A 144179-nucleotide genomic window follows, 5' to 3' on the forward strand; every position below is an offset into this window, starting at 1 on the left:
ATAAGAAATAAAATAAAAAATAGTCCTATACTCACCCTCGATGTCCCGCGCAGTGTTCCCGCCTCACCGCTGCACGCTGCCGTTCGGTTCCTGTAGCTGGTGTGCGGCGAAGGACCTTGCCGATGACGTCACTGTCCTGTGATTGGTCGTGAGCGGTCATGTGACCGCTCACGTGACCGTGACGTCACGGAAGGCCCTGTGCGCACAGACCAGCTATAGGAAGACGAACGGACGCCGCTTATGAGATGTCTGGGTGAGTATAAGCATTTTTTTATTTTTTTTATTATTTTTAAACATTCTATCTTTTACTATAGATGCTGCATAAGCTGCATCTATAGTAAAAAGTTGGTCACACTTGTCAAACAGTATGTTTGACAAGTGTGACCAACTTGTCAGTCAGTTTTCCAAGCGATGCTACAGATCGCTTGGAAAACTTTAGCATTCTGCAAGCTAATTACGCTTGCAGAATGCTAAAAAAACGCGAAAAAAACGGAAAAAAAACGCAAAAAAAAAAATGCGGATTTCTTGCAGAAAATTTCCGGTTTTCTTCAGGAAATTTCTGCAAGAAATCCGCAACGTGTGCACATGGCCTTAGATGAGAGGTGGGAGGAAAGATGAGCATGGACATGGACAGGAGTTTTGAAGCAGAACTGAGCATTTTAGTGCTCGCCCATCACTAATTAATATCCAAGAGGTCAGAAGCATCTCAAGTCAAGGTAGTTCTAGTAATATTTTGTTGGTAGCTGAGTAATAGCATAAAGTCACTCTGCACATTATTCACACTTTCATTAAATCTCAGGCAATGCTTCTTGGCAAGGGTGTAATTGTAAATTATACAGTTCAAAGCTTGATATTATTTTAGATTTTTCCCAGGGTGAAAAGTGACAGCTTTGCAGTTACCCTCTAAATATTAATAAACCAGTTCTCAAATACAAAAGTCATAAATAAAATAAGTCTAGTAGAACATCCATGAAAACGATAAGTCCCTTCACTCACCATGCCCGTATTCACCTTAGCAAGCAGGCCAAATGTTACAATTCTGACTAGCGTCACTTTACGTGGCGTCCACTCTAGAATTCAACAGATTCCGAGACTTTTTTTGTGACATATTGTACTTCATTAGAGTAGTAAAATTTCTTCAATATGACTTGCATTTATTTGTGGGGGAAAAAAAAAAATTGGCAAAAATTTAGCAATTTTCAAATTAACTTTGTATGCCCTTAAACCAGTGTTATGTCACACAAAATAATTAACAATTCCCACATGTCTACTTTACAACAGTACAATTTAAACAAATTCTTTTGTTAGGACGTTAGGGTTAGGGAACGTGCCAACGATCAGAAACTGCTGCTGGTTTAACGCTGCATAGTTATGCAGTGTCAAACCCGAAGCGGCCAGCTGTGACAGCATAGTGGATGGGATTCCCAAGGACATGTGTCTTTAAAGACCACAGCATGTCAATTTCTCAACAGAAATGTCATTAATAGAATGTATTGAGTGCAGTAAATCCACACAGTTCAGTGAAGACATGCAAATTTACCTGCGCTCAAAAGACTGCCACGCTTTGGATGCAGCGAACATGCAGCTGTGTCCAAGTGCTGCTAGGTCTGGATCTAGGGAATGTACCCTTAAAACGTTGACTAGCCATTTCTTATTTTTCCAACAAAATTGACAAAACCAGTTTTTTACCACATCACATTTGAAGTGATGAAAGGGTTTATATGACAAAATATCCAAAAGTGACACCATTCTAAAAACTGCACCCCTCAAAAGGTGCTCAAAACCACATTCAAGTTTTTAACTCTTCCTTCAGGTGTTCACAGGTACTGAAGCAATGTGGAAGGAATAAAAAAAACCGAACATTTAACTTTTTCAGAAAAATTTTAAATTTAGACTCAAATGTTTATTTTCACAAGGGTAACAGGAGAAAATGGACCTCACGAATTGTTGTTCAATTTCTCCCGAGTACGCCGAAACCTCTACTGAATCTACCGTTTAGACACACACAGCAGGGCACAGAAGGGTATGAGTGATGTTTTGAAATGCAGGGTCCCTGATGTGCCCAAGCAGTGGAACCCTCCCCCACAAGTGACCCTATATTGGAATTGAGCTATTGTTTCCAGGTATGTGAATTTTAGAATGAGGTTTGCATGCACAAGTAGTGTAGAGCGCATCAGGTTGGCATACGCAACTCACAAATCAGACGAGTTTAGTAGTCCATGAATGTGTGGTAGTTTGAAGCACCCATACACCAGCCAGATTTGTTGGGGCACACTCGGCACCTCTTGTGACCTACACGTTTTGTGGTTTGAGGGACCTCACCGGGGAAATGATGGCCTGGGCAATACAACCACCTTCTGTTCCAGAAGTACTGGGCCCTGCTCCTTGCTGACCTCCAAAGATTAGGGCCTCAATCGCTGCAACCTGGAACTGAAGGTACATACCGGTCTGGCCTGCACATTATGATAGCACGTAAGTGGAGCGCCCCCACCGTCGCAGGGCCGAGGGGTACCCGGTACCGGGCCTCTCTGTCTCGGTTCTGGGATTGTCACGGTGGCTAGACCCGGTCCGTGACCCTGCTAAGGGGTGTCCAGTAAAAGTTGAGAGTGATAATGTGTGGTGCAGGGTGCGATGAATAACGAGGACACAGGGTTGCAGTCTATTTACCTCTTTACTGAAGGCTTCAGGATCCTCAATCCAGAGTACGGTTAACAGGGCTGTCTGAGACCGGCCGGTCCGATGGCACCTCCAGAGTTCCCTTTGCAGGTGGAAATCTGTGCCTTCCTTCTAGCGCTTGTGTGTTGTAGTCCTTCCCTGCTGAGCACCAGGGGATAGTGCTCACAACTGTTGTGTCTGTTTCTGATGCTCCCACACAACTGATTCTGATGTTCTTCTCCGTCCCCCAGATGATATGGCTAGGACGCACCCGTATGACGGGTAGGCCTGGAGTTCTTCCGGGACCCTAGAGTCGCCCCTCTCCCACTGTTGCCCCCTATGTCTGCTTAGGTGATTTAGGTGAGACAGCCCGCCTATAACTGACTGTCCTGCCGTTGGTTTGAAGTCAGGCTTGGAGCCAGTACTTCCTCGGCGTTTCCGGCCACCGGCTACACGCCTCAGTAGGATGTTGCCTCGATCTTACAGCAAGACTCCTACTGGTGTTTTCTCCTTGTTGCCTTGATCTCGTTTCCCACTCTTCACAATAAACCTCGCTTCTTGTCCTTTCTTGGGGTACCGCCGCGATGAAGTGCAGGCGCGGTCCCGTAACGTTCTTTCTGTTCGCTAGGCCTCTGTCAGGATCCCACCCCTGACAGGGACCCCCCTGAATCTTCCCCTGCAACACCCTCTGCCACAGGATGTTGCCTGGTTCCAACCCAGTCAGCTTTCTGTCTAACTTTCTATCTAACCCCCAGTTTTACCAGATTGTGAGGAGTGGCCTAATGCATAGTGCCCTTTGCTCTCCCTGGAGGCCAGACTATGAAGTGTATTGGTGTCTGTGATACCTGGTCAGGTGAACTCCTTCAGTGCCATCAGACGTACCATCACTCCCCTTAGCGGCGGAGCAATGTTACGGCAACGACCAGGTCTCTGGGGCGCTGCACAAGCGTTGTACATTGCCATCTGTACGATATACACAGCCAACTTGCTGTACCACAACTTGGCTTCTCATGGCACTGTATGACTGGAGAACTTTATAAGAGATATCAACTACATGTTCTTGTTGCAACCCAGTACACAGTCTGGTCCGATTATTACCTGTGTAGCAGTACCTCGTACAATGGTGGGGGTGCTGCCAACACCATGTATAGTGGTCTAGAAAAGGAAATCTCTCTTTTCCTTGTACTTAACTAACATCTTGTTGTCACTACATTGGGCTCTGCCCTCACCACGAGCAGCTCTGCCCAGTTAGCATCTTAGGGAGGCCTCTGATTTTTGCAGACAGTAACACATGGTGTGGTAGCTAGTTAGGAGGTGATAACGTTGAACCAGCAGTGGGCGCATCAAATCTCACTACTAGGACATTCAATCTGGGTATAGTTCCCTTCATAAACTGTAAATCAGTGGGTGTACCCGGAGGTACTCTCGCACAGCTTGTGGAATTTAATTCCGTATCTGGCCTGGTATTGTCCGAATTTGAGCCTACCCTTGAAATGTATTAGGAACTCCTCCACACAGATGTCTATTGAGGGGGAAAAAGTATATACCTCAGCAAACTTTATGAAGTGCTTAATGACTTTGAAAAGTAGGTAAAAGCTGGGATTTTATCAGGGAGGACATTGTGTATTATCACTAATGCAAAAATTTGGGGATTGCCTCAATAGTTTACGTTCATAGCCAAAATAAACTTAAAACGGATGTCAGAAAAACAAAAGATTACTGGAGTACCCACAACCAACACTAACCCTGACTATATTCAGTAAAAAAAAGTAGTGTAGTAGTTGCAGATTAGGGACGGTAAAAATATACTGTAGTAATTAGTCCCATCAACTAATTAAAAAAAATACATCATTTAAAAAAGAAAAAAAAAAAAATCCTATCAGTGGCTCCAGGACGAACACATGGAGGTGGTGCAAAGTGGATGGGGGAATATAAACAGGGACAAAAGTCCTGGAATACACAGCACGGATGCTGATCAGTGATGTGTCATTGAGGTCAGCTTGCCTCTGTGCACTCTGATTGGTGCGACAGTCGTAGTTAGAGGGGGTAGGTGCACCTGCGTGACAACCCCTGGTACCCTGCTGCAAGATTCAGCAGGCACTTCAATGTGATCACCGCAACTGTCAACTTGCGTATGGATACGGGCAAGGTTGTGATGGGGGTTAAAAGGGAATTTGTCACGAGACACAAGTTTAATCAAATCACCACTAGAAAACATGCTCCACTGGCAGCTTTCTGCACATACACAGCAAACAGTCACTCAGGGGTATGGGCCCAGTTCTAGAGGTCAGCATTCAGAGAGCTGGGAGCTCTGCAAACGATGAATGATTTTATCCAAACTGCAGCAAGCAGCCTAGAAAGTGATACATTGTTGGAATCAGGGTTTCTGCCCCGACATTATGCTGGACTCAGATTGAGTCATAAAAACTTGGTGACCGATTCCCATTAACCACTAGGAGGAGAAGCGGTTTAAATGTAGTTTTCATAACAAATGTCATGTACTCTTAATGTGAGCTTAGCAGCATGCGGCAAGGATCTGCTCACAATTGTCCGATATCACTCCTCCCCTTCTGAGTGTTTGCTAAAGGATAGGCAATGCTGCAGCTTACGATCACGGTGCAGCATCATTGCGACAGTGTGCAGTACCATTTCTGGCTTTCCTACTAACTGAAGCGAAATTTCAAGTTGTGCCCCCTTCCATGAGGTACAATGAATAAATGAAATGCATTTTTGGTCTCAATCTCACATTTTATACATTACACTATGTTCCAAATGATTATGCAAATTATATTTTTCTCGGATTTTCCTAAATGGTCGGTCCAAATGAGTCAGTCTAATAAAAGTCATCACCCGTTAGAGTATACATCAAATTTTATTGAAGAAACCTCCCTGTGATAACAGTATAATCTCCAAAATGAATAAAACCTCAAAATGCACTGTTCCAAATTATTAGGCACAGTAGAATTTCTAGACATTTGAGATGTTTTAAAGAACTGAAAATGCTCATTTGTGGAATTTGCAGCATTAAGAGGTCACATTCACTGAACAAAAAAGCTATTTAACTCCAAAACATCCTAACAGGCCAAGTTACATGTTAACATAGGAACCTTTCTTTGATATCACCTTCACAATTCTTGCATCCATTGAACTTGTGAGTTTTTGGAGAGTTTCTGCTTGTATTTCTTTGCATGAAGTCAGAATAGCCTCCCAGAGCTGCTGTTTTGATGTGAACGGCCTGCCACCCTCATAGATCTTTTGCTTGAAGACACTCCAAAGGATCTCTATAGGGTTGAGGACAGGGGAAGATGGTGGCCACACCATGAGTTTATCTCCTTTTATGCCCATAGCAGCCACTGACTCAGATGTATTCTTTGCAGCATGAGATGGTGCATTGTCATGCATGAAGATGATTTTGCTCCTCCAGGCATGTTTCTGCTTTTCATACCATGGAAGAAAGTTGTTAGTCAGAAACTCTATATACTTTGCAGAGATCATTTTCACACCTTCAGGAACTTTAAAGGGCCCTACCAGCTGTTTCCCCATGATTCTGTCCCAAAACATGACTCCTCCACATCCTTGCTGACGTTGCAGCCTTGTTGGGACATGGTGGCCATCCACCAATCATCCACTACTCCATCCATCTGGACCATCCAGGGTTGCTCGACACTCATCAGTAAACAAGACTGTTTGAAAATTAGTCTTCATGTATGTCTGGGCCCACTGCAACCGTTTCTGCTTGTGAACACTGTTTAGGGGTGGCAGAATAGTAGGTTTATGAACCAAAGCAAGCCTTTGAAGGAGCCTACACCTTGAGGTTCGAGGGACTCCAGAGGCATCAGCGACTTCAAATATCTGTTTGTTGGTTTGTAATGGCTTTTTAGCAACTGCTCTCTTTATCCGATGAACTTGCCAGGCAGAAACCTTCCTCATTATGCCTTTATCAGCACGAACACAACTGTGCTCAGATTCAGCCACAAATCTCTTAACAGTAAGATGATCACGCTTAAATTTTCAAGAAATAGCTGTTTTCATCCCTTGACCAAAGCATTGCACTATTTGATGCTTTTCGGCAGCAGAGAGATCCTTTTTCTTTCCCATGTTACTTGAAAACTGCGGCCTGCTTAATAATGTGGAACATCATTTTTAAGTAGTTTTACTTTAAATAGAATCACCTGGAAAACTAATTATCACATGTGTTTAAGATTGATTTCAGTGATCCATTGAGCCCTGAGACACAATGCCATCCATGAGTTTATTTGAAAAACAAAACAATTAAATCGTTTTGACACTTAAATCCAATTTACATAATAACTTGGAACACAGTGTAAAGGGGAAAAAAAAGGATGTGGATGTAACCTCACTGAGAATATACATGAAGAGTCAAGTACTTATGCACTTTATAGGACCACAGAATGTTCAACAGCTCACTGTTCTAACGTTTAACAATAGGTGGCACCATGAGGATATCTACAGGATCACAGCCTTTGTGTACCCAACAGATTGGAGGAGATTTGTGACCAGCTAACAATGCATATGACAAATTCTAAACAGAATCACTTTGGTCTGTCTGTAGTATTTTAATAGACAGAACCAACAAAAATCGGAGAAAGATAGCAAAACATCTTTCAAAGGTAACTTTTTTTTCAGAATAAGGCCATGTGCACACGTTCAGTATTTTTCGCTTTTTTTTCGCTATAAAAACGCAAAAAAAACCGCTAACATATGCCTCCCATTATTTTCAGGGTATTCCGCATTTTTTGTGCAAATGTTGCATTTTTTTCCGCAAAAAAAAATCGCATCGCGGAAAAAAAAAGCAACATGTTTATTAAATTTGCGGAATTGCGGGGATTCCGCACACCTAGGAGTGCATTAATCTGCTTACTTCCCGCACGGGGCTGTGCACACCATGCGGGAAGGAAGCAGATTATGTGCGGTTGGTACCCAGGGTGGAGGAGAGGAGACTCTCCTCCACGGACTGGGCACCATATAATTGGTAAAAAAAAAAAAAAGAATTAAAATAAAAAATAGTCATATACTCACCTTCGATGGCCCCCGGAGTCTTCCCGCCTCTCAGGTGCATGCTGCCGCTTCCGTTCCTATAGATGGTGTGGTGAAGGACCTGCGATGACGTCGCGGTCTTGTGATTGGTCGCATGACCGCTCATGTGACCGCGACGTCATCGAAGGTCCTGCACACACATACACCATCTATAAGAACGGACGCCGCTGAGGAGATCGGCTGTAGGCAGGTGAGTATAACCATTTTTTTTAATTATTTTTAAAACATTCTATCTTTTACTATTGATGCTGCATAGGCAGCATCTATAGTAAAAAGTTAGTCACACTTGTCAAACACTACGTTTGACAAGTGTGACCAACCTGTCAGTCAGTTTTCCAAGCGATGCTACAGATCGCTTGGAAAACTTTAGCATTCCGCAAGCTAATTTCGCTTGCAAAATGCTAAAAAAAACGGGGAAAACACGCAAAAAATAAGGGCGGATTTCTTGCAGAAAATTTCCGGTTTTCTTCAGGAAATTTCTGCAAGAAATCCTGACGTGTGCACATACCCTAAGGCATAACCTGTGTATATGAGGGACATAGCCAGAAATGGTGATGTTGTGACTTGCAGCATGCCGCAGTTAATACTGCCTATAGATCTGTAATTTGCAATGGAGTGGAAGCAGAGCTGCAGTGTTTTCTCCCATAGACAGCAAAGATAGGGGAATATGCCTGTTTTTCATGCGCAGAAATAAGCTGCACCCACATACATGGAGGACATTATGCAGCAATGCTGAGCTGTCTTGATCAGAGTCAAGCTTTTATGTGAGGTAAACCATTACAGAGCTCTGCATGAGGTTTTTCTGTTTGCCCCCTTCCCTGCTGCTCACTCCTCTTGGCTATAGAATATAATGATCACAGTGGATGACAATTTCAGATGGAGGGCGAGTGGAGGATGTAGTATCTGATAAAAGGAAATCTGATAAGATATATTCGGTTTTTTTTTATATAACCACCCGTACCAATTATATTGCAAATAGTACATAACCTATAGCTCTGTTTTTTTTTTTTGTTTTTTTTTTTTAAATCAGATACATTTTTATTAACTTTCAAATTAACAGACAAGTGCAATTTTTTTCAAAATAGACATGTTTACATATTCCAAATTACTCCCTTAGGCTGTGTGCACACGATGCAGATTTAGTGCAGATCTCCAGTGTTTTTTTTCTGCTGCAGATCTGCACTGTGATGTACAGTACAATGTAAAAAAAAAAAGAGCTGTGCACATGGTGCAGAAAAATCCGCGCAGAAACGCTTCAGATTTCAAAGAAGTGCATGTCACTTCTTTTGTGCGTTTCTGCAGCATTTCTGCACCCCTCCATTAATAGAAATCCGCAGTGGTAAAAACTGCAGAAAATCCGCTCAAAAAAACGCAGCTGCAGATTCTGCCAGGAGATGCAGATTTTGTACAGAAAATTCTGCACCCAAATCTGCAACGTGTGCACATAGCCTTATTCCTTCCTCCCTCCTATTGTATATGAACAGTGTCAGGATAATATATGTTTAAATAGCATTCTATTGGGATCAGCCCCACTCCATCCATGGACTTCAGTGTTTCAAATGTCCCCGTCCCCCCCCCCCCCTCCCCCCCCTTTTCAGGAATACTCTCTTCCATATTAACAATAAGATCAGACTGTAAAATTCTCGCATTGTCAGCGGTTCTTCACTTATCCAGTGTCTGGCGATTAATTTCCACGCAACATATGAACTAGCAATAGCCAGATTGTTGTAACAATTATGCACTCTGGTATGCATTTTGGGCTACAGGTCCTTCTCAAAAAATTAGCATATCGTGTTAAATTTCATTATTTACCATAATGTAATGATTACAATTAAACTTTCATATATTATAGATTCATTATCCACCAACTGAAATTTGTCAGGTCTTTTATTGTTTTAATACTGATGATTTTGGCCTACAACTCCTGATAACCCAAAAAACCTGTCTCAATAAATTAGCATATCAAGAAAAGGTTCTCTAAACGACCTATTACCCTAATCTTCTGAATCAACTAATTAACTCTAAACACATGCAAAAGATACATGAGGCTTTTAAAAACTCCCTGCCTGGTTCATTACTCAAAACCCCCATCATGGGTAAGACTAGCGACCTGACAGATGTCAAGAAGGCCATCATTGACACCCTCAAGCAAGAGGGTAAGACCCAGAAAGAAATTTCTCAACAAATAGGCTGTTCCCAGAGTGCTGTATCAAGGCACCTCAATGGTAAGTCTGTTGGAAGGAAACAATGTGGCAGAAAACGCTGTACAACGAGAAGAGGTGACCGGACCCTGAGGAAGATTGTGGAGAAGGACCGATTCCAGACCTTGGGGAACCTGAGGAAGCAGTGGACTGAGTCTGGTGTGGAAACATCCAGAGCCACCGTGCACAGGCGTGTGCAGGAAATGGGCTACAGGTGCCGCATTCCCCAGGTAAAGCCACTTTTGAACCATAAACAGCGGCAGAAGTGCCTGACCTGGGCTACAGAGAAGCAGCACTGGACTGTTGCTAAGTGGTCCCAAGTACTTTTTTCTGATGAAAGCAAATTTTGCATGTCATTCGGAAATCAAGGTGCCAGAGTCTGGAGGAAGACTGGGGAGAAGGAAATGCCAAAATGCCTGAAGTCCAGTGTCAAGTACCCACAGTCAGTGATGTGGGGTGCCATGTCAGCTGCTGGTGTTGGTCCACTGTGTTTCATCAAGGGCAGGGTCAATGCAGCTAGCTATCAGGAGATTTTGGAGCACTTCATGCTTCCTGGCACCTGCTCACAGTGCCAAAACCACTGGTAAATGGTTTACTGACCATGGTATTACTGTGCTCAATTGGCCTGCCAACTCTCCTGACCTGAACCCCATAGAGAATCTGTGGGATATTGTGAAGAGAAAGTTGAGAGACGCAAGACCCAACACTCTGGATGAGCTTAAGGCCGCTATTGAAGCATCCTGGGCCTCCATAACATCTCAGCAGTGTCACAGGCTGATTGCCTCCATGCCACGCCGCATTGAAGCAGTCATTTCTGCCAAAGGATTCCCGACCAAGTATTGAGTGCATAACTGAACATTATTATTTGATGGTTTTTTTGTTTGTTATTAAAAAACACTTTTATTTGATTGGACGGTTGAAATATGCTAATTTATTGAGACAGGTTTTTTGGGTTATCAGGAGTTGTAGGCCAAAATCATCAGTATTAAAACAATAAAAGACCTGACAAATTTCAGTTGGTGGATAATGAATCTATAATATATGAAAGTTTAATTGTAATCATTACATTATGGTAAATAATGAAATTTAACACTATATGCTAATTTTTTGAGAAGGACCTGTATGTGGAGGAGATCACAGAGTCCCTTTCAATTTTACAACCCTATGTTTTCTCAATTGCTTCCCCCACATCTAGCCAATGAGTTCAGCTTCGGACATTGCCACAACATATGTAGGATCCCTGCCCCCTTCAGCCTGACACCTAGGACACTCAGAGATCTGTCTCAATCCGGCTCTATACAGCCTATCTGGAGTTCTATATACTCTATGGAGCATGCATCTCTGCAAGAGTCTACCCAGCTCACTTAATGATAATAATTGGGGGATATACTCCATGATGTCTTCCCCAACTCTTCCTCCCATTTCTCTTTTGCTTTAATCGGGTACCTGTTTAAAAAGGGTATACAACAAATCTTTGTAAATGTCTGAAACCACCCCTTTTGTTACCCCTTCACACATAGTCCACCAGAATATCTTTATGAATCTCCATGTTAACTGTTTTACTCTGTGTTATGTAGGCATGCCTCCGCTGTCTATATTGAAACCTACAGACCTTCGATAACCCATAGTTCTCTCGCAGCATCTCAAAGGGTGTCAGTCCTTGCGCATCTTGTATTTGGGCCATAGATTGTATTCCCAATACCATCCAATTTTTGAATTCCCTCATTAATAAATTCCGGTCATGCTTCGTTATGCCATATTGGAGAAAAATTTGTCTTAAGTTCCACACCCCCTAGTATTCTTAATTGCTTCCCATACCTTTTGTAGTAGTGTCAAAGTGGGATAAGCTGTTCCAAACATCCTAAAACTACCTGCCTCCAAGCCCTGAACTAATGGATCCCTTCCCAACAACTGAACCAGAATCCTTTGAACCGAGCCCATACCATGTACTTCCCTCCAGCCTCTCATCTGTTGACCCTGCACTGCCAAAAAATAAATAAAAAAATAAATCCAGTCCCCCTTCGTCCTTAGGCCTCTGCAGTAATTCCAACATAATTCTAGGCTGTTTTATCCCCCCAAACCAGGTCCCTAAATATAGAATTGATGGTGTGAAACTATCCTTGGGGCAGCCATATGGTGGTATTGTGGAACACGTACGGTAATTGGGGCATGAGAATCTACACCACGCCCCTATTTTACTTCTAAATTTACCCAGCAATGGAGATAAATTCAGGTCCACATAGCACGAGAGGGGAAGTGACACCTGGGTTCCCAAATATTTAAACTGTCGGACCACTGCCAACTTACTAGCCTCCTCCACTATCAGGATATCATCGCAACTACCATCCACCAGCATATTAGATTTTTCCCAGTTAATTTCAAGGCCTGATACATTCCCTAACATCCTTAGGATGTTCATCGCTCCCAGCAGTGGACTCCCCAGAGTCCACCAAAAAAAGGTAACACGTCATCTGCATATAGGGCTATTTTCTCTTCTACTATGCCATACCTAAACCCAGAGACCACATTTCTAATTGCGCCAGGGGCTCCACTGCCAACACAAAAAGCAGCAGAGACAGTGGACACCCCTGCCTGATCCCCCTATAAAGATCAAAACTTCCAGACAACTGTCCATTAACACCATTATATACATCCCCGACTGCTAGGGTTAGTCGCACCCATGATATAAAATTTGGCCCAAATCCAACACCTCTTAATCCCATATGACGTACTATTCCGTCGAGGTGACCTGGGACTTAAATCCCAGTGGCGCGATAGTACGTCATGCTATTTAATGCGACTTAAGTCGCAGTGATCGCATTAAATTTCCAACGCCATCTTACCTCAGGGAAGATGGCCTCAGCATCCTGGGGTGTCACCGCCCCCCAACCCTCCCGATCGCTGTGACTGGCTGTTCAATTCTGAACAGCCAATCACAGCCTCATTGGCTGAAACAATGAGGTCCCAGGCTAGGATCGAGTACCGATTTACAACGCCAGGCACCGGCAAACCTCCCCCGGACTGGCGCAATCGCATCTATCGCAAGGCACAGCAGCGATATTACCGCGCTGTGCCCTGCCTGGATTGGTGCTGTAATAGAACCAATCCTAGGCCAGAGCCTAGGATTGCAGGAGCCGATTAGCACGGTCAATGTTATCGATGATCGCGCCAATCACAAGGCACAGCGGCGGTCACGTTGTGACCGCTGTGTGCCCTGCTGGGGACCTGCCTAGGATCGGAGCGATCCTAGGCAGTTGCCATGGTCACTAGGGCATGCAGTGATTGGTGGGATCGATGTGATCATTCGATCCCACCAATGACAGGTCACAGCAGCGGTGTGACCACTCTGCAGGGGTCTTCACTCTAGCTGAGGATTCCTGCAGAGTGGTCACATAGCCAGATCTCCTCCTGTGCTGGGCCTTGTGGTGCTACAGCAGCCTGTAACACTACAATCCCTGCGGAAGAAAGAAGACAGAAGAAAGACTACAACAGTGTTATCCCTGATCCCTACCCGATCTTCATCCACCCCAATACCCCCTTCCCCCTCTTTTTACCCTCCCTCCATACGCATGTTTAGCAGCCGCCGAGCGTTGATTGGTGACGCAGTTCACCGATCAACACTCGTGCTCGCCTTTTTTCCCTCAGCCCCCTTTGCGCCAACTCACACATCCTGCAGCCGCCAAACTTTGATAAGTGACGCGGTTCACTTATTAGAGCTCTCGTGCCTGCCGTTTTCTTTTTTTTTTTTTTCCTCTCCACATCCTCATTGTCACAACCAGCAGCCGCCGAACTTTGATAAGTAACGCGGTTCACTTCTCAGAGCTAGGGCCTGCTGTTTTAAGGAACCTTCACACTAAGCGACTTTACAACGATAACGATCCGTGACGTTGCAGCGTCCTGGATAGCGATATCGTTGTGTTTGACACGCAGCAGCAATCTGGATCCTGCTGTGATATCGCTGGTCATTGCTGAAAGTTCAGAACTTTATTTGGTCGTCAGATCGGCGTGTATCGTCGTGTTTGACAGCAAAAGCAACGATGCCAGCGATGTTTTACAATGGTAACCAGGGTAAATATCGGGTTACTAAGCGCAGGGCCGCGCTTAGTAACCCGATGTTTACCCTGGTTACCATTGTAAAAGTAAAAAAACAAACAAACAAAAAAAAAAAACAGTACATACTCACCCTCTGACGTCTGTCACGTCCCCCGGCGTCCACGCTGCTGCTCAGAGCTTCCTGCACTGAGTGTCAGTGCCAAACGGAAATCAAAGCACAGCGGTGACGTCACCGCTCTGCTGTTAGGGCCGGCGCTCACACAGTGCAGGGAAGCGGACGCCGGGGGACGCGAATGCAAGTATGTAGTGTTTGTTTTTTTACATTTAACACTGGTAACCAGGGTAAACATCGGGTTACTAAGCGCGGCCCTGCGCTTAGCAACCCGATGTTTACCCTGGTTACCCGGGGACTTCGGCATCGTTGGTCGCTGGAGAGCTGTGTGACAGCTCTCCAGCAACGCTGGAGCGATCGGCATCGTTGTCTATATCGCTGCAGCGTCGTTTAGTGTGAAGGTACCTTTAGACTTTTCCTTTCACAGGTATTTTTTTCTACCCATTTGATTTTTTCCCTTTTTCTTTTCAGAATAGTTTGCACCTATCATTATCCCCCCCACACGTACACACAGTTATCAATAAAGTACACCCAAGCACACCATACTCCCAAAAAAAAAAATGTCCAGCTCGTCTCAACAGCGCTATCCATTGGAGGAGTCATATTCTTTCCTCCGACACCGATAGCGAGGGAGAGGATCCCACTTTTCCGATGCTTCATCCTCTTCCCCCCTCCAGCCCTGCGGAACCGCCACAGGACAGAAGATGAGGCAGTGCCCATCATTGATTAAGATGAAACAGCACCCACCATTCCCAAAGATGAACCAGCGCACCCCATATAGACCTCGCCGCCCGAAAATTACGAGCCACTGAGTCCCGATTTTGTGGCAGAATCAGGAATCAAGTTTGACACCACCGGCCTCACAGAACTCGACTTTTTCAGTCTTTCTCTGAGGCTTTTGTTAACCTGATGGTGGAGCAAATTAATTTGTATGCTCGTCAATTTTTGGAACAAAACTCAGGATCATCATATTCTAACTGATCTCCTATAGACGCAGTTAAAATGATGCAGTTTTGGGGCCTGGTCCTCCACATGGGGATCCTGAAGAAGCCAGAATTTCGGCAATATTGGAGTGTTGATATTTTATACAACAGTCCAGTGTTCCGAATGGTCATGGTCCGGACGCGTTTTGAGGCCATCCATAAATTCCTGCATTATTCCAATGCACAGTGTCCCGCACGAGATGACCCCAACTTTGACCGCCTGTCCAAAGTTCGGCCGGTCATCGAACACTTCAACAAAAAGTTTGCTGAAGTGTACGTGCCTCAAAGGAACATCTGCGTGGATGAGTCCTTATTTCATTTTAAGAGACGGCTCGGATTCTGTCAGTACCTGCCCAGCAAGAGGGCCAGGTACGGAATCAAACTCTATAAGCTGTGAGAGAGTACCTCAGGGTACACCTACAGCTTTAGAGTCTACAGGGAAGGACACCAGGATTGAACCCCCCTGAGTGTCCTCCTGTCCTGGGAGTGGGAAAAATTGTGTGGGATTTTTTTTGGTGCACCCACTGCTGGATAAAGGGTATCACCTCTACACTGATAAGTTTTTCACCAGCATCCCACTCTACAAATCCCTCACTGCGTGAGGTACCGCAGCCTGCGGTACTGTCCGCAAAAATCTGAGAGGCCTCCTGAAGACGCTACTTGGGCAGATGCTCAGAAACGGTGAGAGCAGAGCCCAATGTTGTGACCACCTACTGGTGGTCAAGTACAAGAGGGATGTCCTATTGACTACCATACACGGTCATGGCAGCACCGTCAGCACTGTACGGGGTACCTCTACAAAGGTCAGGAAACCGACCTGTGTACTGGGGTACAACAATCTCTCCGATCAACTCCTCAAACCGTATAGTGCTTTGAGAAAGGCCAGGGTGTGGTACAAAAAGCTGGCCGTGCACATTGTACCAATAGCAATGCTCAACGCTTTCCTGCTGTCACGATGTGCACGCCATACCGATACGTCGTACCTTCATTTCCAGGAGGTAGTGGTTAAGGCCCTGATATTTGGCACTCCGGAAGAGCGGGTCCCAGTACTTCCAGAACTGAAGGTGCTCGTATCGTACCAGGTCAGCATTTTCCGGGGGTGCTCCCGCCAACTGGAAGAAAAGGAAAGCCGCAAAAAAGGTGCAGAGTGTGTTACAAAAGGGGAATACGCAAGGACACCATTTATCAATGCCACACCTGCCCTGACAAACCTGGCCTGTGTATGAAGGATTGCTTCAAATTGTACCACACCTCCATGCACTACTAATTTACTTTACTGGAAACAGATTAGTTCCAAAGGGGGCACATCTAGATACGTTCCTTGGGGGGTCTACTTTCCAAAATGTCACTTGTGGGTTTTTTTTTCCTGTTTAAGCACATCAGGGGCTCTGCAAATGGGACATGACGCCCGCAGACCATTCCATCAAAGCCTGCATTCCAAAACGTCACTACTTCCCTTTCCGAGTCCTGATGTGTGCCCAAACAGTTTACTCCCACATATGGGGTACCAGCGTACTCAGGACAAACTGGACAACAACTTTTGGGGTCCAATTTCTCCTGTTACCTTTGGGAAAATAAAAATAAATTGGGGACTAAACGATCATGTTTGGGGGGGGGGGGGGATATATGATTTTTATTTTCACGCCTGGGCGTTATAAACTTCTGTGAAGCCCCTGGGGGTTCAAAGATCTCACCACACATCTAGACAAGTTCTTTAGGGGGTCTAGTTTCCAAAATGGGGTCACTTCTGGGGGGTTTCCACTGTTTAGGCACATCAGGGGCTCGTCAAACGCGGCATGGCGTCCGATCACAATTCCAGCCAATTTTGGGTTGAAAAAAAAAAAAATCAAACGGCGCTCCTTCACTTCCAAGCCCTGCCGTGCGCCCAAACAGTGGTCCCCCACCCCTTATGGGGTATCAGCGTACTCGGGACAAATTGGACAACAGCTTTAAGGGTTCAATTTCTCCTGTTACCCTTGGGAAAATAAAAAAAATTGTTGCTTAAAGATCGTTTTCGGGACTAAAAAGTTAAATGTTCATTTTTTTCCTTCCACGTTGCTTCTGCTCCTGTGAAACACCTGGAGGGTTAATAAGCTTCTTGAATGTGGTTTTGATCAGCTTGAGGGGGTGCAGTTTTTAGAGGGGAGGGGGAAAAAAAAAAAAAAAAAAAAAAAAAAAAAAAAAAAAAAAAAAAAAAAAATCGCTGGTCAGCTTTTAAGCCTCATTTCCTAACACAAAAATTGGTTTCCAAAATTGTTCTGATGCAAGGTAGACTTATTAACTATATTGTGTGACATTTCTCTGTTTTAAGGGAATAAAAATTCAAAGTTTAAATTTTAAACACAAATAAACACAAGTTATATTGAAGAAATTTTACCACTATCATGAAGTGCAATATGTCACGAGAAAACAATCTCAGAATCGCCAAGATAGGTTGAAGCATTCCAGTTATAACCTCATAAAGGGAAAGTGGTCAGAATTGTAAAAACTGGCCCGGTCATTAACGTGCAAACCACCCTTGGGGGTTAAGACCTCCCAAAGATAACACCATTCAACACTGTCAAACGCTTTACACACATCCAGCAATACCGCAACCCTACTACCCTCGTTATCCGATGATAGCTACAAGTTCAGAAAGTCTGCGCAAATTTATTCACTGTACTTATTTGGCATAAAACCGGATTGATCAGGATGGACCACACTCGCCAAACGGTTAGCCACTACCTTGGCCAATATCTTAATATCTTTTGTCAGCAACGAAATGGGCCTACAAGATTCTGCCAACCCTGCGTCTTTACCTTCCTTCAGAATAACCACCGCTACATCCATCAAATATTAGATATATATCTATCTCTTAACCAGGAGTCCATAAGCTCCAGGGGCCCCATTTGTCATGATAGCCATTTTTCTCTCTTCTGTTTTACAGGTTCTTCCAACCTCCCCAATATTAAGGATTGTGATAGGAGAAGTCCGGCCACTCCAATGAAACCTTCTATATTCCCTGATGTGGCCCTCAGTCCAGATGCATACAGTTCTTCATAAAACCTTTTAAACTCCCCCAGAACACCCTCTGTGCCCACTATCTCAATCCCCTCAACCTTCCTTAGTTTATAAACATGAGTCCTTCTGTGCTGCCGTCACCACAGAGCAAGTGACCCAACTCTTTCCCCTTCCCCATAGAACTGTATTTTCTGGAAGGCTCATCTCTCTGCTTTCTTCTTATACATCTTAGTGACCGCTTCCTAGGCTCCCTTAAGCCAATCAGTGGAAAACCAATGTAGATTTGACGCCATGTCCCTTTATGCCTTTTCTAGTGTCTTATGACTTCCCCCATCTTCTAGCCTAGTTTTGGATTTACAAATCTCCCTAAAAAAAAAAAAAAAAAAAAACCACAAACAAGCTTTCATGGCATCCCAGACTATCTTCATTAAACTGCCAATATTCTTTAACCTCCCTCTTAATGGCATCCATATTAATATGTTCAAGCCATAGCGGGTGCAGCCTCCACCCACCTTCTCGTCCAATTAACAACTATAGGCTTGTGATCTGAAATCACTCTGGAGGTATTCTACCCCACAGATCACGTGTGTCATTAGATCATTACTAGTGATGAGCGAGTACTCGTTGCTCGGGTTTTCTGAGCACGCTCGGGTGACCTCCAAGTATTTATGACTACTCGGGAGATTTAGTTTTCATGGCAGCAGCTGAATGATTTACAGCTACTAGCCTGCTTGATTACATGTGGGGATTCCCTAGCAACCAGGCAACCCCCACATGTACTCAGCCTGGCTAGTAGCTGTAAATCATTCAGCTGCCCCGAGGAAAACAAATCTGAGCAGTCATATACTCGGGAGGTCACTCGAGTGTGCTCGGGAAAACCCGAGCAACGAGTACACTCGCTCATCACTAATCATTACCCAATGCCAAGTCAATTCTGGAGAGAGACCCATGAGTTGCAGGAGTAACAAACTTCATTCTCATTCCTCACTCTCCAGAGATCCACCATCCCCAACTGTTTCATATAGTTCCCCAATGACGACAGTTTTCTAGTGCCCTTGCCCATTCCCGGCTTGTGCCTATCCCACCCTTCATCTAACACGTAATAACGTCTCCGACAGTTAACAATGGTAATCCTATGCCCCATTTATATAATTCAAATCTCTCGACCTGGGGCGTGGCTTGCACGGGCTAGGGAGCAGACCTATGTCTGGGTAGCTCCTGCTAAACTCCGTATAATTAGCTACTAACAGCCTACTTCTTGGGACGAAATACGCCTGAAAGCTGTCTAAAACTACCAAGAACAGGACAGAACGCTTGCAGAGCTACTTTAACAATGGTAAACACAGCAAAAGGGCACCTAAGCTCCAGCCGCGGCCTTGCTGCAGACCCGCATACTCGGAGGCCCAGAAATCCTCATCTAACTAAATCCTCAGGCTTCAGCCCGGACTCAAACACGGGAGGACCACCGGAGAAGCCCGCCGTAGCTCCCGCACTGAAGCCTGCGGCTTCTGTGGCTGCCGCTACTCAGACCGGAGCTACCCCCATTCATAGGCCTGAAGCCGCGGCCTTTCCTAAGCCGACGGAGCCGAGGTACGGAGGAGAAGCCTTAACCCCGCCCTCGACTCCGCCTACAATGCATGCCAAACCAGCGGCCGAGGACAAAAAACTTATCAGCGCCGCAGCGAAAACACTGGGGAGACTTACACCAGGGGCGACTCCCGCCCGGAGACACACAGGACCCAGCACCCAACTTTCCCGGGTGCGCACAGCGTCGGGGACCTTACCGCGAGCCGCGACACTGCATGTACCGGCGGAGACGAGAGGTAAGAGTGACACCGCGGCCCCGCCCATAACCCCGCCTACCTCGCGCGGCGAACTAGCTCCAGCGACACGGAGCTCCATAGCGGCAACGGACCCTCCACCTGCGATCGCTGCCCCGAAGTCCCTGAAACCCCTGGTCGCAACCACACAGTCTGGAACAGCCGCAGGGAAGGGGCACGGAACCGCGGCTTCACCTAAACAGGTGGGACCGAAACTCAGAGGGAACGCCGAGGCTCCGCCCATCACTCCGCTCACGGCCTGCCGCGAAATCACGCCGGGAACTAAAGACAGGGTCTCGGCTGTAGAAAACACATCAGCCCGGTCCGCAGTGCACAGCGGCACAGACTCTTTAACTACGCACTTGCCGGAGAAGACTGAGAAAGGGTGCAGAGGGACACAGGGGAGATCACTCGGACAGGGAAGAGATAGACAGGATGAGACTCCCCCCCCAACTCCGCCCACTGACCACAACTACTCAGCTTTTAACAACACTAAAAATCAAGCTGCAACCCGTTCACTAAGGTATGATGCCCTTTCATTCACTCCACAGACCAGACCCCACTCACAGATGAAGCCTCAATCCCACTGTGATCAATTAGACCAAGAGAGGAAAGACTCCACACTAAACACACCATGTCCATCAATAGGTTCAGCGGAGGCAAAGGCAACTAAAGGGCCTCTTTTTAGAAGGGACTTTGATCACATACTGGAACAACTCTGTGAAATGATAAAGGATACTTTTGAGGAACAACGTATTGACTTCAAACACCTTTTCTCTTTCAAATCACCCACCACAGAATCAGATGATATGGAGACAGCGTCCGAATCCTACATAAGAAACGCACTGTCATCTATAGCAGAGAGCATTGGCTCCTCCTCATCGGCTCCTTCCTCTAGATCCTCCCAAAATGATTGCTCATCGCCCATTTACGACTCATATCTACCCTCCGAATGTTCATCCGACACCAGCGAAGAGGATCTTCCATACAGGAGCCTAGATCTTTCATACTCGGCCAGCTCAAGGACCCCTTCCATACTGGAAACTAAAATGGATATTCTTCAAAAAGACTTAGACACCCTAAAAAGTAATATAGCGAATCTCGAGGACCACAGAAGGAGAAATAATGTAAAAATAAGAGGAGTTCCTGAATCTATTAAACCGCCACATCTGAAGAACTATATTCTCAAAATGATCCATAAACTCATTCCTGAGGCCAGTGAACCAAACATTATTGAAAAAGCTTTTCGAATCAAAAGACCAGCGTCTCTCCCACAGGGCGTACCAAGAGACATCATCGTCTCCTTCTTCCCAACTTGGATCAGGAATAAACTATTCGATCTCCCCTCTGACAAGAACTTCCAGCTCTCTGCATATGGTCAACTATCTTTCTTTAAAGACTTATCTAGAGCCACCCTGAAAAAACGCAAAGACTTTGCACATATTACACAAGAGCTACGGAGGGCACATTTTACATATTCGTGGTCCCCCTCCTCCACTCTTACAATAAAACTTTTGTCGGGTAGCGTCCATGTTACAAACCCAGTAGAAGGCATATCCTTTCTACAGCACCACGGCCTAAATCCTCCAAGTATGTCCAGCCAACGTGTCCTTAAATCCGGTAAAACATACAATGGTCCTGAATAAAATGTAGTTTTACCCTACATACATCTTCTCCTACTTATACTACACCGTTATATCCAATAGCTGTATTAATTCCCAACGATTAGCCTTAATCCTGAGCCAAATATTTTTTCGCCCGCATAGTCACAGGTTCATCTTCGATGTCCCCTGATATAAGTTACTACACACCATATAATAAGCAAAAATTTACAATAGGCTTTCATATTCTTTCATCTACTAGTTAATCTCTACAATATCAAATACTTAACGATACCTCAAACGTCTATGGCTTAACATATTTGCACACAATGTTTGTTATTTTACTGTGTTTATTTTACTCAACTGTATGATTGCCTATTCTCCCCCTTTGTCAGGGGGCTGTTTCTTTCCTACCTTCATTCCCCCCCCTCCCCCTCTTACCCTTACTTGTTAAAGTTAAAACCCAATAAAATATTTTGAAACCAAATCTCTCGACCTTTTTTCCAGAATACGGGGGTGGGATATACACAGCTACTATACACAATGGCTGCCCATAGATTTTGCAAATTATCAAAACACATTGACCATGCCCCCCCCCCCCCAGTACATGCATCTCTTGAAGACAAATGACATCCGGATTCCCTTTTCTAACATATTCCATAATCGCTGTTCACATCCCCTCTGACAACCCTCTTATATTCCAACTAAGGACTTTAATTTTATCCCCCATCATATAACCACTCGTTTGCAAACTCCTGACCCCTTAAAATAGAATGCTGTTACCCCGTATTTAGTAGGTCCCACTTTCCAACAATAAACCCCAACCCTCCCCAATATTCATTAAACCATAACCATTCTGTTGGTATATTTCTCCTCTCTTACCAGAGTGGGTAGCCCAACGTCCAGCTAACCTTTCCACAATGTCTTTAAACTGCTATCCAACTACACCTACCCAACTCCTCCGCATATACATATTACAGTAAGTCCCTCTATAGTCTGCATCTGCTATTAAACCAGGATCCAGAGGCTTCTATAAGGCAACAACATCTCCATTTTCACCATCTTCTCACTTCCCTCTCTCCTTGTCAGCTATGAGCTTCCATAACTCAACTTCTGCTTTTGCACCTCAGCTTAGTTATCAGGGTAAATAGAGATCTTTTGACCATTAATGCACAGGTCCTCAGCCGCTCGTGCACTCCTCAGTATAAGCAAGGATAGTACCGGGGGGGGGGGGGGGTCTCAAAGGAACTGTATGCTCTTTCCACCGCAAATAACTTAGACAGGTTATCAGCACCTATCTTATAAAGCAATTCCACAAACTTTGTAGGATCAGTCCCTTCTGCCTTTTCAGTGATGCCCACAAAGTCTCACGTATTCCTCCTTGATAGATTTTCCAGATCATAATTTTTGCAGACACCGAGTATGAGACTTCTGCATCTTAGAAAGTTGACCTTCCAGCACACTTACTCTTTCCTCCATCTCACCCACTCTATCAACTTTAGTCATGTCTGCCTTTATTTTAGCCACTTCTTTAACACCATCTACTCTGTGAGGGTAGTTACTGCAGTTTTGCAGGATCAAATCAAATCATATATGTCCTGCAATGGGGGCTCCCCTATTACAGGCTCCTCCACTGTCTCTTGCGCCACATCGTCTTTCCTGACATTCTTCCTCCTTTTGTCCCCCCATGTACCGTATCATTCTGAGCCTTCTCCTTGCTCTTTCACTTTCTCTCCAGTCTTTTCCACTCCCTCGTCAGCCATCTGTTTCTCTGCTCCGTCCATCCAGGCATATTTCTCCAGCCTGGCAGCAACTTCCATCCTCTTTGCATAAGAGGCATTTGCAGCGTCTGCCCTTTCCACCGCCTCCATGCTCTTAGCGCCATCTTGGCTCCGGCTCGCAACTCCTGCCTTGGCGTCCTGCTGCCGCACCATCACACGTCGGGACCTACCTCCGATATCCTCCCCCAGCAGCACAGAACGTTACCGGCTCTCAGGAGGGACAAAGCAGGATTAATGAAGGGTCACAGCGGAGGAGCTGCAGAAGCCGTCCGCTCACATCAGGTGCTAGGCCACACCTCAGCTCCAATATGTTAAACCCCTTTGCAAATTGCCCTTTCCCAATTTATGCCAATGCACAGAATATATACTCACATCACCTTTGGATAGAATAATTTATATACTGCCATAAAGTGCACAGAAAATCATCTGGAGACAGTCACGTCTAGGATTCCAAGCAACGTTAGTATGTACGGAGACCGTGGCAAACAACAATTGTATGTATGTAAAATATACAACACAAGACAAAGCTTTCTGAAAATACTAGGTTTTATTCACACCCCATTGGTAAACAATAACCTTGTTATGTTACCCATCAGATTGGTTTATAGATCACAGTCACAATACAAAAACCCATAGCATAACAAGCAGATATGATCAATGGACATTGTTGGATTGCAAATTGATATCAAGGATAAGTTATTGAATGTACCATTTCCAAGGTAAGAACTGTAATTCTAGAACAAGGTCATGAAGGCACAGCTATTGCAAGCTACTTACACCTGTTTGAACTACTGGGCTGAGAAAATACTTTGGTTCCTTAGGAGTTTTATCTAAACAGACTGGTCTGATGGCAGCTGTGATTTATCAGAACTGCAGAGATCTACATGGCAGAGACTTCACAAGAACCAAGACTATGAAGCAGTGAAGAACATGCTTTAAGGGATTTCAGCATCCTATTACATACTTGGCAGGAATGTACACTTAATACTAAGTCCAAAGATCTTACCATTTAGACAGATTTTTAGAGGTTTAAATTTTATATATTTTTTTTAACAAAAATTGTTGACTTTATTCTACCAAGAATACAAAACATAAGGCTGTAAGTAACTAAGAGTTGTTTAACTTATTACAGTGCAGGTAATCCTCAAGGCCACATATATGCCACTTCATTGCTGCTTGCACTCAGCTGGGTTTTGATCTTTCTGTGAAGAGAAAAAGAAAGTATACACATTCTTATACAAGGTCATAATAAAGATGCCACCCAACACATAGTACACCCTAAATGTGCACCTCTGTACAAAAAGAATCTGTCATGGCACAAACTTCCCAGCATAGTTTACATGCTCATCATTGCCCTGGAAGACTTTCACAGATTAGCACTGGATGAAACTCTAGACATGTGAACATATACCGAGGAGCAACTGTCAGGTTACATAAATCAAAAAGCAAATCTATGGAAGCCAGGTCAAGAGTTGACACTCGAGATCCAGATACACATTTTCCAGGTTATATTTCCCTGTAAATCAACTATAAGTAGCTTTAAAAGCTGTGTGTGAACAACTACAGAAAACACACTAACATTTTATTTTCCTGTGTATTCAGCCATGCTCCTGTGTAGACAATGCATACATCCTGTTACTTATGGCACCCCCTAGTGTTTACCGATAGCACAATAGAATCAGAATTGCTGTCTAATGCCTTGGTCTGCATATGGCTGCTGAAGTCATTCCTGTTATTGTACCACAGTATTTTAGTAGTCTGAGACTGGTTGACCACTGGTACTGGAGACCGGTACATCACAAGGGGGTACATATCTAGACTGCAGAATATTTTCTGTTTAAGTTTTCCAACGGTAAAGTGTTTAGCTTGCGAATGTCATCTAGTTGTAGGATAACCACTAGTGATGAGTATGTATACTTGTTGTTCGGGTGGTCTGAGTATTTGTAACTGCACGTAAATTTAGTTTTCGTTGCCTCAGCCGCATGATTTACAGCTGCTAGACAGCCTGAATACATGTGGGGGTTTGCCTGGTTGCTAGGGAATCCACACATGTATTCAAGCTGTCTATCAGCTGTAACTCATGCAGCTGAGGCAAGGAAAACAATCTCCGAGCACCAAAAAATACTCGGAGATCTCCTGAGCAACGAGTATACTCGCTTATCACTAATAACCACTTCAAAAAAGGTTTGTCTGAAGACCAGCACTAGAAGAAATGCTTTGCTAAAAGTATTTAGGAATGTAATTGCTTTGCTGAGGAAGATAAACACTATAGAATTGAGAAAGCTGCCAACTTGTCAGGCCAGTTACACATACGCCGTTTACCGATCGGATTAATTTACTTTATATTTTGATTGGACATTTCTGAATGCAGCGATACCAAATGTGTGTTTTGTTTTATTCTGAATGGGGCAAAAGGACGGCAAATTGAACTTCATTTTTTTTTTTTTTTTTTTTTTACTGTTTCAATAGTCCCCTTAAGAAACTTGAAGCTGCAATCATTCAATAGTGTGTGCTACGCACAATATATGTAGCGCAAGTCAGAATGTACTATTAACAGCGGCGGATCTGACTTAGGAGACCTGACTGCAGGTCACAGTGGTGGAGCGCCTACAGCACATGCTCAAAGGCTCCAACATTCCAGGATAAGTTTGTCAGTAACAAGGTAAGCTGCTGGACGAGATAGATATATATATATTTTTTTTTTTTCAAAAAAAGGAAGGCACAAAAATTAAAAAAAAAAAATTTTGTGGACTTTATTGCCTGAATGGCGTGGCGACGTTTCAGATGCAATATCCTTTCTCAAGCTAGAGAAACACGGGTATTACATACCTGGTAATGTGTTTTTTCATGAGACATGACGGCACCACGAGAGAGGGGATCCGCCCATCAAGGACAGGAAACCTTCAAGATAAAAGGGGCAGCTCCTCTCTCCACATCAGTTGTTTTACAGAGTACAAGAGGAACTCCGCTGGTTAGTGTACACGTACATAATACATCCTATACGGTTCTATTCACCGATTCCCCAGGGAGTGTATAATACAAACAATGCTAATAATGCACCCAACTAATGACGTGATCAAAAGGGTGGGAATATAAGTGTGCCGTCAGGTCTCATGAAAAAACACATTACCAGGTATGTAAAACCAGCGTTTTTCCATCATACATGATGACACCACGAGAGTTACAGAGATTGTATTCTTTAGGGAGGGATTACTGCTTGTAACACTTCTCCCAAATGTGAGATCAGAGGTAGCAGTTAGGTCTAGCCTATAATGTTTAAAAAATGTAGACGGAGAGGACCAAGTGGCCGCCTTACAGATTTGGTCGATGGTAGCACCTGCTCTCTCCGCCCACGACGTCGCCATGGCCCTCATGGAGTGGGCTTTCAGACTCTGTGGAACAACCCTGCCTGCACTACTATACGCTAGAATAATGGCCTCTCACCCATCTAGCTATAGTCTGTTTTGAGGCTTTAAGGCCCTTCCTTGACCCCTGGAACTAAACAAATAAAGCACTCTGCTTCCTCCAGGATTTTGACACCTCTAGATACTGTAGGATACATCTCCTAACGTCTAGGCAATGGAGTCTCTCCTCTTTCTTGTTCCTAGGATTAGGAAAGAAAGAGGGTAGGGTTATGTCCTGAGCCCTATGAAATCTCGATACCACTTTGGGGAGATATGCCGGATCTAATTTTAATACAACCCTATTGTCCGTAATTTGTGTGTAGGGGGGGGGGGGGGGGGTCAGCTGACAATGCTTGTAAATCCCCCACCCTACGGGCTGATGTAAGTGCCACTAACAAAGCTGTTTTTAATGTTAGTATTTTATCTGAGGTTGTATTAACAGCTCAAAGGGGCTTTCTGTTAAAGCTGTCAACACTAAGTTTAGATCCCATGGTGGAGGAGTAGGGGATGGAACAGTCAGCTCTACTACAGGCTCGGATAAACCTCATCACCCATCTATTGCTTGCCAGGTCACAGTTGAATAAGGCTGCTAAGGCTGAAATGTGTACTTTGAGGGTACTAACAGCTAACCCCAGATCTAAGCCCTTTTGCAGGAACTCCAGAATTGTCACTATCGGGACCTCCCCTTCCCGTATTGGCCCTGAGCTGGAGAGGAATTTTCTGCTGCTGAGCAAGGTGGATATTAACCCAGCTGAGAACCCTTCTTTCTCTGGTTACGACCGCTCAAATGCCAGGCTGTCAAATGAAGCCCGGAGTTCTGCAGGAGGTTGAAGGGACCCTGCGTTAGAAGGTCCTGGTCTTCCAGGAGAACCCACGGGTCCGTCAGTGACATCACTCTCAAGACCATGGTTTTACTGGCTTTCGGCCAGAAGGGAGCTATGACAATTACCCTGGCCTTGTCCTCCCTGATCTTCCTCAGAACTGCTGGAACTAGACATATCGGTGGGAAGGCATACAGGAGTCCTGACGTCCATTCTATACTGAAGGAGTCTACTGCCAATGGCCTGTCTGCTGGGTTCAGGGAGCAGAATCCTCGAACTTTCTTGTTGGCTCTTGAGGCAAAGGGTCTACCCTGGGTCTTCCCCACATGTGTACTATCCGTTGAAAAACTGACTTTTAGGGACGATTCCCCTTGCCTCAAGTGGTTCCTGCTTAAAAAGTCTGCCTTTATGTTGTCCACACCTCGGATATGCAGGGCCGATAATGAAAGGAAGTGCCTTTCGGCTAGAGACACGAGTCTTGTGGTTATGTGCATCAGTGACTGAGAACAGGTGCCCCCCTGGTGGTTCACGTATGCGACCGCTGTTCGGTTGTCTGATAGGACTCTCACATGATGCCCTGCCAAGTGTGGAAGTAACTTCTCTAGCGCCTTTTCTGTTGCTAGGAGTTCCCACTCGTTTGAGGATAGATTTTTCTCCTCTTGAGCCCAGGGATCTTGAACCCATAGTGTGTCTGAGTGAGCTCCCCACCCCCATGGACTGGCGTCCGTTGTGATCACTTTGGAGGCTGTGTATGTCCAGGGAACTCCTCTCGGAGATGACTATCTGTAACCACCATCTGAGTGACTGGAGTACAGAGAGTGAGAGAAGGAGCTTCGGCTCTAGCTGCCCCTGAACTTCCAGGTTGTTCTGTAGCACATACCATTGCACTTCTCTTGCATGGAACTGGGCCCATTTTACTACCGGGATGCAGGAGGTTAGGGACCCTAACACCGACATGGCTCATCTTAAAGTCATCTCTGGTTTTGTTAATGTTGACAATCATTTGTTTGATTTTTTCCTCTTTTTCTTCTGGGAGGCGACACTCCTGCGCCACGGAGTCTACCTGTATAACGTTCCGAGTGCTGCCGCCGGGTATTGTGCGCATGCGCATACCCACCATTTCCAGGCACCCGACGCCGGCTAAGAAGAAGCTCGCAGTGCCGGGAATGTCCACACGACAGACGGGAATGTCCACACAAGACTCAAGGAGGCAGCGCCGCACTCACCCCCAACGTCCAGATGTTCTCTTAGTGCTCCGGACACCGCTCCTTTGTGCAGCCTCAGGTACCGACCAGGGAGGAGGCCTGCTTTAAAAGCTCAACAGGGAGGGCCCCATCCTCTGAGGAGACTTACTCAGCCCGGGCACCGATGTGCCTTACGGGCTGCATGGCCACCTTTGGTCAACAGGGGGGGCACCATGTAGTGACCCCCCGAGGACAGCAGGATTTTCAATCAACGAGGGGGGGGACACGCTATCTGCGGCCCCCGAGGATAATTTTTACCTGGGCATTGCCTCACAGGTTGTGCCATGCTTCGCTCGGGGGGGCATGGAATACATGGCCCCCGAGGCGACTACCGGTGCCTGGTGACTGGTGCAGCAGACTAGCACCTGCCCAAATCCACCCAACCCAGGCATCCTCTTCTGTCTTCATCAGAAGTCTTCATCTTGAGGGTTCCCCCGTCAAGGACAGGAAACCAACTGATGTGGAGAGAGGAGCTGCCCTTTTATCTTGAAGGTTTCCTGTCCTTGATGGGCGATCCGGATCCCCTCTCTCGTGGTGCCGTCATGTATGATGGAAAAAAGAAATGCGTGGAAACGTGTTCAGATTCTGCAGTGGTTTACACCTGCTCCTCAATAGGAATCTGCAGGTGTAAAACTGCAGGTGGAATCTGCACAAAAACAGCAGTAAATCCGCAATGCGGTTTACCTGCAGATTTTGCAAAAACACTGCAGAAAAATCCGCACACCAATCCGCAACGTATGCACATAGCCCAACAAGGCTGGTCAAATGCAGATCACTAAACAATTATCCAACAATCACCCATGACATGAAATATGACTGAAGATAAGGTGTAGTCGTACTGGTCAGGTGTCCAGCAGCCATTGGTGAGACATCGTAGGCGATGCCACTTTTGCCGGAAAACATGCTTACAGGGTTTATTATTAGACTAGCTGCAGCCATCTAAGGCTAGTTTCACACTAGTGTTTACCTGATCTGCGGCAGGCTGCGGACTTCCTCCGTGAAGCCCCGCCCTCGGCCGCACCTCCGCCTATTTCTGCATGTGGCCCGCATGCGACATCCGTACCCATCTTTAACATTAGGTACCCAGGTCGTGCGGCTGTATGCAGATGCTGCCACATGAATCGTTTTGACGATGCATTTTTTTTCCCGCATAGTCAAAACGACGCATGCGGCAGCATCTGCTTACAGCCACACAACCTGCGTACCTAATGTTAAAGATAGGTACGGAGGTCGCATGTGGGCCGCATGCAGAAGTAGGTGGAGCTAGCAGCGGAGGTGTGGCCGAGGGCGGGGCTTCACGGAGGAAGTCCGCAGCCTGCCGCAGATCAGGTAAACGCTAGTGTGAAACTAGCCTAAATCCTATTTTAGGAGACCAATGGGGGGGGGGGGGGGGGGGCGCCGAAGAAGAATTCTGCTCTACAATACAATATTTTTTGTAAGGCAACAATTATGTGAGGTAGCCCCTACAAACATCACAGATGAACAGCACAAAGTTGAGGGTTCAGGGTCTTTTTTAAATGGTGTTTATTTTTAATACGGAGCTACGCAGTTTGTTAATTAGTGTATGAACCAAAGCCACACACACACACACACACACACACACACACACACCCCATTAGTGCATTAATGCTCAGTGTCAAGAGTTACATACCCAGGATAAGAATTCTGGCACCATTCAAACCTAGTAAGGAAAAATGTCAAGGGTAGACAAGTGGAAAGTTTTTCACCAAAAACTCAGGCATCTCCATGTTAGTCTAAACAAATGCATGCTATATTGTAGAATTTACATAAACTGCATTAGAGCAGTCAGGGCACGAAGTACAAGCCATACAAGAAAGTGTAGGTTTGAAAAGGGGTGGAGAGCACGAGTATCCAAATCCACCCATTTAAACAGCCAACACTCACCTTAGGTTCATAATCTGGGTCATTTTCTTCATCTGCTTCCTCTTCTCCTTCCTGCAAGAACAGTAGCTGCAATTAACCACCAATTTTAAGATGTGCGAGGAAACATCTGTATGAAGTGTGCTGCCCCCATTTTTTACATTTGGAAAGACACACCTACTATGTCCTATTTTGAGCAGAGCGCCATATGTGACATGCTCAGAGTTTCACAGATCTCAATATCCATCGTTTTAACAGATATCCAAGTAGCAGCAATGAAAACCAGAATGTCCATGTGCTGTCCAATAAAAATGAATATGTGAATGCAGCCAAAGTAGACCTCAGCTGCATGCCCACCAGTCCAAGTAACAGGGTCCACGCAAAATACCTGCTGGCAACAGCAGCCTTTGCAACTGTCCTGCCTTGAGTGCAGCTGCCTCAATACTGAAGGGAAATGGGCCCTATACATTCAATTTAAGACCCCAATTAGTCAAAGGTCACAGGTAGTGATGAGCGAGTACTCGTTGCTCGGGTATTCCAGAGCACGCTCGGGTGACCAAGTACTTATGACTGCTCGAAGATGGTTTTCATTGCGGCAGCTGAATGATTTACAGCTACTAGCCAGCTTGATTGCATGTGGGGATTCCCTAGAAACCAGGCAACCGCCACATGTACTCAGCCTGGCTAATAGCTGTAAATCATTCAGCTGCCGTGATGAAAACTAAATCTCCGAACAGTCAAATACTCGGAGGTCACCCAAGCAACGAGTACACTTGCTCATCTCTAGTCACAGGTCAAGACATGGGACGTAACTAAGATGGAAAGCAACATTGATGTGCCTTGAAAATTATGAAACCGAAGTACTGTAGTATGATCCAATATAATGGCATTAACTGCTGAAACATTTAGTCACATGTAAAAAGTATTAATTACCTCATCATCCGCTTCTTCGCCTTCCTCATCATACTGCATAAAAAATAAAAAAAGTTTAATAGATGTTTAAAATCTGAAACAGGCATTAGAATTAGCATGTATGTAGAAAACAGCTGCCTAACCATTCCGTCAAACACCGAACTTACATCATCGTCATCATCTTCAATAGCTTCTCCAGTAAAGTAAAGAACAGATCGAGGAATTATGCGCTCACGCAGGAAGTGTCCTATTTCAAAGTCCGCCGTAAGAATAGCTTCTGCATCATCATCCTAGAGAGACGGGGGGGGGGGGGAGGGGGAGACGACACACACACACGTTAGTAGACATATAAATATCCCTCAGCACTGCATTAAGGGACTACGCACAGAATCATTGTTCGCTACCTTGTACAGGCACTCCGTGCATCATGGCGTGGCCGAGCATTTAACTACGCATTCCCTTCCTGGTTGCTTTCCATCCATCTCCACCCCCCAAATGACGGCTCTGGTTTGATAGTCAGATGGGCAGAGATTGAAACCAATCAGGTGGGAATGAGCATTTGTTTGGACTGCTGTGAAGCAAGGCGCTCCTATACATTGTGTGCACAGTCACTAGTCGGCAGCCCAATTATCCACGCTGGGGATATGCACTGTAGATATCACCAGAACAGTCACCTCTGCCCAGAGCAGAATCTTTGATACATCAGCCATTACCAAGGGACAAAGTTCCTCCCTGCTGACTGACATGCCACTGCCATGGCATTGTTTGCCTGAACCCCAAGAAGCCTTTCCCAGTGACAGACAGAAGAATGGCCCTCATCTCAAGGATTTTGAGCAGCAGAGAAGATTCCTCTGCTGACCAATGACCCTGGACAGTCAGGTGGTGAAAGACCATACCCCAGCCAAGAAGGTTGGAGTCAGTCGTCATCACCTGCCAGTGAACGTGAAGGAAGAAATTACCTCGGAAGATGAGGGGGATGAAAGCCGCCAATTGTGAGATCGTTTGACTTGGGAGGAGAGCTGAACTGGACGATCCAGAGAGAAAATAGACTTGTTCCACTGAGATAGGATGACCTGCTGAAGTGGTCTTAAACAGAATTCTGCAAAACAAATTGCTTCCCACGCTGCCACCATCCATCCCAGGAACGCCATGGCCGAGCGTAAGGAAGGAAGCCAAGGACCCTGCAGAGAGCAACCCCCCTGCTGGAGGATTGCTCTCTTGTCCTTGGGAAGAAAACTCTTGTTTGGCAGGTGTTGAACAGCATGCCTAGAAAAATGAGGCGCTGAGTCGGGACCAGGCAAGAATTTGCCCTGCTATGGGACCCCATCTTCAGCTACAAATATCAAGGTTGCTCTACGAGATTTAACTTGTTTATATTGGACAACCCCTTTATCACTTATCTACAGGATAAGAGATGTTTCCCCATCTATGGGTGTCAGATCACACATTTCCCCCTACTAATAAAAATGAACATTGTAACGTCTGTAGGAGTCCAGTCTAGTAAAACACAACATTAACCAAACAGTAAATGTCATTACTAGGGTGAGGGGTAAAGCCTGAATTGTGTGTTTTGTTTTTTTTCGATCACCGGGATGGAGTGGGATTCACCCTCCTCCCCAGCAAAAATAAGCCTTCACCGAGATCAGTTAATGGAACAGCTAAAATGTTAAAGGGGTGGTCTCAAAACCGAACATTTTAATCCTAAAGTTTGATTTAATGTACATATTGAACTGGAGAATGCAAAAAAAAAAAAAATTATGAAAAATTGATTGGTCCCGATTGGTTTTGTATGTTAAAATAATATAGTGCAAACCCAAATTGGAAGAGTCCCATTAAATATTGATATATTATAGAGAACAAATATTGATGCTATGGGCTGACCAATTGTTTATTATTCATGTCGCCATTACATCTCATCCATATCGTGAATCATGTAATACACTGCAGAATTTAAATGTGTCAATTCCTGCCTAGGAAAATACCACCAATGTTGCAGAGATCATGCCATATGGGATCTACTGGCACACTGCTTCAAAAGGGACTGTTGGCAAATTCAACCCTCCTTAGCCATCTATATGGGAACGTAGGTCATCAGAAGCTAAATAAAATGATACCTTGACATGTGATCCGAGGTCTTATTCCAGAGAAATTCATGTTTTGTTTTTGGGTTTTTTTTTTGTTTTTGTTTTTTATATGTAAGTGAGCTGTTCCAGGTTATGGGACAGACACTGACCCCCCTAGAGAATCTGCCACCAAAGCTTATTTTATATGAAAGGAGGCATTACCACTCTGGATCTCACTGCAGAGCTGTGTGTGATTATACCCGACATCTGCAGGTTCCTCAGCTGCCATTTCACAGGCAGACAGTGCTGCAATATTGTTGCAATACAGCAGAGCTGCAGATGGTAAAGTGTTTGTTTTTAGACAATGTTCAGTTCTACTGTTCTGTGTTAGTTACTTGTCTCACACTGGCAATTCCCCCCCTTCATGTAAAATAAGCTCTGAAGGCAGATTATCAGGGAGATCAGTGTCCAATCCATACAACCTGAAAGGCCATTTACATACACTACCGTTCAAAAGTTTAGGGTCACTTAGAAATGAAGCTAACATTAGTGGATTCAGAAATACACTCTATACATTGTTAATGTGGTAAATGACTATTCTAGCTGCAAAATGTCTGGTTTTTAATGCAATATCTTCATAGGTGTATAGAGGCCCATTTCCAACAACCATCACTCCAGTGTTCTTATGGTACTTTGTGTTTGCTAACTGTAAGAAGGCTAATGGATGGTTAAAATACCCTTGTGCAAGTATGTTAGCACAGCTGAAAACAGTTTAGCTGATTAGAGAACCTATAAACCTGACCTTCCTTTGAGCTAGATGAGAATCTGGAGCATTATATTTGTTGGTTCCATTAGGCCTCTTTCACACTTCAGTTGTTTGGCGTCAGTCTAAATCTGCCATTTTCCTCAAAAAACGGCTCCGTTTTTTTTCCGACGGATCCGTTTTCTTACCCATAGACTTGCATTAGCGACGGATGGTCGTCCGTTCCATCTGTCATGCGACGGATACGTCAAAATTTGGCGGACGTCATCTAGACATTGACAGTCATTGCAACGTTTTTTATCTGCGTTGAAATGGCGGATCGCGACGGTTCCGTCGCGTCCGTCATTTCATAGAATGGCCACCTATGGGCGACGGATCCGTCGCGACCGTCATTTCGGCGGATCCGTCGCCCCAATCCGTTTTTTCAATTTTTTTCAATTGCGCATGCTCCAAAAAATATATACAACCCCCGAGTAACGGATCCGTCAAAAAAACGGATCCGTTTTTTCAACTATTGTGACGGATCCGTCGATCCGTCATTATGTCGGAAGTGACTGACGCCAAAAAACTGAAGTGTGAAAGAAGCCTTAAACTCTCAAAATGGCCAGAAAAAAAAAAAAACACTTTAATGTTCAACTTGACAGTCTATTCTTGTTCTTACAAATGAAGGCTATTCCATGCGAGAAATTGCAAAGAAACTGAAGATTTCTTACAACGATGTTTACTACTCCCTTCAGAGGAGAGCACAAACAGGCAACGCCATGCCATACCGTGTGGACAGCGCTTGATTGGCTCCAATTTCATCCTACAACAGGACAATGACCCAAAGCACACCTCCAAATTATGCAAGAACTATTTAGGGAAGAAGCAGGCAGCTGGTATTCCATCTGTAATGGAGGGGCCAGCGCAGTCACCAGATCTCAACCCCATTGAGCTGTTGTGGGAGCAGCCTGACCGTATGGTACCGAAAAAGTGCCCAGCAATCCAAACCAACTTGTGGGAGGGGTTTCTGGAAGCATTTTTTGGGGGGGGAGAGAATTTCTCCAGATTACCTCAGCAAATTAACTGCTAGAATGCCAAAGGTGCTGTAATTGCTGCAAAGGGAGCATTCTTTGACGAAAGCAAAGTTTGAAGGAGAAAATTTCAAATAAAAATCTTTCGAACCTGGTCAATGTCGGGACTAGATTTTAAATTAATTTGGCAACTCATTTGATTAATAAAAAGTATGAGTTTTCATGGAAAACACAAAATTGTCTGGGTGACCTGAAACTTTTGAACGGAAGTGTATAACAAAAGTGTAAAAGTGTGAATTTCTCTGGGATAAGACATCAGATTACAGCCATCAAGGTATCCCTCACCTACAAGTCAATATAGACTGCTCAACAGGGTTGAGCCTACAGATACCCTGTTTATTACAGTCAATTAAGGTAGATTTACTGTTCATATTACTTACCAGTTCTCCATTTTCCGGTACTAAGTGGGGGTGTAAAGGAGCAGGAAGGAGAAGAGAAAAAAAAAAGTTTATAGAAACTGTCTTAAAGGTGGCTATAATAACTTACAGACATTGCTTTCTTCCTGAATGCTTCATTTCTCTAAAAATTATAACTCCCTGTAATGTGCCCTTTCATTTTACCAGTCTCTATAATTAATCTGAAAGCAAGAAAGGAGCCTTACTTCATAGTCTACCCTGACATGAGATTAAAAAAAAAAAAAGTGAAATCCCCCAACAGCACATTTTCATTACAAGAACAGTCAGAAACCACCGCATCAAAGATACAAATTCAACTAACATGCAAATGTTACAAGGAATCTGTCTAAACTGACAGTATGAGCTTTGTAGGGAGATAAGCAGCCACATTCCCTCTGTGGAAAAGGGGCCATGCAGTTTCTGAAGCCCAATTACCCCAAAACCAGGCACTCATGACTACATGGAATGGGTGTTCCTGGCTGGGTAAACAGTTTGTCAGTCAAATATAGGGGAATCCAAGTATGAACCGCAATGCACAGACTGGCCACAGGTCTCCTTCTGCGAATGTGGCCTCCTATATTCTCATGAGACTCTTGAGCTTGGGTCAGATCAAGACCACTTACCAATAAACATGGATTTATGATAGCAGGTTAACTATAAACTTGCTAGGACTCTGTTTCAAGGTTCAAGCAGCCCATAAATTACATTTTAAATAATGTAGGATTTTTGTAAATTGCAATCAGAATGACCGTAATAAAACTGGCTTACCTTCAGGAGGACAAAAAAAGTTGAAAAATGAGTCATTGGGAACAGTTTTTGTGACAGTCCTTACTGTTCCACGGCCCTTGTGTTTTTGTTTCTTCTTTATGGTTTTTAAAGTAACATTTTTGCCTTTTTTCCAGTCAATCTGGCACCTGAATTAAAAAAGGAATCCCATGCAGTTACTTTAAATGAATATTGAGGCAAAACTACAAATGTCCAGCTAGTAGCCTTATTAAATATAAACAAATTCACTTTTGGACACTTCTGTAAAATTTGCAACAAAAGTATTGACAAGACTGGCTAGTGCTCTCTGAATGGGATACAATGAAACCTTAATGAATGTTAGGCAAAGTTCACACTAGCAAAGAGAAAGAAAAAAAAAAAAATCATATGAAAGTTTTGTCTTTAATGTGTGTAAGGCAGTTAATAAAACAGTTTAAAGTCACTTACCCTGTACAGCCCATGATTTCTGGTCCATCGAAAGAAAATGGATCAGACTCATCAGGTTCTGATCTCATTTTGTATGTCTTTGTCAAAACTTCATTAGCGAAGAACTCATTTGCCTCATAATGGAATTCTAAAGTGAAACTCTGCATAAAAACAAAAAACATGTCACCGTTTCCATGCTAATTAATTTTGCACTTAGATTTTGCAGCATGAATTAACATGCGGTGGATCTTATATCCGCAGCCCATCAATTCACGCTGTGGCATTGCAAGAGACGTCGAAAAGTTTAATGCACTATGCCGGCCCTGTAAGATACAGAAATTCTTCTGTAAGATACAGAATAGGCAGAGGAGGGTCCATTGCTTTGTTTGCTACATAGACTATGTTCCGAAGAAAGACTAACCTCACCAATGAAGAACATCCTAATTGTTAAGGCACTTTCATGGTGCACAGTCCATTCTGTGGCAGCAGAATTCCAATTTAAAGGGAGTCCATCCCCTAGGTTTGTGACCTCATTTGGGAGCGGCATAATGTTGAGAAAGAGACCCCGATTCCAAAGATGTATTACTTAGTTTACTGAGTGCAGCAGTTGTAACTAGTGATGAGCGAACGTGCTTTATACGAGTAGTATATTAGAGTCCCTGTAGGTGCATGTGTTGCGGCTGTCTACTGCCGCAGGAACTCAAAATTATTCGAGCATGCTCGAGATAATCTGATAACATGTAATCCAAGCATGTTCGCTCATCACTAGCTGTAACACTTTAGATGAAGCGAGCTAACCCATCCCACACTAGTTTTCTGTGTACATTGTCTATTGATAGCTAGCTGCTTATCGATAGTGGGGGCACAGTTGGACTAGCAGGCATGCGATACCTAGTCCAGAAGTGATAATCCCCTGGTGATAAAACTTTCACTGTAAGTTAATAGCACAGCCAAAAAAAGTAACTTATGGCTGGAATCTGTTTCAGCCCCATCTCCTGCTGTATTCACAATACATTGCAAAAACCTGCAGACAGATTCCCTTTAATAACTGAAGGAAAACTCATTTTGTTCTTCTGTTATATTGGGTTCTTTGATGAGGCCACCTTATTTTCTTGGCCCTGCCTATAAAGCCCCAGTAGAAACACAGTTATTAACAGCCATGGAAAGTTCTGATCTATTGTGTTGCCAACTCTTCTGAAGCAGGTAGTTTTAAGTTCACACCTCCTTATAAGTTGAATAGCCACACATTTCTCTCCAATACTCATGGATGGAGCTCAATATCCTAATCAGCCAGACACTACTACAAGGAGATGGAGATTAATCCTTCCTTGATGGAAAAGTCAAAGGACAAGACCTACTGAAAGAGGGAAATCATTCTAAAAAGTAGCAAAATTCTTACCATTGGTTGACCAACATCTGAAAACTTTACTTTAATGTCTTTTAAGTGTTTCAGTATTGGTTCATCATGCTCCTGTATTGGGTTTAGACAATAAAAAAAATAAATAAATAAATCAGCCTATAGTTCAGTAACTTTTACAACTTAACATTAAAGGATAGATTTGGCAGCCTTACCTGAACCATGTCACTAAGGAGATCAACATTTTTAAATACGGTTAACCAGAATTCTGGAATGCCTTTAGGGTCCTCCTTTTCTTCATCTTTCTTCTCCTCCTCAACCTTCGCCTTCTCTTTCAAATCCTCCTAGTGCAAAGTTTATGATAAAACATCCAAACACAGCAAGGGCATGTTCACTGCAGTCTGTACTCTGGTAATTAAGATTCTTGCTGGCCTTTATGTTCATATAAAATGCCTTCACAATTTCAAGCTAGAGCATGGTTTTAATTCTCTGTATGTGCGCGCCAGGACCCACAGACGTTTTGGAATAACGTGAGCAATCTTTCACACTGCCTGTAAACGCCTGCACACAACGTTCACGGCTTGAAATTTAAAGAATAAACGTTTTTTTAGGATTGGCGAGTGCCATTTTTTCAAGACCTAGTTTTGCGAATGTTTGAATATACTGACAAGATGCACCACAAGATGCCGGTGAGCCACACTTTAAGAAAAGGCTTCTAAACCAATAATAGTTTTGTGCAGAATCGCCTTTACATGATTCTCTGTATACTGTTGATCTGTTCAAATGGGCTGTATACACAGATTTCCCCACTAAATCCACTTCACATTACAGTACTATTGACCTGCATTATATCTGATAAAAACCTATGCACAGCAGTCTGCCATGTGGCTACTACTGGCAATGCAAGTTTGACATTTGTAGCAGATCAAGTTTACAGTGCGCTACACCCATTGCAAACAAATGAATAAAGTCTGCAATATTTCAGCACCAACTAGTGTGGCCATAGCCTTAAAATGGCTAGATAAGAAGTCTACGAATGTTTTGACTACATTTCCTATATACACATAGACTAAAAGATAAATGTTGCAGGGCTCCTGATACTCCAGTGAAGAGTTTCCTGAGAACAAATATACTCAGATGACGAACATACTCTAACTTTGTGAAGGTTTGGGGTCAGTTTTTCGTACAAAGGGTTTTAAGGTCTCTGGGCAGACCTTCACACTACTCCCCCCCCCCGGTGAACTATGTATAGAAACCAGTAATTAAAGTGTTAGCCTTAACTTTCTTCATGAGAACACCACGGCTGGCTGCCATGGGCAGTGTACTCCTGATGACTGAAAGTTTGGACTAGCAGCAGTGGTCCAAACTGGAGCATGAAGCGCTGGGAACCAGACACTGGTTTGTTGGATCTGACCAGTCAGCTGCATGAGCAAGTTGTAAAGTAAAGCCGCTAGCAGCACATACTCCTTACCTAGGTAATCAGTGCGGCTTGTCTCCTGCATAATGCACTGTATACTACAAAATTACAAATTCTCTTATAATTAAAAAAAAAACAAAAACCTGCAGCTACATGCTTTTGCAGTTTTTAACCACACAAGAAAATCCCTTTTCTTGCTGGCATTACCCCATTCATTGGGTTAAAATCTGTATTTTCATTAGGCTTTGTGTCAGCACTAGTTGATTCTGAGGTATGAAAGAACACATGCAAATAAAGTTACTCACTGAAATCTCTTCCTCTTCATCTACTTTCCATTCACACTCTTCTTCCGTGGGTTCATAAGTGGCATTGATAATTTCACTTCTCTATTAGGAGGGGGGGAAAAAAAAATTCCATAAAAATCAATTGCACATAAAAAGCCCCTTCTATAATGCATACCCATAAGTTACCTTGTCAAAGAGTGGCTGATAAAGATCGGCGTATTTCCTCTCCAGGGCATGGACCTCTTCATAGAATTTGGCTTCAATCTGTGCACATTTCACTTGAAGGTTTTTAAGCGCATTCACTCGTCTTTTTACTATTTTAGGTAGGCTGAAATAAAGAATCGGTGGTGAAAGGTTTGCAGGGTGTAGCAAGATGTACTCAACTTGCCTAAAGGGGTCATTTCATAATCATCTACACAGGATAGTGTATGATCGCAGTCTGAGCAGGGCAACAAAAGAACAATAGAGAACAGAGCAGAAGTGAGCATGTGCACGCACAGCTTCATTTGCTGGCTACAGTAGCGGTCAAACATCCGGCCTATGGCTCTATTCACACCAGTGACTCCCAGAATAGGTGGGCACTTTACCAGCTAGACCACCAGCTAGCATACAGTTTATCCTTTATAGGACACCTTCAAAATATACGTAAAAATCGTAGTTACTTACCGATAACGGTATTTCTCTGACCCCATGATGGCACCACGGGGAGAGAGGGGTCCGCCCCCAGGGACAGGAAACCTACAGGTGAAAAAGGGCGTACCTCTCTCCCACATCAGTTGGTTTACAGAGCCTTATACAGAACTTCAGCTGCAACTTAATATTTACACAATTAAGCTTAACAATTTTAACTTAACAGAGGCACCGTGACTAAACTAATCATCAACATTATTATTATGTGCACACCTGTGTGTGAAAAGGGAGGGAATATACGGGTGCCATCATGGGATCAGAGAAATACCGTTATCGGTAAGTAACTACGATTTTCTCTATCCCCATGATGGCACCACGGAGAGATTTACATAGATTGTAATTTTTTTAGGGAGGGACCACTGCCTCTAGAACCCTTCGACCAAAGGTGAGATCAGAGGAGGTCAAGTCTAAGCGGTAGTGTTTGAAAAATGTAGACTGGGAAGACCAAGTGGCCGCTCTACATATCTGTTGTATTGAAGCGCCCGCTCTTTCCGCCCAGGATGATGCCACTGCTCTGGTCGAGTGCGCTTTTATATTCTCCGGGATGGCCGCCCCGCTGGAAGAGTAGGATAGGGCGATGGCATCTCTTATCCACCTCGCTAGCGTAGATTTTGACGCTTTCTGTCCCTTCCGTGGACCCTGGAAGCAGACAAACAGAGCCCTATCCTTCCTGCACTCCCTAGTGGCTGACAAGTATTGGAGTAGGCACCTCCTAACATCAAGGGTATGTAGTGTTTTTTCTCCCTCATTCTTGGGGTTGGGACAGAATGAGGGCAGGGAGACCTCTTGTGTCCTGTGAAATTGAGACGCGACTTTTGGGAGGTAAGCCGGGTCTGTTTTTAGAATGACTCTGTCCTCGAGAATTTGAGTGAAGGGAGGGCCCGCGGACAATGCTTGTATGTCACTAACGCGACGGGCTGAGGTTAGGGCCACTAAGAGTGTTGTTTTTAAAGATAGAATCTTTAGGGGTGCGTCTGCCAAGGGCTCAAAAGGAGATTTGGTTAGTGCATTTAGAACAAGGTTTAAATCCCATGGAGGGGCATTATGCAAAGGAACCGGTCTTGATCTACCCGAGGCTTTGATGAATCTCACGATCCATCGGTTTCTGGCTAGATCGTAATTATACAGCGCTCCCAAGGCTGCTACCTGAACCTTTAGAGTACTTGTAGCTAGCCCTTTTTCCAAACCCTTTTGCAGGAATTCGAGAATTTTATCTATTGGGATTTCCCCCCCTGGGTCAGCTCCCGATACAGACATGAATTTCTTCCACACTTTGCCATATATTTTGGTGGTTACGGGTTTCCTACTCTGTAGTAATGTGGACACCAGATTGGATGAAAACCCTTTGCTACTTAATAGCTTCCTTTCAAAAGCCAAGCTGTCATATGTAGGCTTTTTACATTGGGGTGACACACTGGGCCCTGGGATAACAGATTTTGCGTGTCTGGTAGAACCCACGGGCTGTCTAAGGACATCTTTCTCAGCCAAGAAAACCATATTCTGCGAGGCCAGAATGGAGCTATGATTATCACTGTTGCCCCCTCCTCCCGAATTTTCCTCAAGACTAGGGGAATGAGGGATATTGGAGGGAACGCGTAGGAGAGGCGATAGTTCCAGGGGACTGTAAGAGCGTCCAGAGCTACTGGCCCTCCCCGGGGATCGATTGAGCAGAACTTTCTCACTTTCCGGTTCTGATAGTCCGCGAATAGGTCTATTTCTGGCTCTCCCCAACGCTTCACTATTTGGTTGAATACCGACTGTTTCAGCTCCCACTCCCCCTGTTTCAAGCGTGTTCTGCTGAGAAAGTCTGCGGTCTGGTTTTCTGAACCCTTTATGTAAAGGGCTGTTAGGGACTTCAGATTGTGTTCTGCAATGTAAAAGATGGATCGGGTCTCTTCCATCAGTGTTTGTGACCTGGTACCCCCTTGGTGGTTTAGGTATGCTACCACTACCTGATTGTCCGAGAAGATTTTTACGTGGTGGGAGCGGATGATTTTTAGAAAGTGTATTAGGGCGAGTTTTACCGCTAGCAGTTCTTTCATATTTGATGAGGTTAGTTCTTGATTTTTGCTCCAGTTCCCTTGTGTCACCTGACCGTCTATATGAGCACCCCACCCCCAGGGGCTTGCATCAGTCGTTAGGATTTTTTCTGTCGGTAGTGACCAGGGGACCCCCCTGGTAAGATTTATCGGGTCCGCCCACCACTGTAGGGAGTGTAGCGTAGTTGGTGATATGCTTAACTGCCCGTCTAAATTTCCTCCCAGACACAGGCTTGAACTTAAAGTCTCCCATTGTAAGTCCCGGGAATGGCACTGTGCCCACTGCACGGCCGGGATACAGGATGTCATGGAGCCCAGCAGGGACATGGCTTTCCTGAGCGTGGTGACCGGGGATGCTGACAACTGTACTGCTGCCTGTGTCATTTTTTGAATCTTCCCCTGAGGAAGATAACACATTTGTGTGGTTGAGTCGAGGACTATCCCCAAGTACTCCTGTACCTGCGATGGGACTACTTTGGATTTGGTAAGGTTCAGCAGCCAACCTAGACTTGACAGAGAAGTCATAACCAAATCCAACTGCTGTTTGCAGTGATGGAATGATGTCCCTGCTACAAGGAGGTCGTCCAGGTAGGGAACTATCAGGATATTCTGTTCTCGTATATGAGCCATCACTTCCGACATTAGTTTCGTGAATACCCGGGGTGCGACAGCTAACCCAAATGGGAGGGCCCGAAACTGATAATGTTTCACCTCCCCCTGGATATTCGCTGCTAGCCGGAGGTACTTTTGATGATCCTTGTGGATCGGTACATGATAGTATGCATCTGGTAGATCTAGAACCGTCATGAAACACCTGGGAAAGAGTATTTTTACGCAAGATTTTATTGTCTCCATTTTGAAGTGTGGGATCTCGAGAAAACTGTTTAACTTTTTGAGATTTATTATCGTCCTGTATGATCCATCTGGCTTCTTTCGGAGGAAGAGGGGAGAGTAGAAGCCCATGCCCCTTTCCTGGTGTGGGACTTCCTGTAGGACTTCCTTCTGGACTAGGCCTAGAATTTCTTCCTGAAGAGCCGACTGTTTTTGAGACTGTCTCTGTGGTGTCACCATGAAGAGGTTGTTGGGGGGGGGAATGCGGAACTTTAGCTTGAGCCCTTCTCGTACTATGCCTAGTATCCAGGGACTGCTTGAAATTTTTTCCCAGGCTGGAAGAAACCTTTTCAGTCTTCCGCCAACCTGGTGGACACCTTCATTGAGTTTTTTGTTGTCGGGAGTAGGTTTGTTGAATAGGAACCCTCTGGTTTTATTTCTTTTTTCCTCCCATGTTTTTTTGTTCCCTTTCGGAGGTTTTCTCCGCATAAATTTTTTATTCCGAAAGGAACGTCTAAGATTGGTTGGGGAAACCAGGGAAAGACTTTTTCTTGTCCTCGGCTTTCTCGAAGATGTCATCTAGCGTTGCGCTGAACAAGAATTCACCCTCACAGGGTATTGAACACAGTCTTGTTTTTGTCTGAAGGTCCCCTGGCCAACATTTTAGCCACAGGGCACGTCTTGCGGCGTTCGAGAAGGCGGCAGCCCTGGCTGCTAGTCTGGCCGAATCTACAGATGCATCCGCCAAAAAAGCTGCTGCACCTTTCATTACGGACACTGATTTTTGAATTGTGTCTCTTGAGACTTTTTCTTTTAATTGGGAATCCAAGTGTTCGAGCCACACCATTAGCGCGCGAGCCGTGCAGGTGGCCGCGACAGCTGGTTTAAGCCCGCCTCCTGCCGCTTCCCAGGAATTTTTTAGGAAACCCTCGGCTTTTTTGTCCATCGGGTCTTTTAAGGTACCCATGTCCTCAAAAGGTAGGGCAAACTTTTTTGAGGCCTTTGCTATGGCCACATCTAATTTTGGTGCCTTACTCCAGGACGAGCAGGCTGGGTCAAACGGGTATTTTCTTTTGGGGGTCAGGAGAGCTTTTTTGTCTGGCTTTTTCCATTCTCTTTTGATTAGCGAGTGAATTTTCTCATTTACTGGAAATGCTCTTTTCCTTTTTTGTTCCAGGCCGCTGAACATTATGTCCTGCGCTGCTCTTTTAGGTCGCTCATCTACTAGCCCCATTGTTGCTCTGACCGCTTTTACCAAAGCGTCTGTTTCCTCGATAGGGAAGCAACTGCGTCCCCCCTCAGAGGATACTGAAGAGGTGTCAGAGGCTGACGAATCATTTGAGTCAGATAACTCGCTTTCTGACTCGTCCGCACTAGACTCAGGGAACTCCGGTCTTTTTTTATGTTTTTTCTTTGTGGTTTTAATATTTTTAATGGCACTTTCCACCTGGCTTTTTATTAATGATTTTAATTCTGAGGCAAATGATGGGGTTTCCTCCTGAATCCTTTTTTATACAACCGCTGCATAATCTCTTCTCCCAGGAGGAAGGCAGCTCATCTGAACATATGGCACATTCCTTGTGCTTAGTTTTGCTTGTACATTTTTTACCCTAGAATAAAAAGAGTAACCCCATATTAAACTCAGCACTTTCACGTAGATCACTCACCCCCTGTGGATCAGAGATACCGTCTCAGGCCTGGGGACTGTATCCGCTGGAATCGTCACTGGCCGTGTGGTTTTTGCAGATCCTCGACTGCGTTGAGACTCTGATCGTCCGCTGCTGCTGCGCTGTACAGAGGAAGAGTTTCCTTTGCGCTGCTGCTGTAAGTGCAGACGCCGCTGCACATGTGCCTGCTCAGGAGATTGCTGGACAGCTTCCTGCATAACCTGCTGCTCGTTTTCGCTCATAGTGGCCTCCGCACTGTCTGGTGCACTTGGAGTTTGAATTTGCCACACTTTTCTGTTTGCTGGCGTTCTTTTATTGTATTTGTGCCGGCGATACCGGAAGTGGCGGTCTGCGCATGCGCCCGCCCCACTTCCGGTTCCCTGGATCGCCGGCCTCACATGGGGAAAGATATGCGCTGGGACGCCGGCGCGCGCGTGCTAGCGCTCTGTCGGCGCCTACACTTCGGCGGTAACGGCTCTGCCGGTAATGGCGCCGGTGTTCTGCCCACATCGTCCGGTCATGGTTCGGGCATTGCAGCCCCGATCTTGCCTGGGCTTATGGAAAGGTAGCCGCCGCTACTTCCATGCGGTGGTATAGAGCTCTTTTGGCGGCCGCCGTCACCCGCTCCTTCCTACCCCCTTTTTTTTTTTTTTTTTTTTTTTTTGAGGAAGGCAGACTTGCTTCCTTTCACTGCCTTCCCCCCTCACTCACCCATGAGGCCCGCCGACCCCTGTGGTGGTGCTTCAGGGAAGGGAAAAAAGGGGGGAGAAAACCGCTCAATCCAGCCGTGACAGGGCACCCCCTATCAAGAAATCGACTGGACCAGCCCCTGGAATCCCACGAAGAATCCTTCAGGTACGTGCTGTAGGTTCCCCGTCAGGGACAGGAAACCAACTGATGTGGGAGAGAGGTACGCCCTTTTTCACCTGTAGGTTTCCTGTCCCTGGGGGCGGACCCCTCTCTCCCCGTGGTGCCATCATGGGGATAGAGAAAACAAAGTACAATCTAAATCATAAGAAATGCTTTACGCGGAGGTAGCAAGATATGGTGATGTTACCACTGAAGTTTTCAGCCAAACTTTGCAGAGACTGCGCAAACAAGAGGTCTGACATGTACACTAGGTCCAGGACTGTTACAGCAGCTACACCTATGGTGTGAACCCACAGAATGTTTAAAGGCTTAAGTTAATTTAACCCCTTTCTGACGTACTATCCCGTCGAGGTGGGGTGGGCCCGTATGACCACCGACGGGATAGTACGTCATATGCGATCGGCCGCGCTCACGGGGGGAGCGCGGCCGGGTGTCAGCTGCCTATCGCAGCTGACATCCGGCACTATGTGCCAGGAGCGGTCACGGACCGCCCCCGGCACACCGCGATCAAACATGATCGCGGTGTACCGGCGGTACAGGGAAGCATCGCGCAGGGAGGGGGCTCCCTGCGGGCTTCCCTGAGACGATCGGTACCAGGTGATGTACTCACCTTGTACCGAGCGTCTTCTCCCTGCAGTCCCCGGATCCAAAATGGCCGCGGGGCTGCATCCGGGTCCTGCAGGGAGTACTTCCGGGTCAAGGTCCGGAGCCGGCTGCAGAGCAGCCTGCTCCGATGAAAGTAAGATCGCCCATCTGACAGAGTGCTATGCAAAACTATCAGATCGGCGATCTGTAATGTCCCCCCCCTGGGACAAAGTAAAAAAAATAAAAAAAAATTCCTAAATAAATAAAAAAAAAACTACTATTCCCATAAATACATTTCTTTATCTAAAAAAAAAAAACAAAAAAACAAAATAATAAGAGTACACATATTTAGTATCGCCGCGTCCGTTATGACCCAACCTATAAAAAACTGTCCCACTAGTTAACGCTTTCAGTGAACACCGTAAGAAAAAAGAAAAAAAACAAACAAAAAAACGCTTTATCATCATACCGCCGAACAAAAAGTGGAATAACACGCGATCAAAAAGACGGATATAAATAAGCATGGTACCGCTGAAAACGTCATCTTGTCCTGCAAAAAACGAGCCGCCATACAGCATCATAAGCAAAAAAAAAAAAAAAAAAAAAAAGTTAGTTCCCAGAAAGCGATACCAAAATAACCTTTTTTATAAAATAGCTTTTATCGTATAAAAGCGCCAAAACATAAAAAAATGATATAAATGAGATATCGCTGTAATCGTACTGACCTGAAGAATAAAACTGCTTTATCAATTTTACCAAACGTGGAACAGTATAAACGCCTCCCCCAAAAGAAATTCATGAATAGCTGGTTTTTGGTCATTCTGCCTCACAAAAATCGAAATAAAAAGTGATCAAAAACTGTCACGTGTCCGAAAATGTTACCAATAAAAACGTTAACTCGTCCCGCAAAAGACATGACCTCACATAACTCTGTGGACCAAAATATGGAAAAATTATAGGTCTCAAAATGTGGTAGCGCAAAAAATTTTTTACAAAAAAAAAAAGCGTCTTTCAGTGTGTGACGGCTGCCAATCATAAAAATCCGCTAAAAAACCCGCTATAAAAGTAAATCAAACCCCCCTTCATCACCCCCTTAGTTAGCGAAAAATAAAAAAAATTTAAAAAATGTATTTATTTCCATTTTCCCATTAGGGCTAGGGTTAGGGCTACGATTACATTTACGGTTGGGATTAGAGTTAGGGGTGTGTCAGGGGTGTGGTTAGGGTTACCGTTGGGATTAGGGTTAGGGGTGTGTTTGGATTAGGGTTTCAGGTAGAATTGGGGGGTTTCCACTGTTTAGGCACATCAGGGGCTCTCCAAACGCGACATGGCGTCCGATCTCAATTCCAACCAATTCTGCGTTGAAAAAGTAAAACAGTGCTCCTTCCCTTCCGAGCTCTCCCGTGCGCCCAAACAGGGGTTTACCCCAACATATGGGGTATCAGAGTACTCGGGACAAATTGGACAACAACTTTTGGGGTCAAAGTTCTCTTGTTATCCTTGGGAAAATAAAAATTTGGGGGGCTAAAAATAATTTGTGGGAAAAAAAAGATTTTTTTATTTTCATGGCTCTGCGTTATAAACTGTAGTGAAACACTTGGGGGTTCAAAGTTCTCACACCACATCTAGATAAGTTCCGTAGGAGGTCTAGTTTCCAATATGGGGTCACTTGTGGGGAGTTTCTACTGTTTGGGTACATCAGGGGCTCTGCAAATGCAATGTGACGCCTGCAGACCAATCCATCTAAGTCTGCATTCCAAATGGCGCTCCTTCCCTTCCGAGCTCCGCTATGCGCCCAAACAGTGGTTTACCCCCACATATGGGGTATCGTCGTAATCAGGACAAATTGCACAACAACTTTTGTGGTCTAATTTCTTCTTACCTTTGGGAAAATAAAAAATTGGGGGCAAAAAGATCACTTTTGTGAAAAAATATGATTTTTTATTTTTACAGCTCTGCATTATAAACTTCTGTGAAGCACTTGTTGGGTCAAAGTGCTCACCACATATCTAGATAAGTTCCTTAAGGGGTCTACTTTCCAAAATAGTGTCACTTGTGGGGGGTTTCAATGTTTAGGCACATGAGGGGCTCTCCAAACCCAACATTGCGTCCCATCTCAATTCCAGTCAATTTTGCATTGATCAAATGGCGCTCCTTCCCTTCCGAGCTCTGCCATGTGCCCAAACAATGGTTTACACCCACATATGGGGTATCAGCGTACTCAGGACAAATTGTACAACAACTTTTAGGGTCCATTTTCTCCTGTTACCCTTGGTAAAATAAAACAAATTGGAGCTGAAATAAATTGTGTGAAAAAAAGTTAAATGTTCATTTTTATTTAAACATTCCAAAAATTCCTGTGAACCACCTGAAGGGTTAATAAACTTCTTGAATGTGGTTTTGAGCACCTTGAGGGGTGCAGTTTTTAGAATGGTGTCACACTTGGTTATTTTCTATCATATTGACCCCTCAAAATGACTTCAAGTGAGATGTGGTCCCTAAAAAAAAAAAAAAGGTGTTGTAAAAATGAGAAATTTCTGGTCAACTTTTAACCCTTATAACTCCCTAACAAAAAAATTTTGTTTCCAAAATTGTGCTGATGTGAAGTAGACATGTGGGGAATGTTACTTATTAAGTATTTTGCGTGACATATCTCTGATTTAAGGGCATAAAAATTCAAAGTTGGAAAATTGCAAAATTTTCACCAAATTTCCGTTTTTTTCACAAATAAATGCAAGTTATATCGAATAAATTTTACCACTAACATGAAGTACAATATGTCACGAGAAAACAATGTCAGAATCTCCAAGATCCGTTGAAGAGTTCCAGAGTTATAACCTCATAAAGGGACAGTGGTCAGAATTGTAAAAATTGGCCTGGTCATTAACGTGCAAACCACCCTTGGGGGTGAAGGGGTTAAGGTCTTAAATGGAACCTGCAAGAAAGATTGTACACAGTATCCTACAGACAGTGTCAGGTTGGAGCAGTTATACTGATTACAATGATACCTGGTGATGAAATCCGTCTTGTGGCTTTTTAATCTTTATTTTCAGTTCATTATATTCTTGTGCTCCCGGAAGGATCTCCGAAACATACGACAGCGAGGAGGGACGTCTGACAGCAGCAGCCTGAGCCCAGTAGTCACATATTACAGGTACTGCACTGACTTATAATAGCCAATTCAGTCTTGGATTTTTTTCTCATGGTATTAACCCATCGATAGTGATACCTCTGATACCTTTTGAACTCACACTTTAGCTACTTGGTCTTTTGAGGGCATGCCATGAGCTTACAAACTATTTGTATATACTTTGTTGTTTTTCTGCTATTTGTAAGTAGCAATATATGCTGTACTTTACATTACATACAATTTAAGAATTGCTCACTGGTGTTGTGACCGGCCTATTGCTGCCTTTGTCAGATGTCCCCCACACTCACGCACTGTATCTAACTACTTTTACAATAAAACACTATTTAAACCTGACTGTCACATGTATCCCTACTATCACATGAGTTATCTGTTGGGGGTGGTACCCTTGATTCTATGCATTTCTTAGTGACATCTGTTATTGCTTTTCATGGATCTACCTTTTGATACATCATTGTAATCAGTATAACGGCGCCATCCTGACACTGGAGGTTACTGTGCACAATCCTAATGACAGGGTCCCCTTTAACTAGAAACATGACCTGTATTGGGTAAGGCTGAAAATTCACCATTAACCCTTTAGGGTTGACCAGCACACATGAACGGCAGCTAGGAGTCATCACCAAGTGGAGTGCACACAGGAGCCGAGGGCCTTCTGACATGGAACACACTATATGGGAAGATGAATGGCGTCATTCTAAACTAACTCATCCCATAAAAAAAAAAAACATCCTGGTCCTAAAAAAAAAAAAAATTATATATATATATATATATATATATATATATATATATATATATATATATATATATATATATATATATATATATACATATATACACACACACACATATCACTTAGTGTTTCTTTAAACTGTAGGCAGCATAAAACGAGTCTGGCTGAAACACTGGCATCTCAGAAGACAGCCTTAGACCATGTTCACACCTCAAACTTTTTAATGCAACCTTTAAAGGTGAATTTTACAGTACCAACAAAAGAGATGAGATTTCACAAATGTCTTCCACACATTGGTTTCCCTCCTGACTGATTTGGAAGACTGCAGCATGTCCCTTTCCATGGGTTTTTTTCGCTCTTAAAACCCATAGAAAATAGGCAAGTGCAAAAACCACAGGTATCTGGTTTTGCTGTGTTTTTGGCACAAAAACCTTAAGAATTTACAGCATGATTTTTGGGGGCACTAAAGTTTATCAGAATGCACAAGCGGCAGTAAATATGCAGCAAAACCTGCTTTCTGTAAGCAGCTCCTTTACTGCCGAGAGATCAAATGAAAAAAAAAAAAAAAAAAAGCAGCAAAAACAGTGTGAATATGGTCTAAGGATGTGCACAAATAACTGGTGCAGAAATTTCTGCACCTCAAAAAAAATAGTATGCATATTTTACACTACGATTTTCTTCCATGTGTATTTGTTACAGATTTTTACCCACTCACTTGTATTGATGAAATCTGCAGTAAAAACATTGCAAGAATTGACCTGTCAAAACCTGAAGGTTTTTTTTAATGCCAACTGTGCAGGGGGGAACTCCGTGTGTGCACACAGCCTATGGATCCATCAGGAAGAGATTCAATTATATTAATAGGAGGACACAGAGTTAAACTGAACATACACTTTATTTAAATTTTAAGATAAATACAAGAAACATAACCAATATTGCATGATAAAAATGGATAATACATATCAAGATGTAAATAGTGAACTACCCAGGTGAGTATATATGACCTATGGGCCACACAAAAAGCCGAGGAAAAGCCTGCTAATACTCATTGGTGAATTGTAATTAGCAAGATTAAACCTTACACCTATACTTAGGCATTCAATTGGCAGGCTGCTAATCACCACATCAATATCCTATCAACTTCCTAGGCAAAATATCCACTTGCCCCCTGAGGAAGCGAGGCTATCTATAAGCACGCGAAACGCGCGTTGGAGTGACTGAGGCCCACACAGGAAGCTGAGAATCACCACATGGGTAAATATTGAGACAAATGCACTGTGCAAGTGGATATTTTGCCTAGGAAGTTGATAGGATATTGATGTGGTGATTAGCAGCCTGCCAATTGAATGCCTAAGTATAGGTGTAAGGTTTAATCTTGCTAATTACAATTCACCAATGAGTATTAGCAGGCTTTTCCTCGGCTTTTTGTGTGGCCCATAGGTCATATACACTCACCTGGGTAGTTCACTATTTACATCTTGATATGTATTATCCATTTTTATCATGCAATATTGGTTATGTTTCTTGTATTTATCTTAAAATTTAAATAAAGTGTATGTTCAGTTTAACTCTGTGTCCTCCTATTCATATAATTTATGTATGAGTTGTTTGAACAAACTGGATGGCAGTATATAGCTGGTATTCTGTTTAAGGAAGAGATTCAAGTAGTCAGACATGGCTATTCCTTGCCCTATGTGACTGACAAGTCTCTGCTGTGTTTGTACATGGGGAAAACCATGTAGATCAGCTGAAGCAGGGCTACTCTAGTCTATCCTGGACACATCTTTAACCCCTTCATGACCGTGGGATTTTTCGTTTTTCCGTGTTCGTTTTTCACTCCCCTCCTTCCCAGAGCCATAACTTTTTTATTTTTCCGTCAATTTGGCCACGTGAGGGCTTATTTTTTGCGGGACGAGTTGCACTTTTGAACGACATCATTGGTTTTACCATGTCGTGTACAAGAAAACGGGAAAAAAACTCCAAGTGCGGTGAAATTGCAAAAAAGTGCAATCCCACACTTGTTTTTTGCTTGGCTTTTTTGCTAGGTTCACTAAATGCTAAAACTGACCTGCCATTATGATTCTCCAGGTCATTACGAGTTCATAGAAACCTAACATGACTAGGTTATATTTTACCTAAGTGGTGAAAAAAAAAATCCAAACTTTGCTAAAAAAAAACCAAAAAAAATTGCGCCATTTTCCGATACTCGTAGCGTCTCCATTTTTCATGATCGGGGTCGGTTGAGGGCATTTTTTGCATGTCGAGCTGGCGTTTTTAATGATTCCAATTCGGTGCAGATACGTTCTTTTGATTGCCCGTTATTGCATTTTAATGCAATGTCACAGCGACCAAAAAAACGTAATTCTGGCGTTTGATTTTTTTTCTCGTTACGCCGTTTAGCAATCAGGTTAATGCTTTTTTTTATTGATAGATCGGGCGATTCTGAACGTGGCGATACCAAATGTGTAGATTTGATATTTTTTTTATTGATTTATTTTGATTGGGGTGAAAGGGGGGGGCGATTTAAACTTTTATATTTTTTTAATTTTTTCACTTAACTTTTTTTTAACTTTTGCCATGCTTCAATAGCCTCCAAGGGAGGCTAGAAGCAGGCACAGCACGATCGCCTCTGCTACATAGCAGCGATCTGCTGTTCGCTGGTATGTAGTAGAAAATCAGGTGTGCTGTGAGCGCCGACCACAGGGTGGCGCTCACAGCTACAGGTGATCAGTAACCATAGAGGTCTCAAGGACCTCTATGGTTACAATGGAGAAGCATAGCCGACCTCCGATCATGTGACGGGGGTCGGCGATGCCGTCATTTCCGGCCGCCCGGCCAGATGCGGTAGTTAAATGCCGCTGTCTGCATTTGACAACGGCATTTAACTAGTTAATAGCGGCGGGTGAATCGCGATTTCACCCGCCGCTATTGCGGGCACATGTCAGCTGTTCAAAACAGCTGACATGTCCCGGCTTTGATGCGGGCTCACCGCGGAGCCCTGCATCAAAGCAGGGGAGCCGACATCGGACGTACTATCCCGTCCGATGTCAGTAAGGGGTTAAACGGAGTTCTCTCTGAAATGCTCAGGCATTTCAGAGAAATGGAAAAAAAAAAAAAAAAAAAAAAAAAAAAGGTACACACCTGGCTGCAGGCACACAGCAAGGCTCCAATTCACCCTACCAACTGTTGAGGCAGCAGGAATTCAATGGCAGGTTCCCTTTGTACCAAGTATAGGAGTTATACCCAACACTAATTGCATGGCAAATTATTGCTTGCTGGGAGGGTCAGACCACTGGAACCCAACATCCCGAGAACAGGGTGCTGCAGTGTCCCATCTGAATAGTGTTAGAGAACGTGCACAACTGCTTCATTTATTCTTTATGAAACAGACATTTTTAATTTATGCAGCATCAGAATAAGTGGAGCCAGCTCTGCAGACTCAGTTTAATATTAGCCTGGGTTCTTACAGTCCGATCCAGGGAATTAAGTTATCCCACCAAAATGTTCTTGTTCAGGTGGACATAAGATGCAATAGAACTTAATTTCACCTCCCCATTGCTGAGATACTAGTAAAGTATGTAGCACCTAATGAGTTAACTAGTGGGTGCAGTGAGTTCTCCCGCAACTCAGATGTACATGCCCTCAGTGAAAACTCGCTTGGACTTAAAAACCCTAGCTGGCTAGGTACCACTACCTTAAAAACTAGGGTATCTGCAATGGAGGTGAAATAAATATAAATATAAATATATATATATTCTGCTCTGCAACCACTGTTACACCAAAATGTCCAGTTCAACTTGAAAAGGGTGGTGAAAGGTTCAGTGCTAAAATTGCAAACTATGTAAAAATAAGAAACTATACTGTTCAGTCTCAAGAAGAGAAATATTTATGTATTGTTGCCTGCAGAGTGAAGCCCGGTCTACGAGGAAAGGACAGCAGCATCTACAAGTTCTTTGCCCTGATGCAATACATCTTGGAAGCTCTGCACTGAGACTAGCCATATGGCTGAAAGCAGCCAGCTCAAGCGCCCCTACATTCCTCCGATGGTGCAGAGGCAAAGCAGTCTGCTTGCCACAACAGAGCACAGTTCTGGCTAGAGGCATGACCTGCTGCTGGTCTGAACAGTCAGTGCATCATGCCATGTGGGGGAAGATAATCAGAGCGCTTAACAAGCTGAGAAAACTGAGGCCACACCAAGTCTTCTGTATGTTCAGTTTGCAGGCTTACCTTTCAATGTATCCTGTAGGAGTACCTACAAGGTCATCTAACCTTTCTTGTAGCGCAGCAAGAATCTGAGGATTCTGCATCATTTGTGCAGTCAATTGTCTGGCTGAAATAAAATGCAAAAAAAGGGTTTTACTTACAACCTATACATACATATTTCAACGAATAAGTCTCTAAAAACTTTGCATATCACTGCAGTAAACTTAATTTGCAAAAGTTCCCTTAAAGCCAATCGCATCAGCCTGCAGCCAGTTTCTAGAAGTTGTAGAAATGATGCTGCAGGTTTGGACCAAAAGGTTAAAAAAAAAAAAAAAAAAAAAAAAAAAAACACACACCACACTGTCAACCCAACCGTTGCTGGCCACACCCCATATTAGATGGGGTTGGGGTGAAAAATTAGACGACTTTTTAACCCCTTAACCCCTGAGCCAGTTCTTCACCTTCCTGACCAATGTTACAATTCTGACCACGGTCACCTTATGTGGTGACAACTCTGGAACATGTCAAGGGATGCCACTGATTGAGACTGTTTTTCTGTGACACATTGTACTTCAGAGAAGTGGTAACATTTTGTTGATGATTTTCATTTACTAATGATAATAATCGGAAACAAGGCAAACATTTTGCAGTTTTCAAACATTTCATTTTTATGCTCTTAAATCAGAGTTAGGTTGTGTGCACACGTTCAGGATTTTGTGTTTTCTGCTATAAAAACTGCAAAAAAACCCCCATATATTAAGCATCCTATTATAATGCAATCCGCCATTTTTGTGCACATGTTGCGTTTTTCCGCGGCGGAATCGCATTCCAGAGGGGAAAAAAAAAAAAAAAAAAAAAACGCAATTCTCCGATACCCGTAGCATCTCCATTTTTTTGTGATCTTGGGTTGGGTGAGGGCTTATTTTTTGTGAGCCAAGCTGATGTTTTTAATGATACCATTTTGGTGCAGATACGTTCTTCTGATCACCCGTTACTGCATTTTAACCCCTTCACCCCCGGAGCTTTTTCCGTTTTTCCGTTTTCGTTTTTCGCTACCCTCCTTCCCAGAGCCATAACTTTTTTATTTTTCCGTCAATTTGGCCGTGTGAGGGCTTATTTTTTGCGGGACGAGTTGTACTTTTGAACGACATCATTGGTTTTAGCATGTCGTGTACTAGAAAACGGGAAAAAAATTCCAAGTGCAGTGAAATTGCAAAAAAAGTGCAATCCCACACTTGTTTTTTGCTTGGCTTTTTTGCTAGGTTCACTAAATGCTAAAACTGACCTGCCATTATGATTCTCCAGGTCACTACGAGTTCATAGACACCTAACATGACTAGGTTATTTTTCACCTAAGTGGTGAAAAAAAATTCCAAACTTTGCAAAAAACAAAACAAAACAAAATTGCGCCATTTTCCGATACTCGTAGCGTCTCCATTTTTCGTGATCTGGGGTCAGGTGAGGGCTTATTTTTTGCGTGCCGAGCTGGCGTTTTTAATGATAGCATTTTGGTGTAGATACGTTCTTTTGATCGCCCATTATTGCATTGTAATGCAATGTCGTGGCGACCAAAAAAACGTAAATCTGGCGTTTCGAATTTTTTTCTCATTACGCCATTTAGCGATCAGGTTAATGCTTTTTTTTTATTGATAGATCGGGCGATTCTGAACGCGGCGATACCAAATATGTGTAGGTTGGGGGTTTTTTTTATTGATTTATTTTGATTGGGGCGAAAGGGGGGTGATTTAAACTTTTATATTTTTTTCACATTTTTAAAAACTTTTTTTTTTTACTTTTGCCATGCTTCTATAGCCTCCATGGGAGGCTAGAAGCAGGCACAGCCCGATTGGCTCTGCTATGCAGCAGTGATCATAAGATCGCTGCTACACAGCAGATTTGCAGGTGTGCTGTGAGCGCCGACCACAGGGGGGCGCTCACAGCCACCGGCAATCAGTAACCATAGAGGTCTCAAGGACCTCTATGGTTACCTTCCTGACTCATCGCCGACCCCCGATCATGTGACGGGGGTCGGCGATGCGCTCATATCCGGCCGCACGGCCGGATGCGGTAGTTAAATGCCGCTGTCTGCGTTTGACAGCGGCATTTAACTAGTTAATAGCGGCGGGTGATCGCGATTTCACCCGCCGCTATTGCGCGCACATGTCAGCTGTAAAAAACAGCTGACATGTCGCGACTTTGATGTGCGCTCACCGCCGGAGCGCACATCAAAGCGGGGGTCCCGACATGTGACGTACTATACCGTCACATGTCGGGAAGGGGTTAATGCAATGTCGCGGCAACAAAAAAAAATGTAATTCTGGCGTTTTGACTTTTCTTCTCGCTACACTGTTTAGCGATCAGGTTAATTTTTTTATTGATAGATCAGGCGATGCTGAATGCGGTGATATAAAATATGCGTAGGTTTGATTTTTTTTTTTTATTGATTATTGATTTTTTTCATATTTTTAAAAACATTTTGAAATTTTGCCATGCTTCAATAGCCTCCATGGGAGGCTAGAAGCTGCCATAACTCTCAGATCGCCTCTATGTAGTAGAATTACAGCATTGCTATGAGCGTCGACCACAGGGTGACATTCCTAGTAATCTGGCATCAACAACCATAGAGGTCTGCAGGAGACTGGTTATGCCAACGCACCGATGACCCCCGATCATGTGACAGGGGTCACCAGTGCATGCATTTCTGGCCAGAAGCACTTGTTAAATGGAAGCACTTGTTAAATGACGCTGTCAAGAGTTGACAGCGGCATTTAACTAGTTAATAGGCGCGGGCAGATCGTGATTCCGCCCGCACCTATTGCGGGCATATGTCAGCTGTTCAAAACAGCTTTGATGCTCACCGCCGGAACCCGCATCAAAGCAGGGATTCCTCCATCAGACGTACTATTCCCTCCGATGGCAAAAAGTGGTTAAAGTTAACCTGTCACCAGGTTTGGCCAATACAAGTCATGAACGCCATCTTTCAGGGCTGATACACAGCATTATAGAATGCTGTATACCTGCCCCCAACCTGACCTGTAAGATGAAAAACAACTTTATTATACTCACCTACGGGGTGGTCCGGTCAAGGGGTGTCGCTCTTCTTGGTCCGGCGCCTCTCATCTTGCGATTGTCCTCCTTGGTTCGTCTGGATGACATGTTGCAGGATCATCCACACTATCTCACCAGCAGATCAAACCCCTGCAGTGGGCAGGTTCTGGGCCTACGACCTTTCCTGGCACCTGCCCACTGCAATACTTTGCTCTGCCCTCAACAGGGCAGATAAGCACATCTGCGCAGGAGCGTGATGCCAAGCAGACTGTGGATGATGCAGGGATGTGTCATCCACATGAAGCAAGCAGGGGGGCAGCATCGGAAGATGGAAGGCACCGAACCAAGAAGAGTGACACCACTCAGACCAGACCACCCCGCGGGAGTGTATAAAAGTTATTTTTCAGTTCTTCCAGATCTGTTTGGGGGCAGATACACAGCGTTCTAGAATGCTGTATATCAGCCCTGAAAGGTGATGGCTGCATCTCATACCGGCCAAATCTAGTGACAGGTTCGCTTTAAGTACACGGCAGGGCTCAGAAGGGGACACACGCCATCTGACTTTTTGGATGCAAAAGGGTCCTAGAATCATTAGTGGACGCCATGTCATGTTTGGAGAGCAACTGTGGTGCCTAAATAGTGGAAACCCCCCCAACAAGTGACCCCATAGTGGAACCATGAGGGAACTTATCTAGATGCGTGGTTAGCATTATACCCCCCTTTAGGACTTTACAGGTGTAGCAACGATTTTGACTTCATGGGCGTTTTCCAGAAACAAGCAGCAGTGGATGATGCAGAGTGAGAATTACAGACTGCCGTTGTAGAGCCCAGCTTGTACTTCTGGAGACATGTATCTGTTGTAAATTAGGCAGACTCATCACTACAAAAATGCCAAACATGTGGGCGATATATGTGGTTTAGGAACACTATGGGGCATTTGGATGAGCAGAATTTGCTGAATTTCTTTGGGGGGGGGCAAGGAACTATAGAGCTTTTCCACAGTGTGTACTACAAGTAGTGTGGAAGCCCATTTCCATTGGCAGGTGACTTGCCTTTTTTGTGGATTGATTTGAAGCTTTTGTTGGGAACATTTTACATAACATTTATCCATAGATCTACGCCAAGCACAATAGGGTTTCCATCTAAATCTCAGCTACATGATTCAGATAAAACCCACGAGGGATCCACTAACGATACTGAGGCAGCAAAACTACTCTTGACTTAGTCTTGCCTCTGTTCAGTTGTGTCCTTTTCAGAAATGCATAGAACTGTGGCGCACTGCGATTTTATGCATGCATAAGAAGAAAGACCTACCAGATTATAGGCCAGTGTCCACATCTGCCTCATTACAGAGAATCTTCCACGAGGGGTTTACACGGAAACCCCAGTGTAAGCGCTCAGCACAGAGCGCAGGATAATTGTGAGCCGAGCCTTACTGCAATATTAGGGAGGCAGAATTAAAAATTCAACAGGTGAAAAATTTGTTTCATTTTTTTATGTGGTTTCTGGTGTGGTATAAGTGATTAAATGACTATTTTTTGGGTCGTTGCGTTTACAGCAATACAAGATTTAATTTTTTTAATATTTGGCTGCTGTCACACTAAAAGACGCTTTTTGTTGCGCTGCCGCATTTTGATAGTTATAGTTTTTCCATATTTCGGTTGAGAATTTGAGGTCTTTATTTTAGCGGGACAAATGACTCATTGGTACATGAGTGACAGATCGCTAGTCCAATTTTTGGGAGGCAGAATGAACAAAAAACAGCAATTCAGGAATTGTTTTTTTATACAGTTTCGCATATGGTAAATTTGATAAGGCAGTTTTATTCTTTGGGTCAGTAGGATTACAGATACCACATTTATATAGTTTGTTTAGGTTGTGGCGCTTTTACACAAAAACGTGAAAAAAATTTATAATTTTTTTCATTGCTTTATTCTGAGAGCTATAACTTTATTTTTCTGCTGACAGAGGCTTGTCTGCTGTGGGACAAGATGACGTTTTCAGAGATACTTTTGTTTTCTTTTATTTACATTCGTTTTATTCTATTTTTTGTTCTGCGGTACGAGAAAAAAACAAAAAAAACAAATAAAAGATGCTTTAACAGTGTTCACTGAAGAGGTTAACTAGTTGGGATGGTTTTATAGGTCAGGTAACTATGGATGCCGAGATACCAAATGTGTACTATTTTTTGTATTTACATAAATATAATTTATTTATTGGAATACACTTTACACTGACAGATCGTTGATCAGATTCTTCTGCACTGCAGGCCATTAGATTGGAGTATCTGACACAAGGAGGAGTGTCAGCAGACAGGCCACCGTCCCTGAGTGAACCAGCGGCCATTTTTCAGACCGGGGTCACTGTGGTGACCATCAGCACAACACGATCACAATCGCTCTGTCCCGATGGGCACAAAGAGGGAGCTCCCTACCTCAGCGATGCCTCTCAATGTCACTGTCACTATTGCTAGCACCGATCGTGGGCATTGCTGCAGGGTAGATAGAGCTGATAGCCGTGTTTGATTGCGGTGGTGCCAAGCACACTCGCACTGCATGCAAGGAAGGGGTTAAATCATGAAAATACCTGAATTTCTGCTTGGTTAGGAATGGGAATGAATGGCCCAGTCTTGAACTTGTGAAAGTAATCTTCCATGCAACAAGTCTTCAGATCCATTGAAAGTATCGCTCATAAAGGTTCATAAGTGCCAAACCCATATGAGCAGGTGATCAATAGTGCCAATTAACCCCTTTCTGACCTCGGACGGGATAGTACGTCCGAGGTCAGATCCCCCTCTTTGATGCAGGGCTCCAGCGGTGAGTCCGCATCAAAGGAGGGACATGTCAGCTGTTTTGAACAGCTGACATGTGCCCGCAATAGCAGTGGGTGAAATCGCGATTCTCCCGCCGCTATTAACTAGTTAAATAATGTCCGGGCGGCCGGAAATTAGCGCATCGCTGACCCCCGTCACATGATCGGGGGTCAGCGATGCTTCTGCAGAGTAACAATAGAGGTCCTTGAGACCTCTATGGTTACTGATCCCGGATAGCTGTGAGTGCCACCCTGTGGTCGGCGCTCACAGCACACCTGCATTTCTGCTGCATAGCAGCGATCTGATGATCGCTGCTATGTAGCAGAGGCGATCGAGTTGTGCCAGCTTCTAGCCTCCCATGAAGGCTATTGAAGCGTGGCAAAAGTAAAAAAAAAAAAAAAAGTGAAAGTGAAAAAAAAAGTGAAAAAAAAATATAAAAGTTTAAATCACCCCCCCTTTCGCCCTATTCAAAATAAATCAATTAAATAAAAAAATAATAAAAAAAAAAAAAAAAATCAAACCTACACATTTGGTATCGCCGCGTTCAGAATCGCCCGATCAATAAAAAAATAAGCATTAACCTGATCACTAAACAGTGTAGCAAGAAAAAAAAATTGAAACGCCAGAATTACGTTGTTTTTTTTTGTCACCGCGACACTGCATTAAAATTCAATAACGGGCGATCAAAAGAACATTTCTGCACCGAAATGGTATCATTAAAAACGCCAGCTCGGCACGCAAAAAAAAGCCCTCAACCGACCCCAGGTCATGAAAAATGGAGACGCTACGGGTAGCCAAAACAACAACAAGTGTGGGATTGCACTTTTTTTGCAATTTCACCGCACTTGGAATTTTTTTCCCCGTTTTCTAGTACACGACATTCTAAAACCAATGGTGTCGTTCAAAAGTACAACTCTCCCCGCAAAAAAATAAGCTCTCACATGGCCATATTGATGGAAAAATAAAAAAAAGTTATGGCTCTGGGAAGGAGGGGAGCGAAAAACGAACACGGGAAAACGGAAAATCCCAAGGTCATGAAGGGGTTAAACTAAATGATAGGTCTGTTGGTTTGACCTAATCAAGCTCAATCAATACCTTTGATGCTAGGATCTTCTGCCGTCTCCTCCTCTTCAACTTCTTCCACATCTTCCATCTCTTGCTGGTCAAACTCTTGGTCTTTGCTGAAAAAATAAATTACTGTAACTGCTCTTAAAGTGGGTGTTAGAGCATGTGCACACCCACACGAAGATTTGGTTCAGAAGTGTCTGCATCTCTTGGCAGGAAGAACGCAACATAAAATTTGCACTTTTTGACACTCATTAGCATGGGTGAAATCTGCAGTAAAAACTCAGATAACTTACATGCTGCAGATATAAATCTGCAAGTCAAAAATAAGCAGTGTTTTCATGAGATTACGGGATTCTCATTCACCTTGCTGGCAATAGGAAGCCATTCAGGTCTTGTTACAAAGAAGCAGGAAAAAAAAAAAAAAAACACCTGACAAATGTGACAAATCTGGAATGCGTGCACAGGCCCTTAATAGCGCTAACTGCTTTTGGGCACCTACTCACAATTCGACAATAATTGTGCAAATAATGCTTATTACATGGGTGCAATGGTCTGACCAAATAGGATCAACATGAACATAGAAAGAATAGAGCCAGGATAAGAAATTACCACTCTAAAGCAATTAACAGTTCAAAAATGAATGCAAGATGTGCCACTTCTGTACCCATAATTTATTTCCGCTGCTCTTGGCAATTTCATACATTTCTGATTAGAGGGGCACTACTGGGCCATATCTTGCTCTGGGCAGAGTGAGGTGGTTGGTGCAAGCATCTGCAGGGCAGCACGGTGACACTCGGACAACATCTGCAAGGAGTTTGTATGTTCTCCCCGTGTTTGCGTGGGTTCCCTCCGGGTACTCCAGTTTCCTTCCACACTCCCAAAGACATACTGATAGGGAATTTAGATTGTGAGCCCCAATTGGGACAGCGATGCCATCTGTAAAGCACTGCGTAATATGATAGTGCTACACAAGCAAAGCATAAATAAAATTCTCACTATGCCAACAGAACTAGAACTAGAGAAACCAAGAGCATGCAGCCACCATGACATTGGCTTAGAGGGAATCTGTCAGCAGGTTTGTTATGTAATCTGAGAGCAGTACGAGTAGGTTCAGAACCTGAATCTAGTGCTTGGACAGAATCCTTGTTATTCCTGCTGTTTATGTAACAGTGCTCAAATGCCAATACGTATAAGCCAGCCCACACCCCTGATTGGCAGTTGACAGATTCCCTTTAGGTTTACATAACAGAATAGGCACACAATCCATTCCCATAAGTACGAACAATAATACCAGAGGATGTCCCTTATTCAGGATTAGTCCATCACCCAATAAAGTCACATTGACAACCCCTTTAAGTTAACCAAATCATATTAAAAGGCATATTCAGTACATAGAAAAAAAGGAAATCTGGCAAATACTCACTTGTCTATGTTGGCCATTCTTCTCAGAAGTTAACACCTAACAGAGGAGAAATTCAATAGTTATTCGTGACAAAGCAGTGTCCAAGACAAAACATCTTTCTACACAAGTCAGTTTAGGACCAGAGACAGCCTTTTCACAGATTAGGTATGTGCCCACAATCAGGAATTGCTACAGCTTTGACACTATGCAGTGACAAAATGCAGCGGCCACATGTTACAGCATAGTGGATGGGAATTCTAGAAATCCCATGTCCACCATGAATGTATGTGAACCTGCAGAAACTGATATGCTGAGCATCCTGCTGTCCAGAAGCATGACAATGTATCATGCGGAGACGCAAGTCTCCAGAATAGAAATGTAACCAATAGAATGTATTGGATTATTATTATACATTTTTATAGCGCCATTTATTCCATAGTGCTTTACATGTGAAATATGGGGCATATATAGACAAATACATTAAACATGAGCAAAAAACAGGGCACACAGGTACATAAGGAGGGAGGACCCTGCCCGCGAGGGCTCACAGTCTGCAGGGGACGGGTGATGATACACTAGGAGAGGGTAGAGCTGGATGTGCGGCGGTTCAGTATCACTGCAGGCTGTAGGTTGTTGGATGCAGTAAATCCACACGGTTCAGTGAATAGAACACAGCATTTTTAGAAGCATCGAAAATACTCTGCATGCAAAACTGATACTACAGGATCTTGTGCACATGGCTTAAGAGCCCTGTATTTCACACCACAGATAGAAAAGAAGCCATTATAATCTATGGGGCTGTTCACAAGTTTTTGGCAGAATCAGCCATTTCTCCCTGCAGACTGATTTGTCAGTCACCACCACTGTGGGTGCAAAGGAAAATGTACGGATGAGCAGCAGCGCTCCCGGACTAGGACAGGCACACAAGTAGTGAGATTAACCCCTTCATGACCTTGGGATTCTCCGTTTTCCACTCCACTCCTTCCCAGAGCCTTAACTTTTTTATTTTACCGTCAATTTGGCCATGTGAGGGCTTATTTTTTGCGGGACGAGTTGTACTTTTGAACGACATCATTGGTTTTACCATGTCGTGTACTAGAAACGGGAAAAAAATTCCAAGTGCGGTGAAATTGCAAAAAAAGTGCAATCCCACACTTGTTTTTTGTTTGGCTTTTTTGCTAGGTTCACTAAATGCTAAAACTGACGTGATACTATGATTCTCCAGGTCATTACAAGTTCATAGACACCAAACATGTCTAGGTTCTCTTTTATCTAAGTGGTGAAAAAAAAATTCCAAACTTTGCTAAAAAAAACAAAAAAAAAAAAAAACTGCGCCATTTCCCGATACCGGAAGCGTCTCCATTTTTCGTGATCTGGGGTCGGTTGAGGGCTTATTTTTTGCGTTCCAAGCTAACGTTTTTATTGATACCACGTTTGTGCAGATACGTTCTTTTGATCACCCGTTATTGCATTTTAATGCAATGTCGTGGCGACCAAAAAAGTAATTTTGCAGTTTTGAATTTTCTCGCTACGCTGTTTAGCGATCAGGTTAATGCTTTTTCTTTTTGACTGATTGGGCGATTCTGAACGCGGCGATACCAAATATGTGTAGGGTTTTTTTATTGTTTTATTTTGAATGGGGCGAAAGGGGGTGATTTAAACTTATATTTTTTTCACTTTGTTTTTTTTTTTTTTACTTTTTTTTTTTTAAGTTTTGCCATGCTTCAATAGCCTCCATGGGAGGCTAGAAGTTGGCACAACTCGATCGGCTCTGCTACATAGCAGAAATCAACCCCCCCTCCCTTCGTCACCCCCTTAGGGAAAAATAAAATAAAAATGTATTTATTTCCATTTTCCCCCATTAGGGTTAGGGCTGGGGCTAAAGTTAGGGTTTGGATTACATTTTCGGTTTGGATTAGGGGAGTGTTGGGGTTAGGGTTATGATTAGGGGTGTGTTTGGGTTAGGGTTTCAGTTAGAATTGGGGGCTTTCCACTGTTTAGGCACATGAGGGGCTCTCCAAACACGACACGGTGTCCTCTATCAATTCCAGTCAATTTTGCATTGAAAAGTCAAATGGCGCTCCTTCCCTTCCGAGCTCTGCCTTGCGCCCAGTGATTTACCCCCACATATGGGGTATCAGCGGACTCAGGACAAATTGTACAACAACTTTTGGGGTCCAATTTCTCCTGTTACCCTTGGGAAAATAAAATAAATTGGAGCTGAAGTAAATTTTGTGAAATAAAGTTAATGTTTTGTTTTGTTTTTATAAACATTCCAAAAATTCCTGTGAAGCACCTGAAGGGTTAATAAACTTCTTGAATGTGGTTTTGAGCACCTTGAGGGGTGCAGGTTTTAGAATGGTGTCACACTTGGGTGTTTTCTATCATATAGACCCCTTAGTGACTTCAAATGTGACGTGGTCCCTTTAAAAAAGAAAAAAAAAAAAAAATGTGTTGCAAAAAATGAGAAATTGCTGGTCAACTTTTAACCCTTATAACTCCCTAACAAAGAAGTTTTGGTTCCAAAATTGGGCTGATGTAGACATGTGGGAAATGTTACTTAAGTATTTTGTGTGACATATCTCTGATTTAGGGGCATAAAAATTCAAAGTTGGAAAATTGCAAAATTTTCAAAATGATCACCAAATTTCCATTTTTTGCACAAATAAATGGAGGCAACATCAAAGAAATGTTACCACTATCATGAAGTACAGTAAGTCACGAGAAAATGTCAGAATCATCAGGATCTGTTGAAGCGTTCCAGAGTTATAACCTCAAAGGGACAGTGGTCAGAATTGTAAAAATTGGCCCGGTCATTAACGTGCAAACCACCCTTGGGGGTTAAGGATGAATACCTCAGCAGACCCCCCACAGGCCACTCCAGAATCTCATTAACTGAAAACTACAAACACAGATTAAACAACCACAAGACAAATATGAACCATCACTGTAATCAGGATAACAGCGCCAACCAGACACTGTCTGTAGGTTACGCAGCACAATCCTGCTGACAGGTTCATTTTAAGGCCATGTGCACACGTTCAGTATTTTTCGCGGTTTTTTTGCTATAAAAACACGAAAAAAACGCTTACATATGCCTCCTATTATTTACAGTGTATTCTGCATTTCTTGTGCAAATGTTGCATTTTTTTCCGCGGAAAAAAAAAATCGCATCGCAGAAAAGAACACAACATTAAATTTGCGGAATTACGGGGATTCCGCACACCTAGGAATGAATTTATCTACTTACTTCCCGCACGGGGCTGTGCCCACCATGCGGGAAGTAAGCAGATTATGTGCGGTTGGTACCCAGGGTGGAGGAGAGGAGACTCTCCTCCACGGACTGGGCACCATATAATTGGTAAAAATAAAAAAAAAATTGAATTAAAATAAAAAAAAAATAGTGATATACTCACCTTCGATGGCCCCTGGAGTCTTCCCGCCTCTCAGCAGTGCATGCTGCCACTTGCGTTCCTATAGATGGTGTGTGAAGGACCTGCGATGACATCGCGGTCTTGTGATTGGTCGCGTGACCGCTCATGTGACCGCGACGTCATCGAAGGTCCTGCACACACACCATCTATAGGAACGGACGCCGCTGAAGAGATAGGCTGTCTGCAGGTGAGTATAACCATTTTTTTTTTAAACATTCTATCTTTTACTATTAAGGCTGCATAGGCAGCATCTATAGTAAAAAGTTGGTCACACTTGTCAAACACTATGTTTGACAAGTGTGACCAACCTGTCAGTCAGTTTTCCAAGCGATGCTACAGATCACTTGGAAAACTTTAGCATTCTGCTAGCTAATTTCGCTTGCAAAATGCTAAAAAAAAAAAAAAAAAAACACGCAAAAAAAAAAAAGTGTGGATTTCTTGCAGAAAATTTCCGTTTTTCTTCAGGAAATTTCTGCAAGGAATCCTGACGTGTGCACATACCCTAAGCCCTGATTTTTCAGATTCCATTTAGGCTGCTTTCACACAGTTTTATGCCGTCAGTCACAATCCGTTGGCTCGACGGTTCCGTTGCGGATTGAAAAACTGATGCGACTGTTCCATTTTTTGGGCTAATTGGATCAGAGCATGCTCAGTTAAAAACGGAATCCGGCACTGGATTCCATCATTTGACAGATTCGGCGCCACAGGCTTCCATTCTAGCAAACGACGGACGGCAACGGATCCATCGGTCAGTTTTTTCAACGTACACAAAAAGCGTTACTTTGTCAGTTGTCTCCGGCCACCAGACAAAATTTGACGGATCCGGCGAATGACAGATGAAACATGAGGCCATCCGTTGCTAATACAAGTCTGAGAAAAACGGATCCGGCGGCATCAGTTGCCGGATTCTTTTTTTTTTTTTCAAAATTCGACAGATTGCGACTGATTGCAAAACACTGATGTGTGAAAGGGGCCTAACAGTTGATCATTAGGAGCACAATAAAGTGATATTATATGGCTCAATCCCCTCTCCGCCACGAAAGTCACATTAGTATTATAGTAGACAATCAGGCAGGACCCTCCAATAGTAAGGCATCCATCTTTCTTCCATTTAATGAGTGTAAAAAAAAAAAAAAAATTCCTCGTATTTGCTTCCTGTTCTAAGACCCATAGCTTTCTTTTTCTGTAGACATAGCCTTGTCATCATTTGTGGAACAAGTTGCATAAGTACCCATTTTCCCATATAATGTACTGGACAAACAAGTAAAGAACTCCCAAGAAAAGTGAAATAAAGCCAATGTTTCTTGGGTTCTGTTTTCACTGCAGTGTAAGATGTAATTGTTGCTCCATCAGGATTCTCCAGGTCAGTACCATTGTGGCTTGTCCAAGTCTTCTTGTAAGGGCTTGTTTCCACTTGCGAGAAACACATCCGTGTCTCGCATGTGGAAACCAAGCTGCGGCTCCATGTGTTGCTATACGGCCGCACGCTCCGCTCTGGAGTGCCAGCGCCACAGCTTGGTTTCCACATGCAAGACATGGACGTGTTTCTCGCAAGTGGAAACAAGCCCTAATGGTTAAAATAAAAATAATTCTGACATGTGTAAGTGAGATCCATTTATGCCAGTCAGCATTCCCTGACACTGAATTCATTCTGTCCTAGGAGCAGGAGATGAGCGCTTCTTCATGTCATTATTAGAGTACGTTTTGATGATCGCTTTTATCGTATTATGGGGGTGGGCACAAAGTAATGGTGACTGAAGTGGCGATTGTGGTATTTAGATCATCTTTTTGCCATTTTATTACTAATTTCAAATATTTCATATTATCAGAGATTTGACTTTGGGAAACAACTACAACAGGTTAGTTTTTTTTTTGTTTTTTTTTTTTTTAGGGGGGTTGTTGGCAACTTGAAAAAAACCCACAAAACTTAAGTTACATAAAAGATTTTTATCTTGTTTTTAGTTCCTCTTGGGGGGACTTGAACTAGCAATCAATTATACTACATACCAACAGTTTCTGGACTTGAACTCCATTCTTTCTCTTGGGTTATAAGGCCTGTATGCTGGAGCGCCCGACTCGGTTTTCTGCTCCCCCATTTGGTGTTGAGCATGCATGACAGATACACTTACAGCTACTAGCCAGGCTGAGTACATGTGGGGGTTGCCTGGTTGCTAGGGAATCCCCACATGTAATCAAGCTGGCTAATAGCTGTAAATCATGCAGCTAATGCGATGAAAACGAGAATTCCAAGCAGTCATAAATACTCGGAGAACACTCGCTCATCACTAGTAGCAATCTTTAGTGGTCAGCCAAGATCAGTTAGTGCATACAGTCCCACCCACAAAAAAAGCGATCCTGTCACCAAGTTATCATTAACCAGTCGCTTTCCACTGATAGTGTCCTCTTAACCATGCTAATTTAACCAGATACATCCATGAATTCAACTAACTGATTGGATGGGTCATAAGTGATTTGGGTTCCAGCATTGTGACCACCAACCATGAGAGCAAAGATCTTGCTCACAAGCCACATCCACTGCACGTGTGTGCCGCTCCTTGTTTGGTAAACTAACAGATCACTGTTCAGACTTGCTGGCTTTGTTTGCCCTAACACCATGGCATAGCCCTACAAGTGGCAGCTTTCCCACTGACCTCAAAACTTGGCATTTAAAACCAGTTTCAAGCCGATGAGTGTCAGGAATATTTGTCAGGCATTAGTAGACTAAACTTTGTTACATGTGGTCTTGTGCTCTAATCGTGCTGCTCAACCGGATCATTGAGATTTTATATACCCCTCCCCCGCCAGTGAGGAACCATGGCCCAACAGGACAGCATCCCGCAGCCATGATGGGATTGGGGTTACTACACAGGTCACCACTGAGTATCATTAAGGTCCAGAGGTCGCATCAAAACACTGGAAGTGGATAATAGTAGTGGGTTTATATTTAATACGTCTTTGCTGGCAGAGATGACAGCACATTTATTACTCACATGGCCGCTGCAGACAGACAATCACTAGCCACAACTGTTGAGCACAGTGGTCAGAAGCGCAGTATGGGGGGTTATTGCTACAGAATCAATGGTGGGAAGGGGATTTGGGAAACCAGGGGGCAGAATAGGTAATAGTGGGATGTGCGATAAAGGGACTGTTACCTGACCCCTGTACAGTGGATGTGAAACATTACAGCTCATCACATGTGTCACTGGGCACAGCCTGCAGATGGTGGTGGGAGGGGGGGGGGCACAGCCTGCAGATATGGGAGGGGGGCACACAGCCTGCAGATATGGGGGGGGGGCACACAGCCTGCAGATATGGGGGGGGGGAGCACACAGCCTGCAGATATGGGGGGGGGGAGCACACAGCCTGCAGATATGGGGGGGGGGGAGCACACAGCCTGCAGATATGGGGGGGGGGGGGAGCACACAGCCTGCAGATATGGGGGGGGGGGGGAGCACACAGCCTGCAGATATGGGGGGGGGGGGGAGCACACAGCCTGCAGATATGGGGGGGGGGGGGAGCACACAGCCTGCAGATATGGGGGGGGGGGAGCACACAGCCTGCAGATATGGGGGGGGGAGCACACAGCCTGCAGATATGGGGGGGGGGGGGAAGCACAGCCTGCAGATATGGGGGGGGGGGGGGGGGGAGCACAGCCTGCAGATATGGGGGGGGGGGGGGGGGAGCACAGCCTGCAGATATGATCTGGAATCGGCTCTACCCTACAAAGATGTCGGCCGGCCACCACCGCCGCCAGCTGGCAGGGCCCGGCACCAGCAGTGCGCCATCCGGGTGAGGCCCGGACACCACGTGGTGGCGCCTCTCAGTCACTGCTGGTTCCGGCAGAGGCCGGCCGCTCCCGGCGCACAGGGGCTGCCCGGCATCCGCTCCGGGGTGCGATCACACCGGCGACACGTGGAGCTCTGCGGCCCTCACCCGGCCAGGCCTCACATGCCTGGACGCTCCAGACACGGACAGCCTCCCCGCACCGGGCGCGCCCTCAGACACATTGTGTCTCCCCCAGCACGGCGGGACCGGCGGCCATGACATGGCCCCTGTATCCGTGCGCAGCAGGAATACCGGCCCGAGCGTCCAGTGCCAGCACACGCGGCGACTCTCCTCACACCGAACCCCGCCGTCTCCCCCTCAGGAGCCCCGCCCCAGGAGCGCTTACCGGGGTGACAGAGCGAAAAGTCCGCTGCCGCCGCGCAGTGTCACAGACAGGAGGAGGAGGGAGCGCCCCTCTAGGATGGCGGCAAAATAAGAAGAGGAGCAGAGATCCCGCCGCCCGCGCTCATATACAACGGGAGGCGTCAGCACGTACTCCCCCCTCTGTCACCATGGCGACGTGCGCCGGCCGCCCGGGTTCGCGCTCCTTTCTGGAGGGGCGTGTCCTACTGTCAGAGATGGCTGGAGCGCTAACCCCTTGTGTGCAGGACCTGTTGCGGGGTCCCTGCGCCTCAGCCCCAGTATGGCCGCTCCCATTGCCCCAGCGCTGTGGTGAGGGCGTTCTGGGTCTCCAGTACTGGGAGTGATGACACCAGGACAGATGCCCCCCACAGTGAGCGCTCCAGGGGTCTCCAGTCTTATTTTCATCTGAGAATTTAATCTGCGCGGATGTGATTGTTCTAGTAGCTCGGCAGCACGTACTGATTACACAGGACAATGTGCTGCCGAGTACAATTGGGTAAAATTCCCGGCACAAGCACTTTGCACGTTAGTTGGCGATGGCCTGTTATGTTGGTTGGTAGTGAGTTCCATCATTCTGTGTCCGCCATCACCGGGGAGCACAATTGTCGCCGTGTTGGATCTGACACTTGTTTGTGACTGGTCAGAGTGACCCCGGCATTTCTCCACCACAGCCTCTTAGGCTTCTTTTACACTAAGGCTGGTTTCACACTTGCGTTTGGATCTGCAGCGTTTTTAAAAAAAACGCAGGTGGTGAAAAAACGCATGTAAACGCGTTTAAACGCTGCGGTTTTTTTGACGCATGCGTTTTTGCATTGGGCAAAAAAAACCGCGGCGTTTTGCCGCGTTTACATGCGTTTTTTCATGTGTTTGCGTTTTTGAAACGCATGCTGAGAAGTGTGTGACAGCTGCCAATCATCAAAATCAACTAGAAAACCCACTATTAATAGAATTAGCTAGGGTTAGGGTTAGGATCCCTAGGGTTAGGGTTAGGGTTTGGATCCCTAGGGTTAGGGTTAGGGGTAGCTTTTTATTAGAAGAATGTCCTGGTCACCAGGTCACTGATAAGCCACCCCCCACCATCAAGGTGATAAAGGCATCCTAACCCTAACCCTGACAAGCCACCCCCCACCATCAAGGTGATAAAGGGATCCTAACCCTAACACTATGACAGTCAATACTCTACGAGTTTATATTTTTAGTACTCTATAGTAATACCGTATATCTTGGGGTGTCCACATTGAACAAAGCTTTTTATTAGAAGAATGTCCTGGTCACCAGGTCAACATAATAGCCAATTTCTATGGATCCCTAGGGTTAGGGGTAGGGTTAGGGTTTTGATCCCTTTATCACCTTGATGGTGGGGGGTGGCTTGTCAGGGTTAGGGTTTGGATCCCTTTATCACCTTGATGGTGGGGGGTGGCTTGTCAGGGTTAGGGTTTGGATCCCTTTATCACCTTGATGGTGGGGGGTGGCTTGTCAGTGTGTATTCTTGTTTTTTTCTATAAAAACGCATGCGTTTTTAACGCAAGCAAACGCATGTGCTTAAAAACGCATGCGTTTACATAGCAATACGGTTTTTTGCGGCAAAACAACGCCTCTAGAAATGACTACATGTTGCATTTCTGCGACCGAACGCATGCGGCCAAACGCGTACAAAAAAAAACCGCATGCGTTTTTAATATTAAACATAGGAAAAAAAACGCATGCGTTTTTTAAAAAAACGCTACAGATCAAAACGCAAGTGTGAAACCAGCCTTACCTGGCTTTTTGCAGCCCATTATTGCAGGTCTTTTTTGCAGGCTGTATCACCACAATTTTCACGGTCTGCCGCAATAACGGACCACATAAAACTTGCGGATCGCCGTTTTTCGGGTTTCCAATACTATAGCAAAAGTATTGAAGAAAAAACAGCGTTCCGCAAAACCGGAAGTCACGGCGCACCGCAAAAACAGCCTTCCGTTGTTTTTGCGACCCATTGATTTTCAATGGGGGCCGTGTCCGTAAGCCATGAAAAATAGCTCGATATTTTTTCACGCCTGTAAATACGGCGTACAGCCCTCCTACGAATTTTTGCGGACCCATAGAAATGCATTGTGGCCGCAAAAACGGGGAGAAAAAACACGGCAAGTGTAAAACCACCTTAGGCTACAGGATGCTGCAAAAATAAGCTGAAAGTAATGTATATGTGAGGTCATACTAAGGGTGTATTGTTATATAAGGCTGGGGTCAGGCTAGCGTCTGAAAAATAGTAAAAGTACGGTGAGGGTTGTGATTTTTCTCACCTAGCATCTGTATAACGTGTATGCAATGTGTTTTTATAATCATCTTTTACATACTGTAATTATGTAACATAAAGCCAGTTTACGAAACTAATAAAGCAGTCTTATGCAGATATAGATGGATGACAAAAAGATAATAGATAATAAATAGAAGATAAATACATAGGATAGATGTCCTGTAGATATTTAATGTCACAAACCCCCTACCTATAATAAATTTGCACCCTTTAGTGCCTTTCATGTGGCACTAAAGGGTGTTTAGTCTTATTTAACCTATTAAATACACTGCTCAAAAATATAAAGGGAACACTAAAATCCCACATCCTAGATATCACTGAATGAAATATTCAAGTTGTAAATCTTTATTCATTACATAGTGGAATGTGTTGAGAACAATAAAACCTAAAAATGATCAATGTAAATCACAGCTAATATCCCACGGAGGTCTGGAGTTGGAATGATGCTCAAAATCAAAGTGGAAAATGAAGTTACAGGCTGATCCAACTTCAATGGAAATGCCTCAAGACAAGGAAATGATGCTCAGTTAGTGTGTGTGTCCTCCACGTGCCTGTATGACCTCCCTACAATGCCTGGGCATGCTCCTGATAAGGCGGTCTCCTGAGGGATCTCCTCCCAGACCTGGGCTAAGGCATACGCCAACTCCTGGACAGTCTGTGATGCAACGTGACGTTGGTGGATGGTGCGAGACATGATGTCCCAGATGTGTTCAATCGGATTCAGGTCTGGGGAACGGGTGGGCCAGTCTTTAGCTTCAATGCCTTCATCTTGCAGGAACTGCTGACACACTCCAGCCACATGAGGTCTGGCATTGTCCTGCATTAGGAGGAACCCAGGGCCAACCGCACCAGAATATGGTCTCGCAAGGGGTCTGAGCATCTCATCTCGGTACCTAATGGCAGTCAGGCTACCTCTGGCGAGCACATGAAGAGCTGTGCGGCCCTCCAAAGAAATGCCACCCCTCACCATTACTGACCCACTGCCAAACAGTTCATGCTGAAGGATGTTGCAGGCAGCAGATCGCTCTCCACGGCGTCTCCAGACTCTGTCACGTCTGTCACATGTGCTCAGTGTGAACCTGCTTTCATCTGTGAAAAGCACAGGGTGCCAGTGGCGAATTTGCCAATCCTGGTGTTCTGTGGCAAATGCCAAGCGTCCTGCACAGTGTTGGGCTGTGAGCACAACCCCTACATGTGGACGTTGGGCACTCAGACCATCCTCATGGAGTCGGTTTCTAACCTTTTGTGCAGACACGTGCACATTTGTGGCCTGCTGTAGGTCATTTTGCAGGGCTCTGGCAGTGCTCCTCCTGTTCCTCCTTGCACAAAGGCTGAGATAGCGGTCCTGCTGCTGGGTTGTTGCCCTCCTACGGCCCCCTCCACGTCTCCTGGTGTACTGGCCTGTCTCCTGGTAGCGCCTCCAGCCTCTGGACACTACGCTGACAGACACAGTAAACCTTTTTGCCACAGCTCGCATTAATGTGCCATCCTGGATGAGCTGCACTACCTGGGCCACTTGTGTGGGTTGTAGAGTCCGTCTCATGCTACTACGAGTGTGAAAGCACAACCAACATTCAAAAGTGACCAAAATATCAGCCAGAAAGCATTGGTACTGAGATGTGGTCTGTGGTCCCCATCTGCAGAACCACTCCTTTATTGAGTGTGTCTTGATAATTGCCAATAATTTCCATCTGTTGTCTATTCCATTTGCACAACAGCATGTGAAATTGATTCTCAGTGTTGCTTCCTAAGTGGACAGTTTGATTTCACAGAAGTTTGATTTACTTGGAGTTATATTCTGTTGTTTAAGTGTTCCCTTTATATTTTTGAGCAGTGTAATTAAAAGAAGAAAGCTGTAAGCAAGGCTTATTAGTCTGCGAAGGGCCAATATCCATGGACCTTCCCAGCCTATTAATATCAGCTCACATCAATCCCAAAACTATTACGCCGATTGCCAACGCACCAGGGCGCTCAGGGAGAGCAGAGGCTAAGCGCCAGAATTGATGCATCTAATGGATACGCCATTCCTGGTGTGGCTGAGGGCTGGTCTTATTGTGCTGGGAAGGGGCCAATATCCATGGCCCTTCCCAGCCTATTAATATCAGGCCGCAGCAGTCTGATTAGCCTTTGCTATATCTATCAATATATCCTATTCTGACAGTTCGGGATGTTAAATTACTGTACTTGGCTGATGAAATGTCGGATTTCATTTGATATGTGTGCATGATAATTGGACGGCACACATATGGTCTGTGCAATTTTTTTCTCACACCCATTGACTTGTTTTGGAGAGTGCAATCCGATTCTCACAGACAATTGCAGCATGCTGCAATTATTTTTTTTCTCACTCCGATCTTAGCTGAGAAAAAACTCAGATGGGCACTGACTCATTTAATAACATTGGCCAGAATGCCAGGGGTGTGAACTCAGAGTCCATTTTGGTGGAGTCAGAGTCGGTGTCATGAAAATTGAAGAGTCAGAATCAGAGGTTTGTCTTACCGACTCCACAGTCCTGTAGAGTGCAGTGGGATATTTTCTCAAATTCCGACTCTGGCTCCGAATCCGGCTCCGACTCCGACTCCGACTCCTTCATAAATGGCCAATTCGTAACAATAAATTTACTGTTGTAAAATATTAACATCGTGCTTATTCAGTTTCTCACCATCATATAAGTAATCAAACTACTTAGAGCAAAAACTATATTTATTAGAATACAATTAGAATATAGCAAATAACTTTTATAAACTTTTATAAACTCTTGTAAGTAAATATGCAATAAACACTGTTATTCAGTTAATAAGAAGAAATCTATAAATTTGTCCCCAGAAAAAATATTGCCTCTGTCAGATCCTCCTTCATGGATGCCCTCAAATCTGATCTAATTATTTTGAGAGCAGAGAACAACCTCTCTACACTAACTTGGGTTGGTGGCAAAGCAGTAACCACTCGGGCAACATCTCGGACAATGTCAGGATACAGAGGAATCGCTTGTTGCACTGTTATTTTTGATGAACGGTCAAATTTCTCAATTTCTTTTAGTGCACATGAAAAATTCTGCTGAAATGTACTGGCTGTGTTCTTTGATAGGGATGACTCTTCTTCTATGCGGGAACGCTTTGCACGGTCCTTGTGATCCAAATATTTTTCTAAATTAAATTCTTCATCAGTTGATGAGGGTGAAGATGTGGCAGGAAGACCAAATTCTTGTTCCTCCTGACTGTTCTGCAACCCTTTCATCCTTACTGCTATTTCAAACAGAGCTTCTTTTCCTTTAGTTATTTGTTGATTATCTAGAAGAATCCGATGCATTGGGTCTACATAAACAGCCGCCAAAAGAATGTTATTTTGTAATAGTAGCTCCTCTCTCCGTTTCATTGATGTAGCAATGCCACTTGCAATTAACCCTCCTCTTTGGGACAGGCGAAACATCAGGTTCTTCCACTCCTTTAAGGATGAAGTCCTTAAGGTCAGGATCAGCTCTGAGGATCCCCCAATGTTTTCTAAGAATGTTCTGTACCACCCTCGACTTGTTGTCAAACATACCAATGATCCTTGGGATCTCGATTTCATCCATTTTAGGTAATGGATTTAATAAATCATGACGGGCACATCCAGCCTCATGTTTCCATGCGCCATCCAGAACCACTTCAGGGTAGCCCCTCTGCCCAAATCTTCTTTTCAGGTCATGGGCCTGTGTATCGTTCGACCTTAAGGACTTCGTCCCTCCAACCCCAAAGATAACATACAGAAAAGGTAGATCTATCAAGGACCGGCTGGTCCATAGTTTCTATGATAGATCTAGACCACCTGGCACCTGGTTAGATCGTAAACCTTGTGGTACATTCAGGTGCGGTGACTGCAAATTCTGTTCATGGGTGAGGAAGGAGAAGGTTTTTAAGGGTACCACCTCTGCGAGGGTGTACTATATGAGTCACTTTGCGAACTGCAAATCAGAAGGGATGGTCTATATGGCTACTTGTTTATGCCCACTTAATTACACCGGAAAGACTAAGAGGGAATTACGGAGACGCATTGGCGAACATCTTGGTGACATAAGACATAAACGGGACACACCCATAGCTAAACATGTCAGGCTAGTTCATCTGAATGACACCAGAGCAGTCTCTTTTTGTGTCCTTGAAGTGGTGCAACGTAACCCACGTGGTGGGAATTTTGATAAGCTTCTTCTACAAAAAGAATGTCAATGGATATTCAAACTTCGAACTCTTGTGCCGGATGGTCTAAATGAGCAGCAAAATTACTGCTGCTTTTTATGAATCGGTAGCCCATTACCAGGAGCCAGACCTACTACTGGGTGATATTACCCAGCTATTTAGGATTATCATATATCTTTTGTATATCGTTTATTTGGTATCTTATTGTGTATACCTGTGATATGTTCTTGTATGAATTTCTGTTTGGGGTTCTTTAAAAATTTGTTTTTGTGGAGACTGTTTTAGATTATCTTCTCCTACGTCTTAACTGTTTATTTTTATATGTTCTTAGTTCATAGTTCAGATGTTTAGGAGTTAATACATCTTCATTTGGTATATGAACTTGTTGCGCTTTGTCCCATGGTTACCCTAGGTGGATAATATATTCTTTAAACCTTTTGCTTTTCAGCGCATGTGTCACTATATGCGCCGATCATAGTGAGTGGATACCCGGGGCTCTTTAGCTAGTATGAGCATGCGCTGTCTATTTTGGACTTCAATATGGCGTCAGTGAATAAACACCTTTAATCTAGCTGTGCATGGTTGGTCGTACGCGCTGTTGCGCCTGCGCACTAGCACCTTTCTGTTCCAGCGTTTATCTGGCCGGTATCTTCTGGTGCGTGCGCGTCAATATGCACTGATCAGGGTCGTCCTCTAGAGCATGTTACCATGCGCAAGTTCAGATGTAGACAGTGTCTTCAAGAAAATGGCGTCGGCTGGAACTTCTAATAGCGCCGCAGTATCCGGTCAGTGTTAGCCTGTTATTTACATATACACCCACTAAACAGGAAGTCTTCTTTCCTACAGGCGCTTGCTCAGGTATTTAAGAAGGACCCGCAGATAACTAGGTGCAGCCTTATTTTTGGACAACTCCAAACTGCCACACTATCACTTTTCCTCTCCTGATGAACCCAGTTATGGGGGAAACGCGTCTAGAGTTTCTTTGCCGTCAACTATCTTAGTGGTCACTTCATTTGTACCCATAACCACTCGTGCATCATGACTACAGCAGATGAGTATATGATTATACCTTCTTTTCTTTTGTATTATTTGTACTGAATGGTGGACTGTTTGCAGTGGATGGGTATGGTGACACATTCAGATATGCATTGTGGCACTTATCTTGATTATCTTATGGTCATGACTTTATTATTTGTGTTCTGGTACTGTATTTGTTGAGGGTACTACTATGCTGCAGCAAACCTGGACCTTTGGTATATATCTTCATTGTTGTATAAGGTTATGATTTACTATTTCTATCCCCTTTTTCTTACATCACATTGGAAAGGGGGGCCGTATACTCTGTTCATAAAACATCACATATGATCATATGACATTACAAGCCACCTGGCCTTCCTATTCCTACTGTATTGCTTATAGGGAATAGATAGGAGATTAGGGACAGCCATCGCACGAGCGGGGGCGCCAGTCTCGTTTTTTTTCTTAGGGTGCCATCCTCCGCATCTAGGTAGGCATATATCTTTAGGTTTTTTGCAGCTTTTAGAGATACCTCACGTATATCTGCACTTTTGATACTAAGTATAGGACAACATGTGTGTATCACTGATATTATTTAATACGTGAATTAGGTTACATGCAAAAAAATCTTTTTCTATAACTGAGGTTGCCCTCTATTGGTCCAGACATGTGTGTTTTTCTGAGGGATCAGTCCCCTATTAGTGCTTGACCGGTCTATTACTTAGGCTATTTTTCTGGGTATTATACATTTTTAAAAATTTTCCTGTTTGTTATTTAATAAAGTATACCATTTTACGGGGTTTTTTTTCGTTTGTAAGTTCTGGCAACAGTAGCCAATTTTCTCACCTTGCCAATCAGTGCAGCAGCATGTCCTTCTTGCAGACTGTCTCTTATAGCCAGCTGTAGCGTATGCACAACACAGCGCATGTGATGAATGAAAGAACGTATTGACACAGTTTCAACAAGATCATCTAAACTATCATGTTGCTGTACATCTGAAGCAACTTCAGTTTGCTCCTCAGTTACAATACTGTGTTCCTCTATTTCAAACATTTCTGTGTCTGTGGACCCAGGATGTTCTTCTAGCTGCTGGTCACCATTATTACTCTCATTCATTAGCTTAATAGTACTTATCATATTTGAAGCATTGTCAGTTACGACAGAAAGAATTTGCTCTTTTTTAAGTTCATAGTCTTGCAGAACCTTTTCCACCAAGACCTGGAGAAACTCACTGGTGTGATGAGCTTTGGTGTCTTTTACTGCCAATGTCTTGGTAACTATTTCATTTTTGTCACAAACAAATCGGACATTGATGGCAAAATAGTTCACTCTGTGACGTGTGCAGGCTTCCATTTTAAGAAACAGAAAGCGTCCCTTGTTTAAAAGCTTCTTCGATTACTAATTTTCTAATACTCTCTCTCTCCAGAGAAACACCAAGCTTGCGGGCCATTTCCCCATTCAGACACATAAAAGCTGGTCGTGAAAATAATGAAATAGGCACAATATCCTTTACAACAAGCTCTATGATCTGTTTTTTAAATGTATCTACTGTCATTGTCACAGTAACTTTGTCACTGACAAAATATCTTGCAACTGATGGCTGCAAAGTTCTCTGCTCCTTTGTTTGGCTGGAAGAGCTGGGCACTGGTTCATTGGTTTGGATGCAGTGTTTCTCATCCACTGCTTTCAGTACTTCTGGATGAAAGCGCTGTAAATGTCTCTTTAGATTAGAAGCTCTGGTAGGAGCATTTTTATCTTTGCCTGAATATGCACTGATCTTGGCTTCACAGCATTTGTTTTCGTCTGGATCATTTGTCATACACTGACAGACATAATGTTTTCTATCTTGAGTGATGGTGAAATGTTCAAATACAGCTGATTTAATGTGACGCTTCTTTGACATTCTCAGGTTTTTAATTCTGCATTCACAATCCAAATGACAATTGTTTTTCCTAAAAACAATTGTACAAAATTATTGCCTGGTGGGTACGGAGCGGTACTGAGATGACCTGGTGGGCAAAACCAATCATGGACTCACTACGGAGCAGCACTGAAATGACCTGGTGGGTAAAACAAAAATAGGACTAGCTCTGAGGAGGTGGTAACTTTACTGACCGCAATCCCTACTCCTAACACCAACTCTAGAAATAGCCGTGGAGCGTACCTAACTCTGCCTAGACGCCTCTGCACAGCCTAAGAACTAGCTACCCCTAAAGATGGAAACGGAAAGCTATCTCGCCTCAGAGAAACCCCCAAAGGAAGATAGCCCCCCACGAATATTGATGGTGAGTGGAGAGGGAAATGACAAACTCAGAAATGAAACTAGATTTTTTAGCAAAGGAGGCCAATACTATCTAAATAGACAGAGATAGGATAGGTTGCTGTGCGGTCAGTATAAAAACTAAAAATCCACGCAGAGTTTACAAAAATAACCACCACACCGACTCACGGTGTGGAGGGGCAAATCTGCGACCCCAGAGCTTCCAACTAGCCGGAATATTTCATAATGACAAGCTGGACAAAAGAGACATAAATTGAACTGAACAGAAGCTCATAAGCAGCGAAACACCCAAAAAGTAGCAGACTTATCTTAAGCTGAAAATGGACTGGCCAACAGAGAACTTCCAGGAAAGGACTGAATCCATAGGAAATACATTGACAGCTGGCATCCACTAAAGCCAAAAGCCCAGTTAAATAACAAGGCCAGGAAACCGATTAGTGAACGCAGCTGCTAAGTTCCACTTGAAACCACCAGAGGGAGCCCAAGAGCAGAACTCCCAAAAATACCATTCGCAACCACAGGATGGAGCCCAAGAACGGAATTCACAACACAGGTCATACAACTGATATAGTGGTCAGTAATACTGTTATTCCTCATGTACTCACAGTTAACTGATGCAAAGTTTGTTGAAAGGATAATACTTCTTACAGTCTTCCTCTTCTGAGTAGCAGCTGTGAGATGCTTGGAAGACGCACACCTAGTAAACATATAGTCTAGAGGAGGAGCTTTACTACTAAGAATTTGCAACACATTTTCAGTTTCATACATTGTACTGTAAGTAGGGGGGTTGGGGCACCATGAGGTTAACCAAGTATAAGATTAGATAAGGGCAGTGGAGAACAGTGACACACATGAAGTAAGAAATGTCTCTATCTCCAGCAGAACTGCTTATCACTGTTGTTCATAGTTTGATAGAACATATATATTTGAATAACATTTATAAAATTCATATGAAAGTTCAATTATGAAATATTAATACATTTTTTTAAAGCTGGAGTCGGAGTCGGTACATTTCTACCGACTCCAACCAAAACTAACTCCGACTCCACGACTCCGACTCCACAGCCCTGGTGCCAAGGTTGTCAAGGAAGTTAGCAAGAGGATATACAGAATATTGCAACCAAGCATTTTGTAGCTCTCCCAAGACTTTCTGGAAAATTGTGGTGTAATTGTTTGCTCGTGTATTTCCAAAAAAGTTCTTGACAATATCTTTGAATGATAACCAACCATTCTTTTGGAGTTCTGACATTGCCCCAATTAAATATTCATATTTGATGATCTGACGAATCTGTGGACCATTGAAGACAAAGGCCTTTATTTTTTCAAATCACAGGCTAGGAAATGCCAAAATGAGGTACTTGAAACAGTCTCCTTCAGTTGGCAAAGCTTTAACGAATTGATTTGTGAGGCCCAGTTTCATGGGACTATAATGTTTTTTCTGACAATATGTGACTCATGTAGAATGTTTTAATCACCAGATTTGAGGTCAGATCTTGGTGGCCAGTTCCTCCCCTTCTAATGCTTCTCACGAGCTCTGCTGTCCCACATGCACAGAAAACAAAGATGTCAAGGAGGACACCAGGGGGACTGCACAGATCCCACCGCTGCCATAAGTTTGTCAAGGATAGCAGTGGGTAGGGTCATTCATATCCCTCTGCCGTCACAACTTTGTCAGGGCAATTACACAATTGACTGATGAGTGATGGATACTGCTTTATCTACCAGGCCGGTTACTGGGGAAGTCAAAGTGAGGGTATGGTATATACACCTCTGAATATATATGTACAGTTCTCAAAAGTTTACATACCCCAGCAGAATTTTTGCTTTCTTGGCCTTTTTTCAGAGAATATGAATGATAACACCAAAACTTTTTCTCCGCTCATGGTTAGTAATTGAGTGAAGCCATTTATTGTCAACCTACTGTGTTTTCACTTTTTAAATCATAATGACAACCCAAAACATCCAAATGACCCTGATCAAAAGTAAAGTTCACATACCCCATTTCTTAATACCGAGTATTGCCCCATCTAACTTCAGTGACAGCTTGAAGTCTTTTGTGGTAGTTGTGGATGAGATTCTTTATTTTCTCAGATGGTAAAGCTGCCCGCTCTTCTTGGCAAAAAGCCTCCAGTTCCTGTAAATTCCTGGGCTGTCTAGCATGAACTGCGCGCTTGAGATCTCCCCAGAGTGGTTCAATGATATTGGGGTCAAGAGACTGAGATGGCCAGATCCTTCACTTTGTTCTGCTGTAGCCAATGACAGGTCGACGTGGCCTTGTGTTTTAGATCGTTGTCATGTTGGAACGTCTAAGTACATCCCATGCGCAGCTTCCGGGCTGATGAGAGCAAATTTGCTACCAGTATTTGCTGATAACATGCTGCATTCATCTTTCCTTCAATTTTGAACAAGTTTCCTGTGCCTTTGTAGCTCACACATCCCCAAAACATCAACGATCCACCTCTGTGCTTTACAGTAGGAATGGTGTTCCTTTCATCATAGGCCTTGTTGACTTCTCTCCAAATGTAACGTTTATGTTTGTGGCCAAAAAGTTGAATTTTGGTCTCATCACTCCAAATTACCTTGTTCCAGAAGTTCCAGAGTCTTGTCTCTTTGCTGTTTTGCGTATTGTAGATGAGATACTTTGTGGCATTTGCGTAGTAATGGCTTTCTTCTGGCGACTCGACCATGCAGCCCATTTTTCTTCAAGTGCCTGCTTATTGTGCATCTGGAAACAGCCACACCACACGTTTTCTGAGAGTCCTGTATTTCAGCTGATGTTATTTTTTTTTGGGGGGGGGGCGGGGTTTGCATCCCGAACAATTTTCCTGGCAGTTGTGAATGACATTTTTGTTGGTCTACCTGATCTGTTGTGGATTCTGTTTGTGGGCTCCCTCTGGTGGTTACTGCTGGTACTGGGTGACTTTGGTGGGTTGCGGCCTTTGGTTTCCACCTGTCCATCAGAGGCTGGGTGTTTCCTATTTTACCTGGCCTTTCTGTCATTCCCTTGCCGGCTATCAATGTATTCAGATGTGCTCTGTTTGGTTCCTGCCTACCTGCTCCCAGATCTTTCAGGATAAGCTAAGTGCTGATTTTCAGTTGTTTGGTTTTTTGTCCAGCTTGCTTATTATGTCTCTATGCTAGCTGGTAGCTCTAGTGGACTGAGGTTCTCCCCATGTGCCATGAGTTGGCACATGGGTTCTTGTAATCTCAGGATGGTTTTTTTGATTAGGGTTTTTTGCTGACCGCTCAGACCCCTTTTGTATCGTTCTGCTTTCTAGTTTACAGTGGGCCTCAATTTGCTAAACCTATATATATCATCTCTATGTGTGTGCCTTCCTCTCATTTCACCGTCAATACATGTGGGGGGCAACTATACCTTTTGGGGTTCATCCCTCTGGAGGCAAGTGAGGTCTTTATTTTCTCTGCAGTACTAGTTAGCTCTTAGGCTGGTGCGTGGCGTCTAGAACCAACGTAGGCACGCTCCCTGGCTATCTCTAGTTGCGTTTGTCAGGCGTAGGGCAGCGGTCAGCCCAGGTTCCATCACCCTAGAACTCGTCCGTTATTTATTTGTACCTTGCTTGTCCTGTGCTATCCCTAGCCATTGGGGATTCATGACAGTATAGCCGGCCCACAAAGTGTTAATTGTTTGGGCTGAAGCAGGAGAAAAAGAAGTGTTTAAGGGAAATTTTTTTTTTTTTTTTCCCTTCAGAGTTTTGCTGCCTAGCCCTTAATTGCTGTCTAGCTGCTTCTTACCTCCTCTTAACCCTTGAATGGCTCTGATCTTAGCTGTTTAACATGGATGTCCAGAGTTTGGCTTCCAGCCTGAGTAATCTCGCGGCAAAAGTTCAAAACATACAGGATTTTGTTGTTCACACTCCCATGTCTGAACCTAGAATTCCTATTCCAGAGTTCTTCTCTGGAGATAGATCTACCTTCCTGAATTTCAGGAACAATTGTAAATTGTTTCTTTCTTTAAAATCTCGCTCCTCTGGAGACCCTGCTCAACAGGTCAGGATTGTAATATCTTTCCTGCGGGGCGACCCTCAGAATTGGGCATTTGCATTGGCACCAGGGGATCCTGCATTGCTCAGTGTGGATGCGTTTTTTCTGGCATTGGGATTGCTCTATGAGGAACCCAACCTGGAGATTCAGGCTGAAAAGGCTTTGTTAGCCCTCTCTCAGGGGCATGATGAAGCGGAAATATATTGTCAAAAATCTCGGAAATGGTCGGTGCTTACTCAGTGGAATGAGTGCGCCCTGGCTGCAAACTTCAGAAATGGTCTTTCTGAGGCCATTAAGGATATTATGGTGGGGTTCCCTACGCCTACAGGTCTGAATGAGTCTATGGCTATGGCCATTCAGATTGATCGGCGTTTACGGGAGCGCAAACCCGTGCACCAGTTGGCGGTGTCTTCTGAACAGGCACCTGAGACTATGCAATGTGATAGAATTCAGTCCAGAAGTGAACGGCAAAATTATAGGCGGAAAAATGGATTGTGTTTTTATTGTGGTGATTCAGCTCATGTTATATCAGCATGCTCTAAACGCACAAAAAAGCTTGATAAATCTTTTGCCATTGGTACTCTGCAGCCTAAGTTCATTTTGTCTGTGACTCTGATTTTTTCACTGTCTTCCATTTCCGTTGATGCCTATGTGGATTCGGGCGCTGCCCTGAGTCTTATGGATTGGTCATTTGCTAAACGCTGCGGTTTTAGTCTGGAGCCTCTGGAAGTTCCTATTCCTCTGAAGGGAATTGACTCTACACCATTGGCTATGAATAAACCGCAGTATTGGACACAAGTGACCATGCGCATGACTCCCGTTCATCAGGAGGTGATTCGCTTCCTTGTACTGTATAATTTACATGATGTACTAGTGCTGGGTCTGCCATGGTTACAAACTCATAATCCTGTCCTGGACTGGAAAACAATGTCTGTGTTAAGCTGGGGATGTCAGGGGGTTCATGATGATGCACCTCCGATTTCAATCGCTTCATCTACTCCTTCTGAGATCCCTGAGTTTTTGTCTGACTATAGGGATGTTTTTGAGGAGCCTAAGCTCAATTCGCTCCCTCCTCATAGAGATTGTGACTGTGCTATAGAATTGATTCCTGGCAGTAAGTTCCCTAAGGGTCGTTTATTTAATCTGTCACTGCCAGAGCATACTGCTATGCGGAATTATATTAAGGAGTCCTTGGAAAAGGGACATATTCGTCCATCTTCGTCCCCTCTGGGAGCAGGTTTTTTTTTTCGTGGCAAAAAAAGATGGTTCCCTGAGGCCTTGTATAGATTATCGCCTTCTGAATAAGATTACAGTCAAATATCAGTATCCATTGCCATTATTGACTGATTTGTTTGCTCGCATTAAGGGGGCTAGGTGGTTCACTAAGATAGATCTTCGCGGTGCGTATAGTCTGGTGCGGATAAAACAGGGTGATGAGTGGAAAACCGCATTTAATACGCCTGAGGGCCATTTTGAGTATTTGGTAATGCCTTTTGGACTCTCCAATGCTCCGTCAGTCTTTCAGTCCTTTATGCACAATATTTTCCGTGAATATCTGGATAAGTTTATGATTGTGTATTTGGATGATATTTTGGTGTTTTCTGATGACTGGGAGTCTCATGTTCTACAGGTCAGGAAGGTGTTTCAGGTTCTGCGGGCCAATTCTCTGTTTGTGAAGGGCTCAAAGTGTCTCTTCGGAGTCCAGAAGATTTCTTTTTTGGGGTACATTTTTTCTCCTTCTACTATTGAGATGGATCCCGTCAAGGTTCAGGCAATTTGTGACTGGACACAACCTACATCTGTTAAGAGCCTACAGAAGTTCTTGGGGTTTGCTAATTTTTATCGTCGGTTCATTGCTAATTTTTCCAGTATTGTTAAACCTTTGACTGATTTGACTAAAAAGGGTGCTGATGTTGCTGATTGGTCTCCTGCGGCCGTGGGGGCCTTTCAGGAACTTAAGCGCCGGTTTTCTTCTGCTCCTGTGTTGTGTCAACCAGATGTTTCACTTCCTTTCCAGGTTGAGGTTGATGCTTCCGAGATTGGAGCGGGGGCGGTTTTGTCACAGAGAAGTTCTAATGGCTCGGTGATGAAGCCATGTGCATTCTTCTCTAGAAAATTCTCGCCCGCCGAGCGCAATTATGATGTGGGTAATCGGGAGCTTTTGGCCATGAAGTGGGCATTTGAGGAGTGGCGTCATTGGCTTGAGGGTGCTAAACATCGTGTGGTGGTCTTGACTGATCACAAGAATCTCATTTACCTTGAGTCTGCCAGGCGTTTGAATCCTAGACAGGCTCGTTGGTCGTTGTTTTTTTCTCGTTTCAATTTCGTGGTTTCATACCTGCCAGGTTCAAAGAATGTGAAGGCAGATGCTCTTTCCAGGAGTTTTGTGCCTGACTCTCCTGGAGACTCTGGGCCTACTGGTATCCTTAGGGATGGGGTAATATTGTCCGCCGTATCCCCAGACTTGCGACGTGCATTGCAGGAGTTTCAGGTGGATAAACCGGATCGTTGTCCACCAGAAAGACTGTTTGTTCCGGATGATTGGACCAGTAGAGTCATCTCCGAGGTCCATTCTTCTGTGTTGGCTGGTCATCCTGGAATATTTGGTACTAGAGACTTGGTGGCCAGGTCTTTTTGGTGGCCTTCCTTGTCTAGGGATGTGCGTACCTTTGTGCAGTCTTGTGAAGTGTGTGCTCGAGCTAAGCCTTGCTGTTCTCGGGCCAGTGGGTTGTTGTTATCCTTGCCCATCCCGAAGAGGCCTTGGACGCACATTTCCATGGATTTTATTTCTGATCTCCCGGTTTCACAGAAAATGTCCGTTATCTGGGTTGTGTGTGACCGCTTTTCTAAGATGGTTCATTTGGTGCCCTTGCCTAAGTTGCCTTCCTCCTCTGAGTTGGTCCCTTTATTTTTTCAGAACGTGGTTCGTTTGCATGGGATTCCGGAGAATATCGTTTCTGACAGGGGATCCCAGTTTGTGTCTAGATTTTGGCGGACGTTTTGTGCCAAGATGGGCATTGATTTGTCTTTCTCGTCTACATTCCATCCTCAGACGAATGGCCAGACGGAGCGAACTAATCAGACCTTGGAAACTTATTTGAGGTGTTTTGTTTCTGCTGATCAAGATGACTGGGTTGCTTTTTTGCCACTGGCCGAATTTGCTCTTAATAATCGGGCTAGTTCTGCCACGTTGGTCTCTCCTTTTTTTTGTAATTCGGGGTTTCATCCTCGTTTTTCCTCTGGTCAGGTGGAGTCTTCGGATTGTCCTGGAGTGGACGTGGTGGTGGACAGGCTACATCAGATTTGGAATCAGGTGGTGGACAATTTGAAGTTATCTCAGGAGAAGACTCAGCAGTTTGCTAATCGCCGTCGCCGCGTGGGTCCCCGACTTCTTGTTGGGGATTTGGTGTGGTTGTCTTCTCGTTTTGTCCCTATGAAGGTCTCTTCTCCTAAGTTCAAGCCTCGGTTCATCGGTCCTTATAGGATCTCGGAGATTCTTAACCCGGTATCTTTTCGTTTGGATCTCCCAGCATCGTTTGCTATTCATAATGTGTTCCATCGGTCGTTGTTGCGGAGTTATGAGGTGCCCGTTGTTCCTTCGGTTGAGCCTCCTGCTCCGGTGCTGGTGGAGGGAGAATTGGAGTATGTTGTTGAGAAGATCTTGGATTCTTGTGTTTCCAGACGCAAACTCCAGTATTTGGTTAAGTGGAAGGGTTATGGTCAGGAGGATAATTCCTGGGTGGTCGCCTCCGATGTTCATGCGACTGATTTGGTCCGCGCCTTCCATAGAGCTCACCCTGATCGCCCTGGGGGTTCTCGTGAGGGTTCGGTGACCCCTCCTCAAGGGGGGGGTACTGTTGTGGATTCTGTTTGTGGGCTCCCTCTGGTGGTTACTGCTGGTACTGGGTGACTTTGGTGGGTTGCGGCCTTTGGTTTCCACCTGTCCATCAGAGGCTGGGTGTTTCCTATTTTACCTGGCCTTTCTGTCATTCCCTTGCCGGCTATCAATGTATTCAGATGTGCTCTGTTTGGTTCCTGCCTACCTGCTCCCAGATCTTTCAGGATAAGCTAAGTGCTGATTTTCAGTTGTTTGGTTTTTTGTCCAGCTTGCTTATTATGTCTCTATGCTAGCTGGTAGCTCTAGTGGACTGAGGTTCTCCCCATGTGCCATGAGTTGGCACATGGGTTCTTGTAATCTCAGGATGGTTTTTTGATTAGGGTTTTTTGCTGACCGCTCAGACCCCTTTTGTATCGTTCTGCTTTCTAGTTTACAGCGGGCCTCAATTTGCTAAACCTATATATATCATCTCTATGTGTGTGCCTTCCTCTCATTTCACCGTCAATACATGTGGGGGGCAACTATACCTTTTGGGGTTCATCCCTCTGGAGGCAAGTGAGGTCTTTATTTTCTCTGCAGTACTAGTTAGCTCTTAGGCTGGTGCGTGGCGTCTAGAACCAACGTAGGCACGCTCCCTGGCTATCTCTAGTTGCGTTTGTCAGGCGTAGGGCAGCGGTCAGCCCAGGTTCCATCACCCTAGAGCTCGTCCGTTATTTATTTGTACCTTGCTTGTCCTGTGCTATCCCTAGCCATTGGGGATTCATGACACTGATCGTGGTTTTGTTTTTGCATAGCCCCTGATTTTCGATTTGTTAATCACAGTTTGAACGCTGCTGACTGGCATTATCAATTCCTTGGATATCTTTTTGTATCTCTTTCCTGTTTTATACAGTTCAACTACCTTTTCCCATAGATCCGTTGCCAATCTTTTGCTTTCCCCATGACTCACAATCCAGAAACGTCAGTAGCTGGATGAAAGATGAAAGAGTCTGTCTGGATCCCAGAAACTCACTCAGCTCTTATGCACACACTGATTACAAGCAAACAGGTCACAGGTGAGGTTGTTAACTTTAGTAGCCATTCAAACCCATTTATATCAACTTCTGTGCATGTTATCAGGCCAAAATCACCAGGGTATATGAACTGTTGATCAGAGTTATTTCGATGTTTTGGGTTGTCATTATGATTTAAAAAGTGAAAACACAGTAGTTTGACAATAGATGGCTTCAACCAACCACTAACCATGAGTGGAGAAAAAGTTTTGGTTTTATCATTCATATTCTCTGAAAAAAGGCCAAGAAAGCAAAAATTCTGCCAGGGTATGTAAACTTTTGAGCACGAATATATACCCTAGTTTGATCAATGCCAACTCGGCAGTAACAAAATGAACTACTAGCTGCCACCACCAATTGTTTACACAGGCTGATTGGACACCCATTACAGGTAGCGTATGGCTTCAGGGGTGCGGTTCATAGAGCGAGAGGAACAGAGTTATTACATTTTATACATTTAATCCAAAAAAGTAGGCAGTGTTTGTAAAAAATATACAAAGATGATACAAAATAGGAACAAAACACTATGGTACATACAATTACATAAAATAAAAGGGATAATATAAGAAAATTACTAAACCTGATTTTACAGAAATGGCTCAGAGCTTAGCGGAGGAAAGTACTCTTAAGGAAAATGGACAGGACCCACAGCAAGCTGTACCTTCCAGGATTGCCAAATGACAGAAACTCAAACTCTCTTTTTATTAGATTAATGTTGCGCCCACATACCTCCCCTTGGTGAGCTCATGTGTTAGAATTTTATGAATCTCTAACTTACATGATAAGTAAATGCAGGTCCAAGTGGTTGATACTGTTGTCATATTTCTTATCGCGATTGTACCTCTCTATAGAGGTGAAACATGGCAAGGATAGCACCATCCATCGGTTCTGGTGGTTTTACAGTGATGTGAGTGAATGCTTTATGTTTGTCCCTTCGCTTTGATGCTGAAAATATATCTCCCATAAATATCGGATCTATGCAAACCTCAATATTCATCACTGGCACCAAAATATCTCAGAACTGTGCTTTGATCAGAGGAAGCTCTATCCCTGGGAATAATACTCACCTCTGCATAAACAAATCCCAGTCTTAGTGTCTGGCTCTCAGAACAAATCTCCTGTTGACATTACCTGTTTCCCGCAGGAGGCTCCAACTTCAATAGAGGTTGAAGTGTCAGCTCTTTCCCACTTCCTCAGTTATAATTAGTTTTTCACTTTCCCAGCTATAATTAATCCCATATGTTTAATGTGATTATGGTATGTCCCCTCTCCAAAGATGTTTATGGATTTTATGTTTTATGTCTCCATATTCTTCACAAAGAGTAACTGAATAGCCAATTGGTACTGCTCCAAATAAATTGCCATTGTGGAGGATGGCACACTTTAAGCTCTGCTTTCAGCTATCAATGAACAGTCGCCATTCATTTGAGTTATAGATTGGAACTCCTAGTTCCTCAATTAAACCATGTATGTTATGGCAATACACAAAGCCACTGTCACTTCTAAAGTATTGCAGAAATGCACTTTCTCTGGATTAAAAGTAGAATACCTTTTCTCCTTTTTAAAGCAAGTTTTTCTCATGCAGTCTTGATGGTGGGAGTTCTGAAGCTTTTTTGATAGTCTCAATATCGTGCCAAATCGTTGAACTCATGCTTGTTAAATCCATTATGAACTTAGACATCTTCAATTTCAAAATTTTTATCATTGCTGTCCCTTTGTTGTTCACCGCAATGCTATTTTTGAAAAGAGCGTAGTTCAAGAAAAACTGGCACTGGGATTTCAGCTGAATGAGGCAATGGACGTTTAGCTGACGGTAGACTAGGATACTTTATTTTAAACTTGTTTTTTTTTGTTATATCGTTACATTTTCTCTTTATGAAACTAACAGTCACTGGAATGATCTCTTGGCTCTCGCCAAATCTTAGGTATAGCAAATGGCATCTTATCACGTCTTTCCTTCATACACATCGGTAAATTCTCGACTAACTGCTTGAACACCTTTTGCGGGCCCAAAACTTATCTTGGAAACCAAGTTTTACTTTAAAATATGCAAAATAGGCTTGCTTGACAAATGTGCTGATGTTCGTCCTTTGACTGGGAATGGTGAAACTGCCACAGATATAACAAAAGGAATCGGGGCTGTTTAGGCACTTGAGGCGAGAAATAGAGACATACATGATCTGAAAGAAAGTAAATAAGTGAGCAAATAAAACATAAATCTTGCTAACCCCCTGTATACAGACTTTTGGAGTACATTTATCTATATAGAGCGACACACAATTTTTTGTTGCACTATCTGATGTGTAACTGAATACCCTAGACAAATAATAGCCTGTTGTCGATCGCCAAGGTCGACCTCTACTTCTTACCAATCAAAGGTGTTTTGCTCTCGGCCAGTAGGAGAGCACTAGTGCAACCCTTGATCCAGCTTAGAGTCATGACTTTTAGATAAGATGACATGTATAAGATGGCCGCCTGGCATGTTGTTGAGGAGAGATATGTGTCATTGATGTGGTTAGCCTTGGTGATGTAAGCCCGGAAATGCAGGTTTCAGCACATAAAGAGCTGAAAGAGTTAATAGGGCATAGCAAGGGTTGTGTTTAAGAGCTGTGAAAGAGATGGGTGGTACTGGCTGCTCCCATATGTCCACCTCTGGGTGTGGTATGGCCTATATAAGGCAGTTCAGCTGCCTCTTTGTGTGTCTGTGAGTGGAAGTGTAATGAATGCCAGTGTTCTTCTGTATCTGACAGAGACTCAGAGTTGGACACTGACCTGAGCGGGCAAGCCCATGCTAGCAAATGCACTGTTTGTTTTTGGTTTACCGTTATGCCGAAGTAAACAACGTTTGTTTTCCCTTATACTAAAAGTTTATGAAGTCTAATAAACGTTCCCAGTTACACTAAGAAGCTTCGTGCCTGTGTGGACTTGGCGACTACCAGGGAGCTGATCCCTTAGATGTGATGGAAAACAGGCAAATAACTAACCACAGTTATGAAATTAGTATGCAGATTCTAATCTAAATCAGCAGAAAAATAGAACTGTTCCCCAGTGATTGGCTCATCAACTGTAAATAGGTCATTATGTGCACATAGAGTTATTTGTGGCGATCAACATCGGTCAGGTCAGTAGGCTAATGAACAGCTGTGGTGAGTGTTATGATCTGGTGGCCTAGGAGCAGCATGAGACGTACTCTGGAGAAGGTGGTACCTGTACTGACCGCAGACCCTGAACTTAACACCGCAACTAGAAGTAGCCGTGGAATGTACCTAGCGCTCCCTAGACATCTCGACACAGCCGGAGGACTAATTACCCCTAGAGATAGAAAAGGGAAAACTATCTTGCCTCAGAGAAAATCCCCAAAGGATAGACAGCCCCCCACAAATATTGACTGTGAGAGGAGAGGGAAATAACATACGCAGACTGAAATCAGAATTTAGCAAAGGAGGCCACTTCTAGCTAAATAGAAAGGATAGGACAGAGTACTATGCGGTCAGTATTAAAACACTAGAAAATATCCACCACAGAAAATACAAAATCTCCACATCTAACTAAAGACATGGAGGGTATATCTGCATCTCCAGAGATACCAGCTTGGCTAAACAAATCCTTATACAGACCAAGCTGGACAAGACAAAACATGGAAAATAACTAGAACGATAAGACCCACAGCATGTGGACTGCAGAAAACATAGCCAGAACTTATCTTTGTTGAAATGAACAGCAAGCAAGAGAGACCAGGCAGGGAAGTGAATCCTCCAGGAAACAATGGACAACTGGCACTAACTAAAGGGTCAAGCAAGACTAAATAGCCCAGTCAGAATTGCAAAAAGTGGAAACACCTGATGAATGCTGCGATCCAAAGACAGCAGCACTACCACTTATAACCACCGGAGGGAGCCCAAGAGCAGAATTCACAACAGTACCCCCCCCCTTGGGGAGGGGTCACCGAACCCTCACCAGAGCCCCCAGGCCGATCAGGACGAGCCAAATGAAAGACACGAACCAAATCGTCAGCATGAACATCGGACGCAACAACCCAAGATTTATCCTCCTGGCCATAATCCTTCCATTTGACAAGATACTGAAGCCTCCGCCTCGAAAAACAAGAATCCAAAATCTTCTCAACCACATACTCCAACTCCCCATCAACCAACACCGGGGCAGGAGGATCCACAGAGGGAACAACAGGCACCACATATTTCCGCAACAAAGATCTATGAAAAACATTATGGATGGAAAAAGAGGCCGGAAGGGCCAAACGAAAAGACACCGGATTGACAATCTCAGAAATCCTATAAGGACCAATAAACAGAGGCTTAAACTTAGGGGAAGAAACCTTCATAGGAACATGACGGGAAGACAACCAAACCAAATCCCCAACCCGAAGCCGGGAACCAACACACCGACGACGGTTAGCAAAACGCTGAGCCTCCTCCTGAGACAACACCAAATTGTCCACAACATGAGCCCAAATCTGCTGCAACCTGTCAACCACAGAGTCCACCCCAGGACAATCAGAAGGCTCTACCTGCCCCGAAGAAAAACGAGGATGAAAACCAGAATTACAAAAGAAGGGTGAAACCAAGGTAGCAGAACTAGCCCGATTATTAAGGGCAAACTCGGCCAATGGCAAGAAAGCCACCCAATCGTCCTGATCAGCAGACACAAAGCATCTCAAATAAGTTTCCAAAGTCTGATTAGTTCGCTCGGTTTGGCCATTTGTCTGAGGATGAAACGTGGAAGAAAAAGACAAATCAATGCCCAGCCTAGCACAAAAGGCTCGCCAAAACCTAGAAACAAACTGAGAACCTCTGTCGGGCACAATATTCTCCGGAATGCCATGCAAACAAACCACATGCTGAAAAAACAACGGAACCAAATCAGAAGAGGAAGGCAATTTAGGCAAAGGTACCAAATGAACCATCTTAGAAAACCGGTCACAAACCACCCAGATAACCGACATCCTCTGGGAAACTGGAAGATCTGAAATAATATCCATAGAAATATGCATCCAAGGCCTCTCAGGGACCGGCAAAAGCAACCCACTAGCGCGGGAACAGCAAGGCTTTGCCCGCGCACAAGTCCCACAGGAGTGCACAAAAGAACGCACATCACGTGACAAAGAAGGCCACCAAAAGGACCTACCAACCAAATCTCTGGTACCAAAAATCCCAGGATGGCCAGCCAACACAGAACGATGAATCTCAGAAATCACTTTACTAGTCCATCTGTCAGGAACAAACAGTTTCCCCACTGGACAGCGATCAGGTTTATCGGCCTGAAACTCCTGAAGAGCCCGTCGTAAATCAGGGGAGATGGCAGAAAGAATCACCCCTTCCTTCAGAATGCCGACCGGCTCAAGGACCCCAGGAGAATAAGGCAAAAAGCTCCTAGAGAGGGCATCCGCCTTAACATTCTTAGAACCCGGAAGGTACGAGACCACAAAATCAAAACGGGAGAAAAACAGGGACCATCGGGCCTGTCTAGGATTCAGCCGTCTGGCAGACTCGAGGTAAATCAGATTCTTATGATCAGTCAAGACCACAATACTGTGCTTGGCCCCCTCAAGCCAATGACGCCACTCCTCAAATGCCCACTTCATAGCCAACAACTCACGATTGCCGACATCATAATTGCGTTCCGCAGGCGAAAACTTTCGAGAAAAGAAGGCACACGGTTTCAACAAGGAACCATCAGAATTCCTCTGAGACAAAACGGCCCCTGCCCCAATCTCAGAAGCATCAACCTCAACCTGAAATGGAAAAGAAACATCCGGCTGACGCAACACAGGGGCAGAAGTAAATCGGCGTTTAAGCTCCTGAAAGGCAGAAACAGCCGCAGAGGACCAATTCGCCACATCAGCGCCCTTCGTCGTCAAATCGGTCAGGGGTTTAACCACACTGGAGAAGTTGGCAATAAAGCGGCGATAAAAATTAGCAAAGCCCAAAAATTTCTGAAGGCTCTTCACAGAAGTGGGCTGGATCCAATCATGAATGGCCTAAACCTTAACCGGATCCATTTCTATAGATGAGGGAGAAAAAATGAAGCCCAAAAAAGAAACCTTCTGTACTCCAAAGAAGCACTTAGACCCCTTCACGAACAAAGCATTATCACGAAGGATCTGAAATACCATCCTGACTTGTTTCACATGAGACTCCCAATCATCTGAAAAAATCAAACTATCATCCAAATATACAATCATGAATTTATCAAGATAATTCCGAAATATATCATGCATGAAAGACTGAAACACAGATGGGGCATTAGAGAGCCCGAATGGCATCACAAGGTATTCAAAATGGCCTTCGGGCGTATTAAACGCAGTTTTCCATTCGTCACCCTGCTTAATACGAACAAGATTATATGCCCCTCGAAGGTCAATCTTAGTAAACCAACTAGCCCCCTTAATCCTAGCAAACAGATCAGAAAGCAAAGGCAAAGGGTATTGGAATTTGACCGTGATCTTATTCAAGAGGCAATAATCAATACAGGGTCTCAAGGAGCCATCCTTCTTGGCGACAAAAAAAAAACCTGCTCCCAATGGTGAAGAAGATGGCCGAATATGCCCCTTCTCCAAAGATTCCTTAACATAGCTCCGCATGGCGGTATGTTCTGGCACAGACAGGTTAAAAAGTCGGCCCTTAGGGAACTTACAACCTGGAATCAAGTCGATAGCACAATCACAGTCCCTATGTGGTGGAAGGGAACTGGACTTGGGCTCATCAAATACATCCTGGAAATCTGACAAAAACTCAGGAATTTCAGAAGAGGGGGAGGAGGTAATTGACATCAAAGGAACGTCACCATGAACCCCCTGACAACCCCAACTAGTCACAGACATAGATTTCCAATCTAATACCGGATTATGCACCTATAACCATGCGAAACCCAGCACAATAGCATCATGCAAATTATGCAACACCAGAAAACGACAATCTTCCTGATGAGCTGGCGCCATACACATGGTCAACTGTGTCCAAAACTGAGGTTTATTTATAGCCAGCGGTGTAGCATCAATGCCCCTCAAAGGAATAGGACTCTGCAAAGGCTGCAAAGGGAACCCACAACGTCTGGCAAATTCTAAGTCCATTAAGTTTAAAGCGGCGCCTGAATCCACAAATGCCATGACAGAAAATGACGATAATGAGCAGATCAGGGTCACAGATAACAGAAATTTAGGTTGTACAGTACTGATGGTAACAGAACTAGCGATTCTCTTAGTACGCTTAGGGCAATCAGAAATAACATGAGCAGAATCGCCGCAGTAAAAACACAACCTATTCTGACGTCTGAATCCTTGTCGTTCAGCTCGAGACACAATCCTATCACACTGCATAGGCTCAGGACTCCGCTCGGAAGACAACGCCACAGTGCGCACAACTCTGCGCTCGCGCAAGCGCCGATCAATCTGAATGGCCAGAGACATAGAATCACTCAGACCAGAAGGCGTGGGAAACCCCACCATAACATCTTTAACAGATTCCGAAAGACCCTTTCTGAAAATTGCAGCCAAGGCATCCTCATTCCATTTAGTCAGCACAGACCATTTTCTAAATTTCTGGCAATATAATTCTGCCGCTTCTTGACCCTGAGACCGGGCCAACAAGGTCTTCTCAGCATGATCCACTGAATTAGGTTCATCATACAATAACCCTAGCACTTGAAAAAAGGTGTCTACATTAAGCAAAGCAGGATTTACAGCTTCCAGGGAGAACGCCTAATCCTGAGGGTCACCGCGCAGCAGAGAAATGACGGTTTTAACCTGCTGGATGGGATCACCAGAGGAACGGGGCTTCAGAGCTAAAAACAGTTTACAGTTATTTTTAAAGCTCAAAAATTTGGACCTGTCCCCAAAAAACAAATCAGGAGTTGGAATTCTAGGCTCTAAAACCGGAGTCTGAACGATATAATCGGAAATACCCTGTACTCTAGCAGCAAGCTGGTCCACACGAGGAGCCAACCCCTGAACGTCCATACCAGTGCCAAACTCCTGAACCACCCAGAGATAAAGAGGAAAGAAAAGGCACAACAGACTACAGAAAAAAAATGGCTCAGCACTTTCCTTTCCTTCTTCTGAGATGCAATTAACTCATTGTTGGCCAGTTGTACTGTTATGATCTGGTGGCCTAGGAGCAGCATGAGACGTACTCTGGAGAAGGTGGTACCTGTACTGACCGCAGACCCTGAACTTAACACCACAACTAGAAGTAGCCGTGGAATGTACCTAGCGCTCCCTAGACATCTCGACACAGCCGGAGGACTAATTACCCCTAGAGATAGAAAAGGGAAAACTATCTTGCCTCAGAGAAAATCCCCAAAGGATAGACAGCCCCCCACAAATATTGACTGTGAGAGGAGAGGGAAATAACATACGCAGACTGAAATCAGAATTTAGCAAAGGAGGCCACTTCTAGCTAAATAGAAAGGATAGGACAGAGTACTATGCGGTCAGTATTAAAACACTAGAAAATATCCACCACAGAAAATACAAAATCTCCACATCTAACTAAAGGCATGGAGGGTATATCTGCATCTCCAGAGATACCAGCTTGGCTAAACAAATCCTTATACAGACCAAGCTGGACAAGACAAAACATGGAAAATAACTAGAACGATAAGACCCACAGCATGTGGACTGCAGAAAACAAAGCCAGAACTTATCTTTGTTGAAATGAACAGCAAGCAAGAGAGACCAGGCAAGGAAGTGAATCCTCCAGGAAACAATGGACAACTGGCACTAACTAAAGGGTCAAGCAAGACTAAATAGCCCAGTCAGAATTGCAAAAAGTGGAAACACCTGATGAATGCTGCAATCCAAAGACAGCAGCACTACCACTTATAACCACTGGAGGGAGCCCAAGAGCAGAATTCACAACAGGTGAGGATCCCAGAAGGTTAGAGATCCGTGAGAGTCCCATCCAGCAGCCATAGACTAATGGACACTTAGACCAAAAAATTGCCCTCCTGGCCAGCAGAGGGCTTACCTCTAAGCCATAACATGTAAACCTATAAACAATATGCTAGGTTGCAGAGTGAAAGAAGCAATTATAAATAACAAAGCAGCAACCAAGCAAGAGAGGTACCAAAGCTGAAATAATTTTATTAAAGTGTCAAATACACAAAAGAACAATAATAACACATAGACAAAAATGGTGAAAAGGGGAAAAGCATGCCAACAAATATACAGCCAACAAGATGTAAATAGGTGGCTGGGGAAGGACACAGCGAATCCAGATAGCCTGAGCACAACCCTGCCGGAGCACGCCCAAAAGTACAGTAGTGACAATTGAGAGTAAACACTGATTTGCACACTGAGCAAAATAAAATGCCCAGAAAGGGACAGGATGATAATAATGATAATATACACTAGGGAGCACCTCCAAAAGGATAGAATAAATGCTAAGATAGCAAATATAACAAAGGAGCAACTCTAGTAAATCAAGTGCCATGAAAACCTGTGCATAATCAGAATAGGGCATACAAGTACACCTGGTGCCTGTCCACCAGTCCTAGGCATAAAGTGTATGTACTAGACATGTGACCGGTATATTACCTTGGGACATGGCGGGCACCGGGCTCCGGCGTGGTGTGGACAGGAAGAGGGCCTCGATGTACGTTTCGCCGAGCAGGCTTCGTCAGGAGGCGTGGCTTAGTGATGGAAGGGTTGGGCAATATATATGGGTAAGTATTAGTTTAGTGACCAATCGGCGCGCACCCACCATGATGCGGAAGCCCCCGGCCAGCGGATGCAGCGGCGCACCACGGGGTATGGGCGGGAGGACAAACGTCATCTCCGCCCATCTCCACGGCAACGCCGCAAACATCCGGCACAGCCGGGGGCGCCACAGCGCATGCGTGGGGCGCGCACAGGTCTAGGGGATAAACAATAATAGGTAGGATGGGAACCAATGAACAGGACACACGGTGTGCACCTGTGGTGGTGCGGAAGTCCCCGGCCGGCGCATGCGCATGCGCAGCACGGAGCTCGGGCGAACGTCATATCCGCCCGTCTCCCCGGCAACGCTGCAAACACCCGGACCGGACGGGCAGGCACCGCACCAACACAGGACCAACACCAGAGGGACAGCCGCCGCAAAAGGAAATAATCAGGAGGGAAGGGGCTGCACTAACCAAGAATGCCAAGCAAGAAAATACTCCAAGGTAAACCGACATGTTGTGCCCAAATAAAGAACTCCCAAATAAGACATATTATAGGTAATAAGATTACTATAAGTCGAAGGGAAACACAACAAGGCAATTTGGTGCATTATGCCAGCGTGTTACAAGCAAAAACATGCAGAAATATGAGTATGCACCTAAAATACTGGAGTTAAAAGTCACACATGAAGATAACAGCTCCCCAAAAGAGTTTTTATATGCATAAACCCATGTTAAGCAAAAGTGCTACTGCAGAATAAATAACACATATAATAACACGACAGCAGCAGTGCACCCAAAAGGGAATGTTGTCAAGCCGCAGTCCAATGGTTAATAGCACCTTCACAGGTCCAATAAATGCGGCCAAAGTCCATCCGGTGAAGTCCATCATGGAATCCCATGGGCTAGAACATAATCCGGATGAAGGAGCAAAAAACACCCTGCGTGAAGATAAAAACATTCTAAATAAGTGATATAAAAATTATCATGCAAGAAGTGGCTCAAAAGCCAGAGCCACAGGTTGCATAACAACCCTACACATAAAACAACAAAAACAATCTGGATTCATAAGAAAGACCTGAAACTGACGGCCTCATTGAGGCCTATAGGTGAAAGTGTGTTCAAATTAACCATCCAACGTGTCTCTTTTTGGAGGAGTTTTTGTTTCAAGTTACCACCGCGGATCCCCATATAAACGTGGTCAATACTGCGGAAACTTAAACCCTTAGGATTACTATTGTGGACATCATAAAAATGTCTCGGGATAGATTTTAACTGAAGAGGCTCGGAGCATGTAGCAGAGCTTTTGATGTCCCTAATATGCTCCTGGACACGGACCTTAAATGCCCTCGTCGTCATACCAATGTAGATGCGATCGCAGGGACATTTAGCATAGTAAACAATCGCTTCTGTATTACAAGTGATGTGGTGCACAATCTTATACGTAGTATCACCAGAGGAGTTGGTGAATTCCTTAGTTCTAGAGATGTATCTGCAGGCAGAACAACTGCCACACGGAAAACATCCCCAGGGGGGACCCTTAGAACTAACGCCAAATTGGCCAAAGGGGGTACTCCTGGGAGGGACATAATGGCTCCTGCAAAGAGTGTCACGTAACGTGCGAGATCTCCGCCACGTGATTAATGGATGCGGAGTCAATTGTCCAGACAAATCCCTGTCTGTCAGGAGGACCGGCCAATGTTTCCTAAAGATTTCATTGATTTTGGACCAATTTGAATTAAATTGGGTAATAAAGCGTGGTGCTGAGGCATTGTTGGCCGAAGACCTCCTGGATTGTCCAACCAGAAGCGAAGATCTGTCTGAATGGAGGGCACGCAAGTACCCACGCTGGATGTCACTACGTTTGTAGCCCCTATCTCTAAACCGGCGTGTCAGTTCACCCGCCTGCCTCAAAAAAGCATCCTCACTAGAACAGATTCTGCGTGCACGCAGAAACTGACCAATGGGTATGGAGCTCTTAAGTTTGGGCGGGTGAGACGAGGAAAAATGCAGAAGTGCGTTGGTGGCCGTGCTCTTGCGGAAGACATCGGTGGCCACCGAGCCATCAGACTGCCTGGAGATAGCCAAATCCAAAAAATCAATGGAAGTTTGGCTATACTTCCAGGTCAGCCCGATGTTGAATACGTTGGTATTAAGGTGGTTCAAAAAGGTGTCCAGTTGCGACGCGGAGCCCTGCCAGATAAAGAAAATATCGTCGATATACCGTAGCCACGAGATGACGGAGCTGTGACCGGGTGTGTCAAGGACCACATCCCTCTCCCACAGCCCCAGGAACAAATTAGCATACGAGGGCGCACAAGACGCCCCCATAGCGGTGCCCTGGAGCTGTAGGAAGGGGCGGTCCTTGAACACAAAAAAGTTATGGGTCAAAATGAACTCCAAGAGTTCCAAAATAAAATTAATAAGTTCCGGTCCAAGATTGGTCATGTTCAAAAAGAATTTAGCAGCCCGCATCCCGTGGCCATGGCCAATCGACGTATACAGAGACTCCACGTCGCAGGTGACCAGCCACATGTCATCCTCAAGAGCAAGGCCATCCAGCCTCCTCAGCACATCAGTAGTATCCTTCACGAATGAAGGAAGGGTCTCCACACATTGCTTCAAATAAAAATCAATAAATTGGCATGAAGGCTCACAAAGACCCCCCATACCCAAGACAATAGGTCTGCCTGGTGGGCACAAGGGGTCCTTGTGAACCTTAGGCAGCAAATAAAAAGTAGGAACAACGGGAAATTCAGGGAAGAGGGCATCACTCATTTTCTGAGTGATGGCTGAACATTCTACACCCGCATCAAGGAGGGATTTAAGACTCTGTTGGAAGCCCGATAAAGGTATATGATCGAGCTTACTATAGTGGTCGGGTCTCAAGAGCTGTCGAAAAGCCTCAGCCTCATAGAGTGTGGCTTTTGAGCCACTTCTTGCATGATAATTTTTATATCACTTATTTAGAATGTTTTTATCTTCACGCAGGGTGTTTTTTGCTCCTTCATCCGGATTATGTTCTAGCCCATGGGATTCCATGATGGACTTCACCGGATGGACTTTGGCCGCATTTATTGGACCTGTGAAGGTGCTATTAACCATTGGACTGCGGCTTGACAACATTCCCTTTTGGGTGCACTGCTGCTGTCATGTTATTATATGTGTTATTTATTCTGCAGTAGCACTTTTGCTTAACATGGGTTTATGCATATAAAAACTCTTTTGGGGAGCTGTTATCTTCATGTGTGACTTTTAACTCCAGTATTTTAGGTGCATACTCATATTTCTGCATGTTTTTGCTTGTAACACGCTGGCATAATGCACCAAATTGCCTTGTTGTGTTTCCCTTCGACTTATAGTAATCTTATTACCTATAATATGTCTTATTTGGGAGTTCTTTATTTGGGCACAACATGTCGGTTTACCTTGGAGTATTTTCTTGCTTGGCATTCTTGGTTAGTGCAGCCCCTTCCCTCCTGATTATTTCCTTTTGCGGCGGCTGTCCCTCTGGTGTTGGTCCTGTGTTGGTGCGGTGCCTGCCCGTCCGGTCCGGGTGTTTGCAGCGTTGCCGGGGAGACGGGCGGATATGACGTTCGCCCGAGCTCCGTGCTGCGCATGCGCATGCGCCGGCCGGGGACTTCCGCACCACCACAGGTGCACACCGTGTGTCCTGTTCATTGGTTCCCATCCTACCTATTATTGTTTATCCCCTAGACCTGTGCGCGCCCCACGCATGCGCTGTGGCGCCCCCGGCTGTGCCGGATGTTTGCGGCGTTGCCGTGGAGATGGGCGGAGATGACGTTTGTCCTCCCGCCCATACCCCGTGGTGCGCCGCTGCATCCGCTGGCCGGGGGCTTCCGCATCATGGTGGGTGCGCGCCGATTGGTCACTAAACTAATACTTACCCATATATATTGCCCAACCCTACCATCACTAAGCCACGCCTCCTGACAAAGCCTGCTCGGCGAAACGTACGTCGAGGCCCTCTTCCTGTCCACACCACGCCGGAGCCCGGTGCCCGCCATGTCCCAAGGTAATATACCGGTCACATGTCTAGTACATACACTTTATGCCTAGGACTGGTGGACAGGCACCAGGTGTACTTGTATGCCCTATTCTGATTATGCACAGGTTTTCATGGCACTTGATTTACTAGAGTTGCTCCTTTGTTATATTTGCTATCTTAGCATTTATTCTATCCTTTTGGAGTTGCTCCCTAGTGTGTATTATCATTATTATCATCCTGTCCCTTTCTGGGCATTTTATTTTGCTCAGTGTGCAAATCAGTGTTTACTCTCAATTGTCACTACTGTACTTTTGGGCGTGCTCCGGCAGGGTTGTGCTCAGGCTATCTGGATTCGCTGTGTCCTTCCCCAGCCACCTATTTACATCTTGTTGGCTGTATATTTGTTGGCATGCTTTTCCCCTTTTCACCATTTTTGTCTATGTGTTATTATTGTTCTTTTGTGTATTTGACACTTTAATAAAATTATTTCAGCTTTGGTACCTCTCTTGCTTGGTTGCTGCTTTGTTATTTATAATTGCTTCTTTCACTCTGCAACCTAGCATATTGTTTATAGGTTTACATAGACTAATGACCTGGCGGATGGACCACGAATCAATCCGTCCAACACTAGCGGTTAAAAATGACTAGTTTTTCAAGGTGAAACTGCTTCAGGAAATGTTCATCCTTTGAGGAGTTTATACTTCCCTGCAGTGACTTTTGAGGGTTTTTTATAAAGTTTATTTACTGAAGCATCTTATTGCAGCTTTTCGATTTGATGTGTTAGATTTGGAGTGGCTTCTAGGAGTCCACCTCAAAGAAGTAAGGCGAAGGTTCAGACTGCTTTTGGGTCCACTGTCAGGCACTTGTGCTCAGCAGGTATGCCCCACACAGAGGGTGAAGTCAGAATGGCTCCATCATGTGGACCAATTGTAAAGAACCGTATACAACATGGTGCATATTTCTTTGCAGTGTCCCTCTAAATAGGAAAGTACAGTCTGCTGTGCTTTACTCTACAGGTAAGCAGCATGCTGTTGCATGTTGGACACAAAAGCGGATAGAATACACCTTTAGCCATTTATAGTATACTGTATGTACCCAACGTGCGCTGTAAGATAAGGCCCTATCTGCACAAGACCAGTGTTTTTCACTCTGGTCTTGATGGGGGCATGCTGGAGTCTGATGCTTCTTCTGGCTCATTAAGACCCCTCCCAATGAATCCGGCGCATCTGAAAAGTGGAATGCACCTCGTCAAAAATCTTACTTCAGTCGGATACCTGAGTAAGAGTCATCATGAAATTGTCACGCGGCGGTTGCCACACACCTGTCCTGTCCCAGCTCCGTTTACTGTGTCAGAGTTGGGTGAAAATGCCAAAAGGCGTAATATATTGCCACAGCCCTGCATTTCACTACAATTTTGCAACTTTTCAAAGCTTTTTACTTCAGAATTCTGGCGTAAAAGGTTTCATGAATTGGACCCAATGGAGCGGAAATTAAAAGAAAGTAAGTCTTTTTGAGGAGTTTTGAGTTGGATTTGGAGAATTTTTTTCCAAAAACAAACTCTTACCCTGACCCTGAGGTTTTTTCAGTTTTTTGTGTGGCAGAAATTCCAAAATCCTCCTCAAAAACTTGCAATTTTCACTCAGCTTCTAAAAAACAAACTCGGCAAAGAGACTCAATGTGAACACACCCTAAAACGATTTTCAAAGAAGGTTTTTGGATGTGATCTGTTCCAATAAAAAACTTTAAGCCCGATTCATCAATGGTGGCGGTGCTTCTCGCATTGATCTCGTGTGACCCCGGCCTAAAGAATAAATACTTACATCCAGGCACTTACCGCTGATGTCTCATCTGATTAGAGCCATTTTCTGTTGTTTCTTCTCCATCTGGTCAGACCTTCATGTCAACAGCTCCCAGCCACAACTCGTCAGGATGATCATCGCAGCCCTGAAAATAACAAGATCACATATAAACCATTAAATAAACAAATATCACTGGCGCTCACCACTAGTGTCCACTAGACTAGTGGAAATGGACCAAGGAATCTCCCAGCTGCTGGTATCCACAGAAAATGCGCCCCTTCTGTAAAAAACTAGTACATATAACAACTAATACCGCGCTTGGGAAAAAAGAGAGAAAAAGGCTGCCCCTAACTGCAGGAACACAGCCAAACCATGAATATATGCAGCAATAAATGATAATATTAAAGATGACCCACTGAACTTTATAATGAGTCCAATGAACAACTACCCATACTACCTGCCTGCTTGCTAACTCAAAAAAGTGCCATACACACCAGTATATATGTACTTCCGCAGGAGTAGCCTTAAAATATCCGTTACTGGTAGATTGATCACATTTATGTACTGGAATGACTTTAGGAGACAATAACTCTTACCATATGGAAGTGTAGTCGGTGGGACGATGACTGTTGTAACGGGCTCTCACCTACTGTTCGTGGTGGATGCCGGAAGTGGTGTGCGGTGTCTCACCGCTGCACGCGGCAGATGTATGGGTAGGATAACCTGTGGGTGGCACCTTGAGAGTAGGTGCACGGCTGCTCGTGCCGCCTGGACGGGTGCGAGGTATAACTAATCAGTGCAGGGCCAGGGAACGTCCCGGCCGGAGGCGCCCCAGGTTACACCGAGAGAAAAAAATGGCCGCCGCTGACAAGCAGCGTGTGACGTCACTGACCTACGGAGCCTCGCTAGGACCAAAATAGCTGACCGACGCGTTTCGAAGGGGAAGCGCCCTTCTTCATCAGGGTTACCCCAGGGTTTTCTCTCGGTGTAACCAGGGGCGCCTCCGGCCGGGACGTTCCCTGGCCCTGCACTGATTAGTTATACCTCGCACCCGTCCAGGCGGCACGAGCACCCGTGCACCTACTCTCAAGGTGCCACCCACAGGTTATCCTACCCATACATCTGCCGCGTGCAGCGGTGAGACACCGCACACCACTTCCGGCATCCACCACGAACAGTAGGTGAGAGCCCGTTACAACAGTCATCGTCCCACCGACTACACTTCCATATGGTAAGAGTTATTGTCTCCTAAAGTCATTCCAGTACATAAATGTGATCAATCTACCAGTAACGGATATTTTAAGGCTACTCCTGCGGAAGTACATATATACTGGTGTGTATGGCACTTTTTTGAGTTAGCAAGCAGGCAGGTAGTATGGGTAGTTGTTCATTGGACTCATTATAAAGTTCAGTGGGTCATCTTTAATATTATCATTTATTGCTGCATATATTCATGGTTTGGCTGTGTTCCTGCAGTTAGGGGCAGCCTTTTTCTCTCTTTTTTCCCAAGCGCGGTATCAGTTGTTATATGCACATATAAACCATGTTCCAAATTATTATGCAAATTATATTTTTCTCTGATTTTCCTAAATGGTCAGTGCAAATGACAGTCAAATAAAAGTCATCACCCGTTAGAGTATACATCGAATTTTATTGAAGAAACCTTCCAATAATAACAGTATAATCTCCAAAATGAATAAAAACTCAAAATGCACTGTTCCAAATTATTAGGCACAGTAGAATTTCTAAACATTTGATATGTTTTAAAGAACTGAAAATGCTCATTTGTGGAATTTGCAGCATTAGGAGGTCACATTCACTGAACAAAAAAGCTATTTAACTCCAAAACATCCTAACAGGCCAAGTTACATGTTAACATAAGAACCCTTCTTTGATATCACCTTCACAATTCTTGCAACCATTGAACTTGTGAGTTTTTGGAGAGTTTCTGTTTGTATTTCTTTGCATGAAGTCAGAATAGCCTCCTAGAGCTGATGTTTTGATGTGAACTGCCTCCCACCCTCATAGATCTTTTGCTTGATGATACTCCAAAGGTTCTCTATAGGGTTGAGGTCAGGGGAAGATGGTGGCCACACCATTTATGCCCATAGCAGCCAATGACTCAGGTATTCTTTGCAGCATGAGATGGTGCATTGTCATGCATGAAGATGATTTTGCTCCTGAAGGCACGTTTCTGCTTTTTATACCATGGAAGAAAGTTGTCAGTCAGAAACTCTATATACTTTGCAGAGGTCATTTTCACACCTTCAGGAACCTTAAAGGGCCCTACCAGCTGTTTTCCCATGATTCCGGCCCAAAACATGACTCCTCCATCTCCTTGTTGACGTCGCAGCCTTGTTGGAACATAGTGGCCATCCACCAACCATCCACTACTCCATCCATCTGGACCATCCAGGGTTGCTCGACACTCATCAGTAAACAAGACTGTTTGAAAATTAGTCTTCATGTATGTCTGGGCCCACTGCAACCGTTTCTGCTTGTGAACACTGTTTAGGGGTGGCCGAATAGTAGGTTTATGAACCAAAGCAAGCCTTTGAAGGATCCTACACCTTGAGGTTCGAGGGACTCCAGAAGCACCAGCAGCTTCAAATATCTGTTTGCTGGTTTATAATGGCTTTTTAGCAGCTGCTCTCTTAATCAGATGAACTTGCCTGGCAGAAACCTTCCTCATTATGCCTTTATCAGCACGAACATGTCTGTGTTCAGATTCAGCCACAAATCTCTTAACAGTACAATGATCACGCTTAAGTTTTCGTGAAATATCTAATGTTTTCATCCCTTGACCAAGGCATTGCACTATTTGATGCTTTTCGGCAGCAGAGAGATCCTTTTTCTTTCCCATGTTACTTGAAAACTGTGGCCTGCTTAATAATGTGGAACATCATTTTTGAGTAGTTTTCCTTTAATTAGAATCACCTGGAAAACTAATTATCACATGTGTTTAAGATTGATTTCAGTGATCCATTGAGCCCTGAGACACAATACCATCCATGAGTTTATTTGAAAAACAAAACAAATCTTTATGACACTTAAATCCAATTTGCATTATAATTTGGAACACGATGTATATACATACAGTATATATATTGTCATGGTTCCCAATGGCAAGGGAACGTCAGAGAACTTAAATAACAGACTAGCTCTTGGGTGATGGAATCTCGAGCTGACCGTGAGCTAAACCTACCACACAACTAACAGTGGCCGGGTGACGTACCTACGTTTTATCCCTAGACGCCTAGCGCCAGCCGGAGGACTAACTAACCCTAATAGAGGAAAAGACAGACCTGGCTTACCTCTAGGGAAATTCCCCCAAAAAGGAGACAGAAGCCCCCCACATATATTGACGGTGAGTTCAGAGGAAAAGACATACGCAGTATGAAGGTAGGTTCAGCAAAGCGAGGTCCGCTTACTAGATAGCAAGAAGATACAATAGGGAACTTCACGGTCAGCTGAAAACCCTATTAAAATACCATCCCGAAATTACTTTAAGACTCATGTGTCAACTCATGACACCGGAGTGGCAATTTCGGCCCACAAGAGCTTCCAGCTACAGAAAAATAACATAACTGTGAACTGGAACAAAAATGCAAAACAAACTTAGGACAAAGAGTCCAACTTAGCTGATAGTAGTCTAGAAGCAGGAACATGCAACAGAAAGGCTCTGGTTACATTGATGGCCGGCACTAGAATAACTGAGCAGCAAGGCTAAATAGGATACTCCCATATCCTGATGGAAACAGGTGAACAGAGAAAGTGAAGCACACAAGTCCAGTACCACCAGTGACCACTGGGGGAGCCCAAAAACCAAATTCACAACAATATATGTACATTTGTCTCCTGGGGCTGTCGGGGGCTGTGCGGGGCTGTCGGGGGTCTGCCGGGGCTGTCGGTGGTCTGTGTGAGGCTGTCGGGGGTCTTCCAGGGCTGTCGGGGGTCTGTGCGGAGCTGTCAGGAGTCTGCCGGGGCTGTTGGGGGTCTGTGCGGGTCTGTCGGGGGTCTGTGCAGGGCTGTCGGGAGCCTGCCGGGGCAGTCGGGGGTCTGTGCGGGGCTGTCGGGGTCTGCTAGGGCTGTCGGGGGTCTGTGAGGGGCTGCCGGGACTGTGGAGGGTCTGCACGGAGCTGCCAGGGGTCGGTGCGGGGCTGCCAGGGCTGTTGGGTGTCTGTGCGGGTCTGCCGGCGCTGTTGGGGGTCTGTGCGGGGCTGTCTGGGGGTTTGCGGGGCTGTGCGGGGGTCTTTGGGTGTGTGGGTGTGTGTGTGCGCGCAGGCCTTGTCCGATGGGACTACAAGTCCCATCGGGCTGTGCTTGCTACAGTGAGAGTGATTGACACATTAACCAATGATGGGTCAGTAGCAGTAGTGTAGCTATCGGGGGCAGAGGGTGCGGGCGCCCCGGGGCCGGTGCTCTGAGGGGGCCCACCCGGAGCTATGCTACTGTAACTGTATTGGCACGTGCAGAATCGATCTCCCTGGTCTGCCACTATGGGGCCTCTGAGCAGGCGGGGGGCTGGGTGCCAGCAGTGGGCTCCCCCGCCTGTCATCGCAGGGTCAGCTGTACCAGCATTTAGCTGATACAGCTGACCGCAATGATGAGGGAAGGAGCGCTGGGTCTGCCTATGGGGGGATCTGCCTAATACTACAGGGTCTGCCTATGGGGGGGGTCTGCCTAATACTACAGGGTCTGCCTATGGGGGTCTGCCTAATACTACAGGGTCTGCCTATGGGGGGGTCTGCCTAATACTACAGGGTCTGCCTAATACTACAGTGTCTGCCTATGGGGAGGGTCTGCCTAATACTACAAGGTCTGCCTATGGGGGAGTCTGCCTAATACTACAGGGTCTGCCTAATACTGCAGGGTCTGCCTATAGGGGTTCTGCCTAATACTACAGGGTCTGCCTATGGGGGGTCTGCCTTATACTACAGGGTCTGCCATTGGGGGGTCTGCATTATACTACAGGGTCTGCCTATGGAGGTGCCTTGTTATACTACAGGGTCTGTCTATAGGGGTGCTGCCTTATAGTACAGGGTCTGCCTATAGGGGTGCTGTCTTGTACTACAGGGTCTGCCTATAGAGGTGCTTCTTTATACTACAGGGTCTGCCTTCGGGTGCTACCTTATACTACAGGGTCTGCCTATGGGGTGCTGCCTTATACTACAGAGTCTGCCTATGGGTGCTGCCTTGTACTATAGAGTCTGCCTATGGGGGGTGCATTATACAATATAGAGTAGGCCTATGGGGAGTGCATTATACTATATTGAGGACTATATGGTACATTATACTATATTGAGGATAATCAGGTGCATTATACTATATGGAGGCTATCTAGAGGGGCATCATACAGTGTGGGGATTACAGTGTTGGAGGCTCCTAAGGGGTCAGTAGACTGTGTGGGTGGTACTATATAATGAGGGGGCATTATACTGTGTATAAGAGAATCATGCTGTGTATAGGGGAGCTGTACAGGAGGCAGACTCTGGACATTATTAAATGTAAAGTGGGCACTTATTGTCATAGGGGAACTCAGGTTACTGTGACTATCAAAGGGGCACACAGGGCAATATTACTTTCTAGGGGGCAAAATATGGGCACTGTTTTCTAGGGCACTTGCACCTAGCATTGCTATATTATAGAGGGGCGCCTTAGAATTTAGAGGGCACACAGAACCACACAGCAGGGGCAGTAATAGGGACACATACGGCAGCAGCTGCTCAGTATTGGGATATCAGGTGCAGTAATAGGGACCCATACGGCAGCAGCGGATAAGTATTGGGGTATCAGGGGCAGTAATAAGGTCACATACAGCAGCAGCGGCTCAGTATTCAGGTATTAGGTGCAGTAATAGGGACACATATGGCAGCAGCGGCTCAGTATTGGGATATCAGGTGCAGTAATAGGGACACATACGGCAGCAGCGGCTCAGTATTGGGGTATCAGGTGCAGTAATAGGGACACATACGGCAGCAGCCCTCAGTATTGGGATATCAGCTGCAGTAATAGGGACACATACGGCAGCAGTGGCTCAGTATTGGGGTATCAGGTGCAGTAATAGGGACACATATGGCTGAAGCGGCTCAGTATTGGGGTATCAGGTGCAGTAATATGGACACATACGGCAGCAGCGGCTCAGTATTGGGGTATCAGGTGCATTAATAGGGACACATATGGCAGCAGCGGCTCAGTATAGGGGTATCAGGTGCAGTAATAGGGTCACATAGGGCAGCAGTGGCTCAGTATTGAGGTATCAGGTGCAGTAATATGGTCACATACGGCAGCAGCGGCTCGGTATTGTGGTATCAGGTGCAGTAATAGGGACACATACGGCAGCAGCGGCTCAGTATAGGGGTATCAGGTGCAGTAATAGGGTACATACATACATACAACACATACATATAGACATACAGTACATACATATACTGTAGACATACAGTATATACAACATAGAGTACATACCATCACCTTGATCCCTGAAGCCATTGTCACCTGTAAAAAATATTAAAATAATAAACAATATACTCCCTGATCCGCAGATATCCAATTAATACGAGTGTCCCTCGACGATCTCCCGTGGAGAGCAGCCACATCAGCTGATGCAAACGCTCTCCAGGGGCTCCAGGAATACAATGATGGAAGGTATCCTTTCCCAATGTATTCCTCCGACGCTGTGAAAAATAGTCCTTATTCTCACTTGTGGCACTGCTGTGTGGGAAAATTCCCACGCAGCTTTGCCATAAAGTGAGAGCCTGAACTCAGGTAACCTCTTCAGTGATTCACTGCAGTGTGTCAGTGTGTCACTGAAGGTCTGAGATCACCCGATGTCACTGTTCTATAGGGGAGATCTTCGTGGGACACTCGTTATTAATTGGACTACGGCGGAAAGTGAGTATATGGTTGGTTTATTTTTAATTAATTTTCTGCTGCAAATACTGAACGTGTGCACAAAGTCTTAATCCCAGTCCTGTGTCCTCTACCCCACACACATTCACTATATGTCCCTGATAGTGTCATAATGAAATAATGGGTGGGAGAAGACTTTATCAGGGTCTTATAGTGAAATGGGGTGGGGGAGAATGTTATCAGGTAGTAATCAGACTTCCAGTAAGGCCTCTTTCACACTTCTGGTAGACGTTGTGACAGTTTTCACACATACCAGAGACACATACATAGACCCATTCAAGTGAATGGGTCTGCGCACATGTCAGTGTGTTTTCATGGACCGCGTGTCCGTGGGCAAAATACGCTGACACGTCCGGTTTTCAACAGCAGCACGGGCCACGAAACGTCCCTTGTTGTGAATCCGCTTTTGGGCTCCCCTGGTGGTTGCTGGTGGTACTGGTGACTTGTGTGTCTTTGCTGTCTCAGTTCACCTGCTCCCATCAGTGTTTGGGAGTTTCCTATTTAGCCTTGCTCTCCAGTCATTTCCTTGCCGGTCATCATTGTAACCAGAGCCTTCGGTTGCATGTTCCTGCTACTAGTCTGCTGATCAGCTAAGTGGACTTTGTCCTTTTGTTTTGTATCTTTTGTCCAGTTTGCAGTTTTGTTATTCTCTGTAGCTGGAAGCTCTTGTGGGCTGAAATTGCCACTCCTGTGTCATGAGTTGACACAGGAGTCTTAAAGTAATTTCAGGATGGTTTTTGATAGGGTTTTCAGTTGACCGTGAAGTCCTCTTTTGTATCCTTCTGCTATCTAGTAAGTGGACCTCTCTTTGCTAAATCTACCTTCATACTGTGTATGTCTTTTCCTCTAAACTCACCGTCATTACATGTGGGGGGCTGCTATCATCTTTTGGGGTATTTCCCTAGAGGTAAGCCAGGTCTGTTCCTTCCTCTACCAGGGGTAGTTAGTCCTCCGGCTGGCGCGTGGCATCTAGGGTTAATCAGGTATGCTCCCTGGCTACTATTAGTTGTGTGGTAGATTTAGCTCACGGTCAGCTCGAGATTCCATCACCCAGAGCTCGTCCGTTATCTTTGTGTTTTGATGTTTCCCTGCCATTGGGAATCATGACAGTATGACCGGCCCGTGTTAAAGTTACTGGCAGAAGAAAGGAGAGAAAAAGAAGTCTGTAGAGTTTTTTTTTTTTTTTTTTTTCCTATGTTTGCTCCATAGTTGGATCAGTTGTATTTCAGCTCTAATTACAGCCTTTTGCCTTTCTCTCCTTCTAATCCTTGAATGGCTCTGATCTCACCTGTTTAAAGATGGATCCTCAGAGCTTGGCTGCAGGTTTAAATAATCTTGCTACTAAGGTTCAAAATTTACAAGAATTTGTTATACATACTCCGATGTCTGAACCTAAGATTCCTACACCAGAGGTGTTTTCCGGAGATAGATCTCGGTTTCTGAATTTCAAATATAATTGTAAATTATTCCTTTCTCTCAGACCTCACTCCTCTGGAGATCCTGTCCAGCAGGTTAAGATTGTGATTTCTTTGCTGCGAGGTGACCCTCAAAACTGGGCATTTTCATTGACACCAGGGGATCCTGCGTTGCTCAATGTGGATGCCTTTTTTCTGGCTTTAGGCTTGCTTTATGAGGAACCTAATTTGGAGATTCAAGCTGAAAAAGCTTTGATAGCCCTATCTCAAGGGCAAGATGAAGCTGAGATATACTGCCAAAAATTTCGTAAATGGTCTGTGCTTACTCAGTGGAATGAGTGCGCCCTAGCGGCAAATTTCAGAGAGGGCCTCTCTGATGCCGTTAAGGATGTTATGGTCGGGTTCCCTGCGCCTACAGGTCTGAATGAGTCCATGACAATGGCTATTCAGATTGATCGGCGTTTGCGGAGCACAAGCCTGTGCACCATTTGGCGGTATCTTCTGAAAAGTCGCCAGAGAATATGCAATGTGACAGAACTCTGTCCAGAAGCGAGTGGCAGAATTACAGGCGTAAAAATGGGTTATGTTTCTATTGTGGTGATTCTGCTCATGTTATATCAGCATGCTCTAAACTCACAAAGAAGGCTGACAAGTCTATTTGCACTTTACAGTCTAAATTTATTCTGTCTGTAACCTTGATTTGTTCATTATCAGTTATTACTGTGGATGCCTATGTGGACTCTGGCGCCGCCCTGAGTCTTATGGATTGGTCCTTTGCCAGGCGCTGTGGGTTTGATTTAGAGCCACTGGAAGTCCCTATACCTCTGAAGGGTATTGATTCTACCCCTTTGGCTAGTAATAAACCACAATTCTGGACGCAAGTGACTATGCGTATGACTCCAGACCATCAGGAGGTGATTTGCTTCCTTGTGTTGTACAATTTACATGATGTTTTAGTGCTTGGATTACCATGGTTACAATCTCATAACCCAGTCCTTGACTGGAAAACAATGTCTGTGATAAGCTGGGGATGTCGGGGGGCTCATGGGGATGTACCTTTGGTTTCCATTTCATCATCTACTCCCTCTGAGATTCCAGCATTTTTGTCTGATTATCGTGATGTTTTTGAAGAGCCTAAGATCTCTCCCTCCCCACAGAGATTGTGATTGCGCCATAGATCTGATTCCTGGCAGTAAATTTCCAAAGGGTCGTTTGTTTAATTTATCTGTGCCTGAACATGCTGCTATGCGAGAGTATATTAAGGAGTCCCTGGAAAAGGGACATATTCGTCCTTCTTCATCTCCTTTAGGAGCTGGTTTTTTCTTTGTGTCTAAGAAGGATGGCTCTCTGAGGCCTTGTATTGATTATCGACTCCTGAATAAAATTACAGTCAAATATCAGTATCCGTTGCCTTTGTTGACTGATTTGTTTGCTCGCATAAGAGGGGCTAAGTGGTTCTCTAAGATTGATCTTCGTGGGGCGTATAATTTGGTGCGAATTAAGCAGGGGGATGAGTGGAAAACCGCATTTAATACGCCTGAGGGCCATTTTGAGTATTTAGTAATGCCTTTCGGCCTTTCAAATGCACCTTCGGTCTTTCAGTCCTTTATGCATGATATTTTCCGTGAATATTTGGATAAATTTATGATTGTGTATTTGGACGATATTTTGATTTTTTCTGATGACTGGGAGTCTCATGTTCAACAGGTCAGGAGGGTTTTTCAGGTTTTGCGGACTAGTTCTTTGTGTGTAAAGGGTTCAAAGTGTGTTTTTGGGGTTCAAAAGATTTCTTTTTTGGGGTACATTTTTTCCCCTTCTTCTGTTGAGATGGACCCTGTTAAGGTTTGGGCTATTTGTGACTGGACGCAGCCTACTTCTCTTAAGAGTCTTCAGAAATTCTTGGGCTTTGCTAATTTCTATCGTCGATTTATAACTGGGTTTTCTGGCGTTGCTAAACCTTTGACTGATTTGACTAGAAAGGGTGCTGATGTTGCCGATTGGTCCCCTGCTGCTGTGGAGGCCTTTCGGGAGCTTAAGCGCCGCTTTTCGTCTGCTCCTGTGTTGCGCCAGCCTGATGTTTCTCTTCCCTTTCAGGTTGAGGTCGATGCTTCCGAGATCGGAGCAGGGGCGGTTTTGTCGCAGAAAAGTTCCGATTGCTCAGTGATGAGACCTTGTGCGTTCTTTTCTCGTAAATTTTCGGCCGCCGAGCGAAACTATGATGTTGGTAATCGGGAGCTTTTGGCCATGAAGTGGGCGTTTGAGGAGTGGCATCATTGGCTTGAGGGTGCCAGACATCAGGTGGTGGTTTTGACTGATCACAAGAATCTGATTTATCTGGAGTCTGCCAGGCGCCTGAATCCTAGACAGGCACGCTGGTCGTTGTTTTTTTCTCGGTTTAATTTTGTGGTCTCATACTTACCGGGTTCTAAAAATGTGAAGGCAGATGCTCTTTCTAGGAGTTTTGAGCCTAACTCTCCTGGGGATTCTGAACCTGCTGGTATCCTTAAGGATGGGGTGGTTTTGTCTGCTGTCTCCCCAGACTTGCGACGTGCTTTGCAAGAATTTCAGGCAGATAGACCTGATCGTTGTCCACCTGGTAGACTGTTTGTTCCTGATGATTGGACCAGTAGAGTCATCTCGGAAGTTGATTCTTCTACTCTGGCAGGTCATCCTGGAATTTTTGGTACTAGAGATTTGGTGGCTAGGTCCTTCTGGTGGCCTTCCCTGTCTCGAGATGTGCGTGTTTTTGTGCAGTCTTGTGATGTTTGTGCTCGGGCCAAGCCTTGTTGTTCTAGGGCTAGTGGGTTATTGTTGCCCTTGCCTATTCCGAAGAGGCCTTGGACGCACATCTCTATGGACTTTATTTCTGATCTCCCTGTTTCTCAGAAGATGTCTGTCATCTGGGTGGTGTGTGACCGTTTTTCTAAAATGGTCCATTTGGTGCCATTGCCTAAGTTGCCTTCCTCATCTGAATTGGTCCCTCTGTTTTTTCAAAATGTGGTTCGCCTGCATGGGATTCCGGAAAACATCGTTTCTGACAGGGGAACCCAGTTCGTGTCTAGATTTTGGCGGACATTCTGTTCCAGGTTGGGAATTGATTTGTCTTTTTGTCTGCATTCCATCCTCAGACTAATGGCCAGACGGAGCGAACTAATCAAACTTTGGAGACTTATTTGAGGTGTTTTGTGTCTGCGGATCAGGATGACTGGGTTGCCTTTTTGCCGTTGGCAGAGTTTGCTCTTAATAATCGGGCTAGTTCTGCCACTTTGGTTTCCCCTTTCTTTTGCAATTCAGGGTTTCACCCTCGTTTTTCATCTGGTCAGGTGGAATCTTCAGATTGTCCGGGAGTTGATGCTGTGGTGGATCGGTTGCATCGGATTTGGGGACAAGTGGTGGACAATTTGAAGTTGTTCCAGGAGAGGACTCAGCAGTTTGCTAACCGCCGGCGTCGTGTTGGTCCTCGCCTTCGTGTTGGGGACTTGGTGTGGTTGTCTTCCCGTTTTGTCCCTATGAGGGTTTCTTCTCCTAAGTTTAAGCCCCGGTTCATCGGTCCTTATAGGATTTTGGAGATTCTTAACCCTGTGTCCTTTCGTTTGGACCTCCCGGCATCTTTCGCTATCCATAATGTATTCCATCGGTCGTTGTTGCGGAGGTATGAGGTACCGGTGGTTCCTTCTACTGAACCTCCTGCTCCTGTGCTGGTAGGGGGTGAATTGGAGTACGTTGTGGAGAAGATCCTGGACTCCCGTATTTCCAGACGGAGACTTCAGTATCTGGTTAAATGGAAGGGCTATGGTCAAGAAGATAATTCTTGGGTAACTGCCTCTGATGTTCATGCCTCGGATTTGGTTCGTGCCTTTCATAGGGCTCATCCAGATCGTCCTGGTGGTTCTCGTGAGGGTTCGGTGCCCCCTCCTTAAGGGGGGGGGTACTGTTGTGAATCCGCTTTTGGGCTCCCCTGGTGGTTGCTGGTGGTACTGGTGACTTGTGTGTCTTTGCTGTCTCAGTTCACCTGCTCCCATCAGTGTTTGGGAGTTTCCTATTTAGCCTTGCTCTCCAGTCATTTCCTTGCCGGTCATCATTGTAACCAGAGCCTTCGGTTGCATGTTCCTGCTACTAGTCTGCTGATCAGCTAAGTGGACTTTGTCCTTTTGTTTTGTATCTTTTGTCCAGTTTGCAGTTTTGTTATTCTCTGTAGCTGGAAGCTCTTGTGGGCTGAAATTGCCACTCCTGTGTCATGAGTTGACACAGGAGTCTTAAAGTAATTTCAGGATGGTTTTTGATAGGGTTTTCAGTTGACCGTGAAGTCCTCTTTTGTATCCTTCTGCTATCTAGTAAGTGGACCTCTCTTTGCTAAATCTACCTTCATACTGTGTATGTCTTTTCCTCTAAACTCACCGTCATTACATGTGGGGGGCTGCTATCATCTTTTGGGGTATTTCCCTAGAGGTAAGCCAGGTCTGTTCCTTCCTCTACCAGGGGTAGTTAGTCCTCCGGCTGGCGCGTGGCATCTAGGGTTAATCAGGTATGCTCCCTGGCTACTATTAGTTGTGTGGTAGATTTAGCTCACGGTCAGCTCGAGATTCCATCACCCAGAGCTCGTCCGTTGTTACAACCGCCACTCTCCTGCGGCGCGGTTCTCACCTCTCCAGCGTTGCGCCTGTTACAACCGCCACTCTCCTGCATTCTCATTCCACCTCTGCTGCGTCCCGGTTTGCACGCTCCTCTGCCTTCCCGGCACTTCCGGTCTCCAGGTCCTCGGCTGGTGTCCTGTCTCAATGCAGGCGCTCTAGCTTCCCTCCTGGACGCAGGTACAGCCTCTCGGCCACCGCCCCCTGAGGTCATGGGGTCTCTCTCATCCTATCCTGTTCTTGCTCCTGCTACAAAAGGCTGCTTCACCTGTTCCTCTGTGCCTGATTGTCATTAGCTTTTGCTTGTGCATCTGGCCCCTTCCGCTACTGTGCTGTGTACCTACTCCGTTTGGTTCCTCGTCTAGTCTCACCATTGCCCTCCTTTCCCTTCCAGTACCCGCTCCTTCCTTCCCTTGTCTTTGTTCCTTTGTTTCTTTCCATCAGTCTCCCTGCTCCGGTTTCCAGCCTTTCAAAACACCTTCAGCCTTGTTCTCCTCCAGCCTCTCCCGTCTTCCTTCCTGGAGCCGTCCCTCTTGGTACTCCACCGTGGGTAAGAGACCTCTGGGCTTGCTCCTAAACGATCCCTGTATAGGGGTTGGTTTCCTATCTAGGTCCGCTCGCCCAGGGGTAGTTCCCCCATGGTCCAGAGGGTCCACTCTTGTTTCGTTCCTGCTCGTAATAGTACAATCAGGCCATGGACCCCGCAGGTACCGCTTTTTCGGCCCAGAAGGAACTGGCCCATTTACGTGACAACCAGCAGCGTATCATGGCTTTTATGAAAACTATGGAGTCACGCTTATCCGCTCTGCAAGCTGCTGATCCCGTAAATGCCGCTCAGCTTACTAGCCTCCAACAGGAGCTCTCGCAGCAGCGAGATACTCAGTCCCGCATGCTTAGCTACATGGCGTCGATTGATGACCGCCTCTTTAATTTACAGTCCGCTCCCACTGCCTCTGCTCAGAATGACTCCAGTCCTTCGGGTACCCCTCATCCCCCTCCTCGTCTGGGAAAACCTCCTAGGTACGGTGGCGACCCTAAGCTCTGCAGAGGGTTCTTGAACCAATGCCGCCTCCATTTTGAGCTTCTGCCCCAGCAGTACCCATCCGATCGAGCCAAAGTGGCATTTATTGTATCTCATTTGGAAGGAGAGGCCCTAGCTTGGATTAATCCTTTGTGGGAACGTGATGATCCCGTTGTTTCCCACTTAGAGAATTTTCTCGAGACCTTTCGCAAGGTCTTTGACGAACCCGGACGTTTGGCCTCTACCACGGAGTCCCTCTTTAATTTACGCCAGGGACCCTTATCCGTCGGACAATATGCCATACGTTTTCGTACTTTGGCTTCAGAGCTTGGGTGGAACAATGAGGCTCTAGTGGGTGCCTTCTGGCGGGGTTTGTCCAGCCGAATTAAAGATGAGCTTGCCGGGCGTGACACTCCGACCACTCTAGAGGATCTTATCTCCCTCGCCACTCGGATTGATCTCCGCTTCCAAGAGCGGTCTCGTGAGTCCGCAAGAGAGAAGAGACCTAATTCCTCTGCTTCCACCTTTCGCCAGCCTAGTAGTCCTCGTGCTCCCGTCTCTCCCTCTTCTACCCCTCCTGCTTCTGAACCCATGCAAGTAGATCGAGTAAAGATGGCAGAGCAGCGCCGTAAGGAGAGACGTACCCAGGGTCTCTGTTTTTACTGTGGTAGTGCCGCTCATTTGCTTCGCAGTTGTCCTGATAGGCCGGAAAACTCCTCCGCCTAGGGCAGGTAAGAGAGGCCTCCCTAGGTGATCCTGTTTCCTCTCTACCTTTGACTCTTTCAGTTTTACTTGTTTCCAACCAGGATCGGTTCTCCGAGGTTGCGTATGTGGATTCGGGCGCGGCAGGCAATTTTATCAGTCTTGAGGCGGTTCGGAGGCTTCGCATCCCAGTAATCTCGTTGGACTTCCCTCGCCTGGTTGCATCGGTGGACGGAAGACCGCTACAGGAGACTATTTCGTTAGCCACTGAAGAAGTCGAGCTACAGATCGGCGCTCTTCATCAAGAGAAAATTGCCTTTTATGTTTTACCAAGTCTTTCCCACGCCTTTTTGCTTGGTCTTCCGTGGCTCAGACTTCATGAGCCCACTCTCAATTGGCGGTCCGGAGATGTTCTACGATGGGGTCCTTCTTGCCATGATCGTTGTCTTCGGTCGGTGCGTCCTGTGCTCCTTACTCAATCCACTAGTGTTCCGGTTGGTTTACCTTCACCCTATTGGTCGTATGCTGATGTCTTCGACAAGAAAGAAGCAGAGAGTCTCCCGCCACATCGCTCCTACGACTGTCCGATTGATCTCCTCCCTGGCTGCTCTCCTCCAAGAGGAAGAATTTACCCTCTCTCTGCTGTAGAAACTAAGTCCATGTCCGAGTATATTCAAGAAAATCTTACAAAAGGATTTATCCGAAAGTCTTCCTCCCCTGCAGGAGCAGGTTTTTTCTTTGTAAAGAAAAAAGATGGTTCTCTACGACCTTGTATAGACTATCGTGGGCTAAACAACATCACAGTCAAGAATAGGTATCCTCTGCCTCTGATACCCGAGCTCTTTGACCGCCTTCGAGGAGCCCGCATCTTTACTAAACTTGACTTGCGTGGAGCTTACAATTTAGTCCGAATCCGCTCCGGCGACGAGTGGAAAACCGCCTTTAACACTCGGGATGGACACTACGAGTACTTGGTCATGCCTTTCGGCCTGTGTAACGCTCCCGCGGTTTTTCAGGAATTCGTTAACGATATCTTCCGAGACCTCCTCTACATATGTGTAGTGGTTTATTTGGATGACATTCTTGTATTTTCTCCAGACCTTCCATCTCATCGAAGGAGTGTGCGCAAAGTTCTGCAACGTCTGCGAGATAACCGCCTGTATGCTAAGTACGAGAAATGCGTCTTCGAGCAAACTTCCTTGCCTTTTCTTGGATACATCGTTTCGGATTCTGGTCTCAAGATGGATCCCGAGAAGGTGAATGCCATTCTCAACTGGCCACAACCCTGCGGAGTAAAAGCCATCCAACGCTTTATTGGTTTCGCTAACTACTACCGGCAATTCATTCCGCATTTCTCTTCAATCATCAGACCTCTTTCTGCTCTCACTCGAAAAAACTCCAGCTCCAAGAAGTGGTCACCAGAAGCTGAAAAGTCTTTTCTGTTGCTTAAAAAATCTTTTTCTTCCGCTCCAGTTTTGCATCACCCGGAGGTAAACAAGCCCTTCGTCCTGGAAGTAGACGCCTCTTCTTCAGGTGCTGGAGCTGTGCTCTCTCAGAGGACTTCCGAAGGTCAAATGGTTCCCTGCGGTTTCTTCTCTAAGGTCTTTTCAACTTCAGAACGGAACTATACTATAGGAGATCGAGAATTGTTAGCCATCAAGTTGGCCTTGGAGGAATGGAGATATCTTCTTGAAGGATCTGTACATCCGTTCGTAATCTATTCCGATCATAAGAACCTTGCTTATCTGCAAACTGCGCAAAGATTAAACCCCCGACAAGCCAGATGGTCCCTGTTTTTCGCCCGTTTCGAGTTTGAGCTGCGCTTCCGGCCTGGCTGTAAGAACATTAGAGCGGATGCTCTGTCAAGGTCTTTTCAGCCACCTGATACTGAGGAGGAACCTTCATACATCATAGATCCTTCTAAGGTCTTAACTGTTGCTCCTGTACAGTTGATTCACCCCCCACCGGGAAAAACCTTAGTCTCGGAAGCAGACACAAGAAGAGTGTTAACTTGGGGTCATTCTTCTAAACTGGCGGGGCATGCTGGTTCCAAAAAGACTTTTCTCCTTATCTCTCGGTACTACTGGTGGCCTACTCTGCGTCAAGACGTCAAAGAATTTGTCGCTTCTTGTCCCTCGTGTGCCAGAAACAAGGTGCCAAGACAACTACCATTTGGAAATCTGCTTCCTCTTCCTGTGCCATCAGCACCTTGGCTACACATTGCCATGGATTTCATTACCGACTTACCCACCTCTTCCGGATGTACAGTCATACTTGTTGTGGTGGACAGATTTTCGAAGATGGCTCACTTTATTCCGCTGCCCGGTTTACCCTCTGCTCCTGACTTGGCGGATATTTTCATCCTGAACATCTTTAAACTACATGGTCTACCACTACACATTGTGTCTGACAGAGGTGTACAATTTACTTCCCGTTTCTGGAGAGCTATGTGCAAACTTCTAGGAGTGACTCTGGACTTTTCTTCCGCGTATCACCCTCAGACTAACGGTCAAGTTGAACGGACCAATCAGACTCTAGCCGCCTATCTACGACATTTCACTAATGCTCATCATAACGACTGGGTAAACCTTCTTCCTTGGGCTGAGTTTGCCTACAATAACCATTCCAGCGAAGCCTCTGCGAGAACTCCCTTCTTCATTGTATTCGGACAACATCCTGGTGTGCCTCTACCAGTTTCCTCTACCTCCGGTGTTCCGGCAGCCGATTCTCTGGTCTGCGAGTTTTCCACTATCTGGAATGAAGTCAAGGAAACGCTCGACAAAGCATCTTTAAGAATGAAAAGGCAAGCAGACAAAAGGCGTTTAGATCCACCTTCTTTTCTACCAGGTGACAAGGTCTGGCTCTCCTCAAGGTACATCAGACTCAAGATTCCGTCCTACAAACTTGGGCCACGTTTTATAGGTCCTTTCGAGATTCTGCGTCGAGTCAACGAAGTCGCTTACAAGCTGAAATTGCCTGCCTCGCTCCGTATACCCAATACTTTTCATGTCTCTCTTCTCAAACCCACTGTCTTTAACCGCTTTCATCCCTCATCTCGCACGTCCCCTCTACCAGTTAGCTCTGACAACGTCTTTGAGGTAAAGGATATTTTGGCTGTTAAAAAGGTTCGGGGTAAAGAGTTTTTTCTGGTGGATTGGAAGGGGTTTGGTCCAGAGGAGAGGTCCTGGGAGCCCTTGGAGAACATTGATGCCCCCCGTATTCTTAATAAATTCCTTGCTACTCTTCGTAAAGGGGGGCGTAAGAAGGGGGGTACTGTTACAACCGCCACTCTCCTGCGGCGCGGTTCTCACCTCTCCAGCGTTGCGCCTGTTACAACCGCCACTCTCCTGCGTTCTCATTCCACCTCTGCTGCATCCCGGTTTGCACGCTCCTCTGCCTTCCCGGCACTTCCGGTCTCCAGGTCCTCGGCTGGTGTCCTGTCTCAATGCAGGCGCTCTAGCTTCCCTCCTGGACGCAGGTACAGCCTCTCGGCCACCGCCCCCTGAGGTCATGGGGTCTCTCTCATCCTATCCTGTTCTTGCTCCTGCTACAAAAGGCTGCTTCACCTGTTCCTCTGTGCCTGATTGTCATTAGCTTTTGCTTGTGCATCTGGCCCCTTCCGCTACTGTGCTGTGTACCTACTCCGTTTGGTTCCTCGTCTAGTCTCACCATTGCCCTCCTTTCCCTTCCAGTACCCGCTCCTTCCTTCCCTTGTCTTTGTTCCTTTGTTTCTTTCCATCAGTCTCCCTGCTCCGGTTTCCAGCCTTTCAAAACACCTTCAGCCTTGTTCTCCTCCAGCCTCTCCCGTCTTCCTTCCTGGAGCCGTCCCTCTTGGTACTCCACCGTGGGTAAGAGACCTCTGGGCTTGCTCCTAAACGATCCCTGTATAGGGGTTGGTTTCCTATCTAGGTCCGCTCGCCCAGGGGTAGTTCCCCCACGGTCCAGAGGGTCCACTCTTGTTTCGTTCCTGCTCGTAATAGTACAATCAGGCCATGGACCCCGCAGGTACCGCTTTTTCGGCCCAGAAGGAACTGGCCCATTTACGTGACAACCAGCAGCGTATCATGGCTTTTATGAAAACTATGGAGTCACGCTTATCCGCTCTGCAAGCTGCTGATCCCGTAAATGCCGCTCAGCTTACTAGCCTCCAACAGGAGCTCTCGCAGCAGCGAGATACTCAGTCCCGCATGCTTAGCTACATGGCGTCGATTGATGACCGCCTCTTTAATTTACAGTCCGCTCCCACTGCCTCTGCTCAGAATGACTCCAGTCCTTCGGGTACCCCTCATCCCCCTCCTCGTCTGGGAAAACCTCCTAGGTACGGTGGCGACCCTAAGCTCTGCAGAGGGTTCTTGAACCAATGCCGCCTCCATTTTGAGCTTCTGCCCCAGCAGTACCCATCCGATCGAGCCAAAGTGGCATTTATTGTATCTCATTTGGAAGGAGAGGCCCTAGCTTGGATTAATCCTTTGTGGGAACGTGATGATCCCGTTGTTTCCCACTTAGAGAATTTTCTCGAGACCTTTCGCAAGGTCTTTGACGAACCCGGACGTTTGGCCTCTACCACGGAGTCCCTCTTTAATTTACGCCAGGGACCCTTATCCGTCGGACAATATGCCATACGTTTTCGTACTTTGGCTTCAGAGCTTGGGTGGAACAATGAGGCTCTAGTGGGTGCCTTCTGGCGGGGTTTGTCCAGCCGAATTAAAGATGAGCTTGCCGGGCGTGACACTCCGACCACTCTAGAGGATCTTATCTCCCTCGCCACTCGGATTGATCTCCGCTTCCAAGAGCGGTCTCGTGAGTCCGCAAGAGAGAAGAGACCTAATTCCTCTGCTTCCACCTTTCGCCAGCCTAGTAGTCCTCGTGCTCCCGTCTCTCCCTCTTCTACCCCTCCTGCTTCTGAACCCATGCAAGTAGATCGAGTAAAGATGGCAGAGCAGCGCCGTAAGGAGAGACGTACCCAGGGTCTCTGTTTTTACTGTGGTAGTGCCGCTCATTTGCTTCGCAGTTGTCCTGATAGGCCGGAAAACTCCTCCGCCTAGGGCAGGTAAGAGAGGCCTCCCTAGGTGATCCTGTTTCCTCTCTACCTTTGACTCTTTCAGTTTTACTTGTTTCCAACCAGGATCGGTTCTCCGAGGTCGCGTATGTGGATTCGGGCGCGGCAGGCAATTTTATCAGTCTTGAGGCGGTTCGGAGGCTTCGCATCCCAGTAATCTCGTTGGACTTCCCTCGCCTGGTTGCATCGGTGGACGGAAGACCGCTACAGGAGACTATTTCGTTAGCCACTGAAGAAGTCGAGCTACAGATCGGCGCTCTTCATCAAGAGAAAATTGCCTTTTATGTTTTACCAAGTCTTTCCCACGCCTTTTTGCTTGGTCTTCCGTGGCTCAGACTTCATGAGCCCACTCTCAATTGGCGGTCCGGAGATGTTCTACGATGGGGTCCTTCTTGCCATGATCGTTGTCTTCGGTCGGTGCGTCCTGTGCTCCTTACTCAATCCACTAGTGTTCCGGTTGGTTTACCTTCACCCTATTGGTCGTATGCTGATGTCTTCGACAAGAAAGAAGCAGAGAGTCTCCCGCCACATCGCTCCTACGACTGTCCGATTGATCTCCTCCCTGGCTGCTCTCCTCCAAGAGGAAGAATTTACCCTCTCTCTGCTGTAGAAACTAAGTCCATGTCCGAGTATATTCAAGAAAATCTTACAAAAGGATTTATCCGAAAGTCTTCCTCCCCTGCAGGAGCAGGTTTTTTCTTTGTAAAGAAAAAAGATGGTTCTCTACGACCTTGTATAGACTATCGTGGGCTAAACAACATCACAGTCAAGAATAGGTATCCTCTGCCTCTGATACCCGAGCTCTTTGACCGCCTTCGAGGAGCCCGCATCTTTACTAAACTTGACTTGCGTGGAGCTTACAATTTAGTCCGAATCCGCTCCGGCGACGAGTGGAAAACCGCCTTTAACACTCGGGATGGACACTACGAGTACTTGGTCATGCCTTTCGGCCTGTGTAACGCTCCCGCGGTTTTTCAGGAATTCGTTAACGATATCTTCCGAGACCTCCTCTACATATGTGTAGTGGTTTATTTGGATGACATTCTTGTATTTTCTCCAGACCTTCCATCTCATCGAAGGAGTGTGCGCAAAGTTCTGCAACGTCTGCGAGATAACCGCCTGTATGCTAAGTACGAGAAATGCGTCTTCGAGCAAACTTCCTTGCCTTTTCTTGGATACATCGTTTCGGATTCTGGTCTCAAGATGGATCCCGAGAAGGTGAATGCCATTCTCAACTGGCCACAACCCTGCGGAGTAAAAGCCATCCAACGCTTTATTGGTTTCGCTAACTACTACCGGCAATTCATTCCGCATTTCTCTTCAATCATCAGACCTCTTTCTGCTCTCACTCGAAAAAACTCCAGCTCCAAGAAGTGGTCACCAGAAGCTGAAAAGTCTTTTCTGTTGCTTAAAAAATCTTTTTCTTCCGCTCCAGTTTTGCATCACCCGGAGGTAAACAAGCCCTTCGTCCTGGAAGTAGACGCCTCTTCTTCAGGTGCTGGAGCTGTGCTCTCTCAGAGGACTTCCGAAGGTCAAATGGTTCCCTGCGGTTTCTTCTCTAAGGTCTTTTCAACTTCAGAACGGAACTATACTATAGGAGATCGAGAATTGTTAGCCATCAAGTTGGCCTTGGAGGAATGGAGATATCTTCTTGAAGGATCTGTACATCCGTTCGTAATCTATTCCGATCATAAGAACCTTGCTTATCTGCAAACTGCGCAAAGATTAAACCCCCGACAAGCCAGATGGTCCCTGTTTTTCGCCCGTTTCGAGTTTGAGCTGCGCTTCCGGCCTGGCTGTAAGAACATTAGAGCGGATGCTCTGTCAAGGTCTTTTCAGCCACCTGATACTGAGGAGGAACCTTCATACATCATAGATCCTTCTAAGGTCTTAACTGTTGCTCCTGTACAGTTGATTCACCCCCCACCGGGAAAAACCTTAGTCTCGGAAGCAGACACAAGAAGAGTGTTAACTTGGGGTCATTCTTCTAAACTGGCGGGGCATGCTGGTTCCAAAAAGACTTTTCTCCTTATCTCTCGGTACTACTGGTGGCCTACTCTGCGTCAAGACGTCAAAGAATTTGTCGCTTCTTGTCCCTCGTGTGCCAGAAACAAGGTGCCAAGACAACTACCATTTGGAAATCTGCTTCCTCTTCCTGTGCCATCAGCACCTTGGCTACACATTGCCATGGATTTCATTACCGACTTACCCACCTCTTCCGGATGTACAGTCATACTTGTTGTGGTGGACAGATTTTCGAAGATGGCTCACTTTATTCCGCTGCCCGGTTTACCCTCTGCTCCTGACTTGGCGGATATTTTCATCCTGAACATCTTTAAACTACATGGTCTACCACTACACATTGTGTCTGACAGAGGTGTACAATTTACTTCCCGTTTCTGGAGAGCTATGTGCAAACTTCTAGGAGTGACTCTGGACTTTTCTTCCGCGTATCACCCTCAGACTAACGGTCAAGTTGAACGGACCAATCAGACTCTAGCCGCCTATCTACGACATTTCACTAATGCTCATCATAACGACTGGGTAAACCTTCTTCCTTGGGCTGAGTTTGCCTACAATAACCATTCCAGCGAAGCCTCTGCGAGAACTCCCTTCTTCATTGTATTCGGACAACATCCTGGTGTGCCTCTACCAGTTTCCTCTACCTCCGGTGTTCCGGCAGCCGATTCTCTGGTCTGCGAGTTTTCCACTATCTGGAATGAAGTCAAGGAAACGCTCGACAAAGCATCTTTAAGAATGAAAAGGCAAGCAGACAAAAGGCGTTTAGATCCACCTTCTTTTCTACCAGGTGACAAGGTCTGGCTCTCCTCAAGGTACATCAGACTCAAGATTCCGTCCTACAAACTTGGGCCACGTTTTATAGGTCCTTTCGAGATTCTGCGTCGAGTCAACGAAGTCGCTTACAAGCTGAAATTGCCTGCCTCGCTCCGTATACCCAATACTTTTCATGTCTCTCTTCTCAAACCCACTGTCTTTAACCGCTTTCATCCCTCATCTCGCACGTCCCCTCTACCAGTTAGCTCTGACAACGTCTTTGAGGTAAAGGATATTTTGGCTGTTAAAAAGGTTCGGGGTAAAGAGTTTTTTCTGGTGGATTGGAAGGGGTTTGGTCCAGAGGAGAGGTCCTGGGAGCCCTTGGAGAACATTGATGCCCCCCGTATTCTTAATAAATTCCTTGCTACTCTTCGTAAAGGGGGGCGTAAGAAGGGGGGTACTGTTACAACCGCCACTCTCCTGCGGCGCGGTTCTCACCTCTCCAGCGTTGCGCCTGTTACAACCGCCACTCTCCTGCGTTCTCATTCCACCTCTGCTGCATCCCGGTTTGCACGCTCCTCTGCCTTCCCGGCACTTCCGGTCTCCAGGTCCTCGGCTGGTGTCCTGTCTCAATGCAGGCGCTCTAGCTTCCCTCCTGGACGCAGGTACAGCCTCTCGGCCACCGCCCCCTGAGGTCATGGGGTCTCTCTCATCCTATCCTGTTCTTGCTCCTGCTACAAAAGGCTGCTTCACCTGTTCCTCTGTGCCTGATTGTCATTAGCTTTTGCTTGTGCATCTGGCCCCTTCCGCTACTGTGCTGTGTACCTACTCCGTTTGGTTCCTCGTCTAGTCTCACCATTGCCCTCCTTTCCCTTCCAGTACCCGCTCCTTCCTTCCCTTGTCTTTGTTCCTTTGTTTCTTTCCATCAGTCTCCCTGCTCCGGTTTCCAGCCTTTCAAAACACCTTCAGCCTTGTTCTCCTCCAGCCTCTCCCGTCTTCCTTCCTGGAGCCGTCCCTCTTGGTACTCCACCGTGGGTAAGAGACCTCTGGGCTTGCTCCTAAACGATCCCTGTATAGGGGTTGGTTTCCTATCTAGGTCCGCTCGCCCAGGGGTAGTTCCCCCACGGTCCAGAGGGTCCACTCTTGTTTCGTTCCTGCTCGTAATATCCGTTATCTTTGTGTTTTGATGTTTCCCTGCCATTGGGAATCATGACAGTCCCTCACACGTGCACACACTGGGATAATATAATATATTAGCAGCATCTCTGGAGAAAGATGAGGAATATTGTTATTTGTTGTTTTTTTTTTACTCTTTTGCAGATGACGGGGGCATCGGGGGAATGGGTGAGGTCGTAAGTATGGTTTAATTAATATTATCCTTTCAATTAAATGAATTTTTTTCTGGGTGTCTGTGTTTTTATGCAATGTGACTATGGGGTTAGTAATGGGTCTTATTGATACCTCTCCATTACTAACCTCGGGGCTTGATGTCACCTGACAATACAAAGGTGACATCAACCCCCCCAACTATCACCTCACTTTCCACTGCTACAGGGCAAGTGGGAAGAGTGAGGCTAAGTGCCAGAATTGGCACATCTCAGAGATGTGCTTTTTTTGGGGGCGGCTGAGAGCTGATGTTTTTAGCCTGGGGGGCCAGTATACATGGCCCCTTCCTAGACTATTAATATCAGCCTCCAGCTGTCTGCATAGCCTTTGCTGGTTATTAATTACTAGATGGTGGCCCGATTCTAACGCATCGGGTATTCTAGGATATGCATGTCCACGTAGTATATTGCCCAGTCACGTAGTATATTGCCCAGCCACCTAGTATATTCCCAGCCACATAGTATATTGCCCAGACACGTAGTATATTGGCCAGCCACGTAGTATATTGCCCAGTCACGTAGCATATTGCCCAGCCACGTAGTATATTGCCCAGTGATGTAGTATATTGCCCAGCCACGTAGTATATTGCCCAGCCACGTAGTATATTGCCCAGTCACGTAGCATATTGCCCAGCCACGTAGTATATTGCCCAGTCACGTAGTATATTGCCCAGCCACATAGTATATTGCCCAGCCACGTAGTATATTGGCCAGCCACGTAGTATATTGCCCAGTCACGTAGTATATTGCCCAGCCACGTAGTATATTTCCCAGTCACATAGTATATTGCCCAGCCACGTAGTATATTGCCCAGTCACGTAGTATATTGCCCAGCCATGTAGTATATTGCACAGCCACGTAGTATATTGCACAGCGACGGAGTATACAGCGCAGAGTGTTGTGAAATTGGATTTTGGGCTCCCCCGGTGGCCACTGGTGGAATTGAACTTGTGTGCATCATCCCCTCTGTTCACCTGTTCCCATCAGGATGTGGGAGTCGCTATTTAACCTTGCTCCTCTGTCACTTCCATGCCGGTCAACATTGTAATCCGAAGCCTTTCTGTGCATGTTCCTGCTACCAGACAACTTCCAGCTAAGTCGGACTTTTGTCCTTGTTTGTTTTTTGCATTTTGTTCCAGTTCACAGCTGCAGTTTCGTTTCTGTGTCTGGAAAGCTCTTGTGATCTGAAATTGCCACTCTGATGTTATGAGTTAATACTAGAGTCTTAAAGTAATTTCAGGATGGTGTATTGATAGGGTTTTCAGCTGACCATGAAAGTACCCTTTCTGTCTTCCGGCTATCTAGTAAGCGGACCTCGATTTTGCTAAACCTATTTTCATACTACGTTTGTCATTTTCATCTTAAATCACCGCCAATATATGTGGGGGCCTCTGTCTGCCTTTCGGGGAAATTTCTCTAGAGGTGAGCCAGGACTATATTTTCCTCTGCCAGGATTAGTTAGTCCTCCGGCCGGCGCTGGGCGTCTAGGGATAAAACGCAGGCTACGCTACCCGGCTACTGTTAGTTGTGCGGCAGGTTTAGTTCATGGTCAGTTTAAGTTTCCATCCTTCCAAGAGCTAGTTCCTATGTATGCTGGGCTATGTTCTCTTGCCATTGAGAACCATAACAGTTTGACCGGCCACAAAGGGTTAAATTAATTGGCAGAGAAAGGAGAGAAAAAAGAAGTCTGCTGAAAAATTTTTTTTTTTTTTTTTTCCTTCAGTTCTGAGTGTGCTTTCAATTGAATCACTTGCAAGTCTGCCTATATTGCAGCCTTCCTCTCTCTCTCTCCTTCTAATCCTGGAATGGCTCTGTGTTCACCTGTTTAAAATGGATATTCAGAGTTTAGCTGCAGGTTTGAATAATCTCACCACGAAAGTTCAAAATTTACAAGATTTTGTTGTTCATGTTCCTATATCTGAACCTAGAATTCCTTTGCCTGAATTTTTCTCGGGGAATAGATCTTGCTTTCAAAATTTCAAAAATAATTGCAAGTTGTTTTTGTCCCTGAAATCTCGCTCTGCTGGAGATCCTGCTCAGCAGGTCAGGATTGTGATTTCCTTGCTCCGGGGCGACCCTCAAGATTGGGCTTTTGCATTGGCTCCAGGGGATCCTGCGTTGCTCAATGTGGATGCGTTTTTTCTGGCCTTGGGGTTGCTTTATGAGGAACCTCATTTAGAGCTTCAGGCGGAAAAAGCCTTGATGTCCCTATCTCAGGGGCAAGATGAAGTTGAAATATACTGCCAAAAATTCCGTAAATGGTCTGTGCTTACTCAGTGGAATGAGTGCGCCCTGGCGGCGAATTTCAGAGAGGGTCTCTCTGATGCCGTTAAGGATGTTATGGTGGGGTTCCCTGTGCCTGCGGGTCTGAATGAGTCCATGACAATGGCTATCCAGATCGATAGATGTCTGCGGGAGCGCAAACCTGTGCACCATTTGGCGGTGTCTACTGAGAAGACGCCAGAGAATATGCAATGTGATAGAATTCTGTCCAGAAGCGAACGGCAGAATTTTAGACGAAAAAATGGGTTGTGCTTTTATTGTGGTGATTCAACTCATGTTATATCAGCATGCTCTAAGCGTACTAAGAAGCTTGATAAGTCAGTTTCAATTGGCACTTTTCAGTCTAAGTTTATTCTATCTGTGACCCTGATTTGTTCTTTATCATCTATTACCGCGGATGCCTATGTCGACTCTGGCGCCGCTTTGAGTCTTATGGATTGGTCCTTTGCCAAACGCTGTGGGTATGATTTAGAGCCTCTTGAAACTCCTATACCTCTGAAGGGGATTGACTCCACCCCATTGGCTAGTAATAAACCACAATACTGGACACAAGTAACTATGCGAATTAATCCGGATCATCAGGAGATTATTCGCTTTCTTGTGCTGTATAATCTACATGATGTGTTGGTGCTTGGATTGCCATGGCTGCAATCTCATAACCCAGTCCTCGACTGGAACGCTATGTCTGTGTTAAGCTGGGGATGTAAGGGGATGCATGGGGACGTACCTTTGGTTTCCATTTCGTCATCTATTCCCTCTGAGATTCCTGAATTCTTGTCTGACTATCGTGACGTTTTTGAAGAACCTAAGCTTGGTTCATTACCTCCGCACCGGGAGTGCGATTGTGCCATAGATTTGATTCTGGGTAGTAAATACCCTAAGGGTCGTTTATTTAATCTGTCTGTGCCTGAACATGCTGCTATGCGAGAATATATAAAGGAGTCCTTGGAAAAGGGACATATTCGTCCTTCGTCATCTCCCTTAGGAGCCGGTTTTTTCTTTGTGTCTAAGAAAGATGGCTCTTTGAGGCCGTGTATTGATTATCGGCTTTTGAATAAAATCACGGTTAAATATCAATATCCGTTGCCACTGCTGACTGATTTGTTTGCTCGCATAAAGGGGGCCAAGTGGTTCTCTAAGATAGATCTTCGTGGGGCGTATAATTTGGTGCGAATTAAGCAGGGGGATGAGTGGAAAACCGCATTTAATACGCCCGAGGGCCACTTTGAGTATTTGGTGATGCCTTTTGGCCTTTCAAATGCCCCTTCAGTCTTTCAGTCCTTTATGCATGACATTTTCCGTGATTATTTGGATAAATTTATGATCGTGTATCTGGATGATATTCTGATTTTTTCGGATGACTGGGACTCTCATGTCCAGCAGGTCAGGAGGGTTTTTCAGGTTTTGCGGTCTAATTCCTTGTGTGTGAAGGGTTCTAAGTGCGTTTTTGGGGTTCAAAAGATTTCCTTCTTGGGATACATTTTTTCCCCCTCTTCCATCGAGATGGATCCTGTCAAGGTTCAGGCTATTTGTGATTGGACGCAACCCTCTTCTCTTAAGAGTCTTCAGAAATTTTTGGGCTTTGCTAACTTTTATCGTCGATTTATTGCTGGTTTTTCTGATGTTGTTAAACCATTGACTGATTTGACTAAGAAGGGTGCTGATGTTGCTGATTGGTCCCCTGCTGCTGTGGAGGCCTTTCGGGAGCTTAAGCGCCGCTTTTCTTCCGCCCCTGTGTTGCGTCAGCCTGATGTTGCTCTTCCTTTTCAGGTTGAGGTCGACGCTTCTGAAATCGGAGCTGGGGCGGTTTTGTCGCAAAGAAGTTCCGACTGCTCCGTGATGAAACCTTGTGCTTTTTTTTCTCGTAAATTTTCGCCCGCCGAGCGGAATTATGATATTGGGAATCGGGAGCTTTTGGCCATGAAGTGGGCTTTTGAGGAGTGGCGTCATTGGCTTGAGGGGGCTAGACATCAGGTGGTGGTATTGACCGACCACAAAAATTTAATTTATCTTGAGTCCGCCAGACGCCTGAATCCTAGACAGGCGCGCTGGTCGTTGTTTTTCTCTCGGTTTAATTTTGTGGTGTCATACCTACCGGGTTCTAAGAATGTTAAGGCGGATGCCCTTTCTAGGAGTTTTGAGCCTGACTCCCCTGGTAATTCTGAATCTACAGGTATCCTTAAGGATGGAGTGATATTGTCTGCCGTTTCTCCAGACCTGCGGCGGGCCTTGTAGGATTTTCAGGCGGATAGACCTGATCGTTGCCCACCTGGTAGACTGTTTGTTCCTGATGATTGGATCAGTAAAGTCATTTCTGAGGTTCATTCTTCTGCGTTGGCAGGTCATCCTGGAATCTTTGGTACCAGGGATTTGGTGGCAAGGTCCTTCTGGTGGCCTTCCCTGTCACGAGATGTACGAGGCTTTGTGCAGTCTTGTGACGTTTGTGCTCGGGCCAAGCCTTGTTGTTCTCGGGCTAGTGGATTGTTGTTGCCCTTGCCTATCCCGAAGAGGCCTTGGACGCACATCTCGATGGATTTTATTTCGGATCTTCCTGTTTCTCAGAAGATGTCTGTCATCTGGGTGGTGTGTGACCGTTTCTCTAAGATGGTCCATTTGGTTCCCCTGCCTAAGTTGCCTTCTTCTTCCGAGTTGGTTCCTCTGTTTTTTCAAAATGTGGTTCGTTTGCATGGTATTCCGGAGAATATCGTTTCTGACAGAGGAACCCAATTCGTGTCTAGATTTTGGCGGGCATTCTGTGCTAGGATGGGCATAGATTTGTCTTTCTCGTCTGCTTTCCATCCTCAGACTAATGGCCAGACCGAGCGGACGAATCAGACTTTGGAGACATATTTGAGGTGTTTTGTGTCTGCAGATCAGGATGATTGGGTTGCTTTTTTGCCTTTAGCGGAGTTTGCCCTCAATAATCGGGCCAGCTCTGCCACCTTGGTGTCTCCTTTTTTCTGTAATTCGGGGTTTCATCCTCGATTTTCCTCCGGTCAGGTGGAATCTTCGGATTGTCCTGGAGTGGATGCTGTGGTGGAGAGGTTGCATCAGATTTGGGGGCAGGTGGTGGACAATTTGAAGTTGTCCCAGGAGAAGACTCAGCTTTTTGCCAACCGCCGGCGTCGGGTTGGTCCTCGGCTTTGTGTCGGGGACTTGGTGTGGTTGTCTTCTCGTTTTGTCCCTATGAGGGTTTCTTCTCCTAAGTTTAAGCCTCGGTTCATCGGCCCGTACAAGATATTGGAGATTCTTAACCCTGTGTCCTTCCGTTTGGACCTCCCTGCATCTTTTTCTATTCATAATGTTTTTCATCGGTCATTGTTGCGCAGGTATGAGGTACCGGTTGTGCCTTCCGTTGAGCCTCCTGCTCCGGTGTTGGTTGAGGGCGAGTTGGAGTACGTTGTGGAAAAAATCTTGGACTCCCGTGTTTCCAGACGGAAACTCCAGTATCTGGTCAAATGGAAGGGATACGGTCAGGAGGATAATTCTTGGGTGACTGCCTCTGATGTTCATGCCTCCGATCTGGTCCGTGCCTTTCATAGGGCTCATCCTGATCGCCCTGGTGGTTCTGGTGAGGGTTCGGTGCCCCCTCCTTGAGGGGGGGGTACTGTTGTGAAATTGGATTTTGGGCTCCCCCGGTGGCCACTGGTGGAATTGAACTTGTGTGCATCATCCCCTCTGTTCACCTGTTCCCATCAGGATGTGGGAGTCGCTATTTAACCTTGCTCCTCTGTCACTTCCATGCCGGTCAACATTGTAATCCGAAGCCTTTCTGTGCATGTTCCTGCTACCAGACAACTTCCAGCTAAGTCGGACTTTTGTCCTTGTTTGTTTTTTGCATTTTGTTCCAGTTCACAGCTGCAGTTTCGTTTCTGTGTCTGGAAAGCTCTTGTGATCTGAAATTGCCACTCTGATGTTATGAGTTAATACTAGAGTCTTAAAGTAATTTCAGGATGGTGTATTGATAGGGTTTTCAGCTGACCATGAAAGTACCCTTTCTGTCTTCCGGCTATCTAGTAAGCGGACCTCGATTTTGCTAAACCTATTTTCATACTACGTTTGTCATTTTCATCTTAAATCACCGCCAATATATGTGGGGGCCTCTGTCTGCCTTTCGGGGAAATTTCTCTAGAGGTGAGCCAGGACTATATTTTCCTCTGCCAGGATTAGTTAGTCCTCCGGCCGGCGCTGGGCGTCTAGGGATAAAACGCAGGCTACGCTACCCGGCTACTGTTAGTTGTGCGGCAGGTTTAGTTCATGGTCAGTTTAAGTTTCCATCCTTCCAAGAGCTAGTTCCTATGTATGCTGGGCTATGTTCTCTTGCCATTGAGAACCATAACAGCAGAGCCACGTAGTATACAGACGTAAAATAAAATATAAACATATACTCACCTTCCGAAGGCCCGTTGAAGTCGTGGCCCTGTGTGCGGTGCACGTGGCAGCTTCCGGTACCAGGGTTGGTATGAGCGCAGGACCTGTGATGATGTCACGGTCACATGACCGTGACGTCATGGCAGGTCCTTCTCGCAGGACCTGTGATGACGTCGCAGTCACATGACCGTGACGTCATGGCAGGTCCTTCTCGCATACCATCCTTGCCACCGGAACCTGCCGCTTGCATGGAGCGGTCACCGGAGCGTCGCGAGGAGCGGTAAAGGCGGCGGATGGTGAGTATAGCAGGTGCATAGGCAGCATCAATAGTAAATAGTTGGGGACACACAGGGTTAATAGCAGCGGTAACGGAGTGCGTTACACCGCGGCCCGTTACCGCTGCCATTAACCCTGTGTGAGCGGTGACTGGAGGGGATTATGGAGCGGGCGCCGGGCACTGACTGCAGGGGAGTAGGGGAGGGACTAATCGGACTGTGCCCGTCGCTGATTGGTCGCGGTAGCCATGACAGGCAGCTGACAAGACCAATCAGCGACACGCGATTTCCGTTACAGAAGTTGAGGACAGAAAGACGCAAGTACCCCTTAGACAATTACAGTATATATATAGATAGGGGGACCCTACTTAATTTTTTTAGGGTCTCCCATTTTAAAAGCAAGTAAAGGCTAAGTATACAGCTGTGAGCTGATATTAATAGCCTGGGAATCTCCATGGGTATTACCCCCTTCCCAGGCTATAAACATTGGCCCCCAGCCGTCAGCTTTCATTCTGCTGTTTAAGAAAATTGCGCAGGTGCCCATGGCATTTTTTTCAGAAAAATAATCTTTTATTAAATACATGTACAGTAAGCTGCACACACTGTGCTAAGTGTGTTTGTCACTTGCATCTGTATAACTAGATACACGATAACTCACCCAAAGCGGATAAACGGCTGTATGGAGGACAAGAATTAATATTAGTATATATTTTTGTAATTTTTGTTTACTTTTTTAATTATTATTTAAGACTTTTTTTGTGAATATGGTTTTTCATTGCGGAATGTAGACTGCTGGCCAACAATAATAATCCAAGATAATATTACAGTAAATACAATGCGAATGATAATTATCTGGCAATATTATAGTTGATATGTTGCACAATATGGATCGCTGGTCATTAATAGGATGAAAATACAGTGCTGGGATTAATACTCTTGCCTATGTGATAACTGGGTGGTTGAGGAACCCATCCCTTTTAGGGGTGCATACCTCCCATGAGTATCACTGACAGTAGGGTGCTACCTTGATTGGGGGGCAGCCCTATTAGTCAGGGCAAATGTGGGTATGGATATCATTTTAGCAAAAACATTTTTCCTAACCTAAAGCTGATTGGATAAGATATATCTACTTTGTAAATTGCATGATTATTTTTTTAAAAAAGGAGGATGCTCCCTTAAGGAATTAGAGGGATGCTTGATAACTAATATATGCAATATAAAGTAGTTGGTGTAGAGACACCTTGGAGTGTGAAGTTTCACATGTGCCTAATAGACCAGTGCTAGTGAGAAGTGTAAAATTGTGTAACAGAGAGCGCAGTGTTTGTCCAATGAAGCGATCTGCATAAGAAAGATGTATATCTTGAGTTCACAATATAAACACTGGAGAGATCCACAATGGATAGAAATATTTGGTGCCACATCCAAGATGGCGTGGGTATGTCCAAAAAGTGGTAACGCGCATGCGCGAACCTGAAATATGCCACACTAGCTTGGTGATTGGCCAGCAGTCTATGATGATGTGATGACGCGCTGGGACATGCGCAATTAACATGTTATGGTGTTTTCTAGCGTCCTCCATGAACTAACAGAAAATCCTAGAACAACATAGAAAAACCAGTATACTGTGCCAATTTCCACTAAATAGCTTTTATTAAATATTGATATTCAGGCGTGCCTCCTGACGAAGAAGCGAAACGAGCGTTGAGGCGGCAGGGACACCACGTAAACTAGACACGATCACATGTAAGTGTTGCTCTTCATTCTTTGTTCGCTTCAATGCTATTAGCAATTTTGCAGGGCATCTTGTTGTGCCCCTATACTTAGTAGTAGATAGCATTGGGGACACTAATCTTTAGAAATTTAATAGCAATATAGGCACCTTACTAGATCTCTAGCTATATATATATTCATTGTGGTTTTGTCTCTTCTTTCCTAGTAGTCACCTTGTTCTGTGATTTTATTGTATCAATATTTAATAAAAGCTATTTAGTGGAAATTGGCACAGTGTACTGGTTTTTCTATGTTGTTCTAATAATGTTCAGTTTTGTGTGCTTTATGATTTAATCGGGGCTTGATGTTGTAACAGAAAATCCTGACTGGGTGAGACATAATTATAAGTTTAACTAAAAAACAAGTTCGTGCGGCACTAGGTATAACAATCTTCACAGGCATATGACTCAGTTGGAAATCACAGACTTTCTAACCATTTCCAGTAAGGAGCATATCAGCGGTGGTGCATCACAATCACTGGTAGAGACATTCATCTGTATCGAAATGTGAAGGCAAAAGAAAATGTGGCACTCACCAGGATATTGCAAATGAAGAATCCTTTATTCGCTACTTCAGCGGTTTAGGAATACATAGAGAGGCGTTTCAGGCGAAGGCAGAAGAGAGTGCGGGGACAGAGGTAGGGACTACGGCCGTTTCGCGCAAAGCGCTTCAACGGGACCCGTTGAAGCGCTTTGCGCGAAACGGCCGTAGTCCCTACCTCTGTCCCCGCACTCTCTTCTGCCTTCGCCTGAAACGCCTCTCTATGTATTCCTAAACCGCTGAAGTAGCGAATAAAGGATTCTTCATTTGCAATATCCTGGTGAGTGCCACATTTTCTTTTGCCTTCACATTTCGATACAGATAATTATAAGTTTGCACAGATCTATACACTGCAAAATCATTTCTAATTAAGTGATATTGATGACTATATGCATGACATTGGTATTGTCGACTGTCAGGTACTAAGTAGTCTCCCGTGGGTCACCGACCCCTCTCCCCAACCCCAAATAAAGACATGACTCCCAAATGGATATAATTGGCCACAGCTGCATTTATTATAAACAGTCAAAACATATAATAGTAAAATAAGCTGGAAGGGGTCATGGAAGCTAAAAATCTGTTGTTAACCATATGATAAACTAGTGGACCGAGAACCAACCATAGTTTACTCTCAGCCGTTACCCCACTGGCTCGAGAGCACCAAGATTACCCCGGAGGGTTACCACTGTCCACTTCCAACTTAGGAATCTGGCCCACCGTTGCCAAGATTCCCCCAAATCACCAGACCTGAAACCAAAACTTATACCATCTGAAGAATCCATATCCCGACGGATCCCCCAGGCCAATTTAGCACCAACTCCAAGGACCCCTCCCACCGCCACAACGAGGGTACTTGACCCCCTCAAGTACCCGAGACCCCACCACCCTTAACCGCTATGGCTCTTTCGATTCCGGTCTGCAGCCCCAGGGCCAACAAATTACTGCCCACGGCGTTCAAATGGACACCATCGCCCAGAAGAAATTCGTCGCCTCCACGTTCCAGCTCAAAATGAGGAACTGCCAGGCCCCCATTCCAAACAACAAAACCAGACACTGCCCAATTCACCTTGATACGGGCTTTATTAATCTCGGCCACCGACCTAGCATGCCTCCAAGATTTCCGCGGAACAATCTCCGACCACACTATGGACATCTCCCGAAAGGAAACCCATAATCTCAGTAAGTCATGCTTGATGTCTCGAATCAGCTCCCGACAAGGGCAAACTCCCTAGTCGTTTCCCCCAACATGCAACACCAAGATATCAGGGGGCCTGTCCAAACGAACTCCATTATGCACCTCCTGCATGACTCTGTTCCAGCCCAAGCCCTGAAAACCTAACCACCTGATAACGGCCACGTCCCTGGAAAAACCGAGCTGTCTTCCATCCTGACGGACGTCCGCGCGCTTCGCGCCCCAATAAACGTAAGAGTGGCCGACAATCCAAACCAACAGCGAGGTTGAACCTGAAAAACACAAACAACCTAAAAAACGTGCAGGCAAAACACACAAGACAACCGATCAGCCAACCTCTCAAGGCCTAACATAACTCCGATAATGGCCAGACTCCCACCGACCTATCCTCTGTACCACTGCAGGAGCCAAACCGCCCAGCGCTGCCTCTATATCAGCCCCAATACGAAAAGAATGAGAGGCAAATCTAGAAGAGTCCACACCGATGGCCACTAATGCCTGCCGAAAAACCACCACGAATTGATATCTGGAATGAAACGTCCCGTCCTCGTGACGCAACAAAGGCCCATCTCTGTTCGGTTGAAAGCTATCAAAGACCCGCCAACAACGGATAGGACACATATCTGAACCCTGAACAGCGCCCAATACCACCTTCTTTCCTCGTCCTGCCTGATCCGTCTTAGACCTCTGAATCCAAAATTGCAAAGATTCCCCGGTAACGAAGACGTCTCCGGCCCAAAGCCCCCCTTGTCGAACAGTAGTAGGAGAAACAAGCTCCCCAACTCTCAAAGCTCAGAAAAATGCAAGGGAAAAGGCAAGACGAAATAAGGCAGCCTCGAAACGGGAATCACAGATATCATCCAGCCGCGCACCTAACTGCTCCAACATCTCAAACAGCACCGGGCGCCTACGATCACCTCGTGTGCATGCTCTTCTCATCCCCTTCGCCGCTTGCTTCACCACAAAGGACTTCGTCAAATCCTGAAGACCCCGAAGCCGAAAGCCAAAGCTGCTATTATCCGATCGACCTTAGCCGCCGACCATCCGTGATCCGCCCCATGTCTCAACCATAGCAGCAAGGCCCCAACTTGATCCTGTCCCGTATCGGTAACCCCGCACGACGCCAACCAAATCTCCCAAGAACTCCATACCAACCGATAAGCCAACCATGTACTAGGAGCCAAGGATGCCTGAATTAAAGGTTCCGCTGCCCTGACACCACCCTCCAAAGATCTGCCGGGCATTCCAACCCTGTCTCTACGGCATCCGGAGCCAGCGACCAAAAACGCTCCCACTGAAAACGAGACAAAGAGTCGGCAATATAGTTTTGAACACTGGGCACGTGAGATGCTGTAACATAAGCATTCATGGACAAACAAGACAGTACCAACTGACAAAGGACTCTGATCACAGGAGGTGAGGATGTCGTCAAACTGTTAATGGCACATACCACTGCCATATTATCACAATTAAAACGAACCCTTTTATTTCGGACGTCATTGCTCCATAGCTGCACCGCCACCAAAATCGGGAAAATCTCCAGCAAGGTAATGTTCCTTACCAACCCGTTCGAAAACCATTCTTCCGGCCATCTAGCGGCACACCAACGGCCCCCAAAAAAGGCCCTGAAGCCAAAACCGCCCGACACATCAGTAAAGAGATCCAGGTCAGCATTACCCACCACTTCATCCATTAACAATGAACGCCCATTGTAACAGGCCAAAAACTGGTCCCAAACCTCCAAAACGGCCTTGTGCTCGGCCGACAAATGAACAAAATGATGAGGGGCACTAACCCCAGCCGTGGCACTAGCCAGCCTGCGGGAAAAAACTCTCCCCATTGGGATAATACTGCATGCAAAATTCAGTTTCCCAAGGAGGGACTGCACTTCGCGCAACGGCAACTTCTTCAAGCGCCTGGCCTGGGCCACCTCATTCCTCAAACAAAGCACTTTGTCAACAGGCAACCTAAACTCCCATTTCACTGAGTCGATAACAATGCCTAAGAATGACAGACTCGTACACCGACCCTCAGTTTTCCCCGGCGCCAGTGGGACCCCGAACCGCCCAGCTATCCAAACAACAGTCCTCAACAGGACCTCGCAACATTGAGACTGATCAGGGCCTATGCACAAGAAGTCGTCCAGGTAATGAATCACAGAATCTAAACCGGACACGTCCTGAACTGCCCATTCAAGAAAGGAACTAAAGGCCTCAAAATAAGCGCACGAAAACGAACAACCCATCGGCAGGCATCTGTCAACATAAAACCCGCTGTCCCAATAACAACCTAACAACCTCACGCTATCGGGGTGAACCGGCAATAAACGAAAAGCCGACTCAATATCGGTCTTAGCCAACAACGCCCCCTTGCCACAACTACGCACCCACCTGGCTGCCTCGTCAAACGACGTATAAACTACAGAACAAAGCTCTGGATCGATCCCATCATTCACAGACCTCCCTTTCGGGTAAGATAAATGTTGAATAAGCCTAAACTTGTTAGGCTCCTTCTTGGGAACCACACCCAATGGCGACACGAACAAGTTGTCCACAGGAGGAATGAGGAAAGGTCCAGACATCCTACCTAAACCCACCTCTATACTCAATTTTTCAGACAAAACTGATGCGTGCAATTCAGCCGATCTAAGGTTTTTCAAACTCTGTGGCACAACAAAAGCAGGGGCGGGAATGCAAAAACCAACACTAAAACCCGATCGCAGCAGCTCCACCCTCTCCCTGTCAGGGAACCTATTTAGAAAGGTGGCCATCGCGTCCAACCTCACCGGTGTCGCCCCCTTTGGAATTACCGTCCGGCTTCCCTTTCTTCTTAAAACATCTGGACGCCCCATGGGAAGAACCATTGCACTGCGAGCACAAGTGCTTGAACTTGCAAGTTGTTCCAAACTTACACTGGCCCTCGTTGAACTGCCAGCACACGCCATGTTTTTGACCACCAGATTGTCCTGACTGACACCCAGTTCCTGAGGAGCTACCTTGCGAAGCGGCTTGGCCGGAAGCTCCGGCCCCGCTCTGAAAGGAATGACCAAACTTCGTAGGCGCCATAACACGCAACCACAACCCAATGTCTTTCTGGTCCCACCGGATTACAGGACGAACCACCTTCCGTTGTCTAAACTGCTCGTCATACCGCAACCATGCTTGGCCCCCATAAGCCCTATGCGCCGCACATATAGAGTCCATGTAGCAAAACAAAGCGGAGCAATTCTCGGGGGCCTTCTCACCAATAACACTCGCCAAGATCGCAAACGCCTGAAGCCAATTCACAAACGTCTGAGGAATGAGGCGCCATCGCCGTTTTTCCTCATCCTCCTTACTATCCTCCTTCTTGTTCTTATCCAAATTAAATTTCTCCAACGGCAAAAGCGAAAAAATCTCCACGTATTCATCTTTCCAAATCTTTTCCCGCACTTCCTTCTTCAAATGAGCCCCTAACGGCCCCTCAAAACAGACATATACCTCGCCACGCGCCTTGTCGTCCAAGCAAATGCCCCCTTCCTTCTCCTTCTCAGTCTGTACGGATACAGATACCGGCTCAGCCGACCTGTCTCGCCCCATAGGCCCTACATCAGAAGAACCCACCCAGGCTGACAAAGGGGACGTCCCTGACCTAACACCGCCCAATCACGACAACAGCTCCCGAACACCCTACAACAGCTCCCCAACCCCTTCACAACTCGCATCAGCCCGCACGCCAACTCCATCACCCCAAGCTACCGACCCCCCAACCAGGTCTACCGCAACTAATGGAGGCGTCGAAAACGCCGGCGACAAAAGGAAACACAGAATAACTCACCAGGCTGCAGGGGAGCTGCGGTCCCCCCAGCCGCAGATGCTGTAGTCATCCAGCCGTTTCTTGATCCCGAAGCTGACCTCATTCCCAACTGGATGGGAATTTCGCCTCTCAACGCAGCTCCTGCCGATCCAGCCCCTGCGGAGGGCACTGTGCTGGATCTGTCCGATCCGGGTGCAGCCTGGTGAAATGGAGCTCCAGACCCATGCCCCCCATCCGATCTGCTGCCGTCCGTTCCCGCCAAATAAGGTGCCGACCCCGTCGCAGATACAATAAGGGAACTGGGATCCATAGCCATGTCCCGCAGCAACTGGGGCGCTGCCTGCCACCGTCTCGCGTTGCTAGCAGAAGCAGGCCGCCCAGCCTGGTCATCACCACGGCGGCCCGCCGCGACAACATTCCGGCTGTTGCTGGCACTGGCGCGCGCCGGCCCCGCCCCCCGGAGCGAGGGGGGAGAAGGCCTGACTGCCGCCGCAGGCCTCAGCGTGTCAGGTGAATTCCTCCCGGACTGCGGCCTGCTTGGGTGCTTGCGAGCAGGCACGTGGTCCGGAGGGTCCCTGGAGGGGCTCCTACGCCGCCGCCGAGAAGCCTGGGGCACATCGGGGGAAAGACGCTCCAGCGGCCTTCCTCGCCTGGACCGCCGCTCGCCAGGACCGGCCCACGTGGGATCCCCGCTACTGCCGCCCAAGATGCCGGCCACCTGTGCCTCCGAACAGCTGGGGGGCGGGTTCACTGCAGCCGCCCGCAGCTGTAATAATTATAGGGGATAACTCAGGAGACTCTTTGCGTGGAACAAGACAACTACAGGACACAGTTTTATAAGTGGTAAAGTCTATATTATCACACGGTGATTCAAACAGGTGCAGAGAGAAACTCAAGTCTACAACACTTGGTGCAAATAATAAACGCAGCTTAGCAGTCTATAGGAAAATTCAGAGGAAAATGCAATCAAGCAGAAAGTCTATGAAGCACAGTTATTCTTGAGGATACTTGACATGAATAAATCCTTGTCTTAGTCCAGGCACAGATAGATATGCTTATTAGGCAGTTCAAATCATATCTTAGCTCAACCAGGGAGGCCTGGTTAATAGTCTCAGGTTATTGCAAAGCAGAAACAGCTTA

The 144179-nt window shown here is 45.4% G+C and overlaps 1 protein-coding gene across 6 annotated transcripts; it reads right to left on the reverse strand.

Moving 5' to 3' along the window:
* Positions 1-23792: 23792 nt before the first annotated feature.
* On the reverse strand, positions 23793-71095 carry NAP1L1 (nucleosome assembly protein 1 like 1). Of its 6 annotated transcripts, none has more exons than XM_077265327.1 (16): positions 70771-70930; positions 63187-63222; positions 61791-61876; positions 54860-54962; positions 40256-40397; positions 40091-40171; positions 38584-38712; positions 38411-38482; positions 37033-37172; positions 36589-36734; positions 35806-35825; positions 31694-31816; positions 31548-31580; positions 30639-30689; positions 30385-30414; positions 23793-24466 (listed from the first exon to the last, which is right to left on the reverse strand). In XM_077265327.1, the coding sequence occupies exons 2-15, from the start codon at positions 63201-63203 to the stop codon at positions 30409-30411; spliced, it is 1149 nt and encodes a 382-aa protein (XP_077121442.1). In that variant the 5' UTR covers positions 63204-63222; positions 70771-70930; the 3' UTR covers positions 23793-24466; positions 30385-30408. The 6 variants fall into 6 exon arrangements, with proteins under 6 accessions (XP_077121442.1, XP_077121441.1, XP_077121439.1 ...); XM_077265326.1 differs by having other exon boundaries at positions 35806-35846; XM_077265324.1 differs by lacking the exon at positions 30385-30414 and having other exon boundaries at positions 70771-71095.
* Between the last annotated feature and the right edge of the window lie 73084 nt (positions 71096-144179).

Source organism: Ranitomeya variabilis, chromosome 5, assembly GCF_051348905.1.
Source record: "Ranitomeya variabilis isolate aRanVar5 chromosome 5, aRanVar5.hap1, whole genome shotgun sequence".
In the NCBI taxonomy this organism is placed as follows: Eukaryota; Metazoa; Chordata; class Amphibia; order Anura; family Dendrobatidae; genus Ranitomeya; species Ranitomeya variabilis.

What these genes read in the sequence shown, in the direction of transcription:
- NAP1L1 (XM_077265322.1), bottom strand. An exon ending in ATCAGCCACTCTTTGACAAG is followed by an intron (nt 40,172 to 40,255) that starts GTAACTTATGGG and finishes CCCTCCTAATAG; the next exon opens with AGAAGTGAAATTATCAATGC. An exon ending in TTGAAGATGATGACGATGAT is followed by an intron (nt 31,581 to 31,693) that starts GTAAGTTCGGTG and finishes TTTTTTATGCAG; the next exon opens with TATGATGAGGAAGGCGAAGA.